At 44.7% G+C, this 131799-nt stretch overlaps 3 protein-coding genes across 3 annotated transcripts; all 3 read right to left on the bottom strand.

Annotated features, from left to right (window-relative positions):
* Positions 1-10230: 10230 nt before the first annotated feature.
* Positions 10231-25964, bottom strand: LOC127542339 (dynamin-1-like protein). The gene is made up of 12 exons (XM_051967827.1): positions 25825-25964; positions 24664-24811; positions 24111-24157; positions 23620-23706; positions 22221-22383; positions 21444-21564; positions 14574-14705; positions 14276-14482; positions 12855-12975; positions 11466-11621; positions 11052-11141; positions 10231-10389 (listed from the first exon to the last, which is right to left on the bottom strand). Exons 1-12 carry the CDS (start codon positions 25924-25926, stop codon positions 10231-10233), a joined length of 1533 nt encoding a protein of 510 aa, XP_051823787.1. The 5' UTR covers positions 25927-25964.
* A 23920-nt stretch (positions 25965-49884) lies between these two features.
* On the bottom strand, positions 49885-105369 carry LOC127542324 (dynamin-1-like protein). Its single transcript, XM_051967796.1, has 17 exons — positions 105235-105369; positions 104177-104324; positions 69928-69974; positions 69620-69691; positions 69449-69535; positions 68109-68271; positions 67440-67560; positions 59138-59269; positions 58840-59046; positions 57412-57532; positions 56031-56186; positions 55618-55707; positions 54859-54957; positions 53718-53873; positions 50918-51030; positions 50243-50402; positions 49885-50131 (listed from the first exon to the last, which is right to left on the bottom strand). The coding sequence occupies exons 1-17, from the start codon at positions 105334-105336 to the stop codon at positions 50075-50077; spliced, it is 2031 nt and encodes a 676-aa protein (XP_051823756.1). The 5' UTR covers positions 105337-105369; the 3' UTR covers positions 49885-50074.
* On the bottom strand, positions 88945-90300 carry LOC127542325 (dynamin-1-like protein). Its single transcript, XM_051967797.1, has 3 exons — positions 89945-90300; positions 89267-89426; positions 88945-89155 (listed from the first exon to the last, which is right to left on the bottom strand). Exons 1-3 carry the CDS (start codon positions 90109-90111, stop codon positions 89099-89101), a joined length of 384 nt encoding a protein of 127 aa, XP_051823757.1. The 5' UTR covers positions 90112-90300; the 3' UTR covers positions 88945-89098.
* Positions 105370-131799: the final 26430 nt, after the last annotated feature.

Raw genomic sequence — 131799 nt, forward strand, 5'->3', positions numbered from 1 at the left:
TAAAGGGCCTGTCGGTGATCACCTTTTTTCCCACTTTATCCTCACTTTTTGTTATTTAATTTCCCACTCACCAGAATTGTACACACGTGTCTAAGTGGGCACCCTTCCACAGAAGCTCTGTCCATGTTCCGTCCCTAGTTCGGCGCCACTGCTGGAGTCCAGCGCCCATAGTGAGATGAAGGCTGTGACGTAGCGGGGCCAGGCGGAGAAGTCCTGTTTATGGACTCTGAAGTTTATTGATCAGACACACAAATGTATGTACCTCAAATGTTCTTAGGTTTGCTACAAGTACACTCTTTTAAAATTCCTATAGCCTAACAAAATTCTGCTGTGATGTAAATGATTAAGCCCCCGGACCGTGGGTACTTAGAGATGTAAATACTTGAGATACTCATCAGAGTAAAGTTTATTATATCATTATCTCAGGTATCTTTCTCCCAAATATCTTTAGTCTCCTTATGGACATTCTTTCCTGTCCTAAGTTCAAAGTTTTAGCTTTTAATCTATACAGGAGAGCTTGGATTTTGCTTCAGTCAGTAGATATTTAATTTATTATATTGTCAATCAATATTTGTTATTTCAAAAAGGGAGTTTTGGTGAGCCAAGTTACTGTAAGACTCAATCCCTGGAATGGAGTCTCACCTCCTGGCCCACTACAAGTAATCACTCAGGCTCTTAACCTTAACCCTGACTGCTTTTGGTCCCCCGGACCAGATCCATCCCTTGGAGAGGAGCATTGTTGTTTAGATTAATTGATTATCAAACAAAGGTAAGAGAGGATCTACAAGAATCTCCAATACCTGTGTGAGTAAATAGGCTTGTAGATGGCTCTTCCAGAGTGGTACATGGGAAGAGGAAGAATGGGCAAAGAGCTGATGCACCATACACTAGTCAGAGAGGTACTGCAAAACATCCTGGCTCCTAGGCACGTAGCAATGAGACATGTAAAAGGAGGTCAGATGGGAAATTCTTCTGAGGCAAGGGGAAACCAATTAGCAGAGGAGGAGGCCAAGGGAGCTGGAGACCAGGAGACTACTCATTTAGTGGCCTTGATACCTGTGCTTCCCCTAGTCTGCCCTCTCCAAGTTTTACATGGAAGGAAAACTAGAAGGCCTCAAATTCTCGGAGCAGTTGAGAACTCGGAAGGACGAGGGCCCTTACCTGATGGCAGAGAGGTACTTACCAAAGCAAGTATGAGGCGGGTCCTTCAGCAACTGCACCAGGGCAGTCACTGGGATGTCCAAAACCTGTATGATGCTGTGCTCACAAGGTACGGTTCCCCCCACCTATATAATATGGCCCGACAACTTGTGGACAGCCACCCCCTTTGTCCAAGGACTGAGAGGGCTGCTCAACGCCAGGTCCCGAAAGGGAGATGACCTCTGGGAATCAGACCATTCCAAAGCAGCCAGGTGAACCTCACTGAACTTACTGAAGTGCCACCACCAGGTCACCTCAAATATTTTTTTTCAAAACTTATAAAACAGATGAACCAAGATTTTGTTTTGAAAGATGGTATACTTATCTAGTTTTTACAAAAGAGCTTATGACATACCAAAGAATGTCTAAGGTATCCTATAATATCCTACATTTGCTGGTCATACTGGACCATCTGACCTCATGGATGGAGGAATTCCCCTTAGCCCGAGCAGCCACCTCGACAGTAAATAAGGTCTTATTAGAACAACTTATTCCCAGATATGGAGTAGTGGAGAGGACAGACTACGATCAGGCAACAGTTTTCATCCAGAAATTTCATCCATGCATTGCAGAATCTGATTCGGACCTTAGAATCACTCAGGATCTCCACACTTCTTGGCATCCCTCCTCTTCTGGGAATGTGGAAAGGATGAATCAAGAAATAAAATGGTAATCGACTAAATGATCTTTACAGACCCAACTGCCTCGGACTAAGTACTTTATTCTTGCTCTGGTCAGGATCAGAAACAAAACATGGAGAGATACTGGACTTCCACCATATGAGTTATTATATGGCCACCCTTCCCAGGCTCATCATCTCGAAAGCTGGGACCTTATTTTAGAGACAAAGGATTTATTCCTTAAGAGATGTTAAATCACTGGTACAACACTGACAAGAATACAATGAAAAGGGCTGATAGTTCAGATTCCCCCTCTAGGTTTCCCTGTTCATAGAATTCAGATTGCAGATTGGGTGTTGCTCCGATCCCGGCAGGATGAGAAGCTGACTCTGTGCTGGGACGGAGCCTACCAGGGGATACAGACTGCATACACTGCCATTCGGACCCGGGAACGCGGCTGGACACACCATATCAGAACAAAAGGACCTGGGGTGCCACCTTTATTGGAGTACACAGTCAAAGATACAGGAGACCTCAAATTACTGAAGAAGGGGCCTCCATCGAATGGGAGCACGATCTCTGATGTATTGTATTGTATTGTAGTTGTCTACGTATTATTCTTCTCATTACTCTCTTTCCCCCTACATTAACCCCGTTAGGCCAAATTCCCTGTTTGGGAGCTGATATATTTGCCTCCTGGAGCTCCACCTTAACCTGGCAGAGTAATAATAGTTGGACCTCAAGGGGCTCTCCCTGGGCTTGGGTTAGCTTCATTTCCTCATGACGGTCATGGTGGTTACAGAGACCAGCCCTTCACCTCCTGGAGATGAGAACCAGTTCCTCTTGCTCACGCAGAGTATAGGAAGGACTTTGAACTTATCAAATTGTTGGATCTGTGGTGGGCCCCAGCTCCTGAGCCAATGGCCTTGGGTACCTGTCGCTTAAGACCAGCCTGGATGGTCAGTAACTGATCCCAGATTCATAATGGGACCGGTTTCTGGAATTTAGGAGAGAAACACCTTTTGACAGAGATAGGAAAAGGAAACACCTCCTGAATCAGCAGGCGCAAGAGTTGGAACCAGGGAAGAGTGTGTAGGAACGGACCTATCTGGGAACAGACCGGCAGCCCAAAATGATCAGTTGTACAGAAACATGGATAGAAATCCCCAACTGAAAGGTGGGAAGGATTGGGAAGGTGGCACCTGGGATGCTCTCCCAGATAGAGAACAAGGACATTGCTATCGATGGGTTATTACCATGGAGTGTAGCAGAATGGAGTGGGAAGTGTTAAAGTGGCTAAAGGGGAATAAGAGGAAAGGGAACCTATAGGTCTACACAGCTAGTAAGTGTCTGAGGCAAATTTGAATTCTGGCCTTCCTGAGTCCAGGCCTGGCACGCTGTCCACTGGGCAACCTCAGTTACCGGTTTCAGCACATAGGGAAACATGCAAGCCACAAGGGGGAAATTCACAGTAGAGAAAGGAAATCTAGTCTCTAGTTTTACAGGGTTGTACATGGGGAACAAAGATTCTCTTTCTTCTTGCTCTTGTTCCCCTTGTTGTTGTTGTTCTCCTCCTCTTGTTCCTCTTCTTCTTCTGCTTCTTTTTGATTATCTTTCCTCTTAAATGGGTCTGTTGTCTGTCTCCCTAAACTGACCAGAATCAGGAAGGCAGAGAGAGACTTTCCTTCTGAAGAAAAGTTCCTCAGAAAGGTTTTCCCTATGGATAGTCTTTTCCCTTTGGTATATCAGGCCACATAAAAACACAGACAGTGCAACCAGAGAGATACAGAGAAGAAAGTTTCCATTGAAGAGTCAGTGTGAACCATTTCTCAAGTCATATTTAATCTGAAGGCATTGAAAGTCACTTCTTCAGACCAAATTTATACATTTTAGACCAGTCTTTGCATCATTAAAAAAAACCCTAATATTTTGGCTTCCCCCCATTATGTGCAAAAACACTTTTTAACATTCTTCTTTTTGAAATTTTGAGTTCCAGATTGCCTCCCGCCCCGCTCCCCCGCCACCTCATTTGAGAAAACTAGCCATTTGACATAGGTTACACAATGAGATCCAGCCACTTGTTCAGCAGTTTCCCAGCTGACGGACAATTTCTAATTCTTTGCCACCACATCAAGGGCCGCTAGAAATATTTCCGAGTTTTGGTTTGTATGTGTTTGGCCGACAGACCGAGGAGTGATATTGCTGGCTCAAAGGGTGGGTGTGCTTCCGTAGACCTTTGGGCCTAGTTTGGGGCTATCCCGACTGTGGGGCCACGATATCTGAATTGGGGATTGTTTGGGTTTTGTTTTGGGCTGCTTGCCTTATTGACTCTGTGAGCCGGTAGCACAGGAATTTTACTCTACTGTTGGAATCTTTACAAACTGTTAAGTCATTGGAGTTGATAGAGACAATCATTCTCTAATTTAGCCTGGTTCACAGGAGATCATTATACACTTCGACAACGATATTGTATGAGGACATATTTTGATGGAAGTGGATTTCTTTGACAAAGAGACCTGAGTTTCAATTGATAAATGACGGACAGAAGCAGCTACACCCAAAGAAAGAACACTGGGAAACGAATGTGAACTATCTGCACTTTTGTTTTTCTTCCTGGATTATTTATACCTTCTGAATCCAATTCTCCCTGTGCAACAAGAGAACTGTTCGGTTCTGCAAACATATATTGTATCTAGGATATACTGCAACATATCCAACATATAAAGGACTGCTTGCCATCTAGGGGAGGGGGTGGAGGGAGGGAGGGGGAAAATCGGAACAGAAACGAGTGCAAGGGATAATGTTGTAAAAAAAATTACCCTGGCATGGATTCTGTCAATACAAAGTTATTATTAAATAAAAATTTTTAAAAAACTTACAAATAAAAAAATAATAATAATTTAGCATGGTTCAGTATCACTGATCTGATCTTACAAGGAGATGTTTTGGGCCAGAACCTGAAACAAGGTACTAAGTAGAACTAATTGATATGATGCTTGTGTTCACACAAGAACACTTTGGAGTTCATAAGTATGGGAGATTCACAAAGTAAACTGTGAAACTTTGTGAATTCACACCTCCCTATGTGCTGAAACAGGTAACTGAGGTTGCACAGTGGATAGATGTGCCTCCAGAAGGAGATCATATACAAAGAGGCTCTTAGCTTGGGTTAGTGAGCTACTGCGGGTTAGAGAGAGTTACTTAGAAACATTAAATGGGGTCGGAGAGGAGCGCTCTGGAAGGAAGCCCACAATCCCTCTCTCTGAGGTAAGAGAGATTCATTCCATTTTCCACTTGGCTGGCTGGAGGCTGAAGAAAGCAGAGGCAGAAGCAAAGGACAAAGCTGCAAGAGCTCTTGGAACCAAGCAGAGAGTTAGGCCTCAACTAACTGGGCTATTTTGGAAGGAGAAAATAAATGTTTGCATTTTTGCCAGTTGGCTGCATTTTGGGTGATTATTACTCTTAACCGAAACTAAAGCTGCCTCCAGAAAACCTCCCTGAGAAATCTCCCAGAGAGAACGATCTTATATTTTAAAGAACAAGAACAGCACGCTCTACCATTTCTGAGAGTTTTTATTTTATAATCTCTTTCAGAATTGTTAAACTGGATCATGAAGAAAATGGACAGAACGGACAGGCAGGAGAGAAACAGCCGAGTGTGGCGTGAGGTTGGCAAAACCCTCAGCTGGCAGCTCTACCCTCAGGGGTACAGCAGACTGAGGGCAGCGGGCACGAGGCGTGCCATTCACCAGAGCTGAGTCTCTCGGATCTCTGAGATGTTCTGGTTGGCCTGCCGGAGGGCCTAAGAAAGAAAAGAAACCTGTGGGTGGCAGGAAGCATCGCTCGGCCCCAGGCACACCCTAAGGATGGGTGGGAGTGGAAGAGGGCTCCCTGGGATCAGCAGCTCGGTACCTTGAGCATGGAAGCGGCCTCGTTGCGCTGTTGTGCCATGTTTTGGGACTCAGTCAGCAGCCCCTCCAGGAGCTGGGCCTTGTACAGCTGTCCCACCAGTTCACTCTCCAGGTGCTCTTTGACATAGTTCACCAGGAAGTGCATGACAGTTTTAGGGACACTGAGTCGGGAGACAGAGAAAGCAGGCGGGCATCAGCTGGGAACAGGTCTTACAGGATGGGGGGGCACACATTCTAAAGAGGGGAGCAAAGGGCCCCCAGGAAACCTAGAAAGACTTCCCCTTCCTGGGGAGTTCTGATGATTCAGGTAACCTGGGTTCCAGTCTTGGCTCCCTGTGGACAATTTGCCTTCTCTGAGCCTCAGTTTCCCGTTTTGTCAAAAGGATGAAGGACGGTCCTTCCCTTGATTTTCTCACAAGGATGTCATGAAGGGAAATGTAAATATACACAGAACACGCTTTAGAGAATCAAGCAGTAGAGATCTATTGATGCCCGATTCCTTCCCACCATTAATCACGCCCAGATTGTTGGGTCAAGAGAGCAGCTGATGGGGAACCCTTATGTGCACACGGACATGCAGACGGACACAGGAACAGAGACACACACATATGCACGCACACACAGAAACACACACTCTGCACACACGCACACACATGTGGCACACTCCTCCCTACCTGTCCTGGATGTTCTTCCGGACGATAAGGAAGTAGGACTGGAGAAGTCTGCGGATTATCTCACAGTCTCGCTGCTCTCTTTGACTCAGCTTTCTGCAACCTGAAGGCAAGGGCTGGGGGGCGGGGAGGGAACACAGGAGGAAAAGGGGGTGCCAATAAGAGGAAGCATGTCCTAAAGCACCATGAGGCCGGGGAATCTGTGTGCCAGGGTCCCGCAGGCGGCTCAAGGTGCCGAGGGGTCTGGCGTAAGCCGCCCTCTCCTTGCGCTGAATCTCACTCTTCTGGGCCGTCTCTGGAGGAGCGGTGTCAGCGCCACACTCGGAACTACAAGAATCTCCCCTTCTTTGAGGGGGACAGTGAGAAGGTGCTCCCCTAGGACCACCTTTTTATGGGTGCACTTTCGGTTTCCAATTCCCTCCCTCTCTCCATCTCTCGCCCACCCATTCAAAAGGCCACCAGCCCTGGAGTTCAGGCTCCGCTGCTTCCAGCCCAGACCCCGGAACAATCCCAGGGCTCTTCCTGGCCCCTCTACTCCCTGTTCACGCTAACATCAAAGCAATTTTCCTCCTGCTTAGGTGGGAGAGATCACCTTCACATCCCCACACCTTCCGCGCTGCCTACAAAGGATCCGTAGCGATGTCTCCTCCTGGCCTCGTGGTCCTCAGCCGCCTTCCCGTCGCACCCCTGAGACCGCAGCTCCCCAACGTCTCAGCCCCCACTTTTCCCACCTTACCTCCGTGCTCCGCGTAGCCTATAGCAGCACTTGCCACCGCACGCAAACGTTGTACGTCCATGTTCGTGAACGCGGAAATGCCTTAACCGATCACAATCTGGTTGTTACTCCCACCCCTCCCTCTGCTTGGCAAGCCCACGCCCGGTCCTTCAGCTTTACTGTGCTCTTCACTCCCTCCGACCCTCAGTTCGCTGCCCACTCATCGCCCCTGCAGGCTAAACTTGGCTCTCTTCCCCATCTTGACCTTTTGGTGAAGGAGTTCAAGTCCACACGCTCCTCTGGAGCCTCGGGCCCCTTTACCCGATCATTGCTCTTGTCCTGCCGAGCCTCGGCCCTGGCGTGCCCGCTTCCCTCAGCTCACGCTTTGCTTCTACTCAAAGGGGCCGAACGAAGCCAGAGAGCCACACCACCAGCGGGCGGGGGCCATTCAAGTTTACCTTATGTGATCTCAACTGGGCCCTCCCCACAGCAAGGAGATGCTTTTGCATCTTCCCCAGGGGCTCCTTCACCCAGTCGCCCAAGCAGCCTTTGCTGCACAACTTTTCCCCCTTCCTCGAACCTCCGTGCCCTTCTCCCCTTGCTCTCCGCTTCTGGAACCCTTGCCTGATACGTCACCGAAACAACTGCCTTCACCCCGACAGCCCCCTCTCCTCTCGCCCCTCAGACGCCATCAGAGATTATCTCCTCCGCTTTGTCCCACGGAAGCGGTGGCCCTTCTTGGCAAGGCAAGCGTCTGTACATGCAGAGGTCACGCCATCCCCGGCCGTCCCGTCTTCTCCCACACACGGGTTCCTCTATCACCCGTCCCTCTCATTTGCCAGTCTCCCCCTGCCCACTGGCCGCTTCCCTATCACTACAGAAATGTCTCTTCCTGAAAATCCTTCCCTTGGTCCCTCCCCTCGGGCCATCGTCCTTGCACCTCTCCTCCCCCTTTCTGCCGAAGTCTGTGGAAGCCATCGACACTTGGTGTCTGCACTTGCTTTCCTCTCACTCTCAGTTCTACAGTCTGGCTTCTGACCTCGTCACTGCACTGAAACCGCTTCCTCCAAAGGTACCAATGTCCCAGTGAATGGCAGGGACCCCGTCAGGTCATTTTTGTACAGAAACAAGGGCCGCGTCCTATCGTCCGTAAGTCCTTTGGAAAGGTGGGCCCTGTAGTCGGGCAGATTCACGTCCGTCAGAGCCTGGGGGAGAGAGCTTGCGGGGGCCCGAGAAGCTCAGCACTGGCCGCTTTTGCTTTCTCTACCAACAAATCTCTCTCCCTGGTCAGGGTTAGGAATGTCTCGTTAAAACGTACAAGCAGCCTCTTGTACCGACCGAGCATGGGGTCTGTGCTGGGGAGGGCTAGATGGGGATTGCCTCCTGGGTCATTCAGTCAGCGTATTAGTAAGGCCGATGCATTGCATGTGGGCTTTTGATCCCGGCAACGACGCTTTCCGGGATGCGGGCAGATGGCTCCCTGGGTCAATGTGAGCAATGAGTAAGAGACCCACGGAAGGGGATGAGCCAGGAAGCTGAACTGGCCCCCAGACCTCCAAGTCAGGAGTCCCATCCCCCGGTGGGGCTCCCCCTCCTGAAAGGAAGCAGGCACTTGGCGGGCAGCCCCCAAACAGTACATAGGCTCTGCAAGCCCAAGAGCAGAGGCTCTGCTTCTGGCTACCAGAGGCAACTGCAAGGAAAGCTGAGCAGAGTAAGGAGATCAGAGGCAAAGAGTAGGGACCCAAAGTCAGGGGGCTGGAGTCTTTGGGGCCAAGACTTTCGCAACAGTTAGGAAGCAAAAGCCTCTGCTTGATCTGGGAGCTACTGTCTTGGGGTCCTGTGTGAGGCAGTCCAGCTTTACTGAGGAACAACTGCACAAATGGAAGCCAGTGACCTAGGTCTCAGCAGTCGCTTAGTTTAAGGCCCCGACTTATGCAGTCACGTGTGGTAGAAGTTACTTTCAAGCCCAGACAGAACTTTCCAGTCCCCGAAGCGAAGCCGCCATCCCCGCTGAAGACAAACGCCACTCACCACATCGAGGAAGTTGATGGCACGTATCCGGCTGGGGACAGGGGAGACACGTGACTGGGGCGGGGATCTGATGCTCTCCCTCTCCTTGGGAACAGGGTCATCCCCGACCCCGTCGCTCTTCCAGCGTCTAGCACCGTTTGCCTGGTAGGCGTCACTCTGGCCAGGATGAAGGGGAGGGAAAAGGACAGGATGTGGTGATATTCCCTATTCGTGCCCGTCCCCGAGGTGGGCAGCGTGTCGGAGCGAGGCGCGTGGAGAAACCTTACTTTCACAGCCTGGTGGAAGTTCTAAAACAGAGGGTGGGACGGGGACGTGAAAGATGCCCCCTCACGTCCCCGAAAGAAGGGAAACCTTGAGCTACCAACTCTCTCCTGAGGGGTCACAAACCAGCATTGTCTCTCATTGTGCAAGGCAGAATAACCCGTCAGAGAGGGAGAATGTGCTTCTGGGACCATTGGGCAGAAGGGATTTTAGAGGCTGCAAAAAGTGGCCTCCGTTCTAGCCCAAGCAGAAGTTGGCACCCCCTTCAATGACCTTCATGTATCCACAGCGTTCCCATCATGCATTGTACCATCCCTCTTCCTTCCCTGACCCGTTCTTCAACCTGAGCAATGGCTCCGCTTTGAGTTTGTCTCTACATGAAAGCATGGGCACACCATAATTTACACGAAGGCCGAGCAGCTGGGTCTCAGAAGGGGGATGTCAGAAAAACCTCATATGCCCAGCAAAGGGGCGACCCAGGGAGGGAGTCGGGAGCTTCCTCAGCGTATCCAAGTACGGGGATCCCGTGGCCAAGCCTCGACCAGACCGAGCTGAGCCAGTGCAGCGGGAAGACCTCCCCCTCCCGGTTGCCCTTTGGGCCCGGCCCCTCTTCAGAGGCTCCCAGGGTTTGAAGCCTGGGAGTGCCCTTCCTTAGAGGAGCACGGGGCTCAATTCCCCTCATCTGAGAGGAGGAAACAGGGCCAGAGGCCGCAGCTGAACTCAGATCCTCTGACTTCAACTTCAGCCCTCGGCCTGGCCCGCCACAAGGCCGCTCTGCATCGTCACTGGCACCCGTGTCACCGGGACGGCGGGAAGGGCGACTACCGGGGACTCAGTCCAGGGACCAGATGAGGGCTTGCCGGGCGACCTCCCCCAAGTACCTTGTTGCCGCTGATGGACGAAGAGACAAAAGTCATGTCGGCCAAATCTGGGTGCTTGGTGTTGATGTAGGCTAACTCAATTGCCATGAGGTTGTGAACCTACAAGAGAAGGCAATGAGGTCGCAGGAGCTGTCCCGTCTCACTCGTTCCCCCCTCCCCTTTCTACTGGCTCGTTGGGTCGGGGGAACAGAGGCGGGAGCCACGTCGAGTGGCTGGGCCAGGGGCAGCCGCAGTCAAATCGGTGATGTTTGGGTTCCCCGACGACTCCTCCGTCATGCTCTCATCCCTTTCTCTCTGGACCGAACACGATCCCGTCCTCGTCCTGTTTGGCCTCCTCCCCCTAAGGACCCGCCCTCCTGCTGGGGGGTCTGAGACCAGAGGCTTAGCCAGGAGGAGCACGGTCTCCTGGGTATTTGTTCACTCAACCATTTGCCGGGCACAGCCTATCCGCCAGGATCAGTGGGGCTCGCCCTGGAAATGATCCTGGCAGAGGCTCGGCCGGCTTTTTGTCCCTTCCACTCCTAGCTAAAGAGCTACACCAGCCTCTGCCCGGCCCTGTCCCTGCTTTCTCCCTTCCCCTTCCTTCCCCTGGGAAACCTTTAAACCGGCTGCTAGCTTTGCCGCCAACCACTCGTCCAGGGTATTAGCAGGTTGGGCAGACCGGAGGATTTTGGCTCAGCATTTCCTCTGGACCCCGGGCCCAAGTGGGCGTCATTTTCCCCGAGGGCCGTTGTTTCCCAGAACGCCGCCTCGGTTATTACCATTTCATTGGTTATGGGTAACCTCTTTCTCAGGAGCCCGGTCACGACCTCCACGATGGCCTCATGTAGCTTGGGAAAGCGCAGCAGCTCCTGAGAAGGGCCAAGCTCATCAGACTCAGGCTCTGGGAGCCAGGCTGCTTCCTCCCTCCCTCCCACCCCAGCCCGAGGCCCCACCCCCTTCTCCAAGCAGAGTCAGAGGACTGGCTCCTGCTCTGGACCCCTCCCCTTCTCTCTCCTCTGTCCCCTCACCCGGCCAGTTTCTTTAAATTTAATAATTCCTTTTCCTTTTCAAAGCACATGCAGAGAGTTCTCGACATTCCCCGCTGCAAAACCTTGAGTTCAGCTTATTCTCCCTTCCCTGCACGCCCTGCCTTAGACGGCAAATAATCCAGGACAGGGTCACCCTGGCCGCACCTTGGTATTATAAGTGGAACAGTGCTGGATGACCCTCTGAAGCTCCTCGTGCACCAGCTCCACGCAGCGAAGGCTAGGCTCCTCCAGCCTCTTAATCTGTCTCTTCACTAGCAGCTCAAAGGAGACCTCTGGGATGAAGAGCGCTGGCCGAGGGCCCTGGGTGGGGAAAGCAGCCCGGGAGGCTCAGCTTCAGGACCCCTGGGTCTGGAGGAAGCTGGGGAACCCCGGCGTGGCCCTGCCAACCTTGGAGCGGGAGCTCCCCAGGCCCATTCTCTGCCAGGGAGAGCAGTGAGTGAACAAGATGGGAAGAGGGCGGGCAGGATACTGGGGCTTTAGCTTCTCCTTTTCAGCTTCTGATTCCAACATCCTAAAATGCTTCGGGGGGAGGTGGGGTTCGGGGGGTGGGGTTCAGCACAACCAGACTAGGGGCTCAGCTTGACTCCTGCCCTTCCCGGGCTCCCCCTCAGCTTGAAGGCCAAGGCTCCAGGCGAAGGGCTTTCAATGAGCACCACCTCTTGTCTCATGGGAAACGGTTCCTCCCACTCCCCTGAAACTTAACTTTCTAGCCAGCTGGTCCCCTTGCCCTCCCCTGCCCCCGACTAATGCTCTGCCAGGGTCCTAGCCTTCTATGAATGGGATCACTTCTATCAGGGTTGTTCTGCCTGCAACTCCAGAGTGAAGGCCACGGCCACAGACATGATACAAAGACGACGACTTGAATGGGAACTTCTCTGGGTGAGCCGCGGCACAGACTCCCCGAGCCGGCCTTGTCTTGGCTCGGTGGTGGAGCCCTCTTTCTGAGCTGCTTTGGAGCCGTGTTAGGGACCCAAGGCAGAAAGCAGCCTCATTCCTGCCTGGCGTCCTCGCCAACGGGGTCGCTTGTCCGTTCTCCCCGGGCCTACCACAGTGCCTGCCCTGCTTGGAGCCGACCAGGGGTGGATGGTTCACAGCAGCTGATTCACAGCCCCAGAGGGGTCCTGATCCTCAGGCTGACATTCTCCTCCTGCCTGTTTCCAAGAATTCCCCGCCTCGGCCCTCTCCCCCAAAGGCCCAAGGCCTGCTCCCCAGAAAAGCCTCTCAAAATAATTCAGTGCAAGCAGGCAAGGTTCTTCTCAGAGAAGAGGCCCCAGAGAGGGTCTGGCCAGAGTAAGACAGCTGCTGCCAATGGGCAGCAGGACTTGGGTTCTAAACCCTGCGCAGCCACCGACCAGCTGTGTAACCTCAGACAAACGTCTTCCCAGAACTGGGCCTCGGTTCCTTTGGCTGACCACAGCCTGCTGATCGAGGGATGTTTTCCCCAAAAGGTGAGACAGATCATCAGAAGCAACACCAAATCGGGGAGGGATGGGTGGGAATGGGGAGCGAGGCTGTGAAGGGGGGATCTGCTACCGTGGCATTTCGGATGGCGGTCAAGATGTCCAGGATGGTGAGTCCAGCCAGGGGATCGATGGATTCTAGAGTCCGGCAGAAGGTCTCGTGAAAGATGTAGCATATGCGAGCACCCCCACAGCTGGGGGGATGAGAAGGAAGCATCAGGGAGGCCCCGGGCCCAGGGCCCTTCCCAACCCTCAGCCTCCCCTATCCCTTGCCTCAGGCCAAAGGCAGACACAGAAACAGAAAGAGCACTGGAGAAACAGATAAAAGCACAGACAAGGGATGGCTGGTCAAGATTCTGGGCCTTCTCCTACTTGGACAAACCACTCCGTGTGAAGTTTCTCCAGCAAGCCATTTGCCTTGCTGGGGCCTTAGTTTCCTTATTTCCCAAAAACAAAGTGCCTAGGTCCTCTTTAAGGACCTTTTCCAGCTCTTCCCCTTTCCCATCTTCCAGCTCTTTCCATTTCCCATCTTCCAGCTCTTCCCATTTCCCGGGCTCCATGAAGCATCAGGAAGCAGCGAAGGGGTGCTGCAGTGGATAGAGAGCTGGGCCTGGAGTCAGCAAGTCCCGAGTTCAAATCTGGCCTCAGACCCTTACTGGCTGTGGGACCCTGAGCGTGATTTCACCCACTTGGTCTTAATCCCCTGGAGAAGGAAATGTCCAACCCCTCGCTCATTTTGCCAAGAGGAGCCCACGGACGGCACTGGTGTGCTGCGGGCCAGACAATCGCAGACAGCGCTCACAGCTGAACTACAAGCGTCAAGTCACATTCACACAAGATGAGAGAGAGGCTCGTGCCTGAAGTTTCCCGAGCTTCCTTCCAGCTGGGCCCCCATGCTCCCACGTCACAGCTGCTAAGTTAGGCCTTGCTCTTCAGCGTACCTCACGTCTCCTCTCCTACACCTGGTAGCTGCCTGATCAGGTCTAGGCTCGTCCCTCCCCTCCCCAATCAGAACTGCAGCCCTTTGAGCTGGCCTGTTTTTTTGGTTTCTGTGTTTACTAAGGCTGTAGCACTGTGCCTGGCACCCAGGAAACCCTTAATAATCAAGTCCTTGGTGACCTATCAATTGCTATTTGGGCTTTTTGGAGAATGACCCCCAGACTTTGGAGGGAAGAGTGGCCCAGCAGCCTTCTCAGACCAGAAGCACTGGGGGAGAGGGGTCTCACATCCCAAATTCAACCCTCCCAAAAACTCTCCCCCACCATGGAGTTTTTTGGGTTCAGTCATTTCCCATGGCCAACTTCATCATCTCGGGGTTTTCTGGGAAGTCTGGAGGTAAATCACAACCGCTTTATGTTATCCAAAGCCGCTGCCCAACTTCCAAATAACTGGCCCAAGCTCTTTCCTAACATCCTAACAATTCCCGGTCCCAGCGGCCCTTCTCGATTTGTATCTTCTGCTCCCTCCCCCAAACCGAACCTTCCCGAAACTCACAGTTCTGAGGTCTCGATGTTCTTTGCTGTTCCTTCAATGGTGTTGCAGTATTCGGTGGCAAACTTGGTGATGATCTGCAGCAGAGTGGCGTTCTGGTCTTGAACAGGCTGCCCATAGCTTTGCAGCATTGACTGGTACTGGGCTGTCAGCACATTCACACGGGTCTTTAGTTCAGGCAGGCAGTCTCGGATGTGGTGCATGAAAAGCCTAAGGCACGGAGCACAAGGACCAAGCCCAAGTGACTCCTGGGAACTCTTCAGCTCTACCCCCGGCCTGCCCCAACCAGCCCTCACGGCACCTGTTCAGTGTCTTGGCAAGAAAGGGTGTTCCATTCTGGCTGGCCAGGGACGGGTATTTCTTCTGCAAGAAGACCTGCTCATCACACAGAACCTCACTGATGCTTTTGTGGGTGTGGAGATCTTGTTGGTTCCTGTGAAAAGGATCAAGTTTCAGTCTCAGATCATGCAGGTCAGTAATAGAGTATGGAAACGAGATTCTGAGGAATAGGAGGAAGTGTGGAAATAACAGCTTACTGTGTCTATACAACACTTGCTTCATTAAAAATATACTTTTTCCTGGAGCTATTAATGAATTTGTAAAGGAATCCCATTTTACAACAAACTGGGAAAGCATTTTTACAGTCAAAGGTTCTGATAAAGGCCTCATCTCCAAAATGTATAGAGAAATGACTCTAATTTATAAGAAACCAAGCCATTCTCCAATTGATAAATGGTCAAAAGATATGAACAGACAACTTTCAGACGAAGAAATTGAAACTATTTCTGGTCATATGAAAAGATGCTCCAAGTCATTATTAATCAGAGAAATGCAAATTAAGACAACTCTGAGATACCACTACACACTTGTCAGATTGGCTAAGATGACAGGAAAAGATAATGATGAATGTTGGAGGGGATGTGGGAAAACTGGGATATGGTTGGTGGAGTTGCGAATGAATCCAACCATTCTGGAGAGCAATCTGGAATTATGCCCAAAAAGTTATCAAACTGTGTATACCCTTTGATCCAGCAGTGTTACTACTTGGGCTTATACCCCAAAGAGATACTACAGAAGGTAAAGGGACATGTATGTGCCAAAATGTTTGTAGCAGCCCTGTTTGTAGTGGCTAGAAACTGGAAATTGAATGGATGCCCATCAATTGGAGAATGGTGGTAAATTGTGGTATATGAATGTTATGGAATATTATTGTTGTGTAAGAAATGACCAGCAGGATGAATACAGAGAGGCCTGGAGAGACATGAACTGATGCTGAGTGAAATGAACAGAACCAGGAGCTCATTAAACATTTCAACAACGATACTGTTATGAGGATGCATTCAGATGCAAGCGGATTTCTTTGACAAAGAGAAAATCTAACTCCAATTGATCAGGGATGGACAGAAGCAGCTACACCCAAAGAAAGAACACTGGGAAATGAATGTAAACTGTTTGCATTTTTGTTTTTCTTCCCAGGTTATTTCTACCTTCTGTATCTAAGATATACTGTGATATATATAACATGTATAGGACTGCTTTCCATCAGGGGGAGGAGGTGGAGGGAGGGAGGAGAAAAATCAGAACAAAAGTGAGTGCAAGGGATAATGTTGTAAAAAATTACCCTCACATGGATTCTTTCAGTAAAAAGTTATTTTAAAAAAATTTTTAAAAAGTAAAAAGGTACAAACACACACACACACACACAAAATGACCAGCAGGATGATTTCAGAGAGGCTTGGAGAGACTTACATGAAATGATGCTGAGTGAAATGAACAGAACCAGGAGATCATTATATACTTCAATAACGATACTGTATGAGGATGTTTTCTGTTGGAAGAGGATTTCTTTGATAAAGAGAAGATCTAATTCAGTTCCAGTTGATCAAGGATGGACAGAATCAGCTACACCCAGAGAAAGAACACTGGGAAATGAATGTGGACTACTTGCATTTTTGTTTTTCTTCCCAGGTTATTTTTACCTTCTGAATCCAATTCTCCCTGTGCAACAAGAGAGCTGTTCGGTTCTGGACACATATATTATATCTAGGATATACTTTGCCATATTTAACATGTATAGGACTGTTTGCCATCTCGAGGAGGGGGTGGAGGGAGGGAAGGGTAGAGTCGGAACAGAAGTGAGTGCAAGAGATCATGTCGTAAAAAAATTATCCATGTATATGTACTGTAAATAAAATGTTATATTAATAAAAAGAAATGCTCCTCAGGCAAAGTAGGAGGAAGAGTAGTGCATAAGACCTTGCTTGCTCTCAGTTTTCAACAAATTCTGTTTCCCTTTCTCACTGCCTCATGGATAATCTCTTTGTACACACAGGAGACCCACTGGTGGTAGACTGTTTTTTGGGTTACGCTTGGCTTTATTAAACCAAATGCTCTTGGACAGTCAGCAAGAAGCTGTCACTTTCTCAACCACTGCCTTCTGCTGCATTTGACCAGCCTCTTCTGAATATTCTCTCCCCTCTCTGGTGACCTCCCTACCTGTCTGACCACGCATTCAGTCTCCCTTGCTGGCTCCTCATCTTTATCTCATCCCCAATGATTGAGAAGTCCTCAAAGACTTCCTCAGTGATCTCCTCAACTTGTGCATTTCTTTTCTTTCTTTCTTTTTTTGGACGTCCCAGTTAAACAACATAATAGAGAGCTAATTATTGTAAAAATAACATAATTGACATTTAGAGTCAAAATTCAATTTTCATAAAGGAGACAACTTTCTGTAATATATGAACAGAGCCTGATTCAAATTAATTTCATTCAAAGCATAAAAATGACTTCTAGAGACACTGTGTTAGGGAACTCAAAGGCAAAAATGAAAAAAGTTCATGTCCTCCAGGAGTTCACATTCCTTTGATATAGGCAAGTAAAACCTTTGTTCAATATTGTTTCTTTGCAAATTTGATGGATCAACAAATGTTCAGAAAATATATACTAGGTGTAGAGTTCTATGCAAAGTGTTAGAATCCACAATTTGAAGATATTAAATTATTTTCCAATTGCATGTAAAAATGGCATGTAAAATGATCAGTTACATGTCAAAAACTTTGAATATTCTCTTTTTAAAATCCTGAGATCCAAATCTCTTCCTTCTCTCTCCCCCAATTGAAAAGACAAGCAATTTGCTACAGGTTATAATTGTGCACTCATATGAATATTTTTCTATTAATCATGTGAAAGAAAACTAGTCAAAAACCCAACATCAACCAAGAAAAATTAAGAAAACTTAAAAAATAGGCTTCTATCAGCCTTCTATCCATTCTTTCTTGGGGTGTTCTCCCATGTATTTAACCATCAGCTCTAAGGAGATGACTTCCAGATCAACATATGGGGTCTCAGTCCCCTGAACTTCGGTCCTTCATTGCCTAAAAAACATTCCAAGCTGGTGTGAACCAGAGACATTTCAGACTCAGCAAGTCCACAAGCGAAATTCCAATTTTTCCTTTGAAGCCCGATGAAAATCTCTTTATACACATGGGGGACACATTGTGGTGGACTGTGTTTTGGGTTGAACTTGGCTCTGCTAAACCAAAAGTCACCCAAATTAGTATGTATTTAAATGTTCTAAATTTATTCTTTTTGTGTTTATTTTGTAGACAGGCATTGGTGCACTGGTTCCTGGTTAGAAGATGACACCATAAAGAGTCGGAACTGTTTTTTTGTGGTTACAACTCCAGCACTGGAAGGAGATTTTTAATAATTATTAAAGGGGCCAGAGTCAAGATAGCAGAGTAGCTGGAGCATTTGAGCTGAACTCTCCCAACATTCCCCTCTAAACAACTTTAAAGTAATGTGTCAAATAGACTTCTACAGTGGCAGAACCAACCCAAAGCCTGTGAGATCATTTTCTAACCTAGAATAATATACAAAGACAGAAAGAGGTCGACCCTGGGGTGGGGCTGGCAGAACAACAATGGCAGTAGAATCAGGAGCCCTCACTGCCTATAGATTGTAGAGGGACTGACACCTGGTGAGAAAGAGATCCGAGAGCATGCCTGTGCTAACATTGGGCACAGGACTGGGTGCCCTTTGGCAGCTCCATGGCCAACTCTGCACTTTCACATTTGAATTTAGAGCAGAGAAGAGTGCTTGCAGTCCGTCACAAGAAGATAGGGCCCTGCCTAAGTACGAGTCAGAGGTTCAGGGAGGAGAGAAGCTGTGCCTGCAAGAGAGTAGGGGCCAACGTCGGTAAGGACCAAGCACAGATTGGGGGAGCAGACTTGACCTCTCCTGGGTCATGACTCCTTGGAAGTACAGAAGCCTTACAGGCTCCCCCACTAGCTGTGAACCCAGCAGGACACAACAGCATGAAGCCTGCTTAGAATAGTAACATCCTCTAACACCCCACAGGTAAGCGGAACCCAACTCCAACATAAAATCTGAAGAAATTCAATTAATTCTGCATCACCTGCTTAGTAATCCTACTTTCAGTTAACTCATTTTGTCCTATATCTGCCTAAATCATGTTTTTGTGTTTCTGCTCTTAGTTCAGAGTCAGCTAATCTGGAATGAATGAAGTTTAGAAAGGCGGTTCTACTAATCATTATTCTTAAGAGAGGGATACAAGTGGACACCAAGAAGTTTGGTCCATTATCTTTAACTTTGCAGGTGGAATGAAACAATGAACGTTTCTTAGGCACGGGAGTTTAGCTTCCCTCTGAGTTAGTTTTAAGGTATAATTAATGGGAAAAATTGTTGTCCACCATGTCTTCAGCTCCTAGGGAAATACCGAGACATCTGGTGTTATTTTTAAGTTCTGAAGCTAGCTCTAAGAGATATACTCTCCACCTTTGCCGGTTCTTGTACAATTAGGGATGGTACTCTCTTCCTTCTTGGAGGTCGGGGGGGGGGTCTCCCATCCCTGTTTCACTATCAATATTCTCAATGTACAGATGGACACCATAAATCAATGAAACATTCCTCTAAGACAAAAAGGTGGGCTGCTCAAAAATGAAGAAGGAAACTGAGGGGAAATTTTACAGCACTTCCCTGATAAAGGCATCATTTTTCAGATAGGAACTAAATCAAATTTATAAAAAGAAGAACCATTTCTCAGTCGATAAATGGTCAAAGGATGTGAGCAGGCAGTTTCAGAAGATGAAATCAAAGCTATCAATAATCGTAGACAAAAAAGTTCTAAATTACTACTCACTAGAGAAAGGCAAATTACAAGCACTCTGAGGTACACCTCACACCTACCAGACTTACATAACAGAAAAGGAAATAATAAATTTTGGAGGGAATGTGGAAAAATTGGGACACTAAGGCATTGCTGGTAGAGTTGTGAATTGGTCAGATCTTTCTGGAGAACAATGTGGAGTTATACCCAAAGAGTTATATAAGTGTGTACCCTTTGACCCAGCGATCCCAAAGAGATCCAAGAAAAAGCAAAGGGACCTGTATGTATAAAATATTTTTGGTATTGCTTTTTTTGTGGTGGCAAAGAACTGGAAACTGAGGAGATGCCCATCAACTGACAAATGAGTAAATAACTGGGGGCATATGATTGTGATGGAACATTACTGTGCTATTAGAAATAATGAGCAGGATGACCTGATGCAAAATGAAGTAAGCAGTACCAGGAGAATTTGGTTCTCAATTACAGCAGTATTGTAAGAATACGCAACTGTGAAAGATTTAGCTACTCTGATCGAGACAATAATTCAAGACAATTCCAAAGGACCCGTGTTGAAAATGGACAGACCTGGTGACCTTGGGAGTGCAGACTGAAGCACATTGTTTTTTACAACATGGCTAATATGGAAATAGCTTTTCATGACTTCACTTTGTGATGGGTATGGTATTTCTTGCCTTTTCAAAGGGTGGGAGAGGGGCTGGAGGAGTGAAAGGGGTGGAGGAATAAATATTATTATTTATTTGAAGGCAAAATTAAAAAAATGTTTTAAAAAAGCTTTTTGATTGATCACATGAAAAGACTATCCTTCCAAACTTTCTAGTTGCTCTGGATATTATCACTCTCATCCAAGTCAAAACCTCTGTTATTGATATCCTTTTTCTTTCCTCAGATCCCACATTCAAATCAACACTGAAGATTCTAGGAGCCTGACACTTTTTGCATCCATCCCCTTTACTTCCTTCATGGGCCCCATCAGCCCAGGCCCTCAATCACCTCTCCCTGACTCCTACAATACAGCAGGGCTCTCAACGTGACAATTCTCCCCCCTCCAACCCATTCTCATTTATGTACTATTTAAATTTCAGCAGTATCTCCTTTTTCCAGTTAATGGAAAGATAGTTTTCAATCTTCATTTTTCTAGGATTTTGAGCTGCCAATTGTTTTTCTCCCTTCTCTCTCCTCTAGACAGCAGGCCTGTACAATATTCTAGACATATTTCCATATTAGTCTTTAAACAGTTGCCAAAGGGATTTCCCCCTGCTTGATAAACTCTAGTAGTTCCCATTACCTTTCATGTTAAATACAAATTTGATTGCCATTGAGAGGCCTTCACAATCACGTTCCAGCTTTCATTTGCAGGCCTCCTGCACTGTCACTCGCCTTCCCACACATTATACTCTAGCCAAGTTGGAGAGGGCTTGCTGCTTGCTCCCCACTCCCCGTTCCATCTTTGCCCTTTGTGCCTTGCAAATGACTAGGACCTGTGCTTGGAAGGTTGCATCTCATCACGTCCTCCGCTTTATGCTTCCCCTGGCATCCTGCTGTTAGGAGGGTGTTCCTGGGGCTCCTCACCACCTCAAGCCCTCACGCTGCCCCTGCTAATGCCATCTGAGGTCACCTTCTATCTCCCCTGTTGGGTATCTCCTAAATCCGGGGTTACTTGACTGCTATCCCCCTCATCACATTGGGAGCTTGAGGGCAGCTACTGTTTTTGCAGATCTTGGGTTCTTGGTGTGAGAGAAACCTTGCGCCTCCTCCCAGTCCAGCCTCTGTCACTTACGGGTTTTACTTCTGCTTCTCACTGAGGAGATTACTCCCCCTGCTTTGGACTTTGGAGAAGAAGGGAACTCACCTCATTGGTGAACTCGCCAACACAATGTCCCCAAAGCCCTCAGAAGCTTATCTGTGTGTGAGTCAGTGGTTTCCGTCTCACTCGGTCCCCTTCTCCCGGCTCCGGTCTCCCCTCAGCCACCTCACTGCTGCCGGGCGCCTCTCAAGGGGGACGACTGAGAGGGCTCTACTCACCGATTCACCACCCCAATAATGCCCAGCTTCACGGGGACGACTCGGCCCGTCAGCACATCCATCGCGTCCGTCCCAGCATCCATGAGGTCCAGCTTAGTGATCACTGCCAAGGTTCTGCGTCCTAAGAAGTGGGAAGAGCCGAGATCGGCTTCAGACCAATAGCCCAAGGTCCAGAGAAAAGGTAGGGATATTGGGTGGCTTTTAGGGGGCCCTCCGTCCCATGCATGAGCTGGCTGGGGAGAACTGGACGTCCTCGGAACCGCAAAGTGGCCCTCACGTTACCTGCTCCCTCTCAGGCTAGGCCAGCTCTTGGGAGGGACGCGGTCAAGGGCTATGTTAGGGAGGGGGAGCGTGAGCAGAGTTCTTGGCCCCAAAGACAGGAGTCAACAGCCCTACGGGGGGAAAAGCAGTGGCTCCTCCCCTGGCGTCCTTTCCTAATAAGGATACTGATGCCGGGAAAGGAAAATTGCCGGCTCAGGGTGAGGCCTTCCATCACAAAGCTGAAAGAAGGCCTAAGTAGCCACCCAGGTCCAACACCACATTCTCTAAGGGAAATAAACCCAAACGCCTTCGTCAAGGCCATGCAGTTACTGGTCCAGCCAGGCGGCCTCCCTCCCAGCCCTGCTGGCCTCCCTCCCAGCACTGCCGGCCTCCCTCCCAGCCCTGCCGGCCTCCCTCCTAGCACTGCCGGCCTCCCTCCCAGCACTGCTGGCCTCCCTCCCAGCACTGCTGACCCTCCTCTGCATTTCTACCCAAACTCTCCCCGCATCCCCGTACCATCAGGATCCACCTCCCGGGCAAGTTTCAAGGATTCTGAAGTGGACATGTCTGTGTTGGCAGCAGTGACAGCCAGGATGAGGCAGCTGGGGTTAATGATGTAGGACAGGTTCAGGTCTCTGACCAGCATCTCGATGTCGGGGGGTTGGTCCCCCACGGGAACCTGGCAGCAGGAGACAAAGCTCAGAAAAAAGCCCCAGCTGCTCTCGCAACCCCCCCCCCCAGGCTCCCGGGATAGCCATGACCACCCAAAGGGGATGGGCAAGGGCAAGGGCAGCTGGGAAAGACCAGAGGTTGTACCTAAGCCCAGACTCAGACAGAACAATTTTCCCATTCTGGAGCTTTCTCAGGGGGACGGGGGAGGGAGAGAAAAAGGAATTAAACAATGTTGAATGCCCGGCAGGGAAGGCATTGTTAAGGCCACTCTAAGAAGGAAGGGGAGGAGAAAAAGACTATCATGGCTTCTGTCGTCTCTGCCCCAGTCAATCAGCCAACAAACATGGAGGGCCAGCTAGGTGGTCCAGTGGACGCAGGAGAGCTTGAGTTCCAGTCTGGTCTCAGATACTTGACCTGTACTAGCTGTGTCACCTTGGCCAAGTCATTTAACCCCAATGGCCTTACCATGGGAAGGAAGGAAGGAAGGAAGGAAGGAAGGAAGGAAGGAAGGAAGGAAGGAAGGAAGGAAGGAAGGAAGGAAAGAATAAAGGAAGGAAGGAACTTTTCGTAAGTGTCTACTATGTGCCAGGTACTATGCTAAGCTAGGAATACAAAAAGAGGCAAGAGGCAGGGTCTTCAAGGACTCAGAGTGTCATGGGAAAGACAACATGCAAACAAACAGACATTAAACACTGTGCATGCAGGAGACACAGATTTTCCACAAAGGAAAACCACCGGAATGAAGAGGAGATGCGGAAGACTTCCTAAATTCATCCCAGCCCAGATTAGAAGGGAAGCACAAGCTGGGAAACCATCTTACAGCCGGCATTTCTGATAAAGGCCTCATTGCTCAAATACAGAGAGAACCCAGTCGAATTTACTCAGATCCAAGCCATTCCCCAATTGATAAATGATCAAAGGCTATGAGTAGACAACATTCACGTAAAGAAATTTAAGCCATTTCTAGTCATATGCAAAAATGCTCTAAATCACTAGTGAATAGAGAAAGGCAAATTAAGACAACCCTGAGATACCACTTCACACCTCTCAGATTGGCTAACATGACAGGAAATGGTAATGATGAATGTGGGAGGGGATGCGGGAGAACTGGGACATTGATGCAGTGTTGGTGGAGTTGGGAACTGATCCAGTCTGAAGGGCAGGAGAGATGGGAGTTTGAGTCATTAGCAAAAAGAGGGTCATTAAACCTATGGGAACCAAAGAGATCCCCAAGAGAACATACCTTGGTCAATCCAGGCAAGTCAACCAGAGTCAAATTGAGGACTTTAGAGGAACAGATCGTCATGTACAATGGGGCAAGACTGATGGCCTGCGGGAGGAGAGTCAAGGTCAGGTCCACTGCACTTGGACAGGGTAGGAGCAAACCAGGGAAGGCTGTGCCTCCTGTGCTCACCTTATTAGTCCCGGTGATCCGCTCTGTCTCATTAGAAATTTCCTTTGGGATTTCATGAAAATTTGTAAATATCTGGAGAGGAAAAAGAATTATCCATTTGTAAAGGTTTTCAGTTAATGTCACTCAACAAGGATCATGGCCTCTGCCCCCTTCCAACCCCACCCCCCATCACTGGGCCCGGGCAGCATCACTCCTGGAAGTCCATGTAGCCAGACGGGTTGTGGGTGAGCCAGGAAACAGTGATGTGCAAAGGGAGAAGAGGAAGATTGCCAGCAATGATCCAGTCTGGCAAATGGGCTGAGCTGGAGGGGTTGGGATACCTTATGTTTGTTGTGCAGGAAAGTGGCCCATTCCTCTGCTTGGATATCTGTGGGGACAGGAGGAAAGGGGACGGTCAGCACCTCCCTTGCCATTACCAATCACCTCATAAGGGGAGGAGAATGGGATGAAGGGCCATTTGCCCAGGGCGGAGCCATTTCTATGCCCCCTCCAAGACACAGCATCACTGTGGCGTTCATGGTAAAAATACCACTATATGGCCGCCACCTCTGACTGCCTAAGGCACACGTGGAGGCCCCTATTGCTGGGGGAAGAGCAGAAAGGATGCTGCATCGGGAATCCCAGACCTGTGTTCAAATCCCTGCTCTGCAGCATCCTCTTTGTACTGGGGGAAGCCACTTACAAAGCCTGGAGCTCATCTGTAAAATAAGTACGGGGTCTTCCAGCTGTAAAGCTTGGAGCCTGCAGGGCTCGGGTGCAGGTCTCCTTCAGGAGGGACATCCTGGCTGGGTCAAGTCTCCAAGCCAGCAGGTGGCTGTGGCCCAGCTCTGCCCTTCTCTCCTACCCGCCCCCTGCCCCTTTCCCCATCCTCACATGTCTCCGGGGATGTTGCCTGACGCTCCTCCAGGGAGGCTACGTGCACCAGCTGAAGGATCAGGGGCCTGCGAGTCATGATTCCAGAACCCTTTGGAAGGAAGTCCCGGCCCACAATGCTTTCCAGAAGCGAGCTCTTTCCACTGCTCTGTAATCACAACAGGCCCGAAGGGGTGGCTCAGGGGCTTCTGGGAAGTAGCCTCCCGCGGCTCCTTCCCCTCTGAGCTTAGCCCAACCCATCACCCCTGACTCCCCAATCTCAAGGTAAATACAGGGCTGCAGTAGGGTACAGTGGGAGGAGTACGGGACTGCATTCGGGAGGTCAGGGTTCTCCCTCTGCCACTCTGGAGAACTTTCTCTGGGCCTCACTTTTCTCCCGTGGAAAGGAAGCTTGGTTCGGCTGGCCTGGCAGAGAAATGCCCCTCCCCTGGCTGAGGCCCCCCTGGGGGAGGCGCACTTTCCCCTACGGCCACCCTCAGAGTTCCCGGATTCCTTTGATTATGGCGGCCTCCCTGTGCATGCCCAGTAAGAGCTCCATCCCATACCCGTGGCTGAGGCCCACCTGATGGTGGCGCACTTTCCCCTACTGCCACCCTCAGAGTTCCCGGATTCCTTTGGTTATGGCGGCCTCCCTGCGCATGCCCAGTAAGAGCTCCATCCCATCCCACCTGATGGTGGCGCACTTTCCCCTACTGCCATCCTCAGAGTTCCCGGATTCCTTTGGTTATGGCGGCCTCCCTGCGCATGCCCAGGAAGAGCTCCATCCCATACCCGTGGCTGAGGCCCACCTGGTGGTGGCGCACTTTCCCGTACTGCCACCCTCAGAGTTCCCGGATTCCTTTGGTTATGGCGGCCTCCCTGCGCATGCCCAGTAAGAGCTCCATCCCATCCCACCTGGTGGTGGCGCACTTTCCCCTACAGCCCGTTCTCACGCCCTTATGGCGGCCACCTCTCTTGGGAATAGGGAGGGCCCCTGAGAGAAATCTAAGCTAGGTGGGAGGGGCCAATTTGAAGGCAACCCGCCCTGCAATGGAGGAAAGGAGAGGGAGAGATGAACCTCCTACTGTGTGGGGGAGAGGAAAAACTAGGCCTGAGGGGGTGGGGAGGGAGGACCTAGGCCCACAGCCCCTCCAGCCTCTACCCAGGGAGAGCAAGCAGTACCTGAGAGCCAAAGATCACAATCTGTGGGAGCTGGATGATCTCCCTGCCCACCACACTGAAGACCTCTTGTAGCTTGGTAATGACAGGGATTAGGGGCTCCATGGCGGTGGCCTAGAGGCGGGAAGCTGGGGGGCCTCCGATCTCCTCAGCAAATTTCTGAGGAGAAAAATATCAATTGAGCGAGATCCGAAGGGATCACATCGCCTCCCATGCGAGCAGAGGCAAGGCCGGGGGTGCTGTTGGCATAGTACCCCCCACCGCTGCCCCCAGCCCAGCCCAGCACCTACCGCCCTAAGCTCCGGGAAGTGCCCTCGCAGACTCACGCGGTGCCGGCCAGCCCCTCTACTTATACATCCACGACCCTATAAGGGTCTCTATCATTGGTGGAACTCCGCTTGTCCTTCCACAACCCTGTATGGGTCTCTGTCATTGGTGGAGCTTCCCTAGCCACACCCCCTGCAGTCCCTTTTGAAGGCCAGCGGGGGCGCTCTAGAGCAGAGCTTCTTGCGTTTTTTTCACACACGAGATTTTTAGCGACCCCATAGATACATAGATGTAGAAAAAGGCATTGAAATCAAACATCTCTTGATGCTGGATCACAAAGAAATCTATTTTGAAACCGTTCTTCGGTGGGGGACATATGTATAAAACTATTAAAGATGAAGGCAGATGTGCTTGCGAGGGAGAAGGACGTGAGGGTTTGCTTTTGCGTGAACAAGTCCGTCTCGGAGGGATATTTGATACGTTTTACTGTCCTTCCTGTCAGTCACAGGAGCTGTCTGGGGGCACCAGCCCCACGCTCGGAAGCTTTGCCCTGGAATATCCCCGCCAGGAAATAAGCCACAGCTTGAGCCTGGGCCCTGATTGGCCACGGGCTCTCCCTCTTTTTCCTCCGCCCCAGGCCCAGCATTTCTGCCTCCCGCGCAGCCCTTTCCCCCGCTAACCTCGCTGAGGCAGCTGCTTGTCCTGTGCCCGGAGCCGGGCCTCCTCTCAGCCAGGCCCGAATTCAAATCAGACACTAGACCTCGTTGGCTCGTTGACCTCTGGGGATCCCATGTACAGCCGGGCCGGCTAACCGCTTATTCTCTCTGTCTCTGTCTGTCTCTGTTCTGTCACAGCCTAACTAACTGGAAAATAGGTTTTTCCTGATGGCCCACGTATGACCCCTATCCAGTTACTGACTGTCTCGGGAATAGGGGAGGGGAGGGAGAGCATTTAAAACCCAAAATATTTTAAAACAGATGCTTATGATTGTGTTTCCTCATCACTGAGAAAAAACTCAACCCTTTTAAATTTGAAAATGAAACAGGGAAAACATAGAAGGAATAAAAGTTTGCCTCAGGATTAATGAAACCCAACAGAGGCCATTGTCCAAGAGCTTTCTCCTCTCTTCTTCATTTCAGAGGCTCCCCTGAGCCATTTCACATTGGGAGAAATGCTGAAAAGTTGCGTTTCCACCGTGTGGCAAGCTTTGGGGTCGTGTGGGATTGGGACAGTGGCTACCACTGACCAACGGGTTTTCAGCATGTGAGAGGTTAAGGAAGGTTAGGATTCACAGAACAGTTAAGTGATCCGTAGGAGCCTTGAGCCAACGAGAAATTGGGGGCTAGGAAGGCCCAGGTGCAGTCAGCACATCAGGAAGGGTCTGGTGGTTTTGAGAAAACCACAAAGTTAAGATAATAGCCCCTCCAGCCCAAAGTAGTTGGGGTCAGCGACCTGAATTGCTCAAACCACCGCTGTCCCTGCTTAATCGGCTAATGGAATATTAAACAACACACCCCAGAGGAGGAGTTTTCTGCCATTTTTGAACATGGGATGTATTTGGGGGGGGAGGGGCATGTTTTATACATATTAAGTGGGAACACGTACTGGGCATATCAGAAAGACTAACTCAATAAAAAGGACCCATCCGTTTTCTGAAGAGAGGAGCTGTGTCACAGCAGCAAGTATAGAGGTTCCCCCATTTCTGTACTCAGTGCTCCCTCTTCCCCAGGAAAAGTGTGGCTCTCTTCTGGCCAGAAATGTTAAGGTAGTTCCTTAAGATCCTTCTTTAGTCAGTTTTCCTTGAGATCTGATTCTCAGCATCAAGAGTTATTTCTAACACCATAAAGAGGTAGGCTCTTCTTCACAGGCTTTTAAAATCTTTTTCTTATTATTTTTCCAAGTTTGAGTTTCTAATTCTCAACTTCCTGGTACCCCATCCCACAGCCACTGGGAGGCCTGCAATGTGATCCCATTATTTATATGGAGAGAGACAGATATAACTATACAGAGGATACAAAACTCATTTCCTCATCCGGGATGTGTGTGTGTGGTGGGGGGGAAACAGGGAAAATAAAAGGGAAAAAATCCAGAAGCTTCAAACAGCACTCTAAGCTTATTGAAATTGCCCAGGCCATAAAATTCAGACAGCCAAGGTGTTTGTAATTTAGAAATCATTCCTTGTTCATTTCCCGGCCCGGACGGACTGTCCGTAGAAGAGAGACAGGCTTATAGGCAATTCTTGTTCTGCCTTGCGGTTACAACAGACTCGACTTCTCACTCGAGAACGGGGGTGCTGGGGAGCTTGCAGCATGTCTGACACTGTTAGGCTAGCATTCTGTCTGAACATAACACTTCCCTTAATTTAGTTTAAGCAGCATTGGCCTATAGGCCTGAGGCCCCTTGACCCAGGCATGAGGGGGCCAGTCTTTTCTCCATTTCGCTTATCAAGCACTTTTCTACAGTGGGAATTGCAGTTCTAAGAAATATCCAGGCAATGATTCATCTGACTATGTATGCAGTTGCAAAACAAGCCCGCTCCAAGGTTCTGAGTAGCCAAGCATCCAGAAGCTTGGTTGCTCACAGTTAATATACCATGGGGAGGGAATGAAAGACAGGAACCGAAACACTCTAGGGACTGAGACATCTGCTCATCGATGGAGGCGGCTTGGGAGACAATTAGGTGAGAGGGAGAGGGGGTACTCTCGTGCCATTCTTTAAGTCAGGTGTTAGTGTGGAAGAGGAGTTGAAAAATAACTTCACCTCGGAGCCACCTGCGCCCAGAGAGAGGACTGTGGGAACTGAGTGTGGACCACAACATAGCATTCCCACTCTTTTGGTTGTTGTTGGCTTGCATTTTGTTTTCTTTCTAATGCTTTTCCTTTTTGATCTGGTATTTCTTGTGCCACATGATAATTGTGATAGGACTGCATATGTTTAACATCTATTGGATTATTTGCTACCTAGAGGAGGGGGTGGGGGGAAGGGAGGGAAAATATTTGGAACACAAGGCTTTGCAAGTGTGAATGTTGAAAATTGTCTATGCATATGTTTTGAAAATAAAAAAGCTTTACTAAAAAAAGAAAATTAACTTCATAGAATGGTGAATAAAAGCAAAGTGGAGTCATCTGTCTTGGTTTTTAATGGAATCTCCCCTAGGGTCATTCATTTAAATGTGTTTTGTATTTCTAAATGTATTTTTAAATGGAATGACTACCTTAAAGGCACTAAAGAGTCGGATGTGAGATACACAAATAGTTTGAACAGAGTCATAATGTTATGTACTACCTAAGGAGACAAACCTTGTCAAATAAACTCGCCAGCAAAGTAAGTCAGGCTGCGTATCAAACTACTTAAAGGGTTAATGGACCAATCTGAGAGGGGAGATTTAGGTGTCACCAAGGTAACCAAGAAAACTCAGCAAACAAACAACATGAGAGAACATCAAGTCCTTTTGCAAGGTTGTAGCCCACTCTCAAGGTTCACTTAATCAGCATATTTCATCTTGAGTCCTAAACACCCCAGGTTGTTGAAATACCTGCCCTTGGCCATTCTGGGGTGGGCCTTGTTTGCAGGGCATCTCTGAAGGGGGCTCCTCCTTGTAGATCTACTTCCATGGTTGCAAGTCACTTGTAGAGATTCCTAGACAATTCTGCTAAAAGCTGCCGATAACAAGATTCAGTACAACTTAGTACAACCTCCTAAATGAAGACCAGCTCAAGCCTTATGGTTCTCATCCTATTAATGAGAGGGCTAGAACAACATCAAATTCACCTCATAATTCATTCATAATTCACCTGAAACTTCAGAGAATTTCAGTTTTTACATACTTGATGTTTCTATCTTTACCTAAAGCCTGTATCCAATATACTCACTGCCCTCAAGAAAGTGAAGGAAAAATCTTTTTAAAACATCCATGAGGATCTGACTTGGAAAATGAGCCCTTCTGTCTCTTAAAATTTGCCGACAGAAATTTGAAACTAGCAAAATGATTTCAGCTTCTTTACAATTATCAGTACAATTTTATATGTAAAATCTTTAATCTAATTTCAAACTTCTTACTAAAATATACTCAAAGTCTGTATAAGGGTCACAGAGACATAGAAATAATAAAAAAAAATACAAAAAAAGAATTAAAACATTCCTGTAAGTTCTTCACTTTATCTCACCATTCCACACAAAGGCATGCTCCTTTTCAACATTTAGGATATGAAGTATATCCTAAGGTGCTTATAGGACAAAAGCTTTCTTTAAGAACGGAGAAAATGAACACCTTAAATGACTTTCAAAAATTAATAGGAGATATCCAATGGATGTGTCCAGTGTTAGGATTAACTGCCAATCAATTACAATCATTATCTGACATATTAAGTGGATACACTGCTTTAAACTCACCCCACAGGCTTACAAAAGAAGCTCAAGAGGCTTTGAGAGAGCTTGGAACTGGCTTTACCCAATGTGGTTGAAAGAGTCACTCAAAAACCCTTGGAAATATCAGTTTTTGCTACACAAGAGGCACCCACAGCAGTCCTTCCTCAAGGAGACAGTGTGATAGAGTGGGTGAACCTCCCAGCACAACCAGAACAAAGTCTTACTCCTTACCCAATGCTTGTGACTAGAATTTTATTAAAGGTCATTAAGCGAGCAGTACAATTATCTGGGATAAGACCTGACAAGATATAGATCTTTTATACCAATGCACAAATTAATGTATGCTGTGAAACCATCCCACAGTGGACTGGCCACAGCTCCAAATTTTACACACAGGTCTCCATTAAAGATACCCTGGCTATTACATAGTTGGCAATGGGTTTTTGAAGAAAAAGTTTCTGAGATACCTCTTAAAGGACCAATTATTTTTACAGATGCACCCAAACATAACATTTGTGCTGTATACTCTCGTGACTTAACTATAAAGAGAGTAATCAGAACTCCTTTTCAGTCCACTCAGCAGAATGAATTGTATGCAATCATTCTAACTCTTATTATTCAGGAGATATAAATATAATATCTGATTCTACCTATTCAGTAGGTGTGGTACAAAGAATTGCCACAACCGAAATAAAATTTGTCACTTCTGATCTATATCAGCTCTTTAAGGAACTTCAAGAGCAAGTGAGAAAGCATCCAGGTAAGATTTATATGTTGCATGTCCACGCTCATAGTGGACTTCCAGGTGGTATTTTTGATGGTAATTCAAAGGCAGATAGCCTTCTAACTATGTTGGTCAATACTCCTTTATTTCAATAAGCCCGGGATCTCATTTTTTTTCTTAAATAACTTTTTATTGACAGAACCCATGCCAGGGTAATTTTTTACAACATTATCCCTTGCACTCGCTTCTGTTCCGATTTTTCCCCTCCCTCCCTCCACCCCGTCCCCCAGATGGCAAGCAGTCCTTTACATGTTAAATAGGTTACAGTATTTCCTAGATACAATATATGTGTGCAGAATTGAACAGTTCTCTTCTTGAACAGGGAGAATTGGATTCAGAAGGTATAAATAACCCGGGAAGAAAAACAAAAATGCAAACAGTTTACATTCATTTCCCAGTGTTCTTTCTTTGGGTGTAGCTGCTTCTGTCCATCCTTGATCAATTGAAACTGAATTAGCTCTCTTTATCAAAGAGATGCACTTTCATCTATATACACCGCAATCCATTCTAAATATCATCAGGCTGCTCGAGCTTTACGTTTACAATTTGGAATAACAAGAGAGGAAGCTAGGAGCATAGTAAAAGCCTGTACAGCTTGCCTTCCTTTCCACGCTCCTACACCTCCTTCCAGGGAAGAACCCTCATGGTTTGAGACCCAGTAAAATTTGGCAAATGGATGTGACCCATTATAAACCTTTTCATCATCTTTCTTTTATCCATGTTGTAGTAGACACCTTTTCAGGATTTACTTTTGCAATACCAGCAGCAAAAGAGACAGCCTGAGTGGTCACTGAATTCCTTATACTAGGTTTTGTCATTATGGGTGTGCCACAAGCAATCAAAACAGATAATGGAGCTGCATATACTTCTAAACATTTTGCACACTTTTGTGCACAGTATAAGATTTTACACACCACTGGCATACCCTTTAATCCTCAAGGACAGGCAATAGTAGAGAGGAGAAACAGAGACATCAAGATGCTCCTTCCAAAACAAAAGAAAGGGGGAGACACAGACAACCCTAGAGAAATTTTAAATCTAGTTCTTTATACAATTAATTTTTTTATTTTTGATAAAGATGCACTGGCTCTGTCAGACAGGTTTTATGACCCACCAGAGGGGCAGTGTCCAGTGCGAGCAGCTCCACTATCTTTAGATAATTGCCAGGTGATGTGGAGAGATCCAGAAAATGGTGAATAGAAGAGACCAGATAGGTTAACTGCTTTGGGGAGAGGGTTTGCTTGTATCTCTACAGATGGAGCAGGAATGAGATGGGTGCCAATGAGCCGTATTCACCTTGTCTATTGGAGAGAGACAGAGAAGACCCTTGAAACAAAGAAAAAGACTCAAGAAACATCAGATGGTTCCATCTTTGACTGCATGTGCCACAGGAAAAGCATGCCTGTTAACCCAACGTGTATGGAAATTGACTCATGAACATCAAAAATTGTTAATGACACTGTTGCAGAATCTTAAAACCAGCAGGAATCACTGCATTCCCTGACATATGATGAAACTGTCGCAGGACTTCAAAACTTGCAGGAATCTTTGAATTCCCTGACACATGAAGTAATGGGCAATAGATTGGTTTTGGACTACCTCTTGGATACTGAAAGAGGTATATGTGTGATTGTTATTTATATGCCCTTCTTCTAGGACTTATGGACATGTGTAATTCCTCATGTTGATTCATGTTGTTTGTTACATCACTACTAGCCTATGTTATATTACTTTATGCTTGTGTAATACCTCCAATGCTATGCACTTATGTATCTCTGTTGTCTGTTCATATCCTTTGACCATTTATCAATTGGAGAATGGTTTGATTTCTTATATATTAGAGTCAATTCTCTATATATTTTGGAAATGAGGCCTTTATCAGAACCTTTGACTGTAAAAATGTTTTCCCAGTTTATTGTTTCCCTTCTAATCTTGTCTGCATTTGTTTTGTTTGTACAAAAACTTTTCAATTTGATATAATCAAAATTTTCTATTTTGTGGTCAATAGTGATCTCTAGTTCTTCTTTGGTCATAAATTCCTTCCTCTTCCACAGGTCTGAGAGGTAAGCTATCCTATGCTCTTCCAATTTATTTATAATCTAATTCTTTATGCCTAGGTCATGAACCCATTTTGACCTTATCTTGGTGTACGGTGTTAAGTGTGGGTCAACGCCTAGTTTCTGCCATACTAATTTCCAATTTTCCCAGCAATTTTTGTCAAATAATGTGTTCTTATCCCAAAAATTGGGGTCTTTGGGTTTGTCAAACACTATATTATTAAAATTATTGGCAGTTTTGTCCATTGAACCTAACCTATTCCATTGATCAACTAGTGTATTTCTTAGCCAATACCAGATGGTTTTAGTAACTGCTGCTTTATAATATAATTTTAGATCTGGTACAGCTAGGCCACCTTCATTTGATTTTTTTTTCATTAATTCCCTTGAAATTCTTGACCTTTTGTTTTTTCATATGAATTTTGTTGTTATTTTTTCTAGTTCGTCAAAGTAGTTTTTTGGGAGTCTGATTGGTATAGCGCTAAATAAATAGATTAATTTAGGTAGTATTGTCATCTTTATTATATTTGCTTGCACACTTCAAGACCATTTAATATTTTTCCAGTTAGATCAGACTTAATTTGTGTGGAAAGTGTTTTGTAGTTTTGCTCATAAAGTTTCTGATTTTCCCTTGGCAGTTATATTCCTAAATGTTTTATACAATCAGTAGTTACTTTAAATGGAATTTCTTTTTGTAACTCTAACTCTTGGGTTTTGTTAGTGATATATAAGAATGCTGATGACTTATGTGGGTTTATTTTGTATCCTGCAACTTTGCTGACGGTGTGGATTGTTTCTAATAACTTTTTAGTAGAGTCTCTGGGGTTCTCTAAGTATACCATCATATCATCAGCAAAGAGTGATAATTTGGTTTCCTCATTGCCTATTCTTATTCCCTTAATCTCTTTCTCAACTCTTATTGCCAAAGCTAGCACTTCTAATACAATATTAAATAGTAACAGTGATAGTGGGCAACCTTGTTTTATTCCTGATCTTATTGGGAATGGTTGCAGTTTGTCCCCGTTACATATGATGCTTACTACTGGTTTTAAATAGATGCTACTGATTATTTTAAGGAAAAGTCCATTTATTCCTATACTGTCAAGAGTTTTTAATAGGAATGGATGTTGGATTTTATCAAATGCTTTTTCTGCATCTATTGAGATGATCATATGGTTTTTGTTAATTTGATTATTAATATGGCCAATTATACTGATAGTTTTCCTAATATTGAACCAGCCCTGCATTCCTGATATACATCCTACTTGATCGTGGTGTATTATCCTGGGGATGATTTTCTGTAGTCTTTTTGCTAATATCTTATTTAAGATTTTAGCATTAATATTCATTAGGGAGATAGGTCTATAATTTTCTTTCTCTGTTTTCAACCTACCTGGTTTAGGTATCAGTACCATGTCTGTGTCATAAAAGGAATTTGGTAGGACTCCTTTATTCCCTATTTTTTCAAATAGTTTATAAAGCATTGGGGCTAATTGTTCTTTGAGTGTTTGGTAGAATTCACATGTAAATCCATCTGGTCCTAGGGATTTTTTTTTTTTTAGGGAGTTGATTAATAGCTTGTTCTATTTCTTTTTCTGAAATGGGACTATTTAAGCAATTTACTTCCTCCTCTGATAATCTGGGAAGCCTATATTTTTGGAGGTAGTCATCCATTTCGCTTAGGTTATCAAATTTATTGGCATAAAGTTGGGCAAAGTAACCCCTTATTATTTCTTTAATTTCCTCTTCATCAGTGGAAAGTTCTCCTTTTTCATTTTTAAGACTGCCAATTCGATTTCCCTCTCTCCTTTTTCTAATCAGATTTACCAAAGGTTTATCAATTTTATTGGTTTTTTCATAAAACCAACTCTTAGTTTTATTTATTAGTTCAATAGTTTTTTTACTTTCGATATTATTAATTTTTTCTTTTAATTTTAGAATTTCAAGTTTAGTAATTGATTGGGGGTTTTTAATTTGGTCTTTTTCTAACTTTTTAAGTTGCAGGCCCAATTCATTGATCTTCTCTTTTTCTATTTTATTCAAGTAAGCCTCTAAGGATATAAAATTTCCCCTTATTACTGCTTTGGCTACATCCCATAAATTTTGATATGATGTCTCATCGTTGTCATTATCTTGAGTGAAATTATTAATTGTGTCTATAATTTGCTGTTTCACCCAATCATTCTTTAAGATGAGATTATTTAGTTTCCAATTACTTTTTGGTCTATTTACACCTAACTTTTTGTTGAATGTAGTTTTTATTGCATTGTGATCTGAAAAGAAAGCATTTAGTATTTCTGCCTTCCTGCATTTAATTTTGAGTCTTTGTGTCCTAAGATATGGTCAGTTTTTGCGTAGGTTCCATGAACTGCCGAGAAGAAAGTATACTCCTTTCTGTCACCATTCAGTTTTCTCCAGAGATCTATCATACCTATTTTTTCTAATATTCTATTTACCTCTTTAATTTCTTTCTTATTTGCTTTGTGATTTGATTTATCTAAATCTGAGAATGCAAGATTGAGATCTCCCACTATTATAGTTTTGCTGTCTATTTCTTCTCGCAACTCTCTTAACTTCTCTTTAAGGAAGTTAGATGCTATACCACTTGGTGCATATATGTTTAATATTGATATTGCTTCATTGTCTATAGTACCCTTAAGCAAGATATAATTTCCTTCCTTATCTCTTTTAATTAGATCAATCTTTGCTTTTGCTTGATCTGAGATAAGGATGACTACCCCTGCTTTTTTGACTTTACCTGAAGCATAATAGATTCTGCTCCAGCCTTTTACCTTTACTCTGTATGTATCTCCCTGTTTTAAATGTGTTTCCTGTAAACAATAGATTGTAGGGTTCTGACTTTTGATCCAGTCTGCTATCCGCCTCCTCTTTATGGGAGAGTTCATCCCATTCACACTTACAGTTAAAATAACCAATTCTGTATTTCCTGCCATCCTAATATCCCCAGATTATACTTTTCTTTTTCTTGCCCTCCTTCCCTTCTTCCCTAGTATTAAACTTATTGGTCCCACTAACGTCGCGCAGCTCTCCCTCTTTAGTATCCCTTCTTCCTCCCTTTGAATCCCTTCCCTTTTCTTGTACCCTTCTCTTATTACTCTTTTTCCTTCTCCCTTTTCCTCTCCCACTTTTTAATGAAGTGAGAGAAGAATCTCTGTAAAACAAATATGTCAATTGTTTCCTCTTTGAACCAACTCTGATGAGAGTAGGATTCACACAATGTTCCTCCCCCTCTCTAAGTTCCCTCATATATGATAGGTTTCCTTTGCCTCATCATCGCATGTAGTTTCCCTCTTTTTATCTCCCCTCTTTCCTTTTTCTGACACTATCCCCTTTCCATTTCTACTTCCCTTTTTTTATGTTATATCAGTAAAATCAAATTATACATATAGTTTTTATGTATATCCACAACAGAAATACAGTTCTCAAGAGTTCCTTTTACCTTTTTCTACTTCTCTTGATTCCTGTTGTTGAAGATCAAATTTTTTGTTTAAGTCTGGTTTTTTCCTTAGAAACAGATGGAATTCCTCTATTTCATTAAATGTCCATCTTCTTCCGTGGAAAAAAATACTCAGCTTAGCTGGGTAATTTATTCTTGGCTGTATTCCAAGTTCTTTTGCCTTTCGGAATATCTGATTCCAGGCCCTTCGATCCTTTAATGTTGAGGCAGCCAGATCTTGTGTGACCCTTATTGTGGCATCTCGGTATTTGAACTGTTTTTTCCTGGCTGCTTGTAAAATTTTTTCTTTAGTCTGAAAATTCTGAAGTTTGGCCACAATATTCCTCGGAGTCTTTATTTTAGGGTCTTTTTCAGAAGGTGTTTGATGAATTCTTTCAACGCCTATTTTCCCTTCCGGTTCTATTACTTCTGGGCAGTTCTCTTTGATGATTTCCTGTAAAATAGTATCTAGGCTCTTTTTTTCGTCATAATTTTCTGGTAGTCCGATGATCCTCAGGTTATCTCTCCTAGATCTATTTTCCAGGTCTGTTAAAGTTTTTCCAAGTAAATAATTGACATTTTTTTCCAATCTTTCATTTTTTTTTTTTTTTTTGGTTTTGCTTGACTGATTCTTGATGTCTCAATGAATCAGTCATTTCTATTTGTTCAGTTCTGAATTTTAGTGAGTTATTTTCTTCATTAGCTTTTTTTACTTCTTTTTGTATATGTCCAATTGAGTTGTTTTGCTCTATGGAATTTTTTTCCATTTCACTAATTTTTTTTTTTAGTGAGTTATTTTCTTTTTCCAATTCGCAAATTCTGTTTCCCTGCACTTCTTGGGAGTATTTTACCTTTTCCAATTCACATTTCAGGAAGTTGTTTTCTTTTTCCACTTTATCAATTTTTTCTTTTAGTGAGTTATGTGCCTTTTCTGTACTCTCTTGCATAGCTTCTCTTTCCTTTCCCCATTTCTCTTCTAGCTCTCTTTTAAGGTTTTGAATAGTCTCTTCTAGGAGAGCCTTTTGTATTGGAGACCAACAATCGTCTGGAGACTGTCTGCTATTAGTCTTTTCGGGGTTGAAAAGCTGTTCTCTTTCTGTGTAGAAACTTATCAATCGTTCTTTTGATTTTTTTTACTCATTTTGTTAAAGCCTGTAAGGTCTGCCTTCAGGGCCAGGAGGTTACCAGCTTGCTCTGCAGAGCAGTGAAAGGTATATGGACGGGGAGCTGTCTTGCCAACCGGCTACAAAAAGCAGCGAGGTACTGGAGTGCTCTGGGAAAGAGTTCCCCACCCGAAAGTAACTCAGGTCTGCAGGGCCGGGCTGGGAAAGTGCCCTTCAAAGAACCTCAGCTGTGTGAGATAACGACTGCCCTGGGGCTAGACACTGAGCAGTGAGAGTTTCGCTTCCCAAGCCAAACCCTGCCCTGAGGCTGTGGGTGTTAGCAGCTGAGCAGTGAATGGATTTGCAGGGACCGGAAGTGTCTGCCCGGGAAGCGCAGTCAGCTGGGGAGGTTCTATTGCCCCAGGCCGAGCCCCCCACTCTGCCGAATAGAGGCTGCCCAGGCTGTGCCCCCCTGCTGTGCAGATTAGTAACTGCCCCCGCAAAAGCCCCGAACTACCGGATGTGGCCACAGGGCTGCATTAAAGTCTGTCTGAGTCACTTCCGGGTTTGAGGGGTTACAGCCAGATCTCGTTAGGTTCTCGCGTTTTTTAGAGGACCCTCTCTTCTAAGCTTTAATTTCTCTGCCAGTTTGCTGCTTTGTAATCAAGGCAGAGCAGTTAGTCTATAGCAGAGTGGTCCCTATAACTTCTCTAGCCACAGAGATCACCCCCGCCCCTGGTCTGCTCAGGACGCCAGCCTCTCGCTGCCTGTGCTAGTCTGTTCCTGGCCCCTCAGGACAAACCTTTCCTGGTGATCTTCCGGATTGACTTCAGCTGGTAAGTTGTTGTGCTTCTCATCTTCATGAATTTAAGCTGTGAAGAGTTATTTTTGCAGCTGAATTAAATAGTTGGTTATGAGGGGAATGAGAGGAGCTTAGAGAGTCGTGTGTGCCTGCTCCGCCATCTTGACTCCGCCCCCAGAAGACCCAGAAGATCATAATATCTCAAATAACAAATTATATTTTCTTTCTCTCCATCTTATCCCTTCTTCATGTCAGGGAAGTAAAAAGAAAAGAGAAAGAAATGCCATACATTATCTTCCTAGGCCTATTGAGGCCTAGTTGAATTTGTTTCATGTAAGTTACACACCCAAAAAATTATCTCTCAACATTAGCATTGCATATTGGTCACATCTAAAAACCCTTAGAGTTATCAAAATATGAAGCAATTTAACATTCATATATCATTTGGTTTTTTTTGTTAAGCAACAATCACCATTAGTTGTCTTTACCAATCAGAAAATTGGTCAGATAAAAATTAATTTGCCAGAGATTACATAGCTAGTCCATTTCTGTAACTGAAATAAAGAATGGTGAATTTACAAAAAAAGAAAAGATGTTGCGTGTCTTACACACTTCATGCTGCCATGCTGAAAGCTGCTGTGGCATCCAGATTCTTCTCAAGCAATTGCTGGACAGAGACTGATGAAGCTGGGGTGGCTGGAGACAGGATTCTGAGAATGGTGGAGTTTGACCCCCTACCCCATCTGCATTCCTCCAAGCTTGGTTGGGCAGGGAATTTTTTTTATTATAGCTTTTTATTGACAGAACATATGGGTGGGTAATTTTTCAACATTGTCCCTTGCACTCACTTCTGTTCCAACTTTTCCCTTCCCTCCCTCCACCCCCTCCCCTAAATGGCAGGCAGTCTCATACATGTTAAACATGTTAAAGTCTATGTTAAATACAATATATGTGTACAGGTCCATACAGTACTCTTGTTGCACAAGAAAACTCAGATTCAGAAGGTAAAAATAACCTGGGAAGAAAAACAAAAATGTAAGTAGTCCACATTCATTTCCCAGTATTCTTTTTCTGGGTGTAGCTGATTCTATCCATCACTAATCAATTGGAACTGAATTGGAGCTTCTCATTGTCGAAGATACCCACTTCCATTAGAATATATCCTCATATAGTATTGTTGTTGAAGTGTATAATGATCTCCTGGTTCTGCTCATTTCACTCAGCATCAGTTCCTGTAAGTCTCTCCAAGCCTCTCTGTATTCATCCTGCTGGTCATTTCTTACAGAATAATAATATTCCATAACATTCATATACCACAATTTACTCAACCATTCTCCAATTGATGGGCATTCATTCAATTTCCAGTTTCGAGCCACTACAAACAGGGCTGCCACAAACATTTTGGCTCATACAGGTCCCTTTCCCTTCTTTAGTATCTCTTTGGGATATGTCCAGAAGTAGCACTGATGGACCAAAGGGCATTCACAGTTTGATAACTTTTTGAACAGAATTCCAAATTGCTCTGCAGAATGGTTGGATCCATTTACAACTCCACCAATAGTGTATCAGTGTTCAGGTTTTCCCGAATCCTCTCCAAAATTCATTATTATCTTTTCCTGTCATATTACCCAATCTGACAGCTATGTAGTGGTATCTCAGAGTTGTCTTAATTTGCATTTCTCTGATCAGTAGTGATTTGGAACACCCTTTCATATGAGTAGATAAAAGTTTCAATTTCATCATCTGAAAATTGTCTGTTCATATCCTTTGACCATTTATCAATTGGAGAATGGCTTGATTTCTTATAAATTAGAGTCAATTTCTATATATTTGGGAAATTAGGCCTTTATCAGAACCTTTAATTGTAAAAATGTTGTCCCAGTTTATTGCTTCTCTTCTAATTTTTGTTTGCATTAGTTTTGTTTGTATTTTTTTAATTTGATATTTGTAGTTTTTTACTTTGATATAATCAAAATTTTCTATTTTGTGATCAATAATGATCTCTAGTTCTTTGGTCACAAATTCCTTCCTCCTCCATAAGTCTGAAAGGTAAATTATCTGATGTTCCTCTAATTTATTTATAATTTCATTCTTTATGCCTAGATTATGAACCCATTTTGATCTTATCTTGATGTACAGTGTTAAGTGTACCTAGTTTCTGCCATACTAATTTTGAGTTTTCCCAGCAGTTTTTGTCAAATAGTGAATTCTTATCCCAACTTTTGGGATCTTTGGGTTTGGCAAACACTAGATTGCTATAGTTATTGACTATTTTGTCCTGTGAACCTAACCTATTCCACTGATCAACTAATCTATTTCTTAGCTAATACCAAATGGTTTTGGTGACTGCTGCTTTATAATATAATATTAGATCAGGTACAGCTAGGCTGCCTTCATTTGATTTTTCTTTTCATTAGTTCCCTTGAAATTCTTGACCTTTTGTTCTTTCATATGAATTTTGTTGTTATTTTTTCTAGATCATTAAAATAGTTTCTTGGGAGTCTGATTGTTTTAGCACTAAATAAATAGATTAGTTTAGGTAGTATTGCCATCTTTATTATATTCGCTCGGCCTATCCAAGAGCACTTAGTATTTTTCCAGTTGTTTAGATCTGACTATTTGTATGGAAAGTGTTTTGTAGTTTTTCCCTTGGCAGATAGATTCCCAAATATTTTATGCTATCGACAATTATTTTATTTTATTTTATTTTTATTATAGCTTTTTACAAATATATGCATGAGCATTTTTTCAGCATTGACAATTGCAAATCCTTTTGTTCCAACTTTTCCCCTCTTTATCCCACCCCCTCCCCCAGATGGCAGGTTGACCAATACATGTTAAATATGTTAAAGTATAAGTTAAATAAAATATATGTATACATGTCCATACAGTTATTTTGCTGTATAAAAGGCGTCAGACTCTGAAATAGTGTACAATTAGATTGTGAAGAAAATCAAACATGCAGGCGGACAAAGATAGAGGGATAGGGAATTTTATGTAGTGGTTCATAGTCATCTCCAAGAGTTCTTTCCTTGGGTGTAGCTGGTTCAGTTCATTACTGCTCCATTGGAACTGACTTGGTTCATCTCATTGCTGAAGAGAGCCACATCCATCAGAATTGTTGTTGAAGTATATAATGATCTCCTGGTCCTGCTCATTTCACTCAGCATCAGTTCATGTAAGTCTCTCCAGGCCTTTCTGAAATCATCCTGCTGGTCATTTCTTACAGAACAATAATATTCCATAATATTCATATACCACAATTTACCCAGCCATTCTCCAATGGATGGGCATCCATTCAATTTCCAGCTTCTAGCCACTACAAACAGGGCTGCCACAAACATTTTTGCACATACAGGTCCCTTTCCCTTCTTTAGTATTTCTTTGGGATATAAGCCTAGTAGTAACACTCCTTGGTCAAAGGGTATGCACAGTTTGATAGCTTTTTGAGTATAATTCCGAATTGCTCTCCAGAATGGCTGGATTTATTCACAATTCCAACAACAATGTATCAGTTCAACAGTTATTTTAAGTGGAAGTTCTCTTTGTATCTCTTGCTGTTGGATTTTTTTGGTGATGTATAAAAATGCTGAGGATTTATGTGGATTTATTTTGTATCCTAGGCAGAAATTTTTTGCAACCTTTTGAGTCTACCTCTATTAAGGCTTTTTCTTCAACTCTAAACATATGAGAGAAGTTAGGAAATAGTAATAAGGATGATAACAATTCCATCAGCAATCCCTCCAGAATCTCACTCCCACCTGGAGTGGGAGATTACTCCAGACAAGATAAGATTCAAAGAAAAGTTAGTAAAAACTGCTATTTTCCTAATTGTTGTTTTTGATTAGTTTCCAAATTCCATAATCAATTTCTCAAAATTTTGAGATTTTACTAAGGCATTTTGCTCACAAAACTTTTGAGAATTTGTAAGATATTATTTTAATTTTATTTTCTAATGACTTTTTCTGTGCATTTTTTCAACCAGAGGTTGAAGCCAGAGGTTTTAAATTCACAGGACAAAGATTAGGTCCTTTTTCAGGAAATTTTTTGGCATACAAACTACAGCACAGAGGTTTTTTCTGGCTAGTTGCCTATGACTTTTTCAGGTAACAAAATCGAGCTTACACACACATATGACATGGACATTCTGCGCAGAAACAAACATAGACACAAACAAATGACATAGAAGAGAATTGTCCCAACTTTGCATAATGCTATAAACTTGAAAAATAAAAAACATCTTATCATTATTATCACTTGTGCAAGCATCAACCATTTTTGTACACACTCACACATACAAAACTTACTGTTTAGAAACCTTCTTTTAGCCAGTAGAATATTCAGAATTTGATCTGTTTCAAAAAAACAGAAAATTTGCTATCTGAAAACTATTAAGATCTTGAGTGGTATAAGGTGTAGTAATAATTGCATATAACTCCTACTGTTTTCAAGTATTTTCAAGTGAAGTATTAAAAAACATATTTAGTAATAGTGTTCAAAGACAAGGGTAGGGAGAGATTTTGAATGAAGTTTTCTTTGCTATTTTTATGCTAAGGAGGGTTTTTATAGAAAAAGAGACGAAGGTCTTTTTAGATAAGCCAAAAAGTTTTTGTATTACTAAGTCATTTTAAGTTTAGGGCTTTTTTCAAGCCTCTAAAATCCACTTTTTCCCGGGGATTTAAGGCACAATCTACAGTCCAGATAGATGAAATACATATACAAAGAGGCTAACTTTTGTTAATCAGTTATGGAAATATCCATTGATGTTTAGTTAGGAATTGTAAAATTCATAGCTAAAAAATATTATCAGTTGGAACTTACAACCTATTCAGTAGAACTTGCCAATCATTAAAGTTCCTTGAATCAATATTACCACCATCTGAAGGCAAACAGAAAAGCCCTTCTGAGCCTGGTTAGCAAATAAACCCATGCTGTCCAAGAAAGAAGAATTCATTGCTCTTCCCACTGCTTGCAATTGTCCCAACTTCCTTGGTAAGATTTCTTTTAGAATTTGGATTAGGATATCTTTGTAAAATTTGAAATAATTTTGTCAATTCATACATTCCCAATTTCAAATAGAGTTTTATTCAATTGATATCCCTCACTAATTTCTGATAATCATTTAGAGTAACCAAATTATCCCCTCCAATTTCTCTTTTAGAATTGGCCTAAAATCAGTAATAGATTGCATCCAAAATACCATCTTTCCTGTGCTCCCAAAAACCTTCACCACCCCCAATTTTTTATGTTTTATATACATATTTTAAAATTTTATTGTTGTGGTTTTCCTATATTTTTGTGAGGTATTAATACTGTGCTAATTTTCTCCCCCTATGTATATAAGAAAAATTAGCATGATGAAAAGTGGTATAGCAAAGAATACATATTTTCTTAAAAAATCAAAATAACCTTAAACCTTGGTAAGGCTTGTAAACTGAATCCTAAAATAAGACCTAGCATACCAGAAGGAAGTGGGCTCGAGTGGGTCTCGAGTGGGAAGAAAATATATTTCATGTTAAGTTTTTCTGATTTTTAAGCAGTCTGTTGAACGGTGGAAGTAAGGGATTTTGATTTTCCCACAGCTAATGCCCCCTCAAATTAGCATTAGCATTTTTAGAGACAGGTTGTTTCAATGGAGTTTTAAATTGCCTCCCTTTACTGATAAAAAACTGGCTATGGTCTTTTAATTTAAATTGGATTATTCGGATCAGGAGCTAGAAAGACTACTTATTTGTATTTTGAAATGAATAGCCCTTTCTCTTTCTCTTAGCTCTCTTAAAGTGTTCTGTGAACTAGTTCCCTAGGTATAAGAATTTGAGTTTTCTTTGGGTCTGTGTCTATGAGAGAGATTCGAATAGGAAGCCTAGAGGAGGGGAGAAGGTGCTACTTTTCCCCCTCTTTCAGCATTTAGATTTCACAATCTCTGCCTTCCTGTCTTCCTCCAAGGGTTGGAGAAATACACCAAAATAGAGAATACAAAAATTGGAAGATTTCCCAGTCCTTTTCCTTTTAATTAATTAATACTGTCACATACTATTCTCAGTCCCTACTATCTGATTGATTTTGCCTTATTCCAAATTCAATATGTATACTGTGTTGATGTCAGCTAAACAATAATCAATCCTATAAATTTTATCTTATTATATACATTCTTATATGATCTCTGGTATCTTATATTTGATATCTTTCGCCTGTGTCACCCTGGTGATAAACTATTTCTAATGCCAAATTATTTCCAGTGATAAAGGGCCTGTCGGTGATCACCTTTTTTCCCACTTTATCCTCACTTTTTGTTATTTAATTTCCCACTCACCAGAATTGTACACACGTGTCTAAGTGGGCACCCTTCCACGGAAGCTCTGTCCATGTTCCGTCCCTAGTTCGGCGCTACTGCTGGAGTCCAGCGCCCATAGTGAGATGAAGGCTGTGACATAGCGGGCCAGGCGGAGAAGTCCTGTTTATGGACTCTTTGAAGTTTATTGATCAGACACACAAATGTATGTATCTCAAACGTTCATAGGTTTGCTACAAGTACACTCTTTTAAAATTCCTATAGCCTAACAAAATTCTGCTGTGATGTAAATGATTAAGCCCCCGGACCTTGGGTACTTAGAGATGTAAATAGTTGAGATACACATCAGAGTAAAGTTTATTATATCATTATCTCAGGTATCTTTCTCCCAAAAATAGTCTCCTTATGGACATTCTTTCCTGTCCTAAGTTCAGAGTTTTAGCTTTTAATCCATAGAGGAGAGTTTACATTTTGATTCAGTTACTAGATTATTAATTTATTATATTGTCAATCAATATTTGTTATTTCAATAAGGGAGTTTTGGTGAGCCAAGTTACTGTAAGACTCAATCCCTGGAATGGAGTCTCACCTCCTGGCCCACTACAAGTAATCACTCAGGCTCTTAACCTTAACCCTGACTGCTTTTGGTCCCCCGGACCAGATCCATCCCTTGGAGAGGAGCATTGTTGTTTAGATTAATTGATTATCAAACAAAGGTAAGAGAGGATCTACAAGAATCTCCAATACCTGTGTGAGTAAATAGGCTTGTAGATGGCTCTTCCAGAGTGGTACATGGGAAGAGGAAGAATGGGCAAAGAGCTGATGCACCATACACTAGTCAGAGAGGTACTGCAAAACATCCTGGCTCCTAGGCATGTAGCAGTGAGACATGTAAAAGGAGGTCAGATGGGAAATTCTTCTGAGGCAAGGGGAAACCAATTAGCAGAGGAGGAGGCCAAGGGAGCTGGAGACCAGGAGACTACTCATTTAGTGGCCTTGATACCTGTGCTTCCCCTAGTCTGCCCTCTCCAAGTTTTACGTGGAAGGAAAACTAGAAGGCCTCAATTCTCGGAGCAGTTGAGAACTCGGAAGGACGAGGGCCCTTACCTGATGGCAGAGAGGTACTGACCAAAGCAAGTATGAGGCGGGTCCTTCAGCAACTGCACCAAGGCAGTCACTGGGATGTCCAAAACCTGTATGATGCTGTGCTCACAAGGTACGGTTCCCCCCACCTATATAATATGGCCCGACAACCATATTGTGGACAGCCACCCCCTTTGTCCAAGGACTGAGAGGGCTGCTCAACGCCAGGTTCCGAAAGGGAGATGACCTCTGGGAATCAGACCATTCCAAAGCAGCCAGGTGAACCTCACTGAACTTACTGAAGTGCCACCACCAGGTTACCTCAAATATTTTTTTTCAAAACTTATAAAACAGATGAACCAAGATTTTGTTTTGAAAGATGGTATACTTATCTAGTTTTTACAAAAGAGCTTGTGACATACCAAAGAATGTCTAAGGTATCCTATAATATCCTACATTTGCTGGTCATACTGGACCATCTGACCTCATGGATGGAGGAATTCCCCTTAGCCCGAGCAGCCACCTCGACAGTAAGTAAGGTCTTATTAGAACAACTTATTCCCATATATGGAGTAGTGGAGAGGACAGACTAGGATCAGGCAACACAGTTTTCATCCAGAAATTTCATCCATGCATTGCAGAATCTGATTCGGGCCTTAGAATCACTCAGGATCTCCACACTTCTTGGCATCCCTCCTCTTCTGGGAACGTGGAAAGGATGAATCAAGAAATAAAATGGTAATCGACTAAATGATCTTTACAGACCCAACTGCCTAGAACTAAGTACTTTATTCTTGCTCTGGTCAGGATCAGAAACAAAACACGGAGAGATACTGGACTTCCACCATATGAGTTATTATATGGCCACCCTTCCCAGGCTCATCATCTCGAAAGCTGGGACCTTATTTTAGAGACAAAGGATTTATTCCTTAAGAGATGTTAAATCACTGGTACAACACTGACAAGAATACAATGAAAAGGGCTGATAGTTCAGATTCCCCCTCTAGGTTTCCCTGTTCATAGAATTCAGATTGCAGATTGGGTGTTGCTCCGATCCCGGCAGGATGAGAAGCTGACTCTGTGCTGGGACGGAGCCTGCCAGGGGATACAGACTGTGTACACTGCCATTCGGACCCGAGAATGTGGCTGGACACACCATATCAGACCAAAAGGACCTGGGGTGCCACCTTTATTGGAGTACACAGTCAAAGATAAGGGAGACCACAAATTACTGAAGAAGGGGCCTCCATCGAATGGGAGCACGATCTCTGATGTATTGTAGTGTATTGTAGTTGTCTACGTATTATTCTTCTCGTTACTCTCTTTCCCCCTACATTAACCCCGTTAGGCCAAATTCCCTGTTTGGGAGCTGATATATTTGCCTCCTGGAGCTCCACCTTAACCTGGCAGAGTAATAATAGTTGGACCTCAAGGGGCTCTCCCTGGGCTTGGGTTACCTTCGTTTCCTCATGACGGTCATGGTGGTTACAGAGACCAGCCCTTCACCTCCCGGAGATGAGAACCAGTTCCTCTTGCTCACGCAGAGTATAGGAAGGACTTTTAACTTATCAAATTGTTGCCTCTGTGGTGGGCCCCAGCTCCTGAGCCAATGGCCTTGGGTACCTGTCGCTTAAGACCAGCCTGGATGGTCAGTAACTGATCCCAGATTCATAATGGGACCGGTTTCTGGAATTTAGGAGAGAAACACCTTTTGACAGAGATAGGAAAAGGAAACACCTCCTGAATCAGCAGGCGCAAGAGTTGGAACCAGGGAAGAGTGTGTAGGAACGGACCTATCTGAGAACAGACCGGCAGCCCAAAATGATCAGTTGTACAGAAACATGGATAGAAATCCCCAACTGACAGGTGGGAAGGATTGGGAAGGTGGCACCTGGGATGCTCTCCCAGATAGAGAACAAGGACATTGCTATCGATGGGTTATTACCATGGAGTGTAGCAGAATGGAGTGGGAAGTGTTAAAGTGGCTAAAGGAGAATAAGAGGAAAGGGAACCTATAGGTCTACACAGCTAGTAAGTGTCTGAGGCAAATTTGAATTCTGGCCTTCCTGAGTCCAGGCCTGGCACGCTGTCCACTGTGCAACCTCAGTTACCGGTTTCAGCACATAGGGAAACATGCAAGCCACAAGGGGGAAATTCACAGTAGAGAAAGGAAATCTAGTCTCTAGATTTACAGGGCTGTACATGGGGAACAAAGATTCTCTTTCTTCTTGCTCTTGTTCCCCTTGTTGTTGCTGTTCTCCTCCTGCTCCTCTTCTTCTGCTTCTTTTTGATTATCTTTCCTCTTATCTGGGTCTGTTGTCTATCTCCCTAAACTGACCAGAATTAGGAAGGCAAAGAGAGACTTTCCTTCTGAAAAAGAGTTCCTCAGAAAGGTTTTCCGTATGGATAGTCTTTTTTTTAAATTTAAATTTTATTTTATTTAATAATAACTTTGTATTGACAGAATCCATGCCAGGGTAATTTCCTATGGATAGTCTTTTCCCTTTGGTATATCAGGCCACATAAAAACACAGACAGTGCAACCAGAGAGATACAGAGAAGAAAGTTTCCATTAAAGAGTCAGTGTGAACCATTTCTCAAGTCATCTTTAATTTGAAGGCATTGAAAGTCACTTCTTCAGACCAAATTTATACATTTTAGACCAGTCTTTGCATCATTAAAAAAACCTTAATATTTTGGCTTCCCCCCATTATGTGCAAAAACACTTTTTAACATTCTTCTTTTTGAAATTTTGAGTTCCAGATTGCCTCCCGCCCCGCTCCCCCGCCACCTCTCGTTTGAGAAAACTAGCCATTTGACATAGGTTACACAATGAGATCCAGCCACTTGTTCAGCAGTTTCCCAGCTGACGGACAATTTCTAATTCTTTGCCACCACATCAAGGGCCGCTAGAAATATTTCCGAGTTTTGGTTTGTATTGTTTGGCCGACAGACCGAGGAGTGATATTGCTGGCTCAAAGGGTGTGTGTGCTTCCGTAGACCTTTGGGCCTAGTTTGGGGCTATCCCGACTGTGGGGCCACGATATCTGAATTGGGGATGTTTTGGGTTTTGTTTTGGGCTGCTTGCCTTATTGACTCTGTGAGCTGGTAGCGCAGGAATTTTACTCTAATGTTGGAATCTTTACAAACTGTTAAGTCATTAGAGTTGATAGAGACAATAATTCTCTAATTTAGCCTGGTTCAGTATCACTGATCTGATCTTACAAGGAGATGTTTGGGGCCAGAACCTGAAACAAGGTACTAAGTACAACTAATTGATATGATGCTTGTGTTCACACAAGAACTCTTTGGAGTTCACAAGTATGGGAGATTCACAAAGTAAACTTTGTAACTTTGTGAATTCACACCTCCCTATGTGCTGAAACAGGTAACTGAGGTTGCACAGTGGATAGATGTGCCTCCAAAAGGAGATCATATACAAAGAGGCTCTTAACTTTGGGTTAGTGAGCTACTGCGGGTTAGAGAGAGTTACTTAGGAACATTAAGTGGGGTCGGAGAGGAGCGCTCTGGAAGGAAGCCCACAATCCCTCTCTCTGAGGTAAGAGAGATTCATTCCATTTTCCACTTGGCTGGCTGGAGGCTGAAGAAAGCAGAGGCAGAAGCAAAGGACAAAGCTGCAAGAGCTCTTGGAACCAAGCAGAGAGTTAGGCCTCAACTAACTGGGCTATTTTGGAAGGAGAAAATAAACGTTTGCATTTTTACCAGTTGGCTGCATTTTGGGTGATTATTACTCTTAACCGAAACTAAAGCTGCCTCTAGAAAACCTCCCTGAGAAATTGTCTCCCAGAGAGAACGATCTTATATTTTAAAGAACAAGAACAGCACACTCTATCATTTCTGAGAGTTTTTATTTTATAATCTCTTTCAGAATTGTTAAACTGGATCATGAAGAAAATGGACAGAACGGACAGGCAGGAGAGAAACAGCCGAGTGTGGCATGAGGTTGGCAAAACCCTCAGCTGGCAGCTCTACCCCCAAGGGTACGGCAGACAGAGGGCAGCGGGCACGGGGCGTGCCATTCACCAGAGCTGAGTCTCTCGGATCTCCGAGATGGTCTGGTTGGCCTGCCGGAGGGCCTAAGAAAGAAAAGAAAACTGTGGGTGGCAGGAAGCATCGCTCGGCCCCAGGCACACCCTAAGGATGGGGCGGGGGTGGAAGAGGGCTCCCTGGGATCAGCAGCTCAGTACCTTGAGCATGGAAGCGGCCTCGTTGCGCTGTTGCGCCATGTTTTGGGACTCAGTCAGCAGCCCCTCCAGGAGCTGGGCCTTGTACAGCTGTCCCACCAGTTCACTCTGCAGGTGCTCTTTGACATAGTTCACCAGGAAGTGCATGACAGTTTTAGGGACACTGAGTCGGGAGACAGAGAAAGCAGGCGGGTGTAAGCTGGGAAGGTCTTACAGGGTGGGGGGGACACACTCTAAAGAGGGGAGCAAAGGGCCCCCAGGAGACCTAGAAAGACTTCCCCTTCCTGGGGGAGTTCTGATGATTCAGGTAACCTGGGTTCCGGTCTTGGCTCTCTGTGGACAATTTGCCTTCTCTGAGCCTCAGTTTCCCATTTCATCAAAAGGACAAAGGATGGTCCTTCCCTTGTTTTTCTCACAAGGATGTCATGAAGGGAAATGTAAATATACACAGAACATGCTTTAGAGAATCAAGCAGTAGAGATCTATCGATGCCCGATTCCTTCCCACCATTAATCACGCCCAGATTGTTGGGTCAAGAGAGCAGCTGATGGGGAACCCTTATGTGCACATGGACATGCAGACGCACACAGGAACAGAGACACACACACATGCACGCACATCCACAGACACACACTCAGCACACACACGCACACATACATGTGGCACACTCCTCCCTACCTGTCCTGGATGTTCTTCCGGACGATAAGGAAGTAGGACTGGAGAAGTCTGCGGATTATCTCGCAGTCTCGCTGCTCTCTTTGACTCAGCTTTCTGCAACCTGATTGCAAAGGCTGGGTGGGGTGGGGAGTGGGGGGAAACACAGGAGAAAAAGGGGGTGCCAATAAGAGGAAACATGTCCTAAAGCACCATGAGGCCGGGGAATCTGTGTGCCAGGGTCCCGCAGGCGGCTCAAGGTGGCGAGGGGTCTGGCGTAAGCCGCCCTCTCCTTGCGCTGAATCTCACTCGTCTGGGCCGTCTCTGGAGGAGCGGTGTCAGCACCACACTCGGAACTACAAGAATCTCCCCTTCTTTGAGGGGGACAGTGAGAAGGTGCTCGCCTAGGACCACCTTTTTATGGGTGCACTTTCGGTTTCCAATTCCCTCCCTCTCTCCATCCCTCACCCACCCATCCAAAGGCGATCAGCCCCGGAGTTCAGGCTCCTCTGCTTCCAGCCCAGACCCCGGAACAATCCCAGGGCTCTTCCTGGCCCCTCTACTCCCTGTTCACGCTAACATCAATGCAATTTTCCTCCTGCTTACGTGGGAGAGATCACCTTCACATCCCCACACCTTCCGCGCTGCCTACAAAGGATCCGTAGCGATGTCTCCTCCTGGCCTCGTGGTCCTCAGCCGCCTTCCCGTCGCACCCCTGAGACCGCAGCTCCCCAACGTCTCAGCCCCCACCTTTCCCACCTTACCTCCGTGCTCCGCGTAGCCTATAGCAGCTCTTGCCACCGCACGCAAACGTTCTATGTCCATGATCGTGAACGCGGAAATGCCTTAACCGATCACAATCTGGTTGTTACTCCCTCCCCTCCCTCTGCTTGGCAAGCCCATGCCCGGTCCTTCAGCTTTACCGTGCTCTTCACTCCCTCCGACCCTCAGTTCGCTGCCCACTCATCGCCCCTGCAGGGTAAACTTGGCTCTCTTCCCCATCTTGACCTTTTGGTGAAGGAGTTCAAGTCCACACGCTCCTCTGGAGCCTCGGGCCCCTTTACCCGATCATTGCTCTTGCCCTGCCGAGCCTCGGCCCTGGCGCGCCCGCTTCCCTCAGCTCACGCTTTGCTTCTACTCAAAGGGGCCGAACGAAGCCAGAGAGCCACACCACCAGTGGGCGGGGGCCATTCAAGTTTACCTTACGTGATCTCAACTGGGCCCTCCCCACAGCAAGGAGATGCTTTTCCATCTTCCCCAGGGGCTCCTTCACCCAGTCGCCCAAGCAGCCTTTGCTGCACAACTTTTCCCCCTTCCTCGAACCTCCGTGCCCTTCTCCCCTTGCTCTCCGCTTCTGGAACCCTTGCCTGATACGTCACCAAAACAAGTGCCATCACCCCGACAGCCCCCTCTCCTCTCGCCCCTCAGACGCCATCAGAGATTATCTCCTCCGCTTTGTCCCACAGAAGCGGTGGCCCTTCTTGGCAAGGCAAACGTCTGTACATGCAGAGGTCACGCCATCCCCGGCCTTCCCGTCTTCTCCCACACACGGGTTCCCGTCCCTCTCATTTGCCAGTCTCCCCCTGCCCACTGGTCACTTCCCTATTACTACAAAAATGTCTCCCTGAAAATCCTTCGCTTGGTCCCTCCCCACGGGCCATCGTCCTTGCACCTCTCCTCCCCCTTTCTGCCAAAGTCTGTGGAAGTCATCGACACTTGGTGTCTGCACTTGCTTTCCTCTCACTCTCAGTTCTACAGTCTGGCTTCTGACCTCGTCACTGCACTGAAACTGCTTCCTCCAAAGGGACCAATGTCCCATTGAATGGCAGGGACCCCGTCAGGTCATTTTCATACAGAAACAAGGGCCGCGTCCTATAGTCCGTAAGTCCTTTGGAAAGGTGGGCCCTGTAGTCGGGCAGATTCACGTCCGTCAGAGCCTGGGGGAGAGAGCTTCCGGGGGCACTCTTGGCTGCGGTCCTCCAACCTCCCCGTGCCTAGGGCACATCCCAGAATCCAGCGCCCCCTGAGAAGCTCAGCACCGGCCACTTTTGCTTTCTCTACCAACAAATCTCTCTCCCTGGCCAGGGTTAGGAATGTCTCGTTAAAACGTACAAGCAGCCTCTTGTACCGACCGAGCATGGGGTCTGTGCTGGGGAGGGCTAGATGGGGATTGCCTCCTGGGTCATTCAGTCAGCGTATTAGTAAGGCCGGTGCATTGCATGTGGGCTTTTGATCCCGGCAACGACTCTTCCCGGGATGCGGGCAGATGGCTCCCTGGGTCAATGTGAGTGATGAGTAAGAGACCCACGGAAGGGGATGAGCCAGGAAGCTGAACTGGCCCCCAGACCTCCAAGTCAGGAGTCCCATCCCCCAGTGGGGCTCCCCCTCCTGAAAGGAAGCAGGCACTTGGCGGGCAGCCCTCAAACAGTACATAGGCTCTGCAAGCCCAAGAGCAGAGGCTCTGCTTCTGGCTACCAGAGGCAACTGCAAGGAAAGCTGAGCAGAGTAAGGAGATCAGAGGCAAAGAGTAGGGACCCAAAGTCAGGGGGCTGGAGTCTTTGGGGCCTAGACTTTCGCAACAGTTAGGAAGCAAAAGCCTCTGCTTGATTTGGGAGCTACTGTCTTGGGGTCCTGTGTGAGGCAGTCCAGCTTTACTGAGGAACAACTGCACAAATGGAAGCCAGTGACCTAGGTCTCAGCAGTCGCTTAGTTTAAGGCCCCGACTTATGCAGTCACATGTGGTAGAAATTACTTTCAAGCCCGACAGAACTTTCCAGTCCCCGAAGCGAAGCCGCCATCCCCGCTGAAGACAAACGCCACTCACCACATCGAGGAAGTTGATGGCACGTATCCGGCTGGGGACAGGGGAGACACGTGACTGGGGCGGGGATCTGATGCTCTCCCTCTCCTTGGGAACAGGGTCATCCCCGACCCCGTCGCTCTTCCAGCGTCTAGCACCGTTTGCCTGGTAGGCGTCACTCTGGCCAGGATGAAGGGGAGGGAAAAGGACAGGATGTGGTGATATTCCCTATTCGTGCCCGTCCCCGAGATGGGCAGCGTGTCGGAGCGAGGCGCGTGGAGAAACCTTACTTCCACAGCCGGGTGGAAGTTCTAAAACAGAGGGTGGGACGGGGACGTGAAAGATGCCCCCTCACGTCCCCGAAAGAAGGGAAACCTTGAGCTACCAACTCTCTCCTGCGGGGTCACAAACCAGCATTGTCTCTCATTGTGCAAGGCAGAATAACCTGTCAGAGAGGGAGAATGTGCTTCTGGGACCATTGGGCAGAAGGGATTTTAGAGGCTGCAAAAAGTGGCCTCCATTGTAGCCCAAGCAGAGGTTGGCACCCCCTTCAACCACTTCACGTATCCACAGCGTTCCCATCATGCATTGTACCATCCCTCTTCCTTCCCTGACCCGTTCTTCAACCTGAGCAATGGCTCTGCTTTGAGTTTGTCTCTACATGAAAGCATGGGCACACCATAATTTACACGAAGGCCGAGCAGCTGGGTCTCAGAAGGGGGATGTCAGAAAAACCTCATATGCCCAGCAAAGGGGCGACCCAGTGAGGGAGCCGGGAGCTTCCTCAGCGTATCCAAGTACGGGGATCCCGTGGCCAAGCCTCGCCCCGACCGAGCCGAGCCAGTGCAGCGGAAAGACCTCCCCCTCCCGGTTGCCCTTTGGGCCCGGCCCCTCTTCAGAGGCTCCCAGGGTTTGAAGCCTGGGAGTGCCCTTCCTTAGAGGAGCATGGGGCTCAATTCCCCTCATCTGAGAGGAGGAAACAGGGCCAGAGGCCGAAGCTGAACTCAGATCCTCTGACTTCAACTTCAGCCCTCGGCCTGGCCCGCCACAAGGCCGCTCTGCATCGTCACTGGCACCCGTGTCACCGGGACGGCGGGAAGGGCGACTACCGGGGACTCAGTCCAGGGACCAGATGAGGGCTTGCCGGGCGACCTCCCCCAAGTACCTTGTTGCCGCTGATGGACGAAGAGACAAAAGTCATGTCGGCCAAATCCGGGTGCTTGGTGTTGATGTAGGCTAACTCAATTGCCATGAGGTTGTGAACCTACAAGAGAAGGCAATGAGGTCGCAGGAGCTGTCCCGTCTCACTCGTTCCCCCCTCCCCTTTCTACTGGCTCGTTGGGTCGGGGGAACAGAGGCGGGAGCCACGTCGAGTGGCTGGGCCAGGGGCAGCCGCAGTCAAATCGGTGACGTTTGGGTTCCCCGACGACTCCTCCATCATGCTCTCATCCCTCTCTCTGGACCGAACACGATCCCGTCCTCGTCCTGTTTGGCCTCCTCCCCCTAAGGACCCGCCCTCCTGCTGGGGGTCTGAGACCAGAGGCTTAGCCAGGAGGAGCACGGCCTCCTGGGTATTTGTTCACTCGACCATTTGCCGGGCACAGCCTATCCGCCAGGATCAGTGGGGCTCGCCCTGGAAATGATCCTGGGCAGAGGCTCGGCCGGCTTTTTGTCCCTTCAACCCCTAGCTAAAGAGCTACGCCAGCCTCTGCCCGGCCCTGTCCCTGCTTTCTCCCTTCCCCTTCCTTCCCCTGGGAAACCTTTAAATCGGCTGCTAGCTTTGCCGCCAACCACTCGTCCAGGGTATTAGCAGGTTGGGCAGGCCGGAGGATTTTGGCTCAGCATTTCCTCTGGACCCCGGGCCCAAGTGGGCGTCATTTTCCCCGAGGGCCGTTGTTTCCCAGAACGCCGCCTCGGTTATTACCATTTCATTGGTTATGGGTAACCTCTTTCTCAGGAGCCCGGTCACGACCTCCACGATGGCCTCATGTAGCTTGGGAAAGCGCAGCAGCTCCTGAGAAGGGCCAAGCTCATCAGACTCAGGCTCTGGCAGCCAGGCTGCTTCCTCCCTCCCTCCCACCCCAGCCCGAGGCCCCACCCCTTCTCCAAGCAGAGTCAGAGGACTGGCTCCTGCTCTGGACCCCTCCCCTTCTCTCTCCTCTGTCCCCTCACCCGGCCAGTTTCTTTAAATTTAATAATTCCTTTTCCTTTTCAAAGCACATGCGGAGAGTTCTCGACATTCCCCTCTGCAAAACCTTGAGTTCAGCTTATTCTCCCTTCCCTGCACGCCCTGCCTTAGACGGCAAATAATCCAGGACAGGGTCACCCTGGCCGCACCTTGGTATTATAAGTGGAACAGTGCTGGATGACCCTCTGAAGCTCCTCGTGCACCAGCTCCACGCAGCGAAGGCTAGGCTCCTCCAGCCTCTTAATCTGTCTCTTCACTAGCAGCTCAAAGGAGACCTCTGGGATGAAGAGCGCTGGCCGAGGGCCCTGGGTGGGGAAAGCAGCCCGGGAGGCTCAGCTTCAGGACCCCTGGGTCTGGAGGAAGCTGGGGAGCCCCGGCGTGGCCCTTGGAGCGGGAGCTCCCCAGGCCCATTCTCTGCCAGGGAGAGCAGTGAGTGAACAAGATGGGAAGAGGGCGGGCAGGATACTGGGGCTTTAGCTTCTCCTTTTCAGCTTCTGATTCCAACATCCTAAAATGCTTCGGGGGGAGGTGGGGTTCGGGGGGGGGGGTTCAGCACAACCAGACCAGGGTCACAGCTTGACTCCTGCCCTTCCTGGGCTCCCCCTCAGCTTGAAGGCCAAGGCTCCAGGCGAAGGGCTTTCAATGAGCACCACCTCTTGTCTCATGGGAAACGGTTCCTCCCACTCCCCTGAAACTTAACTTTCTAGCCTGCTGGTCCCCTTGCCCTCCCCTGCCCCCGACTAATGCTCTGCCAGGGGCCTAGCCTTCTATGAATGGGATCACTTCTATCAGGGTTGTTCTGCCTGCAACTCCAGAGTGAAGGCCACGGCCACAGACATGATGCAAAGACGACGACTTGAATGGGAACTTCTCTGGGTGAGCCGCGGCACAGACTCCCCGAGCCGGCCTTGTCTTGGCTCGTTGGTGGAGCCCTCTTTCTGAGCTGCTTTGGAGCCGTGTTAGGGACCCAAGGCAGAAAGCAGCCTCATTCCTGCCTGGCGTCCTCGCCAACGGGGTCGCTTGTCCGTTCTCCCCGGGCCGAGCACAGTGCCTGCCCTACTTGGAGACAACCAGGGGTGGATGGTTCACGGCAGCTGATTCACAGCCCCAGAGGGGTCCTGATCCTCAGGCTGACATTCTCCTCCTGCCTGTTTCCAAGAATTCCCCCCCTCGGCCCTCTCCCCCAAAGGCCCAAGGCCTGCTCCCCAGAAAAGCCTCTCAAAATAATTCAGTGCAAGCAGGCAAGGTTCTTCTCAGAGAAGAGGCCCCAGAGAGGGTCTGGCCAGAGTAAGACAGCTGCTGCCAATGGGCAGCAGGACTTGGGTTCTAAACCCTGCGCAGCCACCGACCAGCTGCGTAACCTCAGACAAACGTCTTCCCAGAACTGGGCCTCGGTTCCTTTGGCTGACCACAGCCTGCTGATCGAGGGATGTTTTCCCCAAAAGGTGAGACAGATCATCAGAAGCAACACCAAATCGGGGAGGGATGGGTGGGAATGGGGAGCGAGGCTGTGAAGGGGGGATCTGCTACCGTGGCATTTTGGATGGCGGTCAAGATGTCCAGGATGGTGAGTCCAGCCAGAGGATCGATGGATTCCAGAGTCCGGCAGAAGGTCTCGTGAAAGATGTAGCATATGCGAGCACCCCCACAGCTGGGGGGATGAGAAGGGAAGCATCAGGGAGGCCCCGGGCCCAGGGCCCTTCCCAACCCTCAGCCTCCCCTATCCCTTGCCTCAGGCCAAAGGCAGACACAGAAACAGAAAGAGCACTGGAGAAACAGATAAAAGCACAGACAAGGGATGGCTGGTCAAGATTCTGGGCCTTCTTCTACTTGGACAAACCACTCCCTGTGAAGTTTCTCCAGCAAGCCATTTGCCTTCCTGGGGCCTTAGTTTCCCTATTTCCCAAAAACAAAGTGCCTAGGTCCTCTTTAACGTGCTCTTCCAGCTCTTCCCATTTCCCATCTTCCAGCTCTTCCCATCTCCTATCTTCCAGCTCTTCCCATTTCCCGGGCTCCATGAAGCATCAGGAAGCAGCGAAGGGGTGCTGCAGTGGATAGAGGGCTGGGCCTGTAGTCAGCAAGTCCCAAGTTCGAATCTGGCCTCAGACCCTTACTGGCTGAGGGACCCTGAGTGTGATTTCACCCACTTGGTCTTAATCCCCTGGAGAAGGAAATGTCCAACCCCTCGCTCACTTTGCCAAGAGGAGCCCACGGACGGCACTGGTGTGCTGCGGGCCAGACAATCGCAGACAGCGCTCACAGCTGAACTACAAGCGTCAAGTCACATTCACACAAGATGAGAGAGAGGCTCGTGCCTGAAGTTTCCCGAGCTTCCTTCCAGCTGGGCCCCAATGCTCCCACGTCACAGCTGCTAAGTTAGGCCTTGCTCTTCAGCATACCTCATGTCTCCTCTCCTACGCCTGGTAGCTGCCTGATCAGGTCTAGGCTCGTCCCTCCCCTCCCCAATCAGAACCACAGCCCTTTGAGCTGGCCTGTCTTTTTGGGTTCTGTGTTTACTAAGGCTGTAGCACTGTGCCTGGCACCCAGGAAACCCTTAATAATCAAGTCCTTGGTGACCTATCAATTGCTATTTGGGCTTTTTGGAGAATGACCCCCAGACTTTGGAGGGAAGAGTGGCCCAGCAGCCTTCTCAGACCAGAAGCACTGGGGGGAGAGGGGTCTCACATCCCAAATTCAACCCTCCCAAAAACTCTCCCCCACCATGGAGTTTTTTGGGTTCAGTCATTTCCCATGGCCAACTTCATCATCCCTCTTGGGGTTTTCTGGGAAGTCTGGAGGTAAATCACAACTGCTTTATGTTATCCAAAGCCGCTGCCCAACTTCCAAATAACTGGCCCAAGCTCTCTGGGCATCATCCTAGCAATTCCCGGTCCCAGTGGCCCTTATCGATTTGTATCTTCTGCTCCCTCCCCCAAACCGAACCTTCCCGAAACTCACAGTTCTGAGGTCTCGATGTTCTTTGCTGTTCCTTCAATGGTGTTGCAGTATTCGGTGGCAAACTTGGTGATGATCTGCAGCAGAGTGGCGTTCTGGTCTTGAACAGGCTGCCCATAGCTTTGCAGCATTGACTGGTACTGGGCTGTCAGCACATTCACACGGGTCTTTAGTTCAGGCAGGCAGTCTCGGATGTGGTGCATGAAAAGCCTAAGGCACGGAGCATAAGGACCAAGCCCAAGTGACTCCTGGGAACTCTTCAGCTCTACCCCCGGCCTGCCCCAACCAGCCCTCACGGCACCTGTTGAGTGTCTTGGCAAGAAAGGGTGTTCCATTCTGGCTGGCCAGGGACGGGTATTTCTTCTGCAAGAAGACCTGCTCATCACACAGAACCTCACTGATGCTTTTGTGGGTGAGGAGATCATGTTGGTTCCTGTGAAAAGGATCAAGTTTCAGTCTCGGATCATGCAGCTCAGTAATAGAGTATGGAAACGAGATTCTGAGGAATAGGAGGAGGTGTGGGAATAACAGCTTACTGTGTCTATACAACATTTTCTTCATTAAAAAGATGCTTTTTCCTGGAGCTATTAATGAATTTGTAAAGGAATCCCATTTTACAACAAACTGGGAAAGCATTTTTACAGTCAAAGTTTCTGATAAAGGCCTCATCTCCAAAATGTATAGAGAAATGACTCTAATTTATAAGAAACCAAGCCATTCTCCAATTGATAAATGGTCAAAGGATATGAACAGACAATTTTCAGATGAAGAAATTGAAACTATTTTTAATCATATGAAAAGATGCTCCAAGTCATTATTAATCAGAGAAATGCAAATGAAGACAACTCTGAGATACCAGTACATACCTGTCAGATTGGCTAAGATGACAGGAAAAGATAATGATGAATGTTGGAGGGGATGTGGGAAAACTGGGATATGGATATATTGTTGGTGGAATTATGAATGCATCCATCCATTCGGGAGAGCTATCTGGAATTATGCCCAAAAAGTTATCAAACTGTGTATACCCTTTGATCCAGCAGTGTTCTTACTGGGCTTATACCCCAAAGAGATACTAAAGAAGGGAAAAGGACCTGTATGTGCCAAAATGTTTGTGGCAGCCCTGTTTGTAGTGGCCAGAAACTGGATATTGAATAGATGCCCATCAACTGGAGGATGGTTGGGTAAATTGTGGTATATGAATGTTAGGGAATATTATTGTTCGGTAAGAAATGACCAGCAGGATGAATACATAGAGACTTACAGGAACTGATGCTAAGGGAAATGAGCAGAACCAGGAGCTCATTATACACTTCAACAATGATACTGTATGAGGATGTATTCTGATGGAAGTGGATTTCTTTGACAAAGAGAAGATCTAACTCAGTTCCAATTGATCAATGATGGACAGAAGCAGCTACACCCAAAGAAAGAACACTGGGAAATGAATGTAAACTGTTTGCATTTTTGTTTTTCTTCCCAGGTTATTTCTACCTTCTGTATCTAAGATATACTGTGACATATATAACATGTATAAGACTGCTTCCCGTCAGGGTTGGAGGTAGAGGGAGGGAGGGGAAAAATCGGGAACAAAAGTGAATGCAAAGGATAATGTTGTAAAAAGTTACCCTGGCATGGATTCTTTCAATAAAAAGTTATTTTAAAAAAATTTGAAAAAAAGTAAAAAGGTACAAACACACACACACACACACACACACACGAAATGACCAGCAAGATGATTTCAGAGACTTGGAGAGACTTACATGAAATGATGCTGAGTGAAATGAACAGAACCAGGAGATCATTATATACTTCAATAACGATACTGTATGAGGATGTTTTCTGTTGGAAGAGGATTTCTTCGATAAAGAGAAGATCTAATTCAGTTCCAGTTGATCAATGATGGACAGAAGCAGCTACACCCAGAGAAAGAACACTGGGAAATGAATATAAACTGCTTGCATTTTTGTTTTTCTTCCCAGGTTATTTTTACCTTCTGAATCCAATTCTTCCTGTACAACAAGAGAACTGTTCGGTTCTGGACACATATATTGTATCTAGGATATACTGTGCCATATTTAACATGTATAGGACTGTTTGCCATCTCGGGGAGGGGGTGGAGGGAGGGAGGGGTAGAGTCGGAACAGAAGTGAGTGCAAGAGATTATGTCGAAAAAAAATTACCCATGCATATGTACTGTCAATAAAAAGTTATATTAATAAAAAAAATGCTCCTCAGGCAAAGTAGGGGAAAGAGTAGTGCATAAGACCTTGCTTGCTCTCAGTTTTCAACAAATTCTGTTTCCCTTTCTCACTGCCTCATGGATAATCTCTTTGTACACACAGGAGACCCACTGGTGGTAGACAGTTTTTTGGGTTGCACTTGGCTTTATTAAACCAAATGCTCTTGGACAGTCAGCAAGAAGCTGTCACTTTCTCAACCACTGCCTTCTGCTGCATTTGACCAGCCTCTTCTGAATATTCTCTCCCCTCTCTGGTGACCTCCCTACCTGTCTGACCATGCATTCAGTCTCCCTTGCTGGCTCCTCATCTTTATCTCATCCCCAATGATTGAGAAGTCCTCAAAGACTGCCTCAGTGATCTCCTCAACTTGTGCATTTCTTTTCTTTCTTTCTTTTTTTGAACATCCCAGTTAAACAACATAATAGAGAGCTAATTATTGTAAAAATAATGTAATTGACATTTAGAGTCAAAAGTCAATTTTCATTAAGGAGACAACTTTCTGTAATATATGAACAGAGCCTTATTCAAATTAATTTCATTCAAAGTATAAAAATGACTTCTAGAGACACTGTGTTAGAGAACTCAAAGGCAAAAATGAAAAACAGTTCATGTCCTCCAGGAGTTCACATTCCTTTGATATAGACAAGTAAAACCTTTGTTCAATATTGTTTCTTTGCAAATTTGATGGATCAACAAATGTTCAGAAAATATTTACTAGGTGTAGAGTTCTATGAAAAGTGTTAGAATCCACAATTTGAAGATATTAAATTATTTTCCAATTGCATGTAAAAATGGCATGTAAAATGATCAGTTACATGTCAAAAACTTTGAATATTCTCTTTTTAAAATCCTGAGATCCAAATCTCTTCCTTCTCTCTCCCCCAATTGAAAAGACAAGCAATTTGCTACAGGTTATAAATGTGCACTCATATGAATATTTTTCTATTAATCATGTGAAAGAAAACTAGTCAAAAACCCAACATCAACCAAGAAAAATTAAGAAAACTTAAAAAATAGGCTTCTATCAGCCTTTTATCCATTCTTTCTTGGGGTGTTCTCCCATGTATTTAACCATCAGCTCTAAGGAGATGACTTCCAGATCAACATATGGGGTCTCAGTCCCATGAACTTCGGTCCTTCATTGCCTAAAAAACATTCCAAGCTGGTGTGAACCAGAGACATTTCAGACTCAGCAAGTCCACAACCGAAATTCCAATTTTTCCTTTGAAGCCCGATGAAAATCTCTTTATACACATGGGGGACACACTGTGGTGGACTGTGTTTTGGGTTGAACTTGGCTCTGCTAAACCAAAAGTCACCCAAATTAGTATGTATTTAAATGTTCTGAATTTATTCTTTTTGTGTTTATTTTGTAGACAGGCATTGGTGCACTGGTTCCTGGTTAGAAGATGACACCATAAAGAGTCGGAACTGTTTCCTTGTAGTTACAACTCCAGCACTGGAAGGAGATTTTTATAATTATTAAAGGGGCCAGAGCCAAGATAGCAGAGTAGCTGGAGCATTTGAGCTGAACTCTCCCAACATTCCCCTCTAAACAACTTTAAAGTAATGTGTCAAATAGACTTCTACAGTGGCAGATCCAATCCAAAGCCTGTGAGATCATTTTCTAACCTACTAATCATTATTCTTAAGAGAGGGATACAAGTGGACACCAAGAAGTTTGGTCCATTATCTTTAACTTTGCAGGTGGAATGAAACAATGAATGTTTCTTAGGCACAGGAGTTTAGCTTCCCTCTGAGTTAGTTTTAAGGTATAATTAATGGGAAAAATTGTTGTCCACCATGTCTTCAGCTCCTAGGGAAATACCAAGACATCTGTTGTTACTTTTAAGTTCTGAAGCTAGCTCTAAGAGATATGCCGTCCACCCTTGCTGGTTCTTGTACAATTAGGGATGGTACTCTCTTCCTTCTTGGAGGCTGGGGGGGGGTCTCCTATCCTTGTTTCAGTATCAATATTCTCATTGTACAGATGGACACCATAAATCAATGAAACATTCCTCTAAGACAAAAGGCGGGCTGCTCAAAAATGCAGAAGCCCTTTTTGAAATGGCAAGGAACTGGAAACTGGAAACAAATAAATTCCCCATCAATTGGGAAATGGCTGAATAAGTTGTGGTAAATGAATGCCATGGAATATTATTGTTGTTAGAAACGACCAGCAGGAGAATTTCAGACAGGCCTGGAGAGACTTACATGAACTGATGCTGAGTGAAATGAGCAGGACCAGGAGATCATTGTATACAGAAAAAACAAGATTCTGTGATGATCAATTCTGACAGATGTGGATCTTCTTAGCAATGAGGTTATTCAGGTCAATTCCAATGGAGCTGTGATGGAGAGCCATCCGCATCCACAAAGAAGACTAAGGGGACTGAATGTGGATCACGACATAATATGTGCACTTTTTGTGTTGTTGTTTTCTTGCCTTATTTCTTACTCACTTTTCCCTTTTTAATCTAATTTTTCTTTTGCAGCATGATCAATATGGAAATGTGTATAGAGAAGAATTGCACAAATTTAATATGTATTGAAATACTTGCTATCTAGAGGAGGGGGGATACTAGGAAGGGAAGGAGAAAAATTTGGAACACAAGGTTTTGCAAGAGTGAATATTGAAAACCATATATATATGTGTGTGTATGTATGTATATATATATATATTTAAAAGGCTATTGTCAAAAAAATTAGAACATAAATAAAATGAGAACAGACAAGGAAAATAAATGAGGGCAATGTGTATATATATAATTGGAACCTAAATAGGGAAAATAATACATCATAGAATTGAGAGTGATAGGTGAAGACTTCTCAGAATCACTAGGATAAATTTATTCAAACCTTAATCTTGAGTTTTATTTACCAAAAATCATCTGACTTAAAACAGGAACTCCAAGTCCCCCTCCCCTAAGCCTTTTCCACATCAGCAGGAGTCATAGCAGATGAGGTTATGAGTGCTTTTAGGATTTTGTATTGGTTAATTTCTGTTTCCTTACCCCCACCATCCCCGTCACTGGGATTGGAAGCCAGTGGTGGATGAGGGATCTTTGAGTGAGGGGTATAAAATTTGGTGTTATCCTTTTTTAATTTGCCTCTCCTTGCCTGACTGCTTGTTGGGAGCAAGATGAAGCAATGAGAATACAAAGCAATCATTCTTGGAAAATGAGACAATGCTATGCTTAGCAAATCCTAGAAAATCAACTGAAAAAATAGTTGAACCAATGAACAACTTTAGCTAAGTTGCAGGATATAAAATAAACCCACTTAAATCATCAGCATTTCTATATATTACCAACAAAATCCAGCAGGAAGAGACAGAATGACAAAACCCATTTAAAATAACTACAGACAGTATCCAATACTTAGTCTGCATACTAAGACAAACCGAGAAACTTTTCTTGCAAAAAACAGACCAAAACAATTGGAGAAATATTAAGTGCTGATGAGTAGGATGAGTCAATGTAATAAAAATGATAATACTCCCTAAATTACTTATTAAGTGTTATACCAATCAAGTTACCAAGGAATTATTTTAGAGAGCTAGAAAAAACAATAAACTTCATTTGAAAGAACAAAGGTCAAGAATATTAAGAAAATCAATGAAAAAAAAAAGTGTGAAGGAAGGTGACTTAGCAGTACCAGATCTCAAACTACATCATAAAGCTGTGATCGCCAAAGAAATCTGGTACTGTCTAAGAAATAGGAGTGCTCCATCAGTGGAACAGACTAGGTACAAAATATGCAGGCGTAAATGAGCACTGCCACCTAGTGTTTGATAAAGTCAAAGATCTAAGCTAAGCTCTCGGGACGAGAACTTATTTGAGAGAAACTTCTGGGAAAACTGAAAAGCAGTCGAGGAGAAATTGGTCACAGAGCAACATTTCACATTGTGTATCCTATACATACACCCAAGTGTGTCCATGATTCAGATATTAAAGGGTAACATAAACAAATTAGGAGAGCGTGGGAGAAAATTACCTGTCAGATCGATGGAGAAGGGAAGAGCTTATGACCAAAAAGAGAGAGACAATCAAGGGAGGTCAAACAGGTCATTTGGATGACATGAATTAAAAAGGTTTTGCACAAACAAAAGTAAAATTAGTCGGAGAACAGGAAACTGAGGGGAAATTTTACAGCACTTCCCTGATAAAGGCATCATTTTTCAGATAGGAACTAAATCAAATTTATAAAAAGAAGAACCATTGTTCAGTTGATAAATGGTCAAAGGATGTGAGCAGGCAGTTTCAGAAGATGAAATCAAAGCTATCAATAATCGTAGAGAAAAAAGTTCTAAATCACTACTCACTAGAGAGCTCTATAAAACCTTATAAGCTCTATAAAATACTCTATAAAGGCAAATTACAAGCACTCTGAGGTACACCTCACACCTACCAGACTTACATAACAGAAAAGAAAATAATAAATTTTGGAAGGAATGTGGAAAAATTGGGACACTAAGGCATTGTTGGTAGAGTTGTGAATTGGTCAGATCTTTCTGGAGAACAATGCGGAGTTATACCCAAAGAGTTATATAAGTGTGTACCCTTTGACCCAGCGATCCCAAAGAGATCCAAGAAAAAGCAAAGGGACCTGTATGTATAAAATATTTTTGGTATTGCTTTTTTTGTGGTGGCAAAGAACTGGAAACTGAGGAGATGCCCATCAACTGACAAATGAGTAAATAACTGGGGGCATATGATTGTGATGGAACATTACTGTGCTATTAGAAATAATGAGCAGGATGACCTGATGCAAAATGAAGTAAGCAGTACCAGGAGAATTTGGTTTTCAATTACAGCAGTATTGTAAGAATACGCAACTGTGAAAGATTTAGCTACTCTGATCGAGACAATAATTCAAGACAATTCCAAAGGACCCGTGTTGAAAACGGACAGACCTGGTGACCTTGGGAGTGCAGACTGAAGCCCATTGTTTTTTACAACATGGCTAATATGGAAATAGCTTTTCATGACTTCACTTTGTGATGGGTATGGTATTTCTTGCCTTTTCAAAGGGTGGGAGAGGGGCTGGAGGAGTGAGAAAACTTGAAGGCAAAATAAAAAATGTTTTAAAAAAGCTTTTTGATTGATCACATGAAAAGACTATCCTTCCAAACTTTCTAGTTGCTCTGGATATTATCACTCTCATCCAAGTCAAAACCTCTGTTATTGATATCCTTTTTCTTTCCTCACATCCCACATTCAAATCAACACTGAAGATTCTAGGAGCCTGACACTTTTTGCATCCATCCCCTTTACTTCCTTCATGGGCCCCATCAGCCCAGGCCCTCAATCACCTCTCCCTGACTCCTACAATACAGCAGGGCTCTCAACGTTACAATTCTCCCCCCTCCAACCCATTCTCATTTATGTACTATTTAAATTTCAGCAGTGTCTCCTTTTTCCAGTTAATGGAAAGATAGTTTTCAACCTTCATTTTTCTAGGATTTTGAGCTGCCAATTGTTTTTCTCCCTTCTCTCTCCCCTAGACAGCAGGCCTGTACAATATTTTATGCATATTTCCATATTAGTCATCCAACCTATTCTTTAAATAGCTGCCAAAGGGATTTCCCCCTGCTTGATAAACTCTAGTAGTTTCCATTACCTTTCATATTAAATACAAATTTGATTGCCATTGAGAGGCCTTCACAATCACGTTCCAGCTTTCATTTGCAGGCCTACTGCACTGTCACTCGCCTTCCCACACATTATACTCTAGCCAAGTTGGAGAGGGCTTGCTGCTTGCTCCCCACTCCCCGTTCCATCTTTGCCCTTTGTGCCTTGGAAATGACTAGGCCCTGTGCTTGGAAGGTTGCGTCTCATCCCGTCCTCCGCTTTATGCTTCTCCTGGCATCCTGCTGTTAGGAGGGCGTTCCTGGGGCTCCTCACCACCTCAAGCCCTCACGCTGCCCCTGTTAATGCCATCTGAGGTCACCTTCTATCTCCCCTGTTGGGTATCTCCTAAATCCGGGGTTACTTGACTGCTGTCCCCCTCATCACATTGGGAGCTTGAGGGCAGCTACTGTTTTTGCAGATTTTGGGTTCTTGGTGTGAGAGAAACCGTGCGCCTCCTCCCAGTCTAGACTCTGTCATTTTAAGGATTTTGCTTCTGCGTCTCACTGAGGAGATTACTCCCCCTGCTTTGGACTTTGGAGAAGAAGGGAACTCACCTCATTGGTGAACTCGCCAACACAATGTCCCCAAAGCCCTCAGAAGCTTATCTGTGTGTGAGTCAGTGGTTTCCGTCTCACTCGGTCCCCTTCTCCCGGCTCCGGTCTCCCCTCAGCCACCTCACTGCTGCCGGACGCCTCTCAAGGGGGACGACTGAGAGGGCTCTACTCACCGATTCACCACCCCAATAATGCCCAGCTTCACGGGGACGACTCGGCCCGTCAGCACATCCATCGCGTCCGTCCCAGCATCCATGAGGTCCAGCTTAGTGATCACTGCCAAGGTTCTGCGTCCTAAGAAGTGGGAAGAGCCGAGATCGGCTTCAGACTTCTAGCCCAAGGTCCAGACACAGAGGTAGGGATATTGGGTGGCTTTTAGGGGGCCCTCCGTCCCATGCATGAGCTGGCTGGGGAGAACTGGACGTCCTCGGAACCGCAAAGTGGCCCTCACGTTAGCTGCTCCCTCTCAGGCTAGGCCACACGGTCAAGGGCTTTATTAGGCAAGCAGAGTTCTTGGCCCCAAAGACAGAAGTCAACAGCCCTACAGGGGGGAAAAGCAGTGGCTCCTCCCCTGGCGTCCTTTCCTAATAAGGATACTGATGCCGGGAAAGGAAAATTGCCGGCTCAGGGTGAGGCCTTCCATCACAAAGCTGGAAGAAGGCCTAAGTAGCCACCCAGGTCCAACACTACGTTCTCTAAGGGAAATAAACCCAAACGCCTTAGTCAAGGCCATGCAGTTACTGGCCCAGTCAGGCGGCCTCCGTCCCAGCACTGCCGGTCCCCCTCCCAGCACTGCCAGCCTCCCTCCCACCACTACCCAAACCCTCCCAGCATCCCCGTACCATCAGGATCCACCTCCCGGGCAAGTTTCAAGGATTCTGAAGTGGACATGTCTGTGTTGGCAGCAGTGACAGCCAGGATGAGGCAGCTGGGGTTAATGATGTAGGACAGGTTCAGGTCTCTGACCAGCATCTCGATGTCGGGGGGTTGGTCCCCCACGGGAACCTGGCAGCAGGAGACAAAGCTCAGAAAAAAGCCCCGGCTGCTCTCGCAAACCCCCCTAGGCCCCCGGGATAGCCATGACCACCCAAAGGGGATGGGCAAGGGCAAGGGCAGCTGGGAAAGACCAGAGGTTGTACCTAAGCCCAGACTCAGACAGAACAATCTTCCCATTCTGGAGCTTTCTCAGGGGGACGGGGGAGGGAGAGACAAAGGAATTAAACAATATTGAATGCCCGGCAGGGATGGCATTGTTAAGGCCACTGTAAGAAGGAAGGGGAGGAGAAAAAGACTATCATGGCTTCTGTCATCTCTGCCCCAGTCAATCAGCCAACAAACATGGAGGGCCAGCTAGGTGGTCCAGTGGACTCAGGAGAGATTGAGTTCCAGTCTGGCCTCAGATACTTGACCTGTACTAGCTGTGTCACCTTGGCCAAGTCATTTAACCCCAATGGCCTTACCATGGGAATGAAGGAAGGAAGAAAGGAAGGAAGGAAGGAACTTTTCTTAAGTGCCTACTATGGGCCAGGTACTATACTAAGCTAGGAATACAAAAAGAGGCAAGAGGCAGGGTCTTCAAGGACTCAGAGTGTCATGGGAAAGACAACATGCAAACAAACAGACATTAAACACTGTGCATGCAGGAGACACAGATTTTCCACAAAGGAAAACCACCGGAATGAAGAGGAGATGCGGAAGACTTCCTAAATTCAACCCAGCCCAGATTAGAAGGGAAGTGGAAGCTGCAAAATCATTTTACAGCCGGCATTTCTGATAAAGGCCTCATTGCTCAAATATAGAGAGAACCCAGTCGAATTTACACAGATCCAAGCCATTCCCCAATTGATAAATGATCAAAGGCTATGAGTAGACAACATTCACGTAAAGAAATTTAAGCCATTTCTAGTCATATGAAAAAATGTTCTAAATCACTAGTGAATAGAGAAAGGCAAATTAAGACAACCCTGAGGTACCACTTCACACCTCTCAGATTGGCTAACATGACAGGAAATGGTAATGATGAATGTGGGAGGGGATGCGGGAGAACTGGGACATTGATGCATTGTTGGTGGAGTTGGGAACTGATCCAGTCTGAAGGGCAGGAGAGATGGGAGTTTGAGTCATTAGCAAAAAGAGGGTCATTAAACCTATGGGAACCAATGAGATCCCCAAGAGAACATACCTTGGTCAATCCAGGCAAGTCAACCAGAGTCAAATTGAGGACTTTAGAGGAATAGATCGTCATGTACATTGGGGCAAGACTGATGGCCTGCGGGAGGAGAGTCAAGGTCAGGTCCACTGCACTTGGACAGGGTAGGAGCAAACCAGGGACGGCTGTGCCTCCTGTGCTCACCTTATTAGTCCCGGTGATCCGCTCTGTCTCATTAGAAATTTCCTTTGGGATTTCGTGAAAATCTGTAAATATCTGAAGAGGAAAGAGAATTATCCATTCCTAAAGGTTTTCAGTTAAAGTCACTCAATAAGGATCGTGGCCTCTACCCTGCCCCGCAATCACTCCCCCGACAGCATCACTCCTGGAAGTCCATGTAGCCAGACGGGTTGTGGGTGAGCCAGGAAAAGGTGATGTGCAAAGGGAGAAGAGGAAGATTGCCAGCAATGATCCAGTCTGGCAAATGGGCTGAGCTGGAGGGGTTGGGATACCTTATGTTTGCTGTGCAGGAAAGTGGCCCATTCCTCTGCTTGGATATCTGTGGGGACAGGAGGAAAGGGGAGGGTCAGCACCTCCCTTGCCATTACCAATCACCTCATAAGGGGAGGAGAATGGGATGAAGGGCCATCTGCCCAGGGCGGAGCCATTTCTATCCCCCATCCAAGACACAGCATCACTGTGGCCTTCATAGTAAAAATACCACTATATGGCCGCCACCTCTGACTGCCTAAGGCACACGTGGAGGCCCCTATTGCTGGGGGAAGAGCAGAAAGGATGCTGCATCGGGAATCCCAGACCTGTGTTCAAATCCCTGCTCTGCAGCATCCTCTTTGTACTGGGGGAAGCCACTTACGAAGCCTGGAGCTCATCTGTAAAATGAGTACGGGGTCTTCCAGCTGTAAAGCTTGGAGCCTGCAGGGCTCGGGTGCAGGTCTCCTTCAGGAGGGACATCCTGGCTGGGTCAAGTCTCCAAGCCAGCAGGTGGCTGTGGCCCAGCTCTGCCCTTCTCTCCTACCTGCCCCCTGCCCCTTTCCCCATCCTCACATGTCTCCGGGGATGTTGCCTGCCGCTCCTCCACGGAGGCTACGTGCACCAGCTGAAGGATCAGGGGCCTGCGAGTCATGATTCCAGAACCCTTTGGAAGGAAGTCCCGGCCCACAATGCTTTCCAGAAGCGAGCTCTTTCCACTGCTCTGTAATCACAACAGGCCCGAAGGGGTGGCTCAGGGGCTTCTGGGAAGTAGCCTCCCGCGGCTCCTTCCCCTCTGAGCTTAGCCCAACCCATCACCCCTGACTCCCCAATCTCAAGGTAAATACAGGGCTGCAGTAGGGTACAGTGGGAGGAGTACGGGACTGCATTCGGGAGGTCAGGGTTCTCCCTCTGCCACTCTGGAGAACTTTCTCGGGGCCTCACTTTTCTCCCGTGGAAAGGAAGCTTGGTTCGGCTGGCCTGGCAGAGAAATGCCCCTCCCCTGGCTGAGGGCCCCCTGGGGGAGGCGCACTTTCCCCTACGGCCACCCTCAGAGTTCCCGGATTCCTTTGGTTATGACGGCCTCCCTGCGCATGCCCAGCAAGAGCTCCATCCCATACCCGTGGCTGAGGCCCACCTGATGGTGGCGCACTTTCCCGTACTGCCACCCTCAGAGTTCCGGGATTCCTTTGGTTATGGCGGCCTCCCTGCGCATGCCCAGTAAGAGCTCTATCCCATCCCACCTGGTGGTGGCGCACTTTCCCTACAGCCCGTTCTCACGCCCTTATGGCGTCCACCTCTCTTGGGAATAGGAAGGGCCCCTGAGAGAAATCTAAGCTAGGTGGAAGGGGCCAATTTGAAGGCACCCCGCCCTGCAATGGAGGAAAGGAGAGGGAGAGATGAAGCTCCTACTGTGTGGGGGAGAGGAAAGACTAGGCCTGAGGGGGTGGGGAGGGAGGACCTAGGCCCACGGCCCCTCCAGCCTCTCCCCAGGGAGAGCAAGCAGTACCTGAGAGCCAAAGATCACAATCTGTGGGAGCTGGATGATCTCCCTGCCCACCACACTGAAGACCTCTTGTAGCTTGGTAATAACGGGGATTAGGGGCTCCATGGCGGTGGCCTAGAGGCGGGAAGCTGGGGGGCCTCCGATCTCCTCAGCAAATTTCTGAGGAGAAAATTATCAATTGAGCGAGATCCGAAGGGATCACATCGCCTCCCATGCGAGCAGAGGCAAGGCCGGGGGTGCTGTTGGCATAGTACCCCCCACCGCTGCCCCCAGCCCAGCCCAGCACCTACCGCCCTAAGCTCCGGGAAGTGCCCTCACAGACTCACGCGGTGCCGGCCAGCCCCTCTACTTATACATCCACCTCCCTATAAGGGTCTCTATCATTGGTGGAATTCCGCTTGTCCTTCCACAACCATGTATGGGTCTCTGTCATTGGTGGAGCTTCCCCTAGCCACACCCCCTGCAGTCCCTTTTGAAGGCCAGCGGGGGCGCTCTAGAGCAGAGCTTCTTGCGTTTTTTTCCACACACGAGATTTTTAGCGACCCCATAGATACATCGATGTAGAAAAAGGCATTGAAATCAAACATCTCTTGATGCTGGATCACAAAGAAATCTATTTTGAAACCGTTCTTCGGTGGGGGACATACGTATAATACTAACTAGTAAAGATGAAAGCAGATGTGCTTGCGAGGGAGAAGGACGTGAGGGTTTGCTTTTGCGTGAACAAGTCCGTCTCGGAGGGATATTTGATACGTTTTACTGTCCTTCCTGTCAGTCACAGGAGCTGTCTGGGGGCACCAGCCCCACGCTCGGAAGCTTTGCCCTGGAATATCCCCGCCAGGAAATAAGCCACAGCTTGAGCCTGGGCCCTGATTGGCCACGGGCTCTCCCTCTTTTTCCTCCGCCCCAGGCCCAGCATTTCTGCCTCCAGCGCAGCCCTTTCCCCCCGCTAACCCTCGCTGAGGCAGCTGCTTGTCCTGTGCCCGGAGCCGGGCCTCCTCTCAGCCAGGCCCGAATTCAAATCAGACACTAGACCTCGTTGGCTCGTTGACCTCTGGGGATCCCATGTACAGCCGGGCCGGCTAACCGCTTATTCTCTCTGTCTCTGTCTGTCTGTCTGTCTGTCTGTCTCTGTTCTGTCACAGCCTAACTAACTGGAAAATAGGTTTTTCCTGATGGCCCACGTATGACCCCTATCCAGTTACTGGCTGTCTCGGGAATAGGGGAGGGGAGGGAGAGCATTTAAAACCCAAAATATTTTAAAACAGATGCTTATGATTGTGTTTCCTCATCACTGAGAAAAAAACTCAACCCTTTTAAATTCTGAAAATGAAACAGGGAAAACATAGAAGGAATAAAAGTTTGCCTCAGGATTAATGAAACCCAACAGAGGCCATTGTCCAAGAGCTTTCTCCTCTCTTCTTCATTTCAGAGGCTCCCCTGAGCCATTTCACATTGGGAGAAATGCTGAAAAGTTGCGTTTCCACCGTGTGGCAAGCTTTGGGGTCGTGTGGGATTGGGACAGTGGCTACCACTGACCAAGGGGTTTTCAGCATGTGAGAGGTTAAGGAAGGTTAGGATTCACAGAACAATTAAGTGATCCGTAGGAGCCTTGAGCCAACGAGAAATTGGGGGCTAGGAAGGCCCAGGTGCAGTCAGCACATCAGAAAGGGTCTGGTGGTTTTGAGAAAACCACAAAGTTAAGATAATAGCCCCTCCAGCCCAAACTAGTTGGGTCAGCGACCTGAATTGCTCAAACCACTGCTGTCCCTGCTTAATAGGCTAATGGAATATTAAACAACACACCCCAGAGGAGGAGTTTTCTGCCATTTTTGAACATGGGATGTATTGGGGGGGGGGGCATGTTTTATACATATTAAGTGGGAACACGTACTGGGCATATCAGAAAGACTGTAACTCGATAAAAAGGACCCATCCGTTTTCTGAAGAGAGGAGCTGTGTCACAGCAGCAAGTATAGAGGTTCCCCCATTTCTGTACTCAGTGCTCCCTCTTCCCCAGGAAAAGTGTGGCTTTCCTCTGGCCAGAAATGCTAAAATGATTCCTTAAGATTCTTCTTTAATAAATTTTCCTTAATATCTGATTTTCAGTGTCAAGACTGTTGTTTCAAACAACTTTTGCACCCAATGTGGGGCTTGACTTGCAGACCTTGAATAGAGCAGGGTAAGATCCCTTGGCAAGAGTGCTCCCATTTATTTCAACAGTCCTGGAGGTTCACCCCCTTCCTTTTGAGCTCACTACTTCAAACCACCAGGCTTGAGGTCGCCTGAGGAATCTTAATGATTGGGGAGCCAGCTGGCAGAACACACAAGCCAATATATCAAACAAAGAAAAACCTTTTATTGGTCGGGATGATCCTTTCTAGTGGAAGGTTGAAGCCGGCAGCTTTGGGCTGCACCAGCCTTGCAGAAACCATGTAGCGGAAACCCACACCAAAGTCTTGAGCAGGCAGCTTGGGCTGTGCCCAAACTTGCTGGATTTGCAGATGGGAGGAAGGGTTCTAGGTCAAGGGAAACGGAAGGAATCCCTGGGAAGGGGATTATTGTAGAGGCCTGGAAGGATTGCTGAGGGTTGTAATTCTGAAAAAGGTGTACTTGAATCTAAGAAAGCCGAGTACTTAAGGCTAAGTGCCTACTCAATGGGATATAATGGTTCTATAAACATATACTTAGATGAGATGGTGATGTGAAGACTCTCCTCAAGATTGGCATTTGCTGAATGTGTTGTGGTGAGGTGATTGTAGGGAAGGGTTGGAGGGCTGAGGGAGACGGTCAGTGTCTCTTTGACATAACTTGTTCAGCAGGGAAGACTTCAGGCTCCAGACTCGAGGTCCAGGACTCATCTTTGAAGAGCCATGTGGCAGCTTGTTTGCCTCTTTCACTTCTCCTCCTAAAGACCAAGGACTTTGACTGATACTGAGGCCCTCCAGAAAGCTAGCCAGAACTTTACACTTTGGTGCCCAACACCTTATACTTCCAAAAAATTTTATCTCAAGTAGCAAACTTGCATCTTTTGTTGTTCAGTCACATCTGGCCCTTCATGACTCCACTTGTGGTTTTCTTTGCACAGATGCTGGAGTGTTTTCTCCAATTTATTTTACAGATGAACAAACTGAGACAGAGGGTTAAGTAACTTTCCCAGTTACAATTAGTATATGAGAAGTGATTTGAATTCAGCTCCTTCTGACTCCAGGCTTAGCCTTCATCCACTGCAATATCATCTAAATGTCCTAATCACAGCTAAGAACTCATTTATTGGGGTTTTTTAGTGTTATGACAACAGTTAACAAGTAGCATATGTAAGCACATATTATTTATTTTTTATTTGTAGTGTAAAAAATTACATTCCAGGGTTTCATCTATATAGTGAGGAAATCGTATCTCACTCCATACCCCAGATGAGGCAGTGAGATTCCACTCTATAATACCTGCTCACTCTTATAACAAGATTGACATCTTTTTTTAATAACCAAATATGAGTTCATAATTTTCATAAGTGATAGCCAAATTATGTATCAGGTAAAAATCAATCTGTAAGGAAATTAGTAAGCTTCCCCACTTTGCCTGGGTATGGTCACAGGATCTCAAACTAAAGTACATCAGAATGTTACCCACCTTGGTCAGAAGGGCTGGCAAGATTTTATAGCCTAATTCAAATAGAAAGTCCCAAAGAATGTCACAAAGGCATCTTAAGAGATTATATATATATGTAATAATCAGTTATCACTATCCTTTGTAAAACAATCTATATACAAAAAAGCAAATAACCATTTCCAAATGTTTTTCTAAATTCCTTAAAAGGAAAATTCATATCTAACAGCATTGAAATTCTAGTTACTATTTCTAAATTTCACAATATATGAGAACATCTTAGAAACACAAAATAGCATTCACAATATCATGTATTTTAAAACGTGAAACAAACTTATAGCCAGAAAGGTGACATCAAGTAAGTTGAATGCATTTTCAATTCATCTCACGTAGAAAACCATCCACTTTATCACTTTTGGCATTCTATATTAATCCTATCTAAAAGCAAGTATCAAATAATCCATTATGGAGGAATTATATTCAAGTAAAGAAATAGTAGTAATGATAACTATTATTAAAATTTATATGGTGCTTACTACATGTCAGGCACTGTTTTAAGCATTTTATAATTATATGATCTCACAACTCTAAGAGGTGAGTGCTATTATTATTGTTGTTTTATTATTTTCTTTACAGATTAGAAAACTGAGGTAAGCAGAGGTGAAGTACTCAAGGTCACATAGTTGATAGATTTCTGAGGCCAGATTTGTATTAAGTTTTGCCTTACCACAATTATCCTAATAGGAAAATATCTCACTGTAAATAAGATCACATAATTTAATTTCAGAAAAAAATTTGAACAAAATCAAATCTGGAGTTATCAGCACTATTGTTCACATTTAAATCTCAATTTTCCCAAGGGCTCACAATTATAATTTAGTTCATGTTAAAAATCATTCATAGTGGCATTCCTTCTCCCCAAAAGTTTTTCTTTATTTCTTTTTAGATCACACAAAGAGCCAAATCAATTCCTTTGTGTTCTTAATCTAGCCCCTAATCTAGACCCAGAAAGGTCAAATAGGGCAAGGCAAGTAGGCAGGGAAAACCACTTACTGAAAAAAAAGAGGATGGTGATTTCAAACAATTCTATATTACAAATATGTTTCGATATTTTCCAAAATGCTTTTATTTCAAATCCTTTGTTCACATTGTGTTAGTGTAGATGCCAACTTGCTTTCACTTTCTACCCATTTTTCTCTTGGCCATACTTGCTTGAGCTTTCTTCCTTTTAAAAAAATTCTTCAATAGACTTTGATTAAAGCCCTGTAATGCTGTACCTTTTCCCACCTTTTTATATTCTGATAATACACCTTTTACATTCTTCTGCTTGCTCAATTCCTCTAATCTTTATTTCTCAGACTATCGATAGAAATTATCTTCATCCCACTGGATTTTCCCCTTAGAATTTTGCCCAAGTTTGGGGGGATCTTTGTTTTTTCCATTTTTGCAATAAAGAACCTTTATTTAGGAAGAGAAATAAATGAACGAAATGGAGTGAGATCTCTCAGACAGTCATGGAAATTGAGTTGGTGTAGGCCTGAACCAACTCTCATTTGGACATACCTACTGCCCCTTCCTGCTATTCTTCCATGACATCATTTGCTTGCTACCTCACCCTAAACCAAATATGGGCAGCTATGCTCTTCTAGGCTAAAGCTCATTTTTCTGTGGCAGTTTCCTCATTTAGAATGGAAGAGCCTCTGCCAACGAGGATGAGGGTCAGTGGTGAGAGGGATTTTTTTTGTTAGGGACTATTTAATCTGCTGCTCTGTCTCTAAGGCGCCTTCTCCCTTCTATCGCTTGTTTGGCTGGAGTGGCACAGCTTTTCACAAAAACATATAATAAACCTTCCTTTTGCTCCTAGGGATATCTCTGGCTATTTTATCATATGGTGGTTGTGATGACCGCATATTTAAAATCAGCCGGAGTCAGGAATTCAGATTAAGGGAAAAATCTTCAATCTTTATTGAAGTGAAGAGGTGAAAAAGGATTGCGATATTGATATGGGCAGCTTCAACAGGAAGCCAGCTAGCAGAGGGGGATCAGAGATGAAGGGCTGACGCGATAGCAATGCGAGCAGCTGGGTCAAGACGCCAGCCAGCAGTCTCTCTTTCTGCTTCCCTCTCCACTCCCCTGCCTCCACCCACCAAAAACGTCATTTCCTATACAACACATCAGGACTTGCACAAAGAGTGGGCAGGGGCCATTCTTTCTCCAAGCCTATATGTTAATAGAGTATGGTCCAATTACTATTTAGCCTCATGTGCTTGGGATCTCAGTGCATCAACTCAAGCCTCAACCCATTACAAGTGGTCACTCAGCTCGCGGTCTGAGCCACACAGTTGTGGGGGCTCGTCTGGGATCAAGTGATCTGGTGAGTGGAAGAACTCTTGGGTGCTACCAGGATGACGCCCTACCCTGTTTTAGGCAGCCTGTGAGTGTCCAGGGATTCTCCTTGCTCTCCAAGATAAAGTGGCCCGAAGTGGAGAAACTTGGGGCAAAACGAACATAAGAAAATCTGTGGCAAAATTCCAATTGGGCTATGTGAGGACAAAGCAGTCAGGCAACTTGTGTGCACACAACCCAGACATATACATCTCTGTGAAACCCTTGAGTTGAAGGGTACAGACGCTGGAGCAGTTCTCTAGACAGGTTAGACCTTTGGGTAACTGAGGGTTGACTCTGCCGTGATTGGGCATGTGTAACTTAGATGTCCTTCAAATTGAGATGGACTTGGCTCAGTCCAAGCCACTCTCCATGGAGCAGGATAAAGAAACACTCATAGATAGTTCCTTCAATAGGAAGTTAAGTAATTGGAACAAGTTGCCAAAACACAAAGGAAAAAAGCAAGAAAAGGATGATAAGGTATTGTTGTTTTGTCTGGGGCAACAAAGATATTGGTGGAATCACCATTTGGCCTCAATTCAGCTCCCTTAAAGACTGGGTGTACCAAAAATTAAATCTGGATGTTAATAGTAAAGAATCTGTTCATCTAGAGGAGGCAGTGCATGGTCTACTCATATGAAAGAGTGTTCCAAATCACTATTGATCGGAGAAATGCAAATTAAGACAACTCTGAGGTACCTCTTCCCACCTGTCAGATTGGCTAAAATGACAGGAAAAGATAGTGATGAATATTGGAAGGGATGTGGGAAAACTGGGACACTGCTGCATTGTTGGTGGAATTGTGAATGGATCCAATCATTCTGGAGAGCAATTTGGAACTATGCTCAAAAAGTTATCAAACTGTGCATACCCTTTGATCCAGCAGTGTTTCTACTGGGCTTGTATCCCAAAGAAATACTAAAGAAAGGAAAGGGATCTGTATGTGCCAAAATGTTTGAGGCAGCCTTTTTTGTGGTGGTTAGAAACTGGAAAATGAATGGATGCCCATCAATTGGAGAATGGTTGGGTAAATTGTGGTATATAAATGTTATGAAATATTATTGTTCTGTAAGAAATGACCAGCAGGATGAATACGGAGAGACTGGGAAAGACTTACATGAACTGATGCTGAGTAAAATGAGCAGAACCAGGAGATCATTATATGTAATATTCTCTTCTCTAAAATATAATGTTCTCTGGGAGAAGGTTTCTTGGGGCCTTCTGGAGGCAGCCAGTAATCACCACAAGTGCAGCCGGGAGTTAAAGTCCAAATCCTTTATTGTCTCCTTCCTTAGGCCTGGTTACCTTTCTTAGAGACCTGTCTCTCTCCTTGGTTCCAAGAGCTCCTGCTGCTAATCCTTTGGCTCTGCCAGCTTCAGCCTCCAGCCACCACAAAGGTAGAAGATGGAATGAATCTGTCTCTGCCACGGAGAGTGGGTTTATGCTTTAGTGGGCTTGTCCTTAGTGGACTCCTCCTTATATATACTCTCTTAAAGTTGTGAATCTTGTGGAAGTCTAATAAGTACTAAGCACATTAGTGAACTAGAGAACTGTTAAGGACCATGCTAGATTAAATAATTATGGTCTCTATCAATTCCAGTGACTTAGCACCTTGTAAGAATCCTAACAATTATACATTTCAAAAACAATACTGTATGAGGGTGTATTCTGATGGAAGTGGATATCTTCAACAAAGGGAAGATCTAATTCAGTTCCAAGTGATCAATGATGGACAGAATCAGCTACACCCAGGGAAGGAACACTGGGAAATGAGTGTGAACTGTGTGCATTTTTGTTTTTCTTCTCAGGTTATTTTTACCTTCTGAATCCAATGATTCCTGTACAACAAGAGAACTGTTCAGTCCTGCACACATATATTGTATCTAGGATATACTATAACATACTTAACATATATAAGACTGCCTGGGGAGGGGGTGGAGGGCAGGAAGGGAAAAGTCGGGACAGAAGTGAGTGCAAGGGATAGTGTTGTAAAAATTACCCAGGCATATGTTCTATCAATAAAAAGTTATTAAAAAAAAAAAAAGAAAGAAATGACCAGCAGGATGAATACAGACAGGCTTGGAGAGACTTACATGAATCAATGCTGAGTGAAATGAGCAGAACCAGGAGGTCATCATACACTTCAACAACAATACTATATTAAAATATATTCTGATGGAAGTGGATATCTTCGACAATAAGAAGATCCAATTGAGTTCCATTTGATCAATGATGGACAGAACCAGCTACAGTCAAAGAAAAAACACTGGGAAATGAATGGAGACTATTTGCATTTTTGTTTTTCTTCCCAGGTTATTTTTACCTTTCTGAATCTGATTTTTCTTGTGCAATAAGAGAATTGTATGGTTTTTAACATGTATGAGATTGTCTGCCATCTAGGGGACGGGGTAGAGGGAAGAAAAGGAAAAGTCAGAACTGAAGTGATTGCAAGGGTCATTGTTGAAAAATTACCCACACAAATGTTCTGTCAATAAAAAGCTATACTAACTCATCCAGTCAAGATGGCAGAGAGGAGGCACACAGCTGCATAAGCTCCACATTTTCTCTCAGAATTCATTTCATTACAAGCTTCTGAATTAATGCTTGACTGAAAAAAAAACCAAACCACAAATAGTTACCAAGAGAAGACATCCTTGAAATTCGACAGGAAAGGTCTGTCTTTGCTCGAGGGTGGGGATGGTTTTAGATTGGGTGCAGGCTGAGGGCAGGCAGCTCACACTGAGCAAACCGGAGGGGGAGGGATGTGGTCTCAGCCATCTGTGCGGGGAGAGCTTTGTTACGGTATTGGATACTTTGCCCAGGCAGCAAGCCAGCAGACGAGCAGAGAAGCTAAAAAAACAAGGGGTGAAGAATACAACCCTGAACAGCTAGAGTCTCTTGGGACCTGGCCACCCCTCCCTCACAGTGTCTCAGCATGCTCTCAGAGTCTCAGAGCACAGGTGCAGCACAGCCATTGCTGTCCTGCTAGTGCCTTGCTGCTGCCCTCTCCCACCTCCACCCCCCAGACTGTAGAGGAAGCTCGGTAACACCTCCCCCCCCCCCAAAAAAAAAAGAAAGAAAGCAGATTCCTTTTGGGTTTTTTTCTTTTTTTCTTTGGTAGTTTCTCTTTGATTCTTCTCTGACAAAATGAGCAAAAAATTTAAATGGACCTTAAGCATTGACAGCTTCTATACGGATAGAGAGCAGACTCTAAACACTGAGGAGACTAAAAACGGACTGTCTCCAAGTGAATCCCCAAAAGAGGAGATCATCTGTTTCTCAGCACAGATGAATCTCATAGAAGAAATTAAAAAGGCTCTCACAAAAGAGCTAGAAGGAAAATGGGGAAAAAAAAGAGAGGCATGGCAAGAGAGTGTGGAGAAGTCATCCCACTCATTTAAAGACAAAGTGGATAAAGAAATCAAATCATTGAAAAATAGAATTAGTGAACTGGAAACAGAAAACAGCTCTCTAAAAAACAAAGTTGGCAAAATGGAATAAAATTCCATAGAACAAAACAACTCACATAAAAACTCAATTGGACAATTAGAAAAAGATAAAAAAAGTGAGTAAAGAAAATACTTCATTGAAAATCAGAATTGAACAAATGGAATTGAATGACTCAAGGAGACAAGACTCAGTCAAGCAAAACCCAAAAAATCAAGCAAAACCAAAAAAATCAAACAATGGAAAAAAATGTCAAATACCTTCTTGGGAAAACAACAGACTTGGAAAATAGATCTAGGAAAAACAATGTGAGAATTATTGGACTCCCAGAAAAATATGATGAAAAAAAGAGCCTGGACACTATTTTCCAGGAAATTATCAAAGAGAACTGTCCAGAAGTCATAGAAACAGAGGGTAAAATAGACATTGAAAAAATTCATCGATCACCTACTGAAAGGGATCCTAAAATCAAAACACCAAGAAATATAGTGGCCAAATGCCAGAAGCCTCAGATGAAGGAAAAACTACTGCAAGCGGCTAGAAAAAACCAATTCAAATATAGAGGAGCCACAGTAAGGATTACCCAGGATGTAGCAGCGTCTACATTAAAAGATCGAAGGGCCTGGAATATGATATTACAAAAGGCTAAGGAACTAGGTATACAACCAAAAATAACTTACCCAGCCAAAATGAGCATCTTTTTTCAGGGAAGAAGAAGGACATTCAATGAAATAAGCAAATTTCACCAATTTTTGATGAAAAAAACAGAACTTACCAAAAAGTTTGATCTACAAATATAGAACTCAAGAGAAACCTAAAAAGGTAAAAAGAAATCTTGGGAACTATATTTCTGCTATAAAGATGTATAAAGAATACATGTATACCTAGAGGTGGAAAGGACATTGTACCAGAAAAAGGGTAAAGTGGAGGTATTACATCTCACAAAGAGGCAAAGGAAACCTATTATATCTGAGAGAAAGAATGGAAGGGGATGAATATAGTGGATATCTTACTGCCATCAGAATTGGCTTAAAGAGAAAAATTTAAGACATATTCAATTTATGGTGAAACTTCTCCCACCTCATTGAAAAGTGGGAAGGGAAAAGTGAAAAGGGAAAGAATAAATTAAGTGGAAGGGAATATGGAAACTGTGAGGAAAAGGAGTAAGATAGAGGGAAAAACTCTAAGGCGGGGAGGGATCCTAAAAAGGGAGGGCTATGAGAAGCAAGTGGTGCTCACAAGCTTAATACTGGGAAGGGAGGTAAGGGGGAAAGAAGGGAGAAAAGCATAAACAGAGGTTAACAAGATAGCAAGTAATACAGAATTGGTAATTTTAACCATAAATGTGAACAGGGTAAACTCCCCCATAAAGAGGAAGTGGTTAGTAGAATGGATTAAAAGCCAGATTCCTACAATATGTTGTTTACAGGAAACACACCTAAAGCAGGGAGATACATACAGAGTAAAGGTAAAAGGTTGGAGCAAAATCTACTATCCTTCAGGTGAAGTCAGAAAAGCAGGGGTAGCCATCCTGATCTCAGATCAAGCAAAAGCAAAAACTGATCTAATTAAAAGAGATAAGGAAGGGCACTATATCTTGCTAAAGGGTAGCATAGATAATGAAGCAATATCAATATTAAACATGTATGCACCAAGTGGGGTAGCATCTAAATTCTTAAAAGAGAAATTAAGAGAGCTGCAAGAAGAAATAGACAGCAAAACTATAATAGTGGGAGATCTCAACTTTGCACTCTCAGAATTAGATAAAACCACAAATTAAATAAGAAAGAAGTCAAAGAGGTAAATAGAATACTAGAAAAGTTAGGTACGATAGATCTCTGGAGAAAACTAAATGGAGAGAGAAAGGAGTACACTTTCTTCTCAGCAGTTCATGGAACTTATACAAAAATTGACCATATATTAGGACATAAAAACCTCAAACTCAAATGCAGTAAGGCAGAAATAGTAAATGCATTGGAAAATAGACCAAAAAATAAATGGAAACTAAATAATCTCATACTAAAGAATGATTGGGTGAAACAGCAAATCATAGACATAATAACTTCACCCAAGAAAATGACAATAATGAGACGTCATACCAAAATGTGTGGGATGCAGCTAAAGCAGTAATAAGGGGAAATTTCATATCTCTACAGGCCTACTTGCATAAAATTGAGAAAGAGAAGGTCAATGAATTGGGCTTGCAACTAAAAATGCTAGAAAAGGAGCAAATTAAAACCCTCCAGTCAAACACTAAACTTGGAATTCTAAAAATAAAAGGAGAGATCAATAAAATTGAAAGTAAAACAAGTATTGAATTAATAAAACTAAGAGTTGGTTCTATGACAAAAGCAACAAAATAGACAAACCCTTAGTAAATCTGATTTTAAAAAAGGAAAGAGGAAAATCAAATTGTTAGTCTTAAAAATGAAAAGGGAGAACTCGCCACTAACGAAGAGGAAATTAGAGCAATAATTAGGAGTTACTTTGCCCAACTTTATGCCAATAAATTTGACAACTTAAACGAAATGGAAGAATACCTTCAAAAATATAGCTTGCCCAGATTAACAGAGGAAGAAGTATATATCCTAAACAGTCCCATTTTAGAAAAAGAAATAGAACAAGCTATTAACCAACTCCCTAAGAAAAAAATCCCCAGAACCAGATGGATTTAGATGTGAATTCTACCAAACATTTAAAGAACAATGAACTCCAATGCTATATAAACTATTTGAAAAAAATAGGGATTGAAGGAGTCCTACCAAACTCCTTTTACGAAACAGACATGGTACTGATACCTAAACCAGGTAGGCTGAAAACAGAGAAAGAAAATGATAGACCAATCTCCCTAATGAATATTGATGCAAAAATCTTAAATAAAATATTAGCAAAAAGATGACAGAAAATCATTCCCAAGATAATACACTATGACAAAGTAGGATTTATACGAGTAATGCAGGGCTGGTTCAATATTAGGAAAACTATTAACATAATAGACTATATCAATAACCAAACTAACAAAAACCATATGATCATCTCAATAGATGCAGAAAAAGCATTTGATAAAATCCAACATTCATTCCTAATAAAAACACTTGAGAGGATAGGAATAAATGGACTTTTCCTTAAAATAGTCAGGAGCATATATTTAAAACTGTCAGTAAGTATCATATGCAATGGGGAAAACCTGGAACCTTTACCAGTAAGATCTGGAGTGAAGCAAAGTTGCCCACTATCACCATTATTATTCAATATTGTATTAGAAACACGTCTCTGCAATAAGAGTCAAGAAAGAGATTAAAGGAATTAGAGTAGGCAATGAGGAAACCAAACTATCACTCTTTGCAGATGACATGATGGTATTCCTAGAAAACCCCAGAGATTCTTCTAAAAAGCTATTAGAAATAATTCATAACTTTAGCAAAGTTGCAGGATCCAAAATAAATCCCCATAAATCCTCAGCATTTTTATACATCACCAACAAAATCCAACAGCAAGAGATACAAAGAGAAATTCCATTCAAAATAACTCTCAACAGCATAAAATATTTGGGAATCTATCTAGCAAAAGAAAGTCAGGAATTATATGAGCAAAATTACAAAAAACTTTCCACACAAATAAAATCAGATGTAAATAATTGGAAAAATATTAAGTGCTCTTGGATAGGCCAAGAAAATATAATAAAGATGACAATACTCCCTAAACTAATTTATTTATTTAGTGCTATATATATCAGACTCCCAAGAAAATATATTAATGATCTAGAAAAAATAACAACAAAATTCATATGGAAGAACAAAAGATCGAGAATCTCAAGAGAATTAATGAAAAACAAATCAAATGAAGGTGGCCTAGCTGTATCTGCTCTAAAACTATACTATAAAGCAGCAGTCCCCAAAACCATTTGGTATTGGCTGAGAAATAGATTAGTTGATCAGTGGAATAGGTTAGGTTCACAAGACAAAATAGTCAACTATAGCAATCTAGTGTTTGACAAACCTAAAGATCCTAACTTTTGGGATAAAAATTCATTATTTGACAAAAACTGCTGGGAAAACTGGAAATTAGTATGGTAGAAATTAGGCATGGACCCACACTTAACACTGTATACCAAGATAAGATCAAAATGGGTCCATGATTTAGGCATAAAGAACGAGATTATAAATAAATTAGAGGAACATAGGATAGTTTATCTCTCAGACTAGTGGAGGAGGAAGAAATTTGTGACCAAAGACGAACTAGAGACCATTATTGATCACAAATTAGAAAATTTTGATTACATCAAATTAAAAAGCCTTTTAAAAAACAAAACTAATGCAAATAAGATTAGAAGGGAAGCAACAAACTGGGAAAATATCTTCACAGTTAAAGGTTCTGATAAAGGCCTCATTTTCAAAATATTTAGAGAATTGATTCTAATTTATAAGAAATTAAGCCATTCTCCAATTGATAAATGGTCAAAGGATATGAACAGATAATTTTCAGATGATGAAATTGAAACCATTTCCACTCATATGAAAGAGTGTTCCAAATCACTATTGATCAGAGGCATGCAAATTAAGACAACTCTGAGATACCACTATACACCTGTCAGATTGGCTAAGATGAGAGGAAAAAATAATGATAAATGTTGGAGGGGATGTGAGAAAACTGGGACACTGGTGCATTGTTGGTGGAGTTGTGAATGAATCCAGCCATTCTGGAGAGCAATCTGGAATTATGCCCCAAAAATTATCAAACTGTGCATACCCTTTGATCCAGCAGTGTTTCTACTGGGCTTATATCCCAAAGAGATACTAAAGAAGGGAAAGGGACTTGTATGGGCCAAAACGTTTGTGGCAGCCCTCTTTATAGTGACTAGAAACTGGAAAATGAATGGATGCCCATCAATTGGAGAATGCCTGGGTAAACTGTGGTATATGAATGTTATGGAATATTATTGTTCTGCAAGAAATGACCAATAGGATGAATAAAGAGAGGCTTGGAGAAACTTACATGAACTGATGCTGAGTGAAATGAGCAGAAACAGGAGGTCATTATATGCTTCAACAATGATACTATGTGAGGATGTATTCTGATGGAAGTGGATTTCTTTGACAAAGAGAAGATTTAACTCAGTTTCAATTGATCAATGATGGACAGAAGCAGCTACACCCAAAGATAGAACATGGGGAAATGAATGTAAACTGTTTGCATTTTTGTTTTTCTTCCTGGGTTACTTTTACCTTCTCTATTCAATTCTTCCTGTGCAACAAGAGAACTATTCAGTTCTGCAGACATATATTGTATCTAGGATATACTGTGACATATTTAACATGTATAGGACTGGCTGCGATCTAGGGGAAGGGGGTGGAGGGAGGGAGGGAATATTCGGATAGCAAGGGATAATGTTGCAAAAAATTATCCTGGCATGGGTTCTGTCAATAAGTTATAATTATTTTTTTTTAAAGTTATACTAAAAAAAAGACCTGTGGTACCACCTTTATTGGACTAGACAATCAAAGATAAAGGAGACCTCTAATTACCATAGAGGGGGCCTCCATCGAATGGGAGCACGATCTCTGATGTATTGTATTGTATTGTAGTTGTTTATATATTATTCTTCTCATTACTCTCTTTCCCCCTACATTAACCCCGTTAGGCCAAATTCCCTGTTTGGGAGCTGATATATTTGCCTCCTAGAGCTCCACCTTAACCTGGCAGAGTAATAATAGTTGAACCTCAAGGGGCTCTCCCTGGGCTTGGGTTACCTTCGTTTCCTCATGACGGTCATGGTGGTTACAGAGACCAGCCCTTCACCTCCCAGAGATGAGAACCAGTTCCTCTTGCTCACGCAGAGTATAGGAAGGACTTTTAACTTATCAAATTGTTGCATCTGTGGTGGGCCCCAGCTCCTGAGCCAATGGCCTTGGGTACCTGTCACTTAAGACCAACCTGGATGGTCAGTAACTGATCCCAGATTCATAATGGGACCGGTTTCTGGAATTTAGGAGAGAAACACCTTTTGACAGAGATAGGAAAAGAAACACCTCCTGAATCAGCAGGCGCAAGAATTGGAACCAGGGAAGAGTGTGTAGGAACGGACCTATCTGAGAACAGACCGGCAGCCCAAAATGATCAGTTGTACAGAAACATGGATAGAAATCCCCAACTGACAGGTGGGAAGGATTGGGAAGGTGGCACCTGGGATGCTCTCCCAGATAGAGAACAAGGACATTGCTATCGATGGGTTATTACCATGGAGTGTAGCAGAATGGAGTGGGAAGTGTTAAAGTGGCTAAAGGAGAATAAGAGGAAAGGGAACCTATAGGTCTACACAGCTAGTAAGTGTCTGAGGCAAATTTGAATTCTGGCCTTCCTGAGTCCAGGCCTGGCACGCTGTCCACTGTGCAACCTCAGTTACCGGTTTCAGCACATAGGGAAACATGCAAGCCACAAGGGGGAAATTCACAGTAGAGAAAGGAAATCTAGTCTCTAGTTTTACAGGGCTGTACATGGGGAACAAAGATTCTCTTTCTTCTTGCTCTTGTTCCCCTTGTTGTTGTTCTCCTCCTGCTGTTCCTCTTCTTCTTCTGCTTCTTTTTGATTATCTTTCCTCTTATCTGGGTCTGTTGTCTCCCTAAACTGACCAGAATCAGGAAGGCAGAGAGAGACTTTCCTTCTGAAGAAAAGTTCCTCAGAAAGGTTTTCCCTATGGATAGTCTTTTCCCTTTGGCATATCAGGCCACATAAAAACACAGACAGTGCAACAAGAGAGAAACAGAGAAGAAAGTTTCCATTAAAAAGTCAGTGTGAACCATTACTCAAGTCATCTTTAATTTGAAAGCATTGAAAGTAACGTCTTCAGACCCAATTTATACATTTTAGACCAGTCTTTGCATCATTAAAAAATCCCTAATATTTTGGCTTCCCCCCATTATGTGCAAAAACACTTTTTAACATTTTTCTTTTTGAAATTTTGAGTTCCAGATTGCCTCCCGCCCCGCTCCCCCGCCACCTCTCGTTTGAGAAAACTAGCCATTTGACATAGGTTACACAATGAGATCCAGCCACTTGTTCAGCAGTTTCCCAGCTGACGGACAATTTCTAATTCTTTGCCACCACATCAAGGGCCGCTAGAAATATTTCCGAGTTTTGGTTTGTATGTGTTTGGCCGACAAACCGAGGAGTGATATTGCTGGCTCAAAGGGTGTGTGTGCTTCCGTAGACCTTTGGGCCTAGTTTGGGGCTATCCCGACTGTGGGGCCACGATATCTGAATTGGGGATTGTTTGGGTTTTGTTTTGGGCTGCTTGCCTTATTGACTCTGTGAGCCGGTAGCACAGGAATTTTACTCTACTGTTGGAATCTTTACAAACTGTTAAGTCATTAGAGTTGATAGAGACAATCATTCTCTAATTTAGCCTGGTTCAGTATCACTGATCTGATCTTACAAGGAGATGTTTGGGGCCAGAACCTGAAACAAGGTACTAAGTAGAACTAATTGATATGATGCTCATGTTCACACCAGTACACATTGGAGTTCACAAGTATGGGAGATTCACAAAGTAAACTGTGAAACTTTGTGAATTCACACCTCCCTATGTGCTGAAACAGGTAACTGAGGTTGCACAGTGGATAGATGTGCCTCCAGAAGGAGATCATATACAAAGAGGCTCTTAGCTTGGGTTAGTGAGCTACTGCGGGTTAGAGAGAGTTACTTAGGAACATTAAGTGGAGTTGGAGAGGAGTGCTCTGGAAGGAAGCCCACAATCCCTCTCTCTGAGGTAAGAGAGATTCATTCCATTTTCCACTTGGCTGGCTGGAGGCTGAAGAAAGCAGAGGCAGAAGCAAAGGACAAAGCTGCAAGAGCTCTTGGAACCAAGCAGAGAGTTAGGCCTCAAGTAACTGGGCTATTTTGGAAGGAGAAAATAAATGTTTGCATTTTTGCCAGTTGGCTGCATTTTGGGTGATTATTACTCTTAACCGAAACTAAAGCTGCCTCCAGAAAACCTCCCTGAGTAATCTTCTCCCAGAGAAAACAATCTTATATTTTAAAGAAGAAGAACAGCACGCTCTACCATTTCTGAGAGTTTTTATTTTATAATCTCTTTCAGAATTGTTAAACTGGATCATGAAGAAAATATACAGAACGGACAGGTAGGAGAGAAACAGCCGAGTGTGGCCTGAGGTTGGCAAAACCCTCAGCTGGCAGCTCTACCCCCAAGGGTACGGCAGACTGAGGGCAGCGGGCACGGGGCGTGCCATTCACCAGAGCTGAGTCTCTCGGATCTCCGAGATGGTCTGGTTGGCCTGCCGGAGGGCCTAAGAAAGAAAAGAAAACTGTGGGTGGCAGGAAGCATCGCTCGGCCCCAGGCACACCCTAAGGATGGGGCGGGGGTGGAAGAGGGCTCCCTGGGATCAGCAGCTCGGTACCTTGAGCATGGAAGCGGCCTCGTTGCGCTGTTGCGCCATGTTTTGGGACTCAGTCAGCAGCCCCTCCAGGAGCTGGGCCTTGTACAGCTGTCCCACCAGTTCACTCTGCAGGTGCTCTTTGACATAGTTCACCAGGAAGTGCATGACAGTTTTAGGGACACTGAGTCGGGAGACAGAGAGAGCAGGCGGGCATCAGCTGGGAACAGATCTTACAGGGTTTTTTGGCCAGACACACTCTAAAGAGGGGAGCAAAGGGCCCCCAGGAAGCCTAGAAAGACTTCCCCTTCCTGGGGAGTTCTGATGATTCAGGTAACCTGGGTTCTGGTCTTGGCTCCCTGTGGACAATTTGCCTTCTGTGAGCCTCAGTTTCTTGTTTTGTCAAAAAGATGAAAGACGGTCCTTCCCTTGTTTTTCTCACAAGGATGTCATGAAGGGAAATGTAAATATACCCAGAACACGCTTTAGAGAATCAAGCAGTAGAGATCTATCGATGCCCGATTCCTTCCCACCATTAATCTCGCCCAGATTGTTGGGACAAGAGAGCAGCTAATAGGGAACCCTTATGTGCACACGGACATGCAGACGGATACAGGAACAGAGACACACACACATGCACGCACATCCACAGACACACACTCAGCACACACGCACACACACATGTGGCACACTCCTCCCTACCTGTCCTGGATGTTCTTCCGGACGATAAGGAAGTAGGACTGGAGAAGTCTGCGGATTATCTCGCAGTCTCGCTGCTCTCTTTGACTCAGCTTTCTGGAAGCTGAATGCAAAGGCTGGGGTGGGGGGGAAACACAGGAGGAAAAGGGGGTGCCAATAAGAGGAAGCATGTCCTAAAGCAACATGAGGCCGGGGAATCTGTGTGCCAGGGTCCTAATGGCCGTCTCTGGAGGAGCAGTGTCAGCGCCACACTCGGAACTACAAGAATCTCCCCTTCTTTGAGGGGGACAGTGAGAAGGTGCTCCCCTAGGACCACCTTTTTATGGGTGCACTTTCGGTTTCCAATTCCCTCCCTCTCTCCATCCCTCGCCCACCCATCCAAAGGCCACCAGCCCCAGAGTTCAGGCTCCGCTGCTTCCAGCCCAGACCCCGGAACAGTCCCAGGGCTCTTCCTGGCCCCTCTTCTCCCCATTCACGCTAACATCAAAGCAATTTTTCTCTTGTTTAGGTGGGAGAGATCACCTTCACATCCCCACACCTTCCGCGCTGCCTACAAAGGATCCGTAGCGATGTCTCCTCCTGGCCTCGTGGTCCTCAGCCACCTTCCCGTCGCACCCCTGAGACCGCAGCTCCCCAACGTCTCAGCCCCCACCTTTCCCACCTTACCTCCGTGCTCCGCGTAGCCTATAGCAGCACTTGCCACCGCACGCAAACGTTCTACGTCCATGTTCGTGAACGCGGAAATGCCTTAATCGATCACAATCTGGTTGTTACTCCCACCCCTCCCTCTGCTTGGCAAGCCCACGCCCGGTCCTTCAGCTTTACCGTGCTCTTCACTCCCTCCGACCCTCAGTTCGCTGCCCACTCATCGCCCCTGCAGGCTAAACTTGGCTCTCTTCCCCATCTTGACCTTTTGGTGAAGGAGTTCAAGTCCACACGCTCCTCTGGAGCCTCGGGCCCCTTTACCCGATCATTGCTCTTGCCCTGCCGAGCCTCGGCCCTGGCGCGCCCGCTTCCCTCAGCTCACGCCTTTGCTTCTACTCAAAGGGGCCGAACGAAGCCAGAGAGCCACACCACCAGCGGGCGGGGGCCATTCAAGTTTACCTTACGTGATCTCAACTGGGCCCTCCCCACAGCAAGGAGATGCTTTTCCATCTTCCCCAGGGGCTCCTTCACCCAGTCGCCCAAGCAGCCTTTGCTGCACAACTTTTCCCCCTTCCTCGAACCTCCGTGCCCTTCTCCCCTTGCTCTCCGCTTCTGGAACCCTTGCCTGATACGTCACCGAAACAAGTGCCATCACCCCGACAGCCCCCTCTCCTCTCGCCCCTCAGATGCCATCAGAGATTATCTCCTCCGCTTTGTCCCACGGAAGCGGTGGCCCTTCTTAGCAAGGCAAGCGTCTGTACATGCAGAGGTCATGCCATCCCCGGCCGTCCCGTCTTCTCCCACACACGGGTTCCTCTATCACCCGTCCCTCTCATTTGCCAGTCTCCCCCTGCCCACTGGTCACTTCCCTATTACTACAAAAATGTCTCCCTGAAAATCCTTCCCTTGGTCCCTCCCCACGGGCCATCGTCCTTGCACCTCTCCTCCCCCTTTCTGCCAAAGTCTGTGGAAGCCATCGACACTTGGTGTCTGCACTTGCTTTCCTCTCACTCTCAGTTCTACAGTCTGGCTTCTGACCTCGTCACTGCACTGAAACCGCTTCCTCCAAAGGGACCAATGTCCCAGTGAATGGCAGGGACCCCGTCAGGTCATTTTCGTACAGAAACAAGGGCCGCGTCCTATCGTCCATAAGTCCTTTGGAAAGGTGGGCCCTGTAGTCGGGCAGATTCACGTCCGTCAGAGCCTGGGGGAGAGAGCTTCCGGGGGCACTCTTGGCTGCAGTCCTCCAACCTCCCCGTGCCTAGGGCACATCCCAGAATCCAGCGCCCCCCGAGAAGCTCAGCACCGGCCGCTTTTGCTTTCTCTACCAACAAATCACTCTCCCTGGTCAGGGTTGGGAATGTCTCGTTAAAACGTACAAGCAGCCTCTTGTACCGACCGAGCATGGGGTCTGTGCTGGGGAGGGCTAGATGGGGATTGCCTCCTGGGTCATTCAGTCAGCGTATTAGTAAGGCCGGTGCATTGCATGTGGGCTTTTGATCCCGGCAACGACGCTTCCCGGGATGCGGGCAGATGGCTCCCTGGGTCTATGTGAGCGAGAGTAAGAGACCCACGGAAGGGGATGAGCCAGGAAGCTGAACTGGCCTCTAGACCTCCAAGTCAGGAGTCCCATCCCCCGGTGGGGCTCCCCCTCCTGAAAGGAAGCAGGCACTTGGCGGGCAGCCCTCAAACAGTACATAGGCTCTGCAAGCCCAAGAGCAGAGGCTCTGCTTCCGGCTACCAGAGGCAACTCCAAGGAAAGCTGAGCAGAGTATGGAGATTAGAGGCAAAGAGTAGGGACCCAAAGTCAGGGGGCTGGAGTCTTTGGGGCCTAGACTTTCGCAACAGTTAGGAAGCAAAAGCCTCTGCTTGATCTGGGAGCTACTGTCTTGGGGTCCTGTGTGAGGCAGTCCAGCTTTACTGAGGAACAACTGCACAAATGGAAGCCAGTGACCTAGGTCTCAGCAGTCGCTTAGTTTAAGGCCCCGACTTATGCAGTCACGTGTGGTAGAAATTACTTTCAAGCCCGACAGAACTTTCCAGTCCCCGAAGCGAAGCCGCCATCCCCGCTGAAGACAAACGCCACTCACCACATCGAGGAAGTTGATGGCACGTATCCGGCTGGGGACAGGGGAGACCCGTGACTGGGGCGGGGATCTGATGCTCTCCCTCTCCTTGGGAACAGGGTCATCCCCGACCCCGTCGCTCTTCCAGCGTCTAGCACCGTTTGCCTGGTAGGCGTCACTCTGGCCAGGATGAAGGGGAGGGAAAAGGACAGGATGTGGTGATATTCCCTATTCGTGCCCGTCCCCAGGAGGGGCAGCGTGTCGGAGCGAGGCGCATGGAGAAACCTTACTTCCACAGCCTGGTGGAAGTTCTAAAACAGAGGGTGGGACGGGGACGTGAAAGATGCCCCCTCACGTCCCCGAAAGAAGGGAAACCTTGAGCTACCAACTCTCTCCTGCGGGGTCACAAACCGGCATTGTCTCTCATTGTGCAAGGCAGAATAACCCGTCAGAGAGGGAGAATGTGCTTCTGGGACCATTGGGCAGAAGGGATTTTAGAGGCTGCAAAAAGTGCCCAAGCATGTTCTAGCCCAAGCAGAGGTTGGCACCCCCTTCAACCACTTTCACGTATCCACAGTGTTCCCATCATGCATTGTACCATCCCTCTTTCTTCCCTGACCCGTTCTTCAACCTGAGCAATGGCTCCGCTTTGAGTTTGTCTCTACATGAAAGCATGGGCACACCATAATTTACACGAAGGCCGAGCAGCTGGGTCTCAGAAGGGGGATGTCAGAAAAACCTCATATGCCCAGCAAAGGGGCGACCCAGTGAGGGAGCTTGGAGCTTCCTCAGCATATCCAAGTACGGGGATCCCGTGGCCAAGCCTCGACCCGACCGAGCTGAGCCAGTGCAGCGGGAAGACCTCCCCCTCCCGGTTGCCCTTTGGGCCCGGCCTCTCTTCAGAGGCTCCCAGGGTTTGAAGCCTGGGAGTGCCCTTCCTTAGAGGAGCACGGGGCTCAATTCCCCTCATCTGAGAAGAGGAAACAGGGCCAGAGGCCGCCATTGAACTCAGATCCTCTGACTTCAACTTCAGCCCTCAGCCTGGCCCGCCACAAGGCCGCTCTGCATCATCACTGGCACCCGTGTCACCGGGATGGCGGGAAGGGCGACTACCGGGGACTCAGTCCAGGGACCAGATGAGGGCTTGCCGGGCGACCCCCAAGTACCTTGTTGCCGCTGATGGACGAAGAGACAAAAGTCATGTCGGCCAAATCCGGGTGCTTGGTGTTGATGTAGGCTAACTCAATTGCCATGAGGTTGTGAACCTACAAGAGAAGGCAATGAGGTCGCAGGAGCTGTCCTGTCTCACTGGTTCCCCCCTCCCCTTTCTACTGGCTCGTTGGGTCGGGGGAACAGAGGCGGGAGCCACGTCGAGTGGCTGGGCCAGGGGCAGCCGCAGTCAAATCGGTGACCTCTGGGTTCCCCGACGACTCCTCCATCATGCTCTCATCCCTCTCTCTGGACCGAACACGATCCTGTCCTCGTCCTGTTTGGCCTCCTCCCCCTAAGGACCCGCCCTCCTGCTGGGGGTCTGAGACCAGAGGCTTAGCCAGGAGGAGCACGGCCTCCTGGGTATTTGTTCACTCGACCATTTGCCGGGCACAGCCTATCCGCCAGGATCAGTGGGGCTCGCCCTGGAAATGATCCTGGGCAGAGGCTCGGCCGGCTTTTTGTCCCTTCAACCCCTAGCTAAAGAGCTACACCAGCCTCTGCCCGGCCCTGTCCCTGCTTTCTCCCTTCCCCTTCCTTCCCCTGGGAAACCTTTAAACCGGCTGCTAGCTTTGCCGCCAACCACTCGTCCAGGGTATTAGCAGGTTGGGCAGACCGGAGGATTTTGGCTCAGCGTGTCCTCTGGACCCCGGGCCCAAGTGGGCGTCATTTTCCCCGAGGGCCGTTGTTTCCCAGAACGCCGCCTCGGTTATTACCATTTCATTGGTTATGGGTAACCTCTTTCTCAGGAGCCCGGTCACGACCTCCACGATGGCCTCATGTAGCTTGGGAAAGCGCAGCAGCTCCTGAGAAGGGCCAAGCTCATCAGACTCAGGCTCTGGGAGCCAGGCTGCTTCCTCCCTCCCTCCCACCCCAGCCCGAGGCCCCACCCCCTTCTCCAAGCAGAGTCAGAGGACTGGCTCCTGCTCTGGACCCCTCCCCTTCTCTCTCCTCTGTCCCCTCACCCGGCCAGTTTCTTTAAATTTAATAATTCCTTTTCCTTTTCAAAGCACATGCAGAGAGTTCTCGACATTCCCCCCTGCAAAACCTTGTGTTCAGCTTATTCTCCCTTCCCTGCACGCCCTGCCTTAGACGGCAAATAATCCAGGACAGGGTCACCCTGGCCGCACCTTGGTATTATAAGTGGAACAGTGCTGGATGACCCTCTGAAGCTCCTCGTGCACCAGCTCCACGCAGCGAAGGCTAGGCTCCTCCAGCCTCTTAATCTGTCTCTTCACTAGCAGCTCAAAGGAGACCTCGGGGATGAAGAGCGCTGGCCGAGGGCCCTGGGTGGGGAAAGCAGCCCGGGAGGCTCAGCTTCAGGACCCCTGGGTCTGGAGGAAGCTGGGGAGCCCCGGCGTGGCCGTGCCAACCTTGGAGTGGGAGCTCCCCGGGCCCATTCTCTGCCAGGGAGAGCAGTGAGTGAACAAGATGGGAAGAGGGCGGGAAGGATACTGGGGCTTTAGCTTCTCCTTTTCAGCTTCTGATTCCAACATCCTAAAATGCTTCGGGGGCAGATGGGGTTGGGGGGGGGGAGAGGATCAGCACAACCAGACCAGGGTCACAGCTTGACTCCTGCCCTTCCTAGGCTCCCCCTCAGCTTGAAGGCCAAGGCTCCAGGCAAAGGGCTTTCAATGAGCACCACCTCTTGTCTCATGGGAAACGGTTCCTCCCACTCCCCTGAAACTTAACTTTCTAGCCTGCTGGTCCCCTTGCCCTCCCCTGCCCCCCACTAATGCTCTGCCAGGGTCCTAGCCTTCTATGAATGGGATCACTTCTATCAGGGTTGTTCTGCCTGCAACTCCAGAGTGAAGGCCACGGCCACAGACATGATACAAAGACGACGACTTGAATGGGAACTTCTCTGGGTGAGCCGCGGCACAGACTCCCCGAGCCAGCCTGTCTTGGCTCGGTAGTGGAGCCCTCTTTCTGAGCTGCTTTGGAGCCGTGTTAGGGACCCAAGGCAGAAAGCAGCCTCATTCCTGCCTGGCGTCCTCGCCAACGGGGTCGCTTGTCCGTTCTCCCCGGGCCGAGCACAGTGCCTGCCCTGCTTGGAGACGACCAGGGATGGATGGTTCACGGCAGCTGATTCACAGCCCCAGAGGGGTCCTGATCCTCAGGCTGACATTCTCCTCCTGCCTGTTTCCACGAACTCCCCCCCTTGGCCCTCTCCCCCAAAGGCCCAAGGCCTGCTCCCCAGAAAAGCCTCTCAAAATAATTCAGTGCAAGCAGGCAAGGTTCTTCTCAGAGAAGACGCCCCAGAGAGGGTCTGGCCAGAGTAAGACAGCTGCTGCCAATGGGCAGCAGGACTTGGGTTCTAAACCCTGCGCAGCCACTGACCAGCTGTGTAACCTCGGACAAACATCTTCCCAGAACTGGGCCTCGGTTCCTTTGGCTGACCACAGCCTGCTGATCGAGGGATATTTTCCCCAAAAGGTGAGACAGATCATCAGAAGCAACACCAAATCGGGGAGGGATGGGTGGGAATGGGGAGCGAGGCTGTGAAGGGGGGATCTGCTACCGTGGCATTTCGGATGGCGGTCAAGATGTCCAGGATGGTGAGTCCAGCCAGGGGATCGATGGATTCCAGAGTCCGGCAGAAGGTCTCGTGAAAGATGTAGCATATGCGAGCACCCCCACAGCTGGGGGGATGAGAAGGGAAGCATCAGGGAGGCCCCGGGCCCACAGCCCTTCCCAACCCTCAGCCTCCCCTATCCCTTGCCTCAGGCCAAAGGCAGACACAGAAACAGAAAGAGCAATGGAGAAACAGATAAAAGCACAGACAAGGGATGGCTGGTCAAGATTCTGGGCCTTCTCCTACTTGGACAAACCACTCCCTGTGAAGTTTCTCCAGCAAGCCATTTGCCTTGCCGGGGCCTTAGTTTCCCTAATTCCCAAAAACAAAGTGCCTCTGTCCTCTTTAAGGACCTTTTCCAGCTCTTCCCATTTCCCATCTTCCAGCTCTTCCCATTTCCCATCTTCCAGCTCTTCCCATTTCCCGGGCTCCATGAAGCATCAGGAAGCAGCGAAGGGGTGCTGCAGTGGATAGAGGGCTGGGCCTGGAATCATTAAGTCCCGAGTTCAAATCTGGCCTCAGACCCTTACTGGCTGTGGGACCCTGAGCGTGATTTCACCCACTTGGTCTTAATCCCCTGGAGAAGGAAATGTCCAACCCCTCGCTCATTTTGCCAAGAGGAGCCCACGGACGGCACTGGTGTGCTGCGGGCCAGACAATCGCAGACAGCGCTCACAGCTGAACTACAAGCGTCAAGTCACATCCACACAAGATAAGAGAGAGGCTCGTGCCTGAAGTTTCCTTCCAGTTGGGCCCCCATGCTCCCACGTCACAGCTGCTAAGTTAGGCCTTGCTCTTCAGCGTACCTCACGTCTCCTCTCCTACACCTGGTAGCTGCCTGATCAGGTCTAGGCTCCTCCCTCCCCTCCCCAATCAGAACTGCAGCCCTTTGAGCTGGCCTGTCTTTTTGGGTTCTGTGTTTACTAAGGCTGTAGCACTGTGCCTGGCACCCAAGAAACCCTTAATAATCAAGTCCTTGGTGACCTATCAATTGCTATTTGGGCTTTTTGGAGAATGAGCCCTAGACCTTGGAGGGAAGAATGGCCCAGCAGCCTTCTCAGACCAGAAGCACTGGGGGAGAGGGGTCTCACATCCCAAATTCAACCCTCCCAAAAACCCTCTCCCCCACCATGGAGTTTTTTGGGTTCAGTCATTTCCCATGGCCAACTTCATAATCTCTCTTGGGGTTTTCTGGGAAGTCTGGAGGTAAATCACAACCGCTTTATGTTATCCAAAGCCGCTGCCCAACTTCCAAATAACTGGCCCAAGCTCTCTGGGCATCATCCTAGCAATTCCCGGTCCCAGCGGCCCTTCTCGATTTGTATCTTCTGCTCCCTCCCCCAAACCGAACCTTCCCGAAACTCACAGTTCTGAGGTCTCGATGTTCTTTGCTGTTCCTTCAATGGTGTTGCAGTATTCGGTGGCAAATTTGGTGATGATCTGCAGCAGAGTGGCGTTCTGGTCTTGAACAGGCTGCCCATAGCTTTGCAGCATTGACTGGTACTGGGCTGTCAGCACATTCACACGGGTCTTTAGTTCAGGCAGGCAGTCTCGGATGTGGTGCATGAAAAGCCTAAGGCACGGAGCACAAGGACCAAGCCCAAGTGACTCCTGGGAACTCTTCAGCTCTACCCCCGGCCTGCCCCAACCAGCCCTCACGGCACCTGTTCAGTGTCTTGGCAAGAAAGGGTGTTCCATTCTGGCTGGCCAGGGATGGGTATTTCTTCTGCAAGAAAACCTGCTCATCACACAGAACCTCACTGATACTTTTGTGGGTGTGGAGATCATTTTGGCTCCTGTGAAAAGGATGAAGTTTCAGTCTCGGGTCGTGCAGGTCAGTAATAGAGTATGGAAACGAGATTCTGAGGAATAGGAGGAGGTGTGGAAATAACAGCTTAATGTGTCTATACAACACATGCCTCATTAGAAAGATGCTTTTTCCTGGAGCTACTAATGAATTCGTAAAAGAATCCCATTTTACAACAAACTGGGAAAGCATTTTTACAGTCAAAGGTTCTGATAAAGGCCTCATCTACAAAATATTTAGGGAAATGACTCTAATTTATAAGAAATGAAGCCATTCTCCAATTGATAAATGGTCAAAGGATATAAACAGACAATTTTCAGATGAAGAAATTGAAATTATTTTTAGCCATATGAAAAGATGCTCCAAGTCATTATTAATCAGAGAAATGCAAATGAAGACAACTCTGAGATACCAGTACATATCTGTCAGATTGGCTAAGATGACAGGAAAAGATAATGATGAATGTTGGAGGGGATGTGGGAAAACTGGGATATGGATACATTCTTTGTAGAATTATGCATGCATCCATCCATTCTGGAGAGCAATTTGGACCTATGCTCAAAAAGTTATCAAACTGTATATAATCTTTCATCCAACAGTGTTACTGCAGGGCTTATATCCCAAAGAGAGTCTTAAAGGAGGAAAAGGGACCCACATGTGCAAAAATGTTTGTGGCAGCCCTGTTTGTAGTGGCTAGAAACTGGAAATTGAATGGATGCCCATCCATTGGAGAATGGTTGGGTAAATTGTGGTATATGAATGTTAGGGAATATTATTGTTCTGTAAGAAATAACCAGCAGGAGGATTTCAGAAAGGCCAGGAGAGACTTACAGGAGCTGATGCTGAGTGAAATGAGCAGAACCAGGACATCATTACACACTTCCACAACAAGACTATATGAGGATCAATTCTGATGGACGTGGCTCTCTTCCACAATGAGAGGATCCAAATCAGATCCATTTGTTCAATAATAAATAGAAGCAGCTACACCCAGCAAAAGAACTCTGGGAAATGAGTGTAAACCACTACATAGTATTTCCTGTCCCTCTGTTTTTTATCCACCTGCATTTTTGATTTCCTTCTCAGGTCAATGTTGCATTATTTCAAAGTCCGATTCTCCTTGTGCAACAAAATAACTGTATATATATATATATAATTTCATTTATAGGGTCTATCTGCCATCTGGGGAAGGGGGTGAGGGGAAGGAGGGGAAAAATTGGAACAGAAGTTTTTGCAAGTGTCAATGCTCAAAAATTACCCATGCATATATCTTGTAAATAAAAAGCTATAATAATTTTAAAAAGTCCCGTTTTATTGCCATCTTTTCTTGTCACATTATATTCATTTAGAGATATCACCTTCCCTACCAATGAGTCTTCTTTTGCAAAAGGAAAACCCAAGCTGTGGCGTCAGACAAGTGCAAGACGGTCTCCCACACGGCCAAGAAAAGGAAGGAAGGCCGTTGCTTCATTTCTTCTCTGGGTCAATGTTGCTTCCCACAATTATCACATAGCTACTAATGGCCTTTCCTCCTTGTTTTGGAGTGATAAAAGTAAGGGAGGTAGTCTAGAAGGGCCCTTTTGGTCTGTTCTCGTAAACCTCCAAGGACAGGAGTATGTGCTCACTTCCATGGGTAGGGAGATGGGCAAAGTGCCTGGAGACCCTGCATTATTCCTTAGCAAGTGAACAGGAGAACCGACAGTGGGAGGCAACAAGTGACGGTAGCCAAAAGGGAAGTAGCTAGACCAGCACAGAGATGGAAAGGAAAGGTGAACCGGGCCCAGCAAGCGGCCTAGGACTCTCCTGGAGGGAGGGTAAAGTTCATCTACTCCCAGTCAAGAACCATGGGAAAGATGGCTCAGAATGACTAATAAGAGAAATGCAAGTTGGGCAGCTTTGGCCAACTGGCCAAGAAGACAAAAGGTGAAGCTAGAGGCACTGTGGGAAAGCAGGCACGCTAACAGAGGGCTGGGGCAGCTGCACACTGGTTCGCCCTTTCTGGAAAGCCATCTGGAATTCTAGGGGGAAAGTTAATGAACTTTTCATGTGCTGTGACATCAATCCCCTGCGTGCGTAGGCGCCCGAGAGAGGTTATTCCAAAGTCACAAAGTTCTTCTAGCAACAAAAAACTGGAAAGGAAAATAGGTGTTCATAGATTGGGGAATGGCTGAACAAACGGTCGTGGCATAGGACGGCCTTTAGTAAATGATGGTGGAAGCGACTCCGAATTGGAGGAATCCAGAGACCTCTGGAAGCCTTATATGATGTGTGAAGCAAGCACAGGGAAAAGTGCCTATAATCCTAGAAAGGAAAGCGAGTCAAGCCAAAGGAGGAGCCGCTCTAATGACTGATCTGAGCCCCAGAGAAGAGAAGCCTCTGGCCCTTGGGAGAAGGGAACACCGAATGCCGGGCTCTGGCTCAGTGTGGGGTGCTTTTTGATGAGCTCTTTCTCCTGTCAAGGAAGGGTTCACCTGGGACTGGAAAATGAGCATGATGTACAAGTCAAAGCCAATGGTAAAATGTTTCTAAAGAGAGAAACCGTGCGCCTCCTCCCAGTCTAGACTCTGTCATTTTAAGGATTTTGCTTCTGCGTCTCACTGAGGAGATTACTCCCCCTGCTTTGGACTTTGGAGAAGAAGGGAACTCACCTCATTGGTGAACTCGCCAACACAATGTCCCCAAAGCCCTCAGAAGCTTATCTGTGTGTGAGTCAGTGGTTTCCGTCTCACTCGGTCCCCTTCTCCCAGCTCCGGTCTCCCCTCAGCCACCTCACTGCTGCCGGGCGCCTCTCAAGGGGGACGACTGAGAGGGCTCTACTCACCGATTCACCACCCCAATAATGCCCAGCTTCACGGAGATGACTCGGCCCGTCAGCACATCCATCGCATCTGTCCCAGCATCCATGAGGTCCAGCTTAGTGATCACTGCCAAGGTTCTGCGTCCTAAGAAGTGGGAAGAGCCGAGATCGGCTTCAGACCTCTAGCCCAAGGTCCAGAGAAGAGGTAGGGATATTGGGTGGCTTTTAGGGGGCCCTCCGTCCCATGCATGAGCTGGCTGGGGAGAACTGGACGTCCTCGGAACCGCAAAGTGGCCCTCACGTTAGCTGCTCCCTCTCAGGCTAGGCCAGCTCTTGAGAGGGACGCGGTCAAGGGCTATGTTAGGGAGGGGGAGCGTGAGCAGAGTTCTTGGCCCCAAAGACAGGAGTCAACAGCCCTACGGGGGGAAAAGCAGTGGCTCCTCCCCTGGTGTCCTTTCCTAATAAGGATACTGATGCCGGGAAAGGAAAATTGCCGGCTCAGGGTGAGGCCTTCCATCACAAAGCTGGAAGAAGGCCCAAGTAGCCCACCCAGGGCCAACACCATGTTCTCTAAGGGAAATAAACCCAAACGCCTTAGTCAAGGCCATACAGTTACTGGCCCAGTCAGGCGGCCTCCCTCCCAGCCCTGCTGGCCTCCCTCCCAGCACGGCCGGCCTCCCTCCCAGCACTGCTGGCCTCCCTCCCAGCACTGCTGACCCTCCTCTGCGTATCTACCCAAGCCCTCCCCGCATCCCCGTACCATCAGGATCCACCTCCCGGGCAAGTTTCAAGGATTCTGAAGTGGACATGTCTGTGTTGGCAGCAGTGACAGCCAGGATGAGGCAGCTGGGGTTAATGATGTAGGACAGGTTCAGGTCTCTGACCAGCATCTCGATGTCGGGGGGTTGGTCCCCCACGGGAACCTGGCAGCAGGAGACAAAGCTCAGAAAAAAGCCCCAGCTGCTCTCGCAAACCCCCCTAGGCCCACGGGATAGCCATGACCACCCAAAGAGGATGGGCAAGGGCAAGGGCAGCTGGGAAAGACCAGAGGTCGTACCTAAGCCCAGACTCAGATAGAACAATCTTCCCATTCTGGAGTTTTCTCAGGGGGACGGGGGAGGGAGAGACAAAGGAATTAAACAATGTTGAATGCAGGGATGGCATTGTTAAGGCCATTCTAAGAAGGAAGGGGAGGAGAAAAAGACTATCATGGCTTCTGTCGTCTCTGCCCCAGTCAATCAGCCAACAAACATGGGAGGGCCAGCTAGTAGTGGACTCAGGAGAGCTTGAGTTCCAGTCTGGCCTCAGATACTTGACCTGTACTAGCTGTGTCACCTTGGCCAAGTCATTTAACCCCAATGGCCTTACCATGGGAATGAAGGAAGGAAGGAAGCAAGCAAGGAAGGAAGGAACTTTTCTTAAGTGCCTACTATGTGCCAGATACTATGCTAAGCTAGGAATACAAAAAGAGGCAAGAGGCAGGGTCTTCAAGGACTCAGAGTGTCATGGGAAAGACAACATGCAAACAAACAGACATTAAACACTGTGCATGCAGGAGACACAGGTTTTCCACAAAGGAAAACCACCGGAATGAAGAGGAGATGCGGAAGACTTCCTAAATTCAACCCAGCCCAGATTAGAAGGGAAGCACAAGCTGGGAAACCATCTTACAGCCGGCATTTCTGATAAAGGCCTCATTGCTCAAATACAGAGAGAACCCAGTCGAATTTACTCAGATCCAAGCCATTCCCCAATTGATAAATGATCAAAGGCTATGAGTAGACAACATTCACATAAAGAAATTTAAGCCATTTCTAGTCATATGCAAAAATGCTCTAAATCACTAGTGAATAGAGAAAGGCAAATTAAGACAACCCTGAGGTACCACTTCACACCTCTCAGATTGGCTAACATGACAGGAAATGGTAATGATGAATGTGCGAGGGGATGCGGGAGAACTGGGACATGATGCATTGTTGGTGGAGTTGGGAACTGATCCAGTCTGAAGGGCAGGAGAGATGGGAGTTTGAGTCATTAGCAAAAAGAGGGTCATTAAACCTATGGGAACCAATGAGATCCCCAAGAGAACATACCTTGGTCAATCCAGGCAAGTCAACCAGAGTCAAATTGAGGACTTTAGAGGAATAGATCTTCATGTACATTGGGGCAAGACTGATGGCCTGCGGGAGGAGAGTCAAGGTCAGGTCCACTGCACTTGGACAGGGTAGGAGCAAACCAGGGACGGCTGTGCCTCCTGTGCTCACCTTATTAGTCCGGTGATCCGCTCTGTCTCATTAGAAATTTCCTTTGGGATTTCGTGAAAATCTGTAAATATCTGGAGAGGAAAGAGAATTATCCATTCCTAAAGGTTTTCAGTTAACGTCACTCAACAAGGATCATGGCCTCTACCCCCTCCCCACCCCACCCCCCATCACTGGGCCCAGGCAGCATCACTCCTGGAAGTCCATGTAGCCAGACGAGTTATGGGTGAGCCAGGAAACGGTGATGTGCAAAGGGAGAAGAGGAAGATTGCCAGCAATGATCCAGTCTGGCAAATGGGCTGAACTGGAGGGGTTGGGATACCTTATGTTTGTTGTGCAGGAAAGTGGCCCATTCCTCTGCTTGGATATCTGTGGGGACAGGAGGAAAGGGGACGGTCAGCACCTCCCTTGCCATTACCAATCACCTCATAAGGGGAGGAGAAGGGGATGAAGGGCCATTTGCCCAGGGCAGAGCCATTTCTATGCCCCCTCCAAGACACAGCATCACTGTGGCCTTCATAGTAAAAATACCACTATATGGCCTCCACCTCTGACTGCCTAAGGCACACGTGGAGGCCCCTATTGTGGGGGCAAGAGCAGAAGGGATGATGCATCAGAAATCCCAGACCTGTGTTCAAATCCCTGCTCTGCAGCATCCTCTTTGTACTGGGGGAAGCCACTTACGAAGCCTAGAGCTCATTTGTAAAATGAGTACGGGGTCTTCCAGCTGTAAAGCTTGGAGCCTGCAGGGCTCGGGTGCAGGTCTCCTTCAGGAGGGACATCCTGGCTGGGTCAAGTCTCCACGCCAGCAGGTGGCTGTGGCCCAGCTCTGCCCTTCTCTCCTACCCGCCCCCTGCCCCTTTCCCCATCCTCACATGTCTCCGGGGATGTTGCCTGCCGCTCCTCCAGGGAGGCTACGTGCACCAGCTGAAGGATCAGGGGCCTGCGAGTCATGATTCCAGAACCCTTTGGAAGGAAGTCCCGGCCCACAATGCTTTCCAGAAGCGAGCTCTTTCCACTGCTCTGTAATCACAACAGGCCCGAAGGGGTGGCTCAGGGGCTTCTGGGAAGTAGCCTCCCGCGGCTCCTTCCCCTCTGAGCTTAGCCCAACCCATCACCCCTGACTCCCCAATCTCAAGTTAAATACAGGGCTGCAGTAGGGTACAGTGGGAGGAGTACGGGACTGCATTCGGGAGGTCAGGGTTCTCCCTCTGCCACTCTGGAGAACTTTCTCTGGGCCTCACTTTTCTCCCGTGGAAAGGAAGGTTGTTTCGGCTGGCCTGGCAGAGAAATGCCCCTCCCCTGGCTGAGGGCCCCCTGGGGGAGGCGCACTTTCCCCTACGGCCACCCTCAGAGTTCCCGGATTCCTTTGGTTATGGCGGCCTCCCTGCGCATGCTCAGCAAGAGCTCCATCCCATACCCGTGGCTGAGGCCCACCTGATGGTGGCGCACTTTCCCCTACTGCCACCCTCAGAGTTCCCGGATTCCTTTGGTTATGGCGGCCTCCCTGCGCATGCTCAGCAAGAGCTCCATCCCATACCCGTGGCTGAGGCCCACCTGATGGTGGCGCACTTTCCCGTACTGCCACCCTCCGAGTTCCCGGATTCCTTTGGTTATGGCGGCCTCCCTGCGCATGCCCAGTAAGAGCTCCATCCCATCCCACCTGATGGTGGCGCACTTTCCCCTACAGCCCGTTCTCACGCCCTTATGGCGGCCACCTCTCTTGGGAATAGGGAGGGCCCCTGAGAGAAATCTAAGCTAGGTGGGAGGGGCCAAGATGAAGGCGGAGCTTGCCCCTCCCTGCGAGGAAAGGAGAGGGAGAGATGAAGCTCCCACTGTGTGGGAGAGAGGAAAAACTAGGCCTGAGGGGGTGGGGAGGGAGGACCTAGGCCCACCGCCCCTCCAGCCTCTCCCCAGGGAGAGCAAGCAGTACCTGAGAGCCAAAGATCACAATCTGTGGGAGCTGGATGATCTCCCTGCCCACCACACTGAAGACCTCTTGTAGCTTGGTAATGACGGGGATTAGGGGCTCCATGGCGGTGGCCTAGAGGCGGGAAGCTGGGGGGCCTCCGATCTCCTCAGCAAATTTCTGAGGAGAAAAATATCAATTGAGCGAGATCCGAAGGGATCACATCGCCTCCCATGCGAGCAGAGGCAAGGCCGGGGGTGCTGTTGGCATAGTACCCCCCACCGCTGCCCCCAGCCCAGCCCAGCACCTACCGCCCTAAGCTCCGGGAAGTGCCCTCACAGACTCACGCGGTGCCGGCCAGCCCCTCTACTTATACATCCACCTCCCTATAAGGGTCTCTATCATTGGTGGAATTCCGCTTGTCCTTCCACAACCCTGTATGGGTCTCTGTCATTGGTGGAGCTTCCCTAGCCACACCCCCTGCAGTCCCTTTTGAAGGCCAGCGGGGGCGCTCTAGAGCAGAGCTTCTTGCGTTTTTTTCACACACGAGATTTTTAGCGACCCCATAGATACATCGATGTAGAAAAAGGCATTGAAATCAAACATCTCTTGATGCTGGATCACAAAGAAATCTATTTTGAAACCGTTCTTCGGTGGGGGACATACGTATAATACTATTAAAGATGAAGGCAGATGTGGGTACGAGGGAGAAGGACGTGAGGGTTTGCTTTTGCGTGAACAAGTCCGTCTCGGAGGGATATTTGATACGTTTTACTGTCGTTCCTGTCAGTCACAGGAGCTGTCTGGGGGCACCAGCCCCACGCTCGGAAGCTTTCCCTGGAATATCCCCGCCAGGAAATAAGCCACAGCTTGAGCCTGGGCCCTGATTGGCCACGGGCTCTCCCTCTTTTTCCTCCGCCCCAGGCCCAGCATTTCTGCCTCCAGCGCAGCCCTTTCCCCCCGCTAACCCTCGCTGAGGCAGCTGCTTGTCCTGTGCCCGGAGCCGGGCCTCCTCTCAGCCAGGCCCGAATTCAAATCAGACACTAGACCTCGTTGGCTCGTTGACCTCTGGGGATCCCATGTACAGCCGGGCCGGCTAACCGCTTACTTCTCTCTGTCTCTGTCTGTCTGTCTGTCTGTCTCTGTCTGTCTGTCTGTCTGTCTCTGTTCTGTCACAGCCTAACTAACTGGAAAATAGGTTTTTCCTGATGGCCCACGTATGACCCCTATCCAGTTACTGACTGTCTCGGGAATAGGGGAGGGGAGGGAGAGCATTTAAAACCCAAAATATTTTAAAAACAGATGCTTATGATTGTGTTTCCTCATCACTGAGAAAAAAACTCAACCCTTTTAAATTTGAAAATGAAACAGGGAAAACATAGAAGGAATAAAAGTTTGCCTCAGGATTAATGAAACCCAACAGAGGCCATTGTCCAAGAGCTTTCTCCTCTCTTCTTCATTTCAGAGGCTCCCCTGAGCCATTTCACATTGGGAGAAATGCTGAAAAGTTGCGTTTCCACCGTGTGGCAAGCTTTGGGGTCGTGTGGGATTGGGACAGTGGCTACCACTGACCAAGGGGTTTTCAGCATGTGAGAGGTTAAGGAAGGTTAGGATTCACAGAACAGTTAAGTGATCCGTAGGAGCCTTGAGCCAACGAGAAATTGGGGGCTAGGAAGGCCCAGGTGCAGTCAGCACATCAGAAAGGGTCTGGTGGTTTTGAGAAAACCACAAAGTTAAGATAATAGCCCCTCCAGCCCAAACTAGTTGGGGTCAGCGACCTGAATTGCTCAAACCACAGCTGTCCCTGCTTAATCGGCTAATGGAATATTAAACAACACACCCCAGAGGAGGAGTTTTCTGCCATTTTTGAACATGGGATGTATGGGGGGGGAGGGGCATGTTTTATACATATTAAGTGGGAACACGTACTGGGCATATCAGAAAGACTGTAACTCGATAAAAAGGACCCATCCATTTTCTGAAGAGAGGAGCTGTGTCACAGCAGCAAGTATAGAGGTTCCCCCATTTCTGTACTCAGTGCTCCCTCTTCCCCAGGAAAAGTGTGGCTTTCCTCTGGCCAGAAATGTTAAAAATGATTCCTTAAGATTCTTCTTTAATAAATTTTCCTTAATATCTGATTTTCAGTGTCAAGACTGTTATTTCAAACAACTTTTGCACCCAATGTGGAGCTTGACTTGCAGACCTTGAATAGAGCAGGGTAAGATCCCTTGGCAAGAGTGCTCCCATTTATTTCAACAGTCCTGGAGGTTCACCCCCTTCCTTTTGAGCTCACTACTTCAAACCATGAGGCTTGAGGTCGCCTGAGGAATCTTAATGATTGGGGAGCCAGCTGGCAGAACACACAAGTCAATATATCGAACAAAGAAAAACTTTTTATTGGTCGGGATGATCCTTTCTAGTGGAAGGTTGAAGCCGGCAGCTTTGGGCTGCACCAGCCTTGCAGAAACCATGTAGCGGAAACCCACACCAAAGTCTTGAGCAGGCAGCTTGGGCTGTGCCAAAATTTGCTGGATTTGCAGATGGGAGGAAGGGTTCTAGGTCAAGGGAAAGGGAAGGAATCCCTGGGAAGTATATTACAGTTCCAAAAAATTTTATCTCAAGTAGCAAACTTGCAGCTTTTGTTGTTGTTCAGTCACGTCTGGCCATTCATGACTCCACGTGGGGTTTTCTTGGCAAAGATGCTGGAGTGGTTGGCCATTTCTTTCTCCAATTTATTTTACAGATGAACAAACTGAGACAGAGGGTTAAGTAACTTTCACAGCTACTGTCTGAGGAGTGATTTGCATTTAGCTCCTTCTGATTCCAGGCTTAGCTTTTATCCACTGCAATGCCGCCTAGATGTCCTAATCACAGCTAAGGACTAGTTTATTAGCGTTTTTTATGTTATGACAACAGTAAACAAGTAGCATATATAAGCACATATTATTTATCCTTTATTTGTAATGTAAAAAATTACATTCCAGGGTTTCATCTATATAGTGAGGAAATCATATCTCACTCCATACCCCAGAGGAGGCAGTGAGATTCCACTCTATAATACCTGCTCACTCTTATAACAAGATTGACATCTTTTTTTTAATAACCAAATATGAGTTCATAATTTTCATAAGTGATAGCCAAATTATGTATCAGGTAAAAATCAATCTGTAAGGAAATTAGTAAGCTTCCCCACTTTGCCTGGGTATAGTCACAAGATCTCAAACTAAAGTACATTAGAATGTTACCCACCTTGGTCAGAAGGACTGGCAAGATTTTATAGCCTAATTCAAATAGAAAGTCCCGAAGAATGTCACAAAGGCATCTTAAGAGATTATATATATATGTAATAATCAGTTATCACTATCCTTTGTAAAACAATCTATATACAAAAAAGCAAGACCGTTTCTAAATGTTTTACTAAATTCCTTAACAGCAAAATTCATATCTAACAGCATTGAAATTCTAGTTACTATTTCTAAATTTCACAATATATGAGAACATCTTAGAAACACAAAATAGCATTCACAATATCATGTATTTTAAAACGTGAAACAAACTTATAGCCAGAAAGGTGACATCAAGTAAGTTGAATGCATTTTCAATTCATCTCACGTAGAAAATCATCCACTTTATCACTTTTGGCATTCTATATTAATCCTATCTAAAAGCAATTATAAAATAATCCATTATGGAGGAATTACATTCAAGTAAAGAAATAATAGTAATGATAACCATCATTAACATTTATATAGTGCTTACCACATGTCAGGCACTGTTTTAAGCATTTTATAATTATGGGATCTCACAACTCTGAGAGGTGAGTGCTATTATTATTGTTGTTTTATTATTTTCTTTACAGATTAGAAAACTGAAGTAAGCAGAGGTGAAGTAACTCAAGGTCACATAGTTGATAGATTTCTGAGACCAGATTTGTATTAAGTTTTGGCTTACCACAATTATCCTAATAGGAAAATATCTCACTGTAAATAAGATCACATAATTTACTTTCACAACAAAATTTGAACGAAATTAAATCTGTTGTTATAAGCACTAATGGTCACATTTAAATCTCAATTTTCCCAAGGGCTCACAATTATCAGTTAGTTCATGTTAAAAAACATTCATACTGGCTTTCCTTCTCCCTAATATTTTTCTTTATTTCATTTTAGATCACACAAAGAGCCAACTCAATTCCTTTGTGTTGTTAATCCAGCCCTTAATCTACACGCAAGAAGGACAAACAGGGCAGGGCAAGTAGGCAGGGAAAACCATTTACTGAAAAAGAAAGAGGATGCTGATCTCAAACAGTTCAATATTGCAAACATGATTATATATTTTCCAAAATCCTTTTTTAAAAATTGTAACTTTTTATTGACAGTACATATGCCAGGGTAATTTTTTTTTTTACCACATTATTCCTTGCACTCACTTCTGTTCTGACTTTTCCCTTCCCTCCTTCCACCCCTTCCCCTAGATGGCAGGCAGTCTTATACATGTTAAATATGTTATAATATATCCTAGATACAATATATGTGTACAGATCCATACAGTTCTCTTGTTGCACAGGAATAATTGGATTCAGAAGGTAAAAATAACCTGAGAAGAAAAACAAAAGTGCAAAGAGTTCACACTCATTTCCCAGTGTTCCTTCTCTGGGTGTAGCTGATTCTGTTCATCATTGATCAATTGGAACCAAATTAGATCTTCTCTTTGTTGAAGTTATCCACTTCCATCAGAATACATCCTCATACAGTGTTGATGTTGCCATGTACAATGATCTCCTGGTTCTACTCATTTCACTCAGCATCAGATCATGTAAGTCTCTCCAAGCCTCTCTGTATTCATCCTGCTGGTCATTTCTTACAGAACAATAATATTCCATAACATTCATATACCACAATTTACCCAACCATTCTCCAATTGGTGGGCATCCACTCAATTTCCAGTTTCTAGCCACTACAAAGAGGGCTGCCACAAACATTTTTGCACACACAGGTCCCTTTCCCTTCTTTAAGATCTCTTTGGGATATAAGCCCAGTAGTAACACTGCTAGATCAAACAGTATGCACAGTTTGATAACTTTTTGAGCATAGTTCCAAATTGCTCTCCAGAATGGCAATGTATCAGTGTCCCTGTTTTCCCACATCCCCTCCAACATTCCGCATTATCTTTCCCTGTCATTCTAGCGATTCTGACAGGTGTGTAGTGGTATCTCAGAGTTGTCTTAATTTGCATTTCTCTGATCAATAGTGATTTGGAACACTCTTTCATATGAGTGGTAATAGTTTCAATTTCATCAGCTGAAAATTGTCTGTTCGTATCCTTTGACCATGTATCAATTGGAGAATGGCTTGATTTCTTATAAATTAGAGTCAATTCTCTATATATTTAGGAAATGAGGCCTTTATCAGAACCTTTAACTGTGAAGATGTTTTCCCAGTTTGTTGCTTCTCTTCTAATCTTATTTGCATTAGTTTTATTTGTACAAAGGCTTTTTAATTTGATGTAATCACAATTTTCTAATTTGGGATCAATAATGGTGTCTAGTTCGTCTTTGGTCACAAATTTCTTCCTCCTCCACCAGTCTGATCTTTGTTCCTCTAATTTATTTATAATCTCGTTCTTTATGCCTAAATCATGGACCCATTTTGATCTTATCTTGGTATATGGTGTTAAGTATGGGTCCATGCCTAATTTCTGCCATACTAATTTCCAGTTATCCCAGCAGTTTTTGTCAAATTATGAATTCTTATCCCAAAAGTTAGGATCTTTAGGTTTGTCAAACACTAGATTGCTATAGTTGACTATTTTGTCTTGTGAACCTAACCTATTCCACTGATCAACTAATCTATTTCTCAGCCAATACCAAATGGTTTTGGGGACTGCTGCTTTATAGTATAGTTTTAGATCAGCTAGGCCACCTTCATTTGATTTGTTTTTCATTAATTCCCTTGAGATTCTTGATCTTTTGTTCTTCCATATGAATTTTGTTGTTATTTTTTCTAAATCACTAATATATTTTCTTGGGAGTCTGATTGATATAGCACTAAATAAATAGATTAGTTTATTGTCATCTTTATTATATTTTCTTGGCCTATCCAAGAGCACTTAATATTTTTCCAATTATTTAAATCTGACTTTATTTGTGTGGAAAGTTTTTTTGTAATTTTGCTAATATAATTGCTGACTTTCCTTTGGTAGATAGATTTCCAAATAATTTATGCTGTCGACAGTTATTTTGAATGGAATTTCTTTGTATCTCTTGCTGTTGGATTTTGTTGGTGATGTATAAAAATGTTGAGGATTTATGTGGATTTATTTTGGATCCTGCAACTTTGCTAACGTTGTGGATTATTTCTAATAGCTTTTTAGAAGAATCTCTGGGGTTCTCTAAGCATATCATCATATCATCTGCAAAGAGTGATAATTTTGTTTCCTCATTACCTACTCTAATTCCTTTAGTCTCTTTTTCATTTCTTATTGCCAAAGCTAGCATTTCTAACACAACATTGAATAGTAATGGTGATAGTGGGCAACCTTGTTTCACTCCTGATTTTGTTGGGAAAGGTTCCAGTTTATCACCATTACTTATGATGCTTACTGATGGTTTTAAATAGATGCTCCTGACTATTTTAAGGAAAAGTCCATTTATTCCTATACTCTCAAGTGTTTTTATTAGGAATGGATGTTGAATTTTATGAAATGCTTTTTCTGCATCTATTGAGATGATCATATGTTTTTTGGTAGTTTGGTTATTGATATAGTCAATTATGCTAATAGTTTTCCTAATATTGAACCAGCCCTGCATTCCTGGTATAAATCCTACTTGGTCATAATGTATTATCCTGGGGATGATTTTCTGTAATCTTTTTGCTAATATTTTATTTAAGATTTTAGCATCAATATTCATTAGGGAGATTGGTCTATCATTTTCTTTCTCTGTTTTTTTCTTACCTGGTTTAGGTATCAATATTATGTCTGTGTCATAAAAGGAATTTGGAAGGATTCCTTCAATTCTTATTTTTTTCATATAGTTTATATAGCATTGGAGTTAAGTGTTCTTTAAATGTTTGGTAGAATTCACATGTAAATCCATCTGGTCCTGGGGATTTTTTCTTAAGGAATTGATTAATAGCTTGTTCTATTTATTTTTCTAAAATGGGACTATTTAACCAATTTACTTCTTCCTGTGTTAATCTGGGCAACCTATATTTTTGAAGATATTCATCCATTTCATTTAAGTTATCAAATTTATTGGCATAAAGTTGGGCAAAGTAACTCCTAATTATTCCTCTAATTTCCTCTTCATTAGTGGAAAGTTCTCCCTTTTCATTTTAAGACTAACAATTTGATTTTCCTCTTTCCTTTTTCTAATCAAATTTATCAAGAGTTTATCTATTTTGTTGGTTTTTTCATAGAATCAACTCTTAGTTTTATTTATTAATTCTATAGATTTTTACTTTCAATTTTATTAATCTCTCCTTTTATTTTTAGAATTTCAAGTTTAGTGTCTGATTTGGGGGGGGGGTTAATTTGCTCTTTTTCTAGCTTTTTTAGTTGCAAGCCTAATTCATTGATTTTCTCTTTTTCTGCTTTATGCAAGTAGACCCCTAGAGATATAAAATTTCTCCTTATTACTGTTTTGGCTGCATCCCACACATTTTGGTTAGTTGTCTCATTATTGTCATTCTCTTGGGTGAAATTATAAATTGTCTCTATGATTTCCTGTTTTACCCATTCATTCTTTAGGATGAGATTATTTAGTTTCCAATTACTTTTTGGTCTATTTTCCCCTGTCTTTTTATTGAATATATTTTTCATTGCGTCATGATCTGAAAAGAGTGCATTTACTATTTCTGCCTTTCTGCATTTGAATTTGAGGTCTTTATGTCCTAATATATGGTCAATTTTTTGTATAGGTTCCATGGACTGCCGAGAAGAAAGTGAACTTCTTTCTGTCTCCATTTAGTTTTCTCCAAAGATCTATCATACCTAACTTTTCTAGTGTACTATTTACCTCTTTAACTTCTTTTTAAATTTATTTTGTGGTTTGATTTATTTAGTTCTGAGAGTGCAAGGTTGAGGTCTCCCAGTATTATAGTTCTGCTGTCTGTTTCTTCTTGCAGCTCTCTTAACTTCTCCTTTAGGAATTTAGATGCTATACCACTTGGTGCATATATGTTTAGTATTGATATTGCTTCATTAGCTACGCTACCCTTTAGCAAGATATAGTTTCCTTTCTTATCTCTTTTAATTAGATCAATTTTTGCTTTTGCTTTTGCTTGATCTGAGGTCAGGATGGCTACCCTGCTTTTTTGACTTCACCTGAAGCACAGTAGATTCTGCTCCAGCCTTTACTCTGTTTCCTGTAAACAACATACTGTAGGATTCTGACTTTTAATTCAGTCTGGTATCCATCTCTGCTTTATGGGGGAGTTTATGCCATTCACATTTATGGTTAAAATGACTAATTCTGTATTTCCTGACATGTTGTTAACCCTAGATTATGCTTTTCTCTTTCTTTTCCCCCTTACTCCCCCCCCCCCCCAGTATTAAACTTATGAGCACCACTTGCCTCATGCAGCCGTCCCTTTTTAGGATCCTTCCCCGACTTAGAATTCCTCCCCTTTTCTTAAACCTTTCCCTTACAATTTCTATATTCCCTTCTACTTAGCTTAGTCCTTCCCTTTTCTTTTTTCCCCTCCCACTTTTCAGTGAGATGGGAGAAATTTCTCTGTAAACCAAATATGTCTAAGATTTTCTCTTTAAGACAATTTTGATGAGAGTAAGATTCACACTATGTTCATCCCCCTCCCATCTTTCCCTCAAATAAAATAAGTTTCCTTTGCCTCTTCATGAGATGTAGTATCTGCACTTTCCCTTTTTCTAGTACAATTTCCTTTCCACCTCTAGATTCTTTTTTATATATTATGACAGTAAAAACAAATTATACATGTACTTTTTATGTATACCCATAACAGAAATATAATTCTCAAGAGTTCTTTTTACCTTTTTATGCTTCTCTTGAGTCCTATATTTGGAGGTCAAACTTTTTGTTTGTCTCTGGTTTTTTCATCAGAAATAAATGGAATTCACCTATTTCATTGAATGTCCATCTTCTTCCTGGAAGAAAATGCTCAGTTTGGCTGGTTAAGTTATTCTTGGCTGCATACCAAGTTCCTTTGCCTTTTGAAATGTCAGATTCCAGGCCCTTCTATCCTTTAATGTGGACACTGCTAGATCTTTATTGTGGCTCCCTGGAATTTGAATTGTTTTTTCTGGCTGCTTGTAGCATTTTTTCCTTGGTCTGATAGTTCTGGAATTTAGCCACAATTTTTCTTGGAGTTTTAATTTGGAGATCTCTTTCAGTAGGTGATTGATGAATTCTTTCAATGTCTATTTTACCCTTTAACATCTGGGCAGTTCTCTTTGATGATTTCCTGAAAATTAGTGTCTAGGCTCTTTTTTTTTCATCATGATTTTCAGGAAGTCCAATAATCCTTAGAGTATCTCTTCTAGATCTATTTTCCAGGTCTGTTGTTTTTTTCAAGTAGATAGTTAACATTTTTTCCTATTTTTTCTTTCTTTCTTTCTTTTTTTTTTTTTTTTTTTTTTTTTTTTTTTCTTTCTTTCTTTTTTTTTTTTTTTTGTTGTTGTTGTTGTTGTTGTTGTTTTGTTTTGCTTGGCTGATTCGTGGCATCTCTTAGACTCATTCATTTCCATTTGTTCAATTCTGATTTTTAATGAATTATTTTCTTCATTTACTTTTTTATTTCTTTTTGCAATTGTCCAATTGAGTTTTTAAATGAGTTATTTTGTTCTATGGAATTTTTTTCTATTTTGTAATTTTATTTTTTAAGGAGTTGTTTTCTTTTTCTAATTCACTAATTCTGTTTTTCAGGGAGTTGCTTTCTTTCTCCACTCTCTCTTTTAATGAGTTACATGCCTTATCCAGACTCTCTTGCAAAGCTCCCCTTTTCCTTTCCCCATTTTTCTTCTAGCTCTCTTTTAAGAGCCTTTTTAATTTCTTCTATGAGAGAGTTATGTGGTGGGGACCAGATCATATCTACCTTTGGGATTTTCATCTAGAGACAATCTATTTTTATTCTCCTCAGGGTTTGAAATCTGCTCTCTTTCAGTATAGAAGCTATCTATAGTTAGAGCCCATTTTGCCTTTTTTACTCAATTTAACAGAAAAACAAGACAAAACAAAAACAAAAACAAAAAAAACTGCTGCAGTCTGGTTATGGGATAGTGGGGTATTTCCAGGCTGCCTCTACAGACAAAGGAAGTAGCAGTGAAGTGGCAGTGGGATAGCAGTGGTTGGGCTGGAATTAGCGGTTGCATTGAGATTGTGCTGAGTCCTTCCCAGTGCTGGGTGGGTGTGGCCAGGTCTTGAGAGACTCTAGCGTTTTGGGGTTATAGTCTTTACCCTTTGTGTTGATAGCTTCTCTGCTGATCCACTGGTTTGCTGCCAGGGCAGAGTAGCTCACATTGTGATAGAGTTCTCCCCACAGATTTTCATCCAGCGAAGACCACACCCTGCTCCCATTCTGATCTGCTCAACGTGAATTGTTCTCCATGCTCTCACTGCCTAGCCTGAGTCTGTGCCTGGCCTAGCCCATTCCATCCCTGCACAAGCAAAAACAGACCTTTTCTGGCGAATTTCAATATTATCTTCTGTTGGTAATGTGTTGTACTTCCAATATTCATGGGTTTTGACAATCAAGCACTCATTCAGAGGCTGAGTTTCATAAAAATAGTTTGAGGGTAGAGGGAGAGCTCAGTAAAACACGTGTGTCCTCTCCATCTCCCTCCCCCAACTTACTTTGTTTTTTAAGATTTGTTTACTTCAGTATTTTTTGTTTGTATGTCTCCTTTACCAAGCTAGTGACTCTTTTTAAAAGATTTTATATATATACATATATATATTCTGCAGTTGCTTTCAGAGGTAATTTTTGGGACCTGTAAATTTTTGGTACTTTTTAAGATGGTATTGAAGGAGGAGGGAAACTATGTTCCCTTTAATATTATCACTCTGAAATTGTGGTCCCTTTTGGAATCTCCCCACAGATAAGTTATCTTTCGAGGATGCCAGACCTTTGATTCAATTAGAAATCTTGGTCAAAAAGCACCCCTTTGAAGTGTTGTTAATTCCCATAGGAGATCTGGGCCGGATACCAATTAGCATCTAGGCCTGGGAACCTTGGCTTCCTGAAGCCTCAAGACTCCTTTTTAAAAGGTAGTTTCTCGAGCAGAACCAGGAGATCATTATATACCTCAACAATGATACTGTTTGAGGATGTATTCTGATGGAAGTGGATCTCTTCGATAAAGAGAGTTTTAATTGATCAAAGATGGACAGAAGCAGCTACACCCAAAGAAAGAACACTGGGAAATGAATATAAACTGTTTGCATTTTTGTTTTTCTTCCCGGGTTATTTCTACCTTCTGAATTCAATTCTCCCTATGCAACAAGAAAACTGTTCGGTTCTGCACACATATATTGTATCTAGGATATACTGTAACCTATTCAACATGTAAAGGACTGCTTGCCATCTGGGGGAGGGGGTGGAGGGAGGGAGGGGAAAAATCGGAACAGAAGTGAATGCAAGGCATAATGTTGTAAAAAATTACCCTGGCATGAGTTCTATCAATAAAAAGTTATTTTTAAAAAATAAAAAAATAAAAGGTAGTTTCTAAATTCACTCTTTGCAGAATGTCCAAAGCAGCTTGCTCAGCTGTTAGGACCCTGCACACTGAGGAGGCATTCTCTTCTCAGTGTTGGCCTCCATTTCCCTAATGGGACTTTGCCACTAAAGAAGTCAGTCTCTTAGCAGAACTGGCTTCTCATTCAAAAATAAATTTTCATTTTTGCCAATTATTAATTCAGGGTTTCATGAATTCTTTCATGAAAAACCTTTGCATTGACTATAAGGGGATTTTAACAACTCTCTGACTGCCACTAACATCATCAGTATGATCTAGAGAGAGGTGTGCTTACTACTTTTCAGTATTATGCACTGGTCTGTGAGTAACCATAAGCACTCTTTCTACCCTGGAAAGAGTGACCCTCTTCCCCCAGCATCTGTAAGCTCTGGTATGCTAGTACTCCTTTTTACACTAAAACTAATACCCAGGACGGCTATCCAGATGCAAATATGGGCAAAGTATCAGAGTCCTGCCCATGGTGCTGTAATGCCAGAGAAACTGAGGCAAGATAGCAATTAGAGAGTTGTAATATTTTATTTATTGGAGAGCTTAATTAATTGACTGGATCGGACTTGGATCTCAAAGTATCCAGCACTGAATGTGAGACTCCAAGGATTTTTGTAGGACTTCAGTGAGAAAAGAGAGGCAGAAGGCAGAAAGCAGGAATTTTCAGGGACAGACCATAAATTCAGTTCTGATAGGTTGGGGGTGAGAGGCTGGGAGTTAAGGTGTTCAGTTAGAGACAGGAGGAGTCTGGAGAGATAGAGGAAGAGGATGTCAATTAGTATCTGAGATAGGACATCTGGAGTTTTATCTTTTGGAATGCCAGAGTGGCCAGATCTTTACAGCCCTAATTATCTCAGTCCTAATGAACAGAAAAAGGGGGGGCATAGCATACTAACTCAGGGAAATTGAGGTATTATATTTCAGGGAAACTAATGCAGGAAAGCTAATGCAGGGAAATTGAGGTAGAACAATTCAAGGAGACTATGGCATAACAGTGACAGCAAAGGAACCCCAGCTGGTCCTTCTGACCAGTTGTCTCATCCCTTTACCATCTGAAAGCTGAAAGGTCTAGAAACCACCATTGCTGCCATTTATTCAAACACTTCCAAGGCCTGCTTCTGGTTTTCTGGGACCTGGGCTAAACTAGTGCAGCCTACACTGGATTGCATTCTATTCTTATCCTTGTCCAAGCAACCTTTTCTGCCAAACTTCCAAGTTGTTTTGGGCTGGAAAATTGTTTCACTCAGCCATGTTTGTGTCTTGTTATTCTAGAATTTGTTTGGGGGGCAGTATTTGAAGGTGTTTGGAGGTTTTTCTCGGCCATCTTGGCTATGCTTCCAAATCTTTGCATAACTTGAGAGCTCTATTCTTAGTCATCTTCTTTGAATGGGAAGTTTCCCCTATTCCCAGGCTAAACTTCCCTAAAGAATTATCTGTCAATGGAGCCACCTCCCATGGCTCCCTTTTCAGGGACAACTATATTTTTGTTAAAAAGGATTTAGAGGTCTGAGGATGTACATTCCTTCACTGAGGAAGTTCATCAGTAGAAATATTATAAGAGAACTGAGTGTGTTCTTTCATCTAAGGTCCCATTGTTCCAATCTTTTCATGGTTATCAGAACTGTTACAGTAGAATAAAGAAATGGAGTAATTATATCCAGGCAACAATTTATCTGACAATATGCTGTTAGAAAAAAAGTCAGATCCAAGGCTCTCAGTAGCCAAGGATCCAGAAAGCTTCATTCCTCACGCTTAATACATAATGCGGAGGGAATGAAAAACAGGAAACACAAAAGATTATAGGGATTGAGACATCTAGTTTCCCATTGGTGGAGAAGGTTGGAAGACAATGAGGTGAGAGGGAGAGGGAATAATCGCCTGGCATTTTTTAAGTCAAGCGAAAGTGGGGAGGAGGAGTACTCTTGTGAAACCTACTAAATCAAGTGATTTACATGGAGCTGAAGATTAACTTCACAAAGGCAAAATGGAGTCATTAATGCTATATTTTAAACGTATTACAGTTCTCTCTCTGGAAGTGTATAGCATTTTTTTTTATCATGAGCCCCTTGGAATTATTGTGGATCATTGATTAGGTTAGCTAAGTCTTTCACAGTTGATTATCCTTACAATATTGTCCTTACTTTGTACATTGTTCTTTCAGTTCTGATCACTTTACTCTGCATCAGTTCTTTTAAGTCTTCCCAGGTTTTTCCGAAACCACTCCCTTATCATTTATTACAGCACAATAGTATTTCTTCACATTCAAATACTACAAGTTGTTCAACCACCCCCCATCTGATGAGCATCCCCTTAGTTTCCAAAAAGAGTGGCTCTAAATATTTTTGTGCAAATAAATCCTTATCTTTTCTTTAATCTCCTTGGGATACAGACTTAGTAGTGGTATTGCTGGGTTAAAGGTTAACAATTTAATAGCCATTTTGTCATAGTTTCAAATTATTTTCCAGAATGTATGGAAGAGTTTGAAACTCTACCAATCGTACATTAGTGTTCCTACATTAGCACATCCCTTCCGGATTTGTCCTTTACCTTTTCTGTCACATTAGCCTGATTGGTGTGAAAAATGAAGCCTTTATCATATCAGAATAAATGCTGTAAATCCCCCCTCGTATTCCAGTTTCTCACTTTCCTTCTAAATTTGACTCCATTGGTTTTGTTTATGCAAAACCTTTTAAATTTCATAAATCCAAATTATTTATTTTAGCCCCATGGTCTTCTCTTTCTCTATTTTAGTCATGTACTCTTCTCCTATTCATAATTCTAATAGGTAAGTTTCTCCATATTCCATTAATTTACTTATGATATTATTCTTAAATGTCTAAATCATATACCCATTTTGAGTTTATTTTGATATACAGTATGAGATATTGGCCTATGCCTAATTTCTTCCTGACTCCTTTCCAGTTTTCCCAGAAGTTTTTTTCAAATAATGATTTCTTGCCTTAGTAGCTTGGACCTTCGGGTTTATCAAACACTAGGATACTGTACTCATTTATTTCTGTATATTGTGTACTTCATGAATTACACTGATCTACCACTTTATTTCTTAGCCACTAACAGATTATTTTATGATTACTGCTTTATAATATAAAGTGAAATATGGCACTTCAAGGTTCCCTTCCTTCACATTTTTTAAACCGATTCCCTTGATCTTCTTGATTTTTTGTTCTTCCAGATTAATTTTGTTATGTTTTTAATAGGAATTTTATTTGGAAATATCACTACAAACCCTGGCCCAGTGCCACAGCACCACTGGCAATGCATCTTCACTAATATCAGGACACTATAGCAATCTTGGATTTCAAATGATGACATTCAAGGAGTTCTTTCTTAATACTTGACATTTAACTCCACAGTATAATAACATACTTATATATAAGATTATAGCATGGGAAATTGAAACTTCTTGATCTATAAACATTATGAACAAGCCAAATCTTTATAAATAAACATCCAGAGAACAGAAAAATTACAATTCAATTTCATCTTTATCCACAGAATACTAATGACAAATAGGTAGGGACATGGGTGCCCAGCTGGCCTCAGCTCCAGCTGGGCCCACTTCAGGAACCTTTCAATCAAATGCAAAGCAATACAGGCAGAAGAACCCTTAAAACATTGTGCATTTGCTACTAACCACCTACTAAGACCAACTACTGAGTGGACAGTTGCTCCAAGCAGCAAGATTTTATTTCTGGAGTCAATTGGGAGGGATGACTTGGTTCAAGGCAAGTCCACTTCATACTCTGTGACTGCAGGGTGAGAATTGGATGGGTTACTGAGGAGAAAAGAAAAGGATAAGGTTTATTTTGTAGAGAAAATGAGGGCTACAGTGAATAGTTAAAGCTGCTGTGCTGAAAGGAACTTCTTCCACAGGGACAGAGTTAAAGTAAAAATAGTAATTATGTTAAATAAATGAGGTGCAGAGAAAGAAAAGACAGAAGCGGGGGGGGGGAGGGAGGGCTCATAGTTCTGAAAACCTACTCATTTGAGGGATGAATTCAATAGGCAACATTACCTATATACCATGAAGCGTATAGCACCCTCCAAAATTTATAATAAGGGGGAAGGGATAGGTGGATGGGGAAGCAAAGGGTGAGGGAAGAAGACAAGGGAGGGATCCCTGGGTGGGGGGAGGTTAAGTAATAGCAAGGCAAGTTAGGAGCAGTATTAAAATAGCAGAAGGATTAACAGTGGGGGAAAGATGTGTGTGTGTGTGGGGGGGGATGAGGTATGTGTGTGTAGGTATGTATATATGTGTATGTATATATTTACATATGTTTACCTAAATATATTCTTTCTTAACTATAGCCTGCTTGAGAGTGGGGGTGGGGATGAAAGGGGGAATAAAATGAATGTGTGTATAGCAGAGAGCAAAAGAACAATTTGCAAGGAAGTAAAGAAAAGAATATACTCAGAATATTAAAAAAATCATGAATATAATTTCTACTAGTTATATATATACTTTCTTGAACTGGCATTTGTTGTTATATATTTTGAATCCTCACTGATGTTCTGCTGGGCACATGACAATATTCTCTTTTGTGTTGTTTTATTTTGTTTTGTATTCCTTTTCTGTTTTTCTTTTTTCTTATTCCGTCTTTTAAAAATACAATAAATCTTAAAAAGTAAAAATAAAATATTGGCTCAGCTTACCCCTGAGTAATTACTATATCTCCATTTTTTTAGATGTCTTTATGTAGAGGTCAGGAATTCTGGAGAAGTATACTTGAAACAAAGTGTTAACTCAGTGGAATTGATGAGATAATGGTTCTCTAGTTCACATATCTACTTAGTTCCTACTATGGTAATGTAATGGTTCTCTAGTTCACACATAATCAGTGTGCTGTAATGATGTAATTACAATAAGGTATATAAGGGCTAAGAAAGACTGGAAGATAGACATTCTATCTTTGACCAGCCTTGTGGTGGCTGTCCTGCCTTCATCACTTCTCCACTAAGAGCAAGCATTCGGGCTGATCCTGAGGACCTCCAGAAAACTAGCCCAGACATCACATCTTTATTGTGTGAAAAGTGTTTTCTAATTGTGTCCCTCTGTCTTGGCAAGTAGACGCCTATGTATTTTATAGCATCTGCAGTTATTTTAAGTGGAATTTCTTTATCTTTTCCTGCTGGATTTTCTTGGTAATATATAGAAATGCTGATGATTTATGCAGATTTCTTTTATATCTTACAATGTTGCTAAATTTGTTCATTGTTTGGACTAATTTTTTAGTTGACTAGCATGCTCTAAGTATACCATCATATCATCAACAAAAAGTGATAATTTCCTTTCTTTTTTTTCCTTCTAATTCTTTCAATACTGTTTTTCTTATTTCTATAGTTGGTATTTCTATTACAATATTCAATGGTAATAGTGATAATGGACATCTTTGCTTCATTCCTTATTTTATTTATTCCTATTATAGAAAATGCTAGTTCTGAGGTATATATAGCTACCACTTATTTTTTAAAAAGCTATTCTTAGGTTTTTTAGTGTTTTCATAGAAATTGATACTGTATTTTGTCAAAAAAAAAGTCTTCTCTGCTTATTTTGACATAATCATGATTTTTAAAACTGGTTTTGTCATTAATATGGTCAATTATGCTGATAGTCTTCCTGATACTGAACCAGCCCCAGATTCTTAGTATAAAACCTACCTGCTCATAGTGTATGATCTTTGTGATGCATTACTATAGTGCCCTTGTTAGTTTTTTTTTTAATTAAAAGAGTTCAAATCAATATTCATTTATAGTTTTTTTTCCTCTTGTTTGTGCTCTCTCAAAACCATATTTGCATCATAGAATAATTTGGTAAGATTCCTTCTTTACCTGTTTTTTTTTATTGTAGTAAGTCTATTTGTTTTTTAATACACACTGTTTTATGAATTATGTTGGGGGAGAAAAATCAGAGCAAAAGAGAAAAACCATGGGAGAGATTTTTTTAAAAAACAGAAAAAAGAAGTGGACATAGCATGTGTTGATTTACATCCAGTCTCCTTAGTTCATTTTCTGTCCAAAGTCTATTGGGATTGCTTTGGATTTTTAAAAATAGTTTAAATAGTATAGGAATTGTTCTTTGAATGATAGAATTCACTTGAAAATTTACCTGATCCTGAGAATTTTTTCTTAGGCAGCACATTTATGACTTGTTCAATTTCTTTTTCTAAGGTAGAGTTATTTATGTATTCTAATTCCTATCCTGTTAATCTGGGCAATTTATATTTTTGTAAGTATTCATCCATGTTATTTACATTGTCAGTTTTATTGGAAAATAACCATGCAAAATAGCTCCTAATGATTTACTTTTTTAACCCTTTTATTTTCAATGCTGGTAATTTGGTTTTATTTTTAAAATCAAATTAACCATATATTTATCTTTTTTTTTTTATAAAACTAGTTCCTAGTTTTATTTACTGGTTCAATTGTGATTTTACTTTCATTTTAATTAATTTCTCCTTTATGAGAGCTTCTATTTTGGTGTTTTATTAGGGATTCTTCATTTGTTGTTTTTCTAGTGTTGTTTTAAGTTGCCTGCTCAATTCTTTATCTGTTGTTTCTCTTTTTTGTTGGTGTGTTTAAAGATAGAAATTTTCCCTTAAGTATTATTATTTACGTCCCACAAATGTGGAAATGTTCTTATTGTTATTATTCTCTTTAATGAAGTTATTGTCACTATGATTTGTTTTTTGATGCACTCATTCTATAAGATTAAATTATTTAGTTCCAATTATTTTATTTTATTTTATCTTTTGCTTTTTGTTGAGGCAATTGGGGTTAAGTGACTTGCCGAGGGTCAAGTTCCAATTAATTTTAAATTTATGTTTCGAAAGCCTTTTTATTGAATGTAATTTTTATTGTATTATGATCTGAAGAGGGTGCATTTAATATTCCTGTTGTTCTGAATTTGTATGTGAGGCTTTTATGCACTTACACATAATCTAATTTTATGAAGATGCCATGCACAACAGAGAGAGCCTTCTCCAGAAGGCTATTATATCTAATTTTCAAAATTAATCTAATTTTTAAGGAGTTATCTTTTTTCAGTAAGATTTTGTACCTCTTTTACCATTTGACTATATGTCTCCTTAATGGCTTTTTTATATTATGGTAAGATTTATCTAGTTTGCAAAGTGGTAAATTGAGGTCCCCTACTAATGAAGTTTTACTATTTCCTTCTGTAACTCATTTAACTTTTCCTTCTAGAATTTGGATGCTATTTCATTTTATGCATATGTGTTCAGCATTTATATTAATTCATTGTCTATGGTGCCTTTAAACAAAATGTAGGTGGATTATCTTTTTTAAAAAAGAATAGCTTTTTATTTTCAAAATATATACAAAGATAGTTTTCAACATTTACCCCTGCAAAACCTTGTCTTCCAAATTTTTCTCCTTCCTTTCTCTCCACCCCCTCCTCAAGACAGCAAGTAATCCAGTATAGGTAAACATGTGCAATTCTTCTATACATATTTCCACATATATCTCATCTTTCAACTACATCTATTTTTGTTTTGTCTGAGATCACAATTATTGCCCCTGTCTTTTTTTTTTTTAATTTCAGCTGAAGCATAATTGATTCAGCTCCAGCCTGTTACTTTAGTTGGTATGTGTTTTTCTGTTTCATCAGGAATCCTTGACAATCCTCCATTTTCTTAAAAATCCCTCCTTTTTCCCCTTTCCTTCTCCCCTCCTCACTCCCCCCCCCCCCCCCGCCTCCTCCAAGGTTTACACTAGTTTATTGGGTAGGTTACTCTTGGTTCTAATCTAACCTCCTTGTCTTTCTGGGCTATCATATTCCAAATCCTCCACTTTAATGTGAAAGCTGCTAATTTTGTATAATATTGTCTGTTCCATATTTTAATGTTTTCTTTCTGGCTGCTTGCAATATTTTCTCCTTGACTTTAGAACTCTGGAATTTGAGTATTATATTCCTGGAAGTTTTCATTTTGAGATCGCTTCCAGGAGGTGACCAGTGGATCTTTCAATTTCTCTTTTGTTTTCTGCTTCTAGAATATTTGAACAATTTTCCTTTATAATTCCTTGAAACACAGTGAGTAGGTTCCTTTTGTGACCATGGCTTTCAGATTAAATGATCTCTCCTAGATTTATTTTCCAGGTCAGTGATTTTTTTTTATGAGATAGTTCACATTTTCTTTTATTTTTTCATTCTTCTGACTTGGTTTTTTTTTTTTTTTTTTTTTTTATTGTTTCTTGATGTCTCATGGAGCCATTAGCATCTACTTGACAAAATCTAATTTTTAAGGAGTTTTTTTTTTTCAGTGAGATTATGTATCTCTTTTACCATTTGGCTGATTCTGATTTTTAAACAGTTGTTATTCAGTATTTTTGTGCCCCTTTTGCCAGTTTACTAATTCTATTTTCATAATTTTCTTGTATTTCTCTCATTTCTTTTCTCAATTTTCCTCTATTGCCTGTATTGGACTTTTTAAAAATCTTTTTTGACCCTTAAAATTTTTTTAAAATCACTTTTATTAAATCTTCTCATAATTTTTGTTGGGCTTGTTTCCAATTTTCATCCCCTCCCCCCTCCCCCCACCCTTAAGGTTTTGCTTATAGATGCTTTTGAGTCATTGTGTTCTTCTGAGCTTGTGTCTTGAGCTTCTCCGTCCCAGTAGTAGCACGTTATGGACCAAGGCTTTTTCCCTGCTTCTCATTTTTCCAACCTACTTCTTGACTTTAGGCTTTATATTAGATTTGGGCTTTGATCACCTCTGGACGGGAAGGGAACATGACTACTCTGAACTTCTATTATGTCCTTCCACTTTCACAAACCAATGTGGGGGCCTGTAGGTTTTTGATGTCTCCAAAATGGTGTGAACTGGTAGGAGGCATTTTTGCCCTCCTAGACCGCACTTTTCCAGGTAGGTCCCCTGTTTCCTCAAGACTGCTACCGTTCCTCTCTGTCCTGATATTGAGACCCAGAATGGGGCTACCAAATGGCACCCAATCCTGTGCCTAGTACTAGAACAGGGGTCCCTTGGGGTCTCTTAGAGACATGTGTTTAGTCCCCTTACTATCATTGGGCACTGGTACCACTGCTCCTGCTCCTGCTGTTACCACAATCACCCAATGCCATTCCTGCTGTGCTCTTGACCAGCCCTCACTTCAGTAGCTGCAGAGCTTTCTTTTTTCCTAAGCTGCTCTGGGCTGGAAAAATGACTCATTGAAACTTTTTCCCTGCTCAAATTTGTTGTATTTTCTGGAGTCGTTTTGTAGGGAAATTCTGGCAATTATGACCTTTTATTACATCATTTTATCTCTGTCCTCTCCCTTCACTCTCAATTCATGAATTTAGGATCTTAATCCTAACTCTCATTCCTTTGATCTTTCTATACTAACATTTTTTTCCACACACCCACACTCAGGTCTCCTCTAGTCTAAATAAACAAAAACTACTTCTCTTAGCTTGCTTCCCCTTATCTAACCTCTTTCCTCTCCTTTGCCATTGGTCTTTAGAACATAGTCACTCATACTCTCACTGCATAACCTTCTGCAATCTGATCTCATGACAGATCACCATGTCAGTTATTCTCTACCCTCAGCCATGTTGACCCAGGTTCTAGGTCTCCTGGTCTAGGATTCTGGGCACTGGACTCTACTCTTTCTATGTAGAAAGTACCAACAGCATCAGTTGGTTTCATACTGATCTGCAAGGATGGAGGGAGATCTGGAAATTGGAAGTTTTTTCCTCTTAGAACCACAGATTTAGAGGTGGAAAGAACCACAGAGGTCATCTAGTACAATATCCATGTTTGACAGATAAGGAAACTGAGTCCTTGATATGCCCAAGATCATAGAAGTGACTTGGGCCAGGATTTGAACCCATGTGACCTTCTAATTCCAACAGCATTGTGATCTTTTTTTCTGTACCACTTTCTCTACCCCCATCTGGTGGTGGAGAGGAGGCATTTCCCAATTCTCAGTTTTACCTTTTATCAAATAGAAGAGTTCTGGACAGTGAGGCCAGAAACCTGTCCTCTAACCAACAGCTTACTGATCTTAGGCAAACCATTTCCCCCTAAAAATTTGTTTTTTGTTTTACAATTTCTGTTTATTTTTTAATTTAATTTTTTTTTAAAGAAAAACAGAAAAGGAATACAAAACAAAAGAGAACATTGTCATGTGCCCAGCAGAATATCAGGGAGGATTCAAAAAATATAACAATAGATTACCTGTTCAAGAAAGTATATATATTAGTAGAAGAAATTACATTCATGAGTGTCCAACTTTTCTTTTTGTAAATTGCTCTTCTGTTCTCTTCTGTGCACCTTTTAAATTTTATTCTTTTCCTCCTCTTTCATCCCCTCCCACCTCCAAGCAAGCTATAGTTAAGAAAGGATATATTTATGTATTCAGTTGTAGATACACACACACACACACACACACACACACACACACACAATCTTTCCTACCGCTACAGACTCTGTTTTAATTCTGCTCCTTAACATTCCTTGCTATTCCTTAACCTCCCCCCACCCTTGGATCCCTCCCTTGTCTTTTTCCCTCACCCTTTGCTTCCCCGTCCACCCCTCCCTTATTTCTTTAAACATCTGGGAGGGTGCCTTCATGGTATATAGTGTTGCCTATTTAACCTATTCCTCCTCTCCCTCTGATGCCTTCTGTGTCTATTCTTCCTCTGCACTTTTTTGTAGAACATAATTACTTTTTTACCTTTTCCTAGGTGGTTTTGCTTTTTAGAGTCAGCTCACACTCAATTCTGTCCCAATCTTTCTTTTGAGCTACCCAATTGCTGATGTCAATGTTAAACATATGGTATACATTTCCACATAGAAACATAAACAATTTGTTCGTGTTAAGTTCCTTGGCTCTTATATATTAAATTTTCTATTGAGTTTGAGTTTGGTTGAAAGTCCTGAAAATCTTCAACTTCATTCAATGTCCATTTTTTTCATTCAATATTATAGATCATTTTTGCTGGATAGGGTATTTTTGACCCCAGGCCTAGGTCTTTCAATTGTCGGCACATGTGATTGCAGGATCTGCAGTTTTTAATTGTGGCTACTGATAAATACTGTATAATTGTAATTGTAACTCCGATGTATCTAAAGTGTTTTTTTTTTTCTTATTTCTTGCAAAATTGTTTCTTTGATCTGGGAGTTTCAAAATTGGCAATAATCTTCTTGTGTTTTCCACAAAGGATCTCTTTGAGGTGGTGATTGGTAGACTTTTTTCTCCTTAAAAATGGTTTTTTTTTAATATATATTTTTAATTTGTGCAAGAAAATAAATATTTCCATAAGAGGAATGTGATTGCACGTGAAACTCAAATCTTATTATTACAACTTGCCATTCTTTTTAAAGAAATAATAGTTATCATGTAACTTTTCCTCTTTTCTCTTCCTTTCTCCTTAAAAATCTTTCGCAATAACAGCCCTCAGATTCCTCACCCACATAAGGAAGGGATTGAATTAGTTGGCTTCTGAGGTAGTTGCCTTCCAACTCTGCCTAGATAATCCCCTGGTTCTTTCTGGGAGCCCCCTGGGGTGAAAGCTGCAAGAACGGGGCATGAAACAGTTTCTGCAATCCCGACTCCCTTGCAGTTCAGTGACCAGTCTCAATCATGCCATTTGGTAGGGTGTGCCAAACTCCTGTCATTTGGCTTCTATTCCTACTGCTCTAATGAAATCACCACCCTCCTTAAAGTTTCCAATAAACCAGATGACTGGCAGACACCAGACCTAATCTGGATTTTAAATCCCTCATCATCCACGGAGGAAGCAGCTGCTCAGAGCCCTAAGTGGCTGGAAAGGGACAAGCTAATCCTTTAATTCCAAATCCCCAATTGGTCCCCTCACCATGAGGCCATTCTCCCAGTCACCAGAATTTTTTCTCTATCCTGGAGCAGGTTTATCGCTGCACCTCAGCCAGGTAGCCATGCAACTGCTTTTTCTGAATCCAAGGGTAGTGCTTTACTTTTCTTTGAAATGTCTTTTGATTTGTTTGATCACCCCGGTTGGTTGTTCAGTGTCAGCTGCCCCTTCCCAGTTTAAGTCATCTGCAGATCTGAGGCCTTTATGCTTGTCACTTCTTGGTGCCAAATAGTCCCCCTTCCTCATTCACTATCACACAGTCCTGGTGAGGTTCCCACTTGAAGGAAAACTTGTGCTATTGTTGAGGTCCTGGGTGACCACGTGGATGGTAACAAGAGAAAGCCTGGATCATTGTAAATAATCTGGAAGCCTAGTTACGCTCAGAGACAAGCAGAGAGGAGCACGAATAGGCTCATCTCAGCCTCAAGTGGGCCTTTTGATTATGGCCCTACCTTAGGTGGGGGTCTCTGGCAGAAATTCTCATAACCCCGAGTTACTGTATCCCATCAGAAAGTCAAAATGTGAACCTCCCTCCCCAGGTTAAATTTCCTTAACTGTACCTTACTAGCTTACTTTTTTCTTTCTCCTTGTTACAACTAACTGTTTTGTGGGGTTAGTCTGCTTGCTAAGCAGAACAATAGTTAATACCTATTAAGACCCCAGGTTCCTTTTAGGGTTAGCCCCATAATGCCCCACTTGCCATGCTTTAGTGGCATCTCCGCTAGGGAACCTGTCATCCCTTGTTAATTTCTAAAACCAGTTTTCCTCGCTAAGAAGTGTTATGGATTTAGCCCCTCTGAGCCGCGCGATATTTGCCCCTCGATTTGGAAGATGTACAAGTCTACAAATTCTTTGCAGACGATTTGTGACACAGGGCCATAAGCCCAATCTGTTTTGGGGGGATCACCTCACCTCCCATCTTGTGGTAGCCTGATAATATAGGGAGAATCTGACCATACCCCATAACCTCAACACTCTGAAAATAAGGTACTAGATTATGTGTTCAAAGGTCACAGCACTAGGAGGCTATGGTGCTCTGGATCCCTTTGGCAGTGTCTTGGGAAGCTTATGAAGCCTTTCTTAGAATAATTTTTTTAAATGTACAAATCACACAGGAAACCAGTTCTATTGATAGTTAACAAAATACTTAAGGAAAAGTTCACAGGACAACTAACCAATAGACTAGGCCCGACTATTGGACCACTTGTGCCCGAGTGGATAGAGCACGGAAATAGGAGGATGTGAGGTCAGATGCTGCTGTCAACCCGGATCCATCAGTAATGGGGCCCGGAATGTCTCCTGATACTTTGCGGTAATCTGGCAAACAGAGAACGCAGTGAACCACGTACTCAGGAATTCTTTATCTCGTAGATCTGATCCGTATTCGCTCCCCTACCTGGAGAGCACCAGCTAGCCTCAGATGCCAGATGATGAAATCAATGTCCACACCATAGAGGGATGATGTCCGACATCACAGCCAAATCTCAACTAAGCCTGGACTGGACTTTCTGTCTACTGATTCACTGGGCCACAGTTCCCAGCCAATTGCTCTTTAGAGATTCAAATGCATGTTTCCTTCCCACCCCCACTCCCAACAAGAAAACAAGGACACCCTTTGTGTCCCATTCCAGAGGGACGAGATCCAATACTTGGGAGTGCCTTTAAGTAGCCCTCTTCATTTTTTGAGTCAGGCCGGCACTTTTCTAAGAGGGAGACTTCCCAAGAAGAATCTGCCATGTGTGGGCTGGCCTAAGTGTGGGGCCTCCACACCCCAGCCAAAGCACCCGTAAAAACAGCTTGGCTTTGGCCCAGAGGCAAGAGTTCAATTCCAATCTCCCCTCTGACTTGTTCCAGTTTCATCTGAAAAAAGGCTGACAACCGCTAACCCAAAACATCTTGCAAAACCCTAAAGCTCTGGAGGAATATCATATAGGGAAATTGGGCCTAGACAGGGTAGGGGGAAAGCTGCCCAAACTCCCAAACACAAGTCATTTTTCTTTCTTTTTTGAGTGGGGGCCAGGGTTACCATCCTGATAGAATAAGGACCACCAGAGACAGTTCACCCGTTAAATGTCTGTTGAGACCCAGTGCGTTTTGGCCACCGACCATTATGGGTCGGTTATCTAGCTGAACCAGAGGGGTAGTGTGCATGCGGGAGGTCTCGGGGCATTGGACATTGGAAAGTGGGAGAAGGTAAATGTTTGCTTCCAGCTCTAAGAAGAGTTCCTCTCAGCCATTCCTCCGATTCTCCAAAGGCCACAGTCCTGGCTCTGCATAGCCAGCTTCTAAAGGAAACCACGGGAAGTGATCTTCCCAGATGTGCTCTTTCAAGTTACTTGGGGGGCAAAGCGTCAGTTTATTTTTCCCGCCCCAGCCCGGGATCCAAAGTTGTTAGGTAACTGTGCCTTAACCTGGTAAAACATCAGCTTAATTGAACTGCATGGAATTCATGCGCTCTCTCCCTAATCCCGGCTCCTTCTAGAGGGGAAATTGGAGCTTCTACTTCCCAAAAGCCTTTCCTAAAGTCACCTGGCCCTCAGCTTTTAAAACCGGGTCACGTTACTGCATGTGGGAGTCGTGAGGTGACAATTATCACCAGTAACTGACTGGAACCCCTACTTCATATACCTATACATATGGGATCATGGCAGTTTCTGGGGCCACGGGGGGTGTGAGCGGACAGAGAAAGCCAGAGCGGCTGTGCGGCTGATCACACTTTCCTGCCTTTCTAACTGGCTTCCGAGTTATGTGCACACAATGTCTCCATTCTCTACTCAAGGCCTTGCTTTCTGGCCCCAGAGCCCAAGAGAAGCGGGGCGCCTGCCAAGTCCTACATTAGCAAAAAGAAAGACAGCCTTGGATTATCTTCTTTCAAGCCCCAAGGCCTTATGACTGGTAACTGGCAGTTCTGTCCTTCCCACAAGCTGATAAGCTGCCTCCAGAGGTGAAGGCTCCATGTGCTGGGATCCAGGGTGTTCCCAAACTGGAAGGGAGTGGGC

Source organism: Antechinus flavipes, chromosome X (genome assembly GCF_016432865.1).
Source record: "Antechinus flavipes isolate AdamAnt ecotype Samford, QLD, Australia chromosome X, AdamAnt_v2, whole genome shotgun sequence".
In the NCBI taxonomy this organism is placed as follows: domain Eukaryota; kingdom Metazoa; phylum Chordata; class Mammalia; order Dasyuromorphia; family Dasyuridae; genus Antechinus; species Antechinus flavipes.

Coding starts and splice junctions, on each gene's coding strand:
- LOC127542339 (XM_051967827.1), bottom strand. CDS start 25,926: ATGGAGCCCCTAATCCCTGTCATTACCAAGCTACAAGAGGTCTTCAGT. Junction 14,483..14,573: donor CTTGCCAAGACACTGAACAG/GTGCCGTGAGGG, acceptor TCCGTGCCTTAG/GCTTTTCATGCACCACATCC. Junction 12,976..14,275: donor AACATCGAGACCTCAGAACT/GTGAGTTTCGGG, acceptor TCATCCCCCCAG/CTGTGGGGGTGCTCGCATAT.
- LOC127542325 (XM_051967797.1), bottom strand. CDS start 90,111: ATGCTTCCTCTTATTGGCACCCCCTTTTCCTCCTGTGTTTCCCCCCCA. Junction 89,427..89,944: donor CGGAAGAACATCCAGGACAG/GTAGGGAGGAGT, acceptor CTCCCGACTCAG/TGTCCCTAAAACTGTCATGC. Junction 89,156..89,266: donor AGGCCGCTTCCATGCTCAAG/GTACCGAGCTGC, acceptor TTTCTTTCTTAG/GCCCTCCGGCAGGCCAACCA.
- LOC127542324 (XM_051967796.1), bottom strand. CDS start 105,336: ATGGAGCCCCTAATCCCCGTCATTACCAAGCTACAAGAGGTCTTCAGT. Junction 69,692..69,927: donor TCCTGCACAGCAAACATAAG/GTATCCCAACCC, acceptor TTTCCTCTTCAG/ATATTTACAGATTTTCACGA. Junction 53,874..54,858: donor CGTCCATCAGCGGCAACAAG/GTACTTGGGGGA, acceptor CATCCTGGCCAG/AGTGACGCCTACCAGGCAAA.